Source organism: Orussus abietinus, unplaced genomic scaffold, assembly GCF_000612105.2.
Source record: "Orussus abietinus isolate OABI.00-Male unplaced genomic scaffold, Oabi_2.0 scaffold276, whole genome shotgun sequence".
In the NCBI taxonomy this organism is placed as follows: domain Eukaryota; kingdom Metazoa; phylum Arthropoda; class Insecta; order Hymenoptera; family Orussidae; genus Orussus; species Orussus abietinus.
In genome coordinates, this window is record NW_019394419.1 from 1 (window position 1) to 126,468 (window position 126,468).

General features: G+C 35.7%; 3 protein-coding genes across 4 annotated transcripts; 1 reads left to right on the plus strand and 2 right to left on the minus strand.

Annotated features, from left to right (window-relative positions):
• Positions 1 to 731: 731 nt before the first annotated feature.
• Positions 732 to 4,244, minus strand: LOC111673940. The gene is made up of 8 exons (XM_023432249.1): positions 4,175 to 4,244; positions 4,009 to 4,099; positions 3,830 to 3,933; positions 3,667 to 3,750; positions 3,121 to 3,608; positions 1,687 to 2,025; positions 963 to 1,121; positions 732 to 893 (listed from the first exon to the last, which is right to left on the minus strand). The coding sequence occupies exons 1-8, from the start codon at positions 4,242 to 4,244 to the stop codon at positions 732 to 734; spliced, it is 1,497 nt and encodes a 498-aa protein (XP_023288017.1).
• A 995-nt stretch (positions 4,245 to 5,239) lies between these two features.
• LOC105703153 (tachykinins) lies at positions 5,240 to 108,086 on the minus strand. 2 transcript variants are annotated; one of them, XM_012431308.1, is made up of 7 exons: positions 107,954 to 108,086; positions 14,120 to 14,306; positions 11,951 to 12,235; positions 10,742 to 10,999; positions 9,781 to 10,150; positions 9,048 to 9,272; positions 5,240 to 8,319 (listed from the first exon to the last, which is right to left on the minus strand). In XM_012431308.1, the coding sequence occupies exons 2-7, from the start codon at positions 14,303 to 14,305 to the stop codon at positions 8,309 to 8,311; spliced, it is 1,335 nt and encodes a 444-aa protein (XP_012286731.1). In that variant the 5' UTR covers position 14,306; positions 107,954 to 108,086; the 3' UTR covers positions 5,240 to 8,308. The 2 variants fall into 2 exon arrangements, with proteins under 2 accessions (XP_012286731.1, XP_023288016.1); XM_023432248.1 differs by lacking the exon at positions 11,951 to 12,235.
• LOC105703154 lies at positions 27,332 to 30,183 on the plus strand. Its single transcript, XM_012431309.1, has 4 exons — positions 27,332 to 27,389; positions 28,459 to 28,576; positions 28,655 to 28,881; positions 30,032 to 30,183. Exons 1-4 carry the CDS (start codon positions 27,337 to 27,339, stop codon positions 30,147 to 30,149), a joined length of 516 nt encoding a protein of 171 aa, XP_012286732.1. The 5' UTR covers positions 27,332 to 27,336; the 3' UTR covers positions 30,150 to 30,183.
• Positions 108,087 to 126,468: the final 18,382 nt, after the last annotated feature.

The window sequence follows — 126,468 nt, forward strand, 5'->3', positions numbered from 1 at the left end:
CGGCAACTGGTAGATGGGACAGCCATCGCGATTGCGCGAGCCCCTACCTCATCTATGGTAACACGGCCAGGGGGCCTAATACGTAAAGCAAATTGAGCGAAAATGTGAAAAATGAGTCCCTGACGGTATTACGGAACGTTTTTAGTGGTGAAAATGCGAGACCATTCATGTGAACTGGCGCGGCACAAATTTTTAAGCGAAATAGTGAAGCGTACACTGGCATTCATCGATGGTTTCCTCGTGGACCTACTGCCCTCTCCAGCCGCGCGGCGTAATAGCGGCGGGAGCAGCTAACTTTTAATAAAACATGTTTTAATATATTCTTTAAGAAATTCTGTGAATAATCATTTAACAAAAACTACGTTAAGTGGGTCAGGGACACTTCACAACAATATGTATATAATGATCATTAAGGGGGAGTCGTTACGTCACAGACGGGTCTGTCCCAATACATTTAGCATTACGGAACTGCTTTTTTCATTCAATTTTCATCGATCTTCTTGACATTTTTAAAGTAACTTCCAGGAAAAAAATTTTTCTAATTTAATATTATAAGTAGACTAAATTGCGTTTATATTCATATAAAATATGTATTTATCGATTTAATATGCCAAAGAATTCTGGTATTTCTGCTAGAAGTCAGAAACGGAAGCATACATTTAACGAAACGCGTATCTATGCCGTAGCGAGTCATACAGAGTGCAATTAAGGTGCAGAGCGTTTGCATTTTACTAAATCCGTCGGTAATAGTCGTCGATGTATTTCTGCATGAGATCCGTAGCCCCGAGCAGAGTGACCGCATCCTCCTCTCTCTGTCGGGCTCTCCTTTTATCTCGTTTATTCGCTTCCTCTTGGAATTTTGCTTTCTCCTCTAGCACTTTCCATACTTCCTCCTGAAACATCAAGTCTCACAGGTGAGGTTATATGTCCTGAATCATCTTTCTAAATCTGTAGGAACGAACCTTGACTTTCAATCGACATTCTGCTTGACGTTTTTCCATTGCGTCCACCGTGTCCTCCGCTTTGAGCTGGTCCCTGTGCATCCTCGTCATTTTTCCCGTGGGAGTCCAGTCCATCAGGGAATCTTCCAATTCAATGGTCTTCCGTTCCGATTGGTCGATCTGTAACGATTGAACTTATCAGTTAAGGTGAAGTGAAACCTCCCTCAAATCAGTCGATTCGAATAACACACTTTTTTCAAGGCTATTCAGCCGAACTGTCCGAAACTTTGACACATAAGTCGTGAGCATCTAAGAATTATCTTGACACTTTAAAAACTTGGATTTTCGTGAGTTTTTTGGACTTAGCCTATACTAGAACCAAAATGGCGTCGAGCTCTTATATTTCGATCGATATACAAATGTCGAAGGCTCTGATATGAGAAACGAAAGGGTGGCGCTCTGCAGTCAGTCAGGGCATCGAAAACCATGAATCCAGGATATTTCTGGAGTTTTCCGTCAATTTCTTTACAATGATTGTACGGAAACGATATATGGAGTATGTCGATTAGTACAATTCCCGATATAATTCGACACAGCTGACGATATATATACTACGTCGGAAACGTAGGTATTTAGTCGAATCTTTTTTACCGACTTCGATAAAATTTCTCGACGTGTTTCACTTCACCTTAAAAGATTCAGACTTTTGTATAATGATTTATATTTCACATTTTCTTCTAGTTACCTCCATGCCCAGTGATCCTAGCTCTTTCCAGTGGAACTGCAATTTTTCATCAGCCTCCTGCCACATGTCCATGAGTTCCCTCATTTCGGCACGCTGAGAGCGAATTTCATTCGTCATTACCGAGCAGGCCCTCGGGTCCTCTTTCAAAAAATTCGCCTCGCTTCGGGTCATCCTGAATTTACAGCGCTCCGTTTTTGAGGTGACCTCTTCAGCCTTGGATCGGAGTAGTTGAACCCTTTGGTGGATGCCTAGTAACTCCCGGGAGTATTCGCAGGGACAGGCTTTTTCGCATTTTCGGGCTTGTCGAGTTGCCGCCCCGTGCAAGATTTCTTCCAGGGTCTGCCATAAAATTCTTGTAAAAGAGGAAATACAGTTGCGGTACGTTACCCAGACGGCACCGTTTCCCGTAAAGACGACGAAAAGCTGTCCTTTTCAAATCATCGGTTTGACATGACGAAGAGATATCTAAAAAATGTCTAACGTTACATTTTCCTAATTATAGCAGACTAAAAGATGTCTTCGTATGGATGCCTAATGGAGGAAGAGGGCTATTAGATGATAGAGGGTATGTGGAACGTGCCAGCATTAGTGCCATTTCGTTTAGATGCAGTTTTATGTGCGAGTATAATTTAAAAATTAAAGCTTTACGTTTTTATAGATGCGGTAGGTTTTACAGATTTTATAGATTATGATTTTATAGATGATAGATATTATAGATAGATCGATGCGGAAGGATCGTTATCATTTGCTAATCTATTTTGTAATTCAAATTCACGATGACGAAACAACGTTGCCAATTAGTTTTGATAGGATCGACAGATAGCACTGGCGTGGCTTTCTTGAAAGTAAACCAGATAGCAGTTCGTTTGTATATAAGACTTGATACTGGTTTTTAGGTTTCAGGCAGTTTGCCTACGTACCAGCAAAACCGGCGTCGGTGCCGGCACCGACTTTTCTGCCAAAAAGAAGGTAACTTTCATTTATTTATATTATTACCAACGAAATAAATGAAAGTTACCTTTTTTTCGACTGAAAAGTCGGTGTTGGCGCCGGTTTTGCCGAGACGTGTGCAAACGGCCTAAAAGTTGTAATGTCGTTCCCTTCCATTGTTTCAAATGCTCACATTCCAGCTCCACATAAAAAGGTATCCGTGTTACACCGGAGAGTCGGTGCTAAGAAAGAAGATTATCAAAACTACTCTCCGACCTCAACGAAAAGATGTTTGGATTTTATGATCTTTTAATCTTCACTAAAAGATGCCGAAATCCGGCGCATAAGATATCTCTTTGTCATCTTTTTGTCGACAATATGTTGTAACTAAAAGATTAGTTTTCAGGAAAATCGTAATCTTTTAGATATCTTTTACTGGTTGTGCTGTCAGGGTTAGTATTTCGTTTTGTAACAGATTATATCGTTCATCTTTTTATAGCATACCGGCGTCGCAAGGGAGTCTTTACGCCCCGTCTGTGCTGGAGGTGAGGATTTCTTCCTGGGAGATCCTGATTCTTTTCTGGGAGATCCTGATTCTCTCCTGGGGGATCCCGATTCTCTTCTGGGTGACTCTGGTTCTTTCTTCGGAGCTTCTGATGTTGATTCCCTTCCAAGAGATCGTGACTCTTTTTTGAGAGATCCTGCTTCTCTTCTAAGGGATGCCTTTCTCGGTAATCCTGATTCTCTCCTAGATGACTCATTCTCTTTTTTTACCGAGCCTGATTCCCTCCTAAGACGATCTTCTTCATACTGATTTAATTTCTGATTCCCAGTATCCTGTGGACTATCCACATCTTCCTGAAGTTCTCTACCAACTCTTAACCGGTGATGTTTATCAGCTTTTAATCCGCGCCTCGTCCTTTCCTTCTGCTTCACTACTTTCCGATCAGCAAGAACGTCGGTGGCTTCGTCAATCTTGCTCTTCCAAGATACTTAATGATTTAAATAAATATCATCGCGAAGAAATATTTTTTAATAAATAACTCTCACCAGGTTCTTCCCTCACGCATTTCCTGACTGGTAATTGCCGCTTCCTGCGCGACGATTTTTTAGTTTCTTTGCACACACACGACTCTGTCCAAAAAACACCCAAAGTTAATAAAATGATTCTGTATCAAACATGTTAATATACAATAAGATTTCTAAAGCGTACTTTTATACTCCCTTTCCGTCACACAGATCTCGACTGGTAATTCCTCTTTTTTCTGGAAAGACCTCTTCGCCTTGGAATAAGCCTTTTTCGTGATTTGAACCCATCTAAAAACAAGAAATTATCGCAATGAATCCGATTACTTTAACTTCAATTTAATCACTATTGTTTTCAGGACATACAGAGGAGGAGTTTCTAGTTTTTCGCAAACACATTTTGGTCGCGAATAACATTGACAATCTGCATTGCGCGTTGTCACATCCTGCTTGGCTCCTATTTTTCATTCCTTTTAGTTGTATTTTTTAAACTTTAAGACAAACGTGCGACTGAAATGTAATTACCAATTACCTTTAGAGTCGCCTACGACGAGGTGACACAAAGCTTGTCCAAATTTCGGCACTGCGAATTTTTTCGACATTTTCTTGCCGAATTGGTTAGCGTGCCAACGCTTGCCAACGCTTGAGTCGTATTCATACTTTCGCCTGTTTTTAGAATGTTAAAAGGGAAATTGCGTTGTATGTATCTACGTAAAGTAACGTAGTTAGTAACAGCTTCATTTTTTAAAAGCATTAAATATCCAGATAGCACATGACGATTGAAAGATGTCTAAAAGGTGAATTTTCCCGAAAGTTATCTTTTGGTAACAGCATATAGTTGAGAAGAAGAAGACGAAAAATCGCCTTATGCACCTGATTTTGACACTTTTTACGAATCGTCATCTTTTAGCCTTTACTGAAAAGAGCCAATATTAATAATTAAAACTATTCGTCAACTTTTAGTCAACATTAAAAGATGACAGAATTTAAACATCTTTCCGTCGGTTTATATTCGAAGCTTTTACGTTGACTTCAGTGTACAGTTTTCGATGATCTCCCTTATCTTTTTATCACTTCCTGTTCGTGACAGGGCGGTTACCTTTTGATGCGAATTTGAAGTATGGGCATTTGAAACAGTGGAAGGGAATGGCATCACGACTTAAATATTAAGACCAGTAACGGGTCCGATATAAGAACGAACTGCTATCAGGACCGCTTAAATCATTGATAAAATACTTTTTCTGCAGAAAACATATATTAAGATGCAGACATAGTATTCATAAATCTAAAAAAAGATCTTTGAAAGTGATCGTCAAGTACTTAAATATGAAACTTCTTATTCATGATTCAGGAAAATAATGGCAACAATTGGTGAAAAAATCAAAGTACAATGGCATTTAAAATCGCGCTTTAAACTATGTGTAAAATCATTCATAATAAAAAAATGACAATGGGATATAACGTAATGAACTGCATTTATTGATATGTGTTTCACCACTTGTACGTAGACGTATATTGTATTTATATAGTACATCAATGTATATATATTATCTTTTATGTCACATATATGTTTATATGTATATCTTGCCATCGCCTCGATATATTATATACACTTAAAAAGTTTCCTCGTCATTAACAGACTCATCCTCGGTAGGAAGACCTTGTAGGATCGATAAGACCTCCATTTGCGACTTTTACTACTAAGTCTCTAGTAAGTGTTGTCACTTCATATTTCAAGTATATTTGACAGGTTTTTCTTACACCATCCGGGTTACGTCAGATAATCGAACTATGCTCTCTTCTGCATAAATTTATTTTCATATACGATAAATAGATAGATGCACTCGAAAGATCAAATCCCAAAGGCAACGATCATCGATCCATCTCAATGGAGCATATGGGCAGATTTCCATATTTCCATACTATTGAGTGGACGCAACGAAGGAATGAAAATGTTAGCTTTTCAACTAACCATTAACGATTACGAGAGATATACTTTCATTATTGTTGCAGATTGATCGGTCGAGCGCGCGCATCTGCGTTTTCAAGCACCTTTATGTTAATCGTACCTTCGTTATTTGTACCATACTTCAGTCATTGTCATATTACTAATATAGGTGCATTGCGTTTAATGCACTTTTTGCTATAGAGTGCGGTGAAGTTAATATCTTTTTTTTTGTTGTTTAATGTGGTGCAATTGTTTATTCGTTAGCATTCAAGCATCATAAACGAGCATCGCACCAAATCAGCATCAGGATATAATAACAAGAAATATCAGCGTATGAAAATTGGGGTATTTTATATATGTTATGTTATTTTAAGGATTTTGAAACCATTACAAAATAACTGAATATTTGTTGAACTTTCGAGATTTTAACATCTGCGGGGGAAACTTATAATCGAGCCGAATTCAGGCTGGTCGTTCAATATTCATATTCACAACTAGATACTTATTTTCGTAGGGGACAATGTACTTCTAGATGAAAAATATTTCCGGTCTGACGATTCTTGTAATTTCGGTTTAAATTGGATGCTTTTCCGTACATTTTGCGTACCTAAATAGCGGGTTGCTTGATATTCTAATAATAAACAAGTCAATAAAGCAATAGAAAATAATTAACTTCATTTAACATGATTAAATAAGTACATTGAAAATATAAACTGTTTACAATACGTTGTTTCCAGACACGTAACGCTTTCTTTCTTACAGTACGTGGTCGATAATAAGGGTGATACATTCACATTAGATTAGGATTAAAGGCTATTTATGCGTAAATAAATGTTGTTCCTCTTCCAGCCTAAAGAAGTAAGGATTTAGGAGCGTCGTATACATTCATTTGCTTTATTTTCCATTTTTATCTCTGAATTGAAGTATTCGTATCTCTTAGAAGGAAAATCTAAGGTGATTAGAAAATATTAGAAAAGGGCCTATTCTATTGATAAAATAAACGTAGATTAGGCCAGATCATAAGGATTCTTCGATGGGGAGCTTGATAAAATTGATTTTCAATTTTGGAATTTTTCCAGTGATTCTTATTTTATAGATTTTCCACATTTAGTTAACATTAAACCTTGAATGTAATTAAATAGAGTATCATCGTAAATATAAAATTAACGTAGAATCATTTGTAGTACAGTGGTATTAATGGTAAAATAAAAATAGAAATTGATGTACATATATAATGTATCAAAATCATTTTTGAACTTCATAATGTTTGGAAAGCCGAGATTTTTAGACAAAATTGCAATTTCTTCTGATCAGTGTAAATCTAGATAAGTATTTTTAACCATTAGGACATTGTATTTCATTACAGTTGACGGCTAGACCAAGTTCATATGATTTTCAGAATTGTACATATTTATTTATACCAAGTATGTTTTCAGACAAGGTATTTTTAATTTACTAAAATTGAACGTCTATTTTGGTCAGGTAATTCAAAAAATAAATGGACCAAAAATTACTTTAATGTAAGTGCAAGTTTAGTCCTGAATTCATGTCTCTTCATCACCAATTAAAAATAATGTGTTACTGTTGATTGAAAAACTGATTTATTCAAATATTTGAAGTTTTATTCATTTTCATAAGTTTTGTAATGAGAATTCAAATTATATACTCATCTGAGATAACTCCTATTCACATTATCATTACATACAAGCTATAAAAAAATGGTTCATAGGAAATAACCGATTTAGTTTGTCCTTATATAGTGAATCACCATTTCGGACTTTCTTTGATAATGTACTCTTAAAATAGTAAAATTTGTCAAGCGTCTACTAACCGTTTAACAAGGAATAACTTAATGAACGTATACAACGCTATAATCCTTACGTAAATACTCTATGAAAATATACATTGGGATATAGAAGAGATTTCACAGGTAATAGGTACATAGTATAGTTTTGTGCGCGCAGTTTACATAAAAATTGCCTATACAAATCGTTCTAACTAGAGTTAAAATTTAAGATGGCTAAAGTATGGTACACTGCCCTTTATTTGGAAAGATGCATCTTCGAATTACACAGACACAGTAGGGTTATCGCTATCGTTAACATTCAGAGAAAAATATAGCACCTATCTGTCAAAGTATATTCAATATCTATTTAACGTTCATACTCGATTCACTTTCTTCTTATTTTTCTCTTCGTTTTTAGATTTCGTGTCAAGGGTGTTGGAATAGCTTCACTTTGCTGTGTTATCAGTGTTTGGACGAAAGACATACACGGTGCGCGCGTTTCTCATATCTTCATTAGCGACGAAACAATTACGGTAATTACTTATTGAATTGGCAAGTAATACTGATATAGGCTTTTTAGAAAGGTCCTGCAATTCGAAAGCTGTGGAAACTTTGATATCATTTGACGATTTCTTGATTTTTTCGATTTGCAATTACTTTCTACGCGTATCCCTGCAATCGCTCGGCATTCTCGAACAAAAGTACCACCACGTTGAATTCATAGTAACATTTATTGAAATCATGATATAACGGAGGAATAAGTTTTTGTTGTTTAATAAACATTTGAAGTGTAATTTAACAGTTGACAACGCTTTAAGCTGCCGTTGTTTCGTGATGTTCTGTATTCGCGTTTCCACTTTTCCTTTTCCCTTTTGACTAGATTAATTTAATTTATTAAAGGAAATACTTTCTTCCTTTTTAGCGCCTTAGCACTACTGGATGTCTGAAACAGAGAAGAAGGTTATTAATTGTATTGTATTGTTTAGTTATTATTTTGTAACAAATACATCGTAATCAAAGAAAATCGGAACGGAAGGAAAGGTCGGATTCCTAACTAGAAGCGTACAATTGATGGTCATGAATAATTTTGTTCAAAATTAGTATAGTTAGCAAATAAAGCTAACTAGTATGTATCAAAAATGTCTCTTATTCGCATACAGACATTAGATACCTAAATGAGTTAATTATGGTTCCTTTGATAGTCGTTACAGTAAACAAAACTTGATCTACGGGATTATATTTAACTTCCCATGGACAAGTAGCTAACAAGCACCAATTTAATCGCATTCATAAAACGATTTAAAGGAATTAATTATTATACAATTTTTCCATCGACAAATTTTGATTCAATTTAAGGGTAAACAGATAGATATAAAAGGGTAGACGTGTAAACTTTTGTATGATTATTAAAAGAGGATAGGTAGTAATTGTTAACAAGATCTATTGTAATATAGTATTCGTTGGTAACATATAATGAATTCGACAATGTAATTAGAAAAAGAAATATCTATATATTCCAGACTTAATATTGTCTTTTTAAATGTCAGTCACAAAATGTTAATATTTATGCATTTTTATTTGCACAATTTCATTTGATGATTGGGTAAATTATGATTCTAAGGACCTAAAAGAGAAGAAATGTTTGTTTAAGGCCACAGGCGGTTGTTTTACCTAATGTCGTCGTCGAGTCAGTATTCACGCCAGTCCTTCCGATATTGTCGAGGAGATTTTCAGATTGATCGAATAATGAACCCTCGGACCATTTCTTCCCCCTCACGGCAACAAATTTTCCTCGAATTGCAAATCGTGGAGTTTTCTTCCCACGGGAATCGAAATACGTGAAAGGTGAGAATGGTTCGTATTCGATCGGATTTTCGTCCTTTTTACCTCTCATTCCTGTAAAAAGGAAGGCATGTATTATTTAAACAACTTAATGGATACATCAATTAATATGGATATAAGATTTCATTAATAGCGTTATGTACAATTATAACAAAATTCATTTATTTACTTAGTGGGTTAATTATTAAGAAATACTTCTCTGAATAGCACCAAAGAAATATTTCGTTAATTCAAAAGATAATTATTTGACTCAAGCTTGAATAAATTGCCATAATTTCGAAGAAATGTTAAATCATTAAAAACAAAAAATCCGCACGAACTTATGTCATGACCTAATATTATACAGGATTTTAAGAAAATTACAGGATTTCCTGTTTTCCAAATGACGAAGTTTTCCTCTGCAACATTTATTACATTTATTAATGCATTTTTGTCCTTTCCTAATCAAGTACAAGGTACGATACACAAAAATACTTTCATAGTACAATTTTTTCTCTTGAACTGGCGTTTATTTCTTATTTTAAGTCACGCTTTACGTAGGATTACATAGTGAACTATATACCTTGGAAGCCCATTGGTGCTCTTTTGCTGAATTCACTGGTAGAACCAAAAGGGTCATCTAAATCCTTCTTTCCTCGCATTCCTTGAAAACCCATGGGTGCTCGTTTGTCGGAATCCTTTTTACCGCGCATGCCTTGAAATCCCATCAGCGCTCTTTTCTCGTAATCGGACAAATCCATTACGCCATCGTCGTAGCTTTCGGATATGGTCTTTTTTCCTCTCGTATCTTGGAAACTCATAGGAGCACTCTTGTCCGAATCGAAAATGTCTTTCTTTCCGCGCATCCCTTGGAAACCCATCTTAGGTGCCCTCTTTTCGTAATCTTCAGCGAACTCGTCGATATCGTTATAGTATTTTTTGCCCCTCATACCCTGAAAAATTTGTTATTCATGCAGCAGCGGTTTTATTTTACTTTTGTGTCACAATGAAGCATTGCTTATCGTAAATTAAAATATTTATAATCATTCCGTTTAAATTTCAATTTCCTCACAAATAATCTAAGACGTTATCGTGAAATTCTTTTCTTTGGTACTTAACTCTTTGCGTGATTCCTCAAAATTAAATTATTGGTTTTGTTGAACTTAAGCTATGATTCAATGAAGAACGATCAATGACCAAGAAGTATACTTGGATCACATTTCTTTGCGGTTTTGAACAAGTCTTTTTACACAAAGCATTTTAAAGCACGTTGTAAAAATACAATCTAGTTCTCAAGGACTAATTAGCAAATTATTTTCAACATAATTTACTAAGTAATGTTTTGAACGTGTAATTTTAGATGGAATGAAGTAAATATCATTCATTGGTTTCGATTGATTGATTTTTATGGTAAAATAATTTGAGTACATGAAGGGATGATGATTACATTTTTCTGTACAAAGTTGTTATGGAACTGACGATGGACTAATTTTGTTCTAAAATTTGTTTATTAATGACCATTTCCGACATCGTAAAAAATGTACCTGAAATCCCATAATGGCACGTTTCTCCAGTTCATCCAGCTCATCTTGGAAACTCTTCTTACCCCTCATTCCTTGAAATCCCATTGGTTTTCTCTTCTCCCAATCGGCAGCCCATTCATCCTTCTTGCCCCTCATACCTTGAAAACCCATGGCCATCGCTCTCTTTTCATTGTCCTCGGGATATTCTAGATAATAATTCTTCTTGCCTCTCATGCCTTGGAAACCCATCGCAGCCCTCTTCTCAATTTCGTCGAGCACCTGTTGAGTTGAAATCGCGATAAAGGAGTACTGTCCATTCAAATAATCCGAGATTATCTGTACGGTGTCTATTACAATTAACTGGGCAATTACTCAATTATTGTACATCTCTATTAAATATTTGTGTCCGTGTCAAGGAAAAACCTGATTCAAGCATCGAACTTTAGAAGTATCAAAGCATTGAACCAATTCAATTAGAAAACTAATCTTTAACTACTTAGTTGGAGGTAAGTAACACTTCATCTTGTGTGAAGCTTTCGTTAAAGGTTGCTAAATCTTTATCAAGATAAAAACATTGGATTAAAAAACGTTACTGTTAGTAAATACATAATATAATTTCTTAGTAACGCCTTTTCTTAAAGATTTCATATTTGTCACGAAATAAATTCATCGATAGCAATCAACTTGTGTGTTACTCTCGTTGAAAGGTGTTAAATGTTCATCGAGAAAATTCAAACTATTAAATCACTACATTCAAATTGTTAATCTTAAATTAATAAGACGGGAATAAGTAACGCTTCGTTTAGGGTGATGCTTCTGTTAAAAGTTGTTAAATTTGTATCAAAGGAAAGCATCTGATTAAAAACGGAGACAGAGGTAGCGATACTGTTAGTAAATACATACTAGTTTGCCAATGAAGATTATTAAGGTTTTTAAACTTGTCGGAAATAAATTGCTTGAAAGCAATATCGCGTAACAAAAGGGTTAATAAAACAAAAGGGTTGTAAAAGTTGTTAAATTTGTATCGAAGGAAAGTATCTGATTAAAAACGGAGACAGAGGTAGCGATACTATTAGTAAATACATACTAGTTTGCCAATGAAGATTATTAAGGTTTTTAAACTTGTCGGAAATAAATTGCTTGAAAGCAATATCGCGTAACAAAAGGGTTAATGGTTGTTCGCGGAGGGCCAGGGTGAACGAAGATTGGACAGAAACGTTGAAGGGGTACCTCTTCCAGAGACTTTTTGCCCCTCATCCCCTGAAATCCCATGGGAGCCCGTTTGTCGTACTCCTCGTCGAAAGAAGACTTCTTCCCACGCATCCCTTGAAACCCCATAGGCGCTCTCTTCTCGTTCGAGTACTCTTCGTTCGCAGAGGAATCGTCTTGATTCGACAAGTACTCCTTTTTCCCTCTCATGCCCTGGAATCCCATGGGTGCTCGTTTTTCGTAGTCCTCGTGCAAGAAATTGTCTGCGAAGTCGGGACCGATCACGTTTTTCTTGCCACGCATACCCTGTCATTTTTAATGACATCATTAATAACAAGATAGGAGCTAAACATTTTGCAATTGTAGATTAAGAAAACTAGGGTAATGCTTCTATTTGGGTTATTATATGTACTCGCGGTAAGCGTTGTTAGGCTTTACCTTTTCCAAATAAAGAAACAATAAGAAGATTAAATATAAAATGTGTAACTTACAACGTATACAATTGGTATAGCTGTAAACCTATAATTTAGAACTCAAGCTTTTAAATTAATAATTGGCATAATACGGATGGTAAGTTGAAAACTACCAATTAAAGATTTAAATATAAAAATTGAAATTTCCATCAGGTTTTCTATCACTATTACACTTTCGGAGTAGCTTCGAAAAATGTATTATAGTATGTTTTTTTTCTGTTAGTTCCATTCTTTGATAAATTTGTGTCTGACTTATCTAGCGGATTTAATCAAAGTTGTAAAATTAAAAATTGAACAATAAGCCACGTTGTTGTTATAAATAAGAATGGCGTGGCTTTACGAGGATTTAATGCTAGAAGCAGCGTATAAACTTGACTATATTATGCGTTGATGAAGTTAGGGCCTGAATTCTGTATGGCAGCGGTAATCTCTTTAGGTACTTTTATAACACACCTTAAAATTAAATACCTTCACTTGTTAGTACAGGCCTCCTTGAATATCTCGCATAGATGTAACCGTAAGCCATATAGTAGAACTGGGCGTTCAAATTGCCGAAATAGGACACCATATTAAATTTTCTACAATTTGATTGGCCGAGTTTAACTATTATACATACGATTGCTGTCACGAGGTATTTGCGAAGGCCTTAAGTCTACCAGTGTAAGTTTTTACAGTGACTACTGACATTGAAAATTACATGTTTAACATTTTTATATGAGTTCTTTATTGAATGCATGAAACAATTTGCAAACACATTTGAGAACAAGGACGATAGTTTTTCGTAACTCAGACTAGATCGCGGAATATACTTTGACGTATTGTTTCAGGATAATTTTGAAAAAAGCTGGCTCATTTTCACTAAAATACGCCTTTTAACCATTTAATGACCGCAAGTAGAAGACGTCTTTTAATCCCAAAAGTTGGGAATGACTGCGGATTATAGTTTTCTTTCATTATGCTAAAGGATACACGTGCCGATGATTATGAAAGTTGCTTAGATCACATCTTTTATTGCAAAACTAATTTCAAATTATTATAATTTAAATGGATATAACAGAAAATATAGAATAAATTCAGTTTTTCAGACTTTTTACTTATACCACTTTCGTAATTATGGGTACCCACGTCATTATCAGATACGCACGATTTTGATTATTCGGTGTTGCAGTTCTTTTGGCAAGTAGTGTATTTGTCTCGAGACGAGTGCACTACACATCTCGTTTTCGTCGTACCGATTAAAAGGTGATGTAACGCAATTTTTGTTTGATTTCGTTATCCGATCCAAAAGTCCTTTTCACTTTAGCATCGAACGCGATCCTCTAGGTAGAAACACGAGAGGCAAAGGCAGTCACAAAGAAGGTCTTGTTAATTTGAAAGCGAATACCCCTCGTTTGAAGCTCTAAGTAACAATTACCTCGGAGAACGAGGTTCCGTTCTCGACTAGATCGAACCATACCTGTCGTTCTCTCGTTATCGGTACCTACGTACAGCGGAAAAACGCGAAAAAGACCTCGCGTTTCGTTACATACTCTTTGCTGCAGACCGCGCATCCGATTCTCTGTTTCCGGCGAATGAAAGAAAGCGGGCAGAACGAAGCGATAAAAAACCGGAGAAAAGGAAGCGGCCAGATGAGAGACCGAGATACAGACGAAAGCCATATTAGCCTCTACATGAATAATTTACAAGATCGGTCTAGAAGAGGATGAAAAAGGGATACCTGGAAGCCCATGGGAGCTCTTTTCGAAACGGCCCTTCGCTCCACGGAGGTGAGTTCCTTCCTGTCACGCATTTCCGGAAGCAGCAAGGATGCATCGTGCAGGCTGAGGACATCATTCGACGAAGTTTTTTCGGTCAGAGAGGGCACTATTAACACTGCCAAGATTATGCTAGACCCCACGAACATTCTGCAACAGCGAGAAATTCCTTTCATTAGAGACGATGGTGCCAAAATAAGAATGGTGTACTACACTGAGCCGAAACATTTATTTCTTTGGGCGGATTTGATTACCACCGAGAAATTCCTTTCATTAGAAACGATGGTGCCAAAATAAGAATGGTGTACTACACTGAGCGAAACATTTATTTCTTTGGGCGAATTTAATTACCTTTAGTGATCTTAATGTTTTTTGCTCAAGAAGTTCCCTGGTTCCAACGACATTCATTTTATAGAAATCAACGGCGTATTTACTCGGATGTTACTTTATTCATACGAGGTAGAGTAATGTGTGCAATTGAGGGGTTGTGAAAGCGGCATCCGAGAGATCAAACGTTCATAAAACTTTTTTCTGAACCGAACGTACCAAAATCGTTTCAAACTTCATACCGTGAATATAGAGGCTCTAGGGAAGATCCTGGTACCCATGAAATTTCATTTTTTATCAAATATCAAAAATGTTAATACATTCGCATCGGGCTATTATGAACGCTTATCTTTTGAAAACAAGAATTTTCGTTTCCCGATGCGTATATGTTAAGAATACTTACGAAGAAATTTATAAAAAATTTTAATTTCATGGGTGTCAGGATTTTCCTTAAAGCCTCCACGTTCATGTTATGAAGTTGAAAACGACTCGGTATATTCGGAGTTCGGAGAAAGGTTTCATAAGCGAGACCTCGTTGACGCCATTTTTACATCGCCTTAACTGAACATATTTAGACCTTTGTTCTGTGCTACAGGGACCTGGTTCTCGAGTCAATGCGGATTTTTTTTTCATACGAACAGATTCGCATGAAATATTTTGCATTGTTGCGAAGTCGTGTCATTGGTCAACATTTGAAAGTCTTTTGGAAATTGTTAATTTCGCATGCGAAAGTTGATCGTATGAGCTCGAGACTCGGGTCCCAGAAGTATGTACAAGGGAACATTATTCGCAATTTCAATATTTTTTACCACTGACCGGGACGAATGAGCAGTATTTGACACCAACACGTATGATACCCGTTTCGTATGGTCTGCAGAATTTTATGCAGAAGATCGGAAAAATTTGACTGCAAAATGCATCTAAAGGGAATTTCGGTCGATTCGAGTGATGCCTGCCATGAGAATATCGATGTATCAATAACTCGATTTCGCAACGCTTCGATGTAGGCTGATATCGAAGTTAATTGGCCAACGTGACGGTTGAAATTTGGAAGTCTTTTTAATATCTTATATCGCTATAGCTGAGATTACGACACGATTAAAACTTTATTTCTCGTTAAAGTACTTGAAATTTTGATAATTTATTACTCTGACGTAATTAACTTTTTTTAAATGAAATTTGATGTCCCTACTGTTTGTAGGTGTTGCAATTTTAATGACCACCGGGGTAATTACAAGTACCCACTTTAATTACCGAATATTGTTTTATTCCATTTTTTATTAGATTAAATATAGAAACAAATACGTTAGTTAACAAAGTTCAATTATATCTTGTAAATTGTATGATTTCGCTGGGAAACATTTTTCTTACGTTTTACGCAGATACTTCATGATGTTGGTATGTTAAGTAAAAAGACTGACACGTGGAAAGATAAGATAAAAGTATAAGTGATTAAGGTAATAGTTCATTTCGTATGCCAGTCGAAATTACTTGGGTCCCATGGTGAGTTTATGTTAGGTTTTCCCTTCGTTTATTATTTAAGTGTAACGAGCAAGGGACAAGATGCGAATAAGAGAAAGTACACATCATTTACTTTTATGTTCCAGCAAAATTACGCTTCTACTGAAATTTTGACGTGGCTCTTCCTGAAAATGGCGTCAGAGAGACCTTCGGTATCCCTTATTACGTCGTCTGGGGAACTTTGAAAATAAATGAAATGACTGCGAGGACAATATCTAATCGAAAAATTATACAAGACAATAGACAGTACCTAATAAATATTTAAAAACTATAAATGGAAACGGAAGTGTCCGTTGTAATGGTATTTTTCATAATGTCAATTAAGGATATAAAAGGTGAGATAAAACTAAGTAAACAATAATCTACATAAAAGTATAGCGCAGTCACATATCTGTTTACGTGATTATTATCGGAAATAAAACATTAATCGGCACAATTATAAAACCAAATTTAATTCATTTTTAGAACTCCATCGTATTTTCATTTACAATCGTGTCAGGATTCTGATATAATATGTGGTTAATTGTGGCATCTTGATTAACGAGACTATCCGGGGTGACTTTTTTAAAAAGAAAATTAAATCTGAGATCCGAGATTTGTAAATGACGTGTTTCGTACCACGTTAAACGTAAAGTTAATTTTGTTGTACTTCCCATTCAAGTGGCATAATTTTATTTATATGGAATTCTTGACGTTGTGTCCATGGGAACAACGCCACCTAAATGGAAAGTTAATTATCGATTACATTAGATTGGTGTTGCGTTTAACGCGTTAATTTCCGGGTTGATTCGGAATAAGTACAGTAAAGTGATTTGAACTCAGAGATTGTGGAGATTTTATCCGGTTCGCTTATTCAAGATGAAACGATTCTCACTTCTTTTCTTCTTTCTTTAGTCCAATGGTTATTGGTTCACGAGAGATAGGGAAACCTTATCAATCTGCGAGGACTGATCGGCAACGAAGTTACTGCCGGGAAGGTACGTTCGACTCGTTTCGAGAACGACCCAAGTTTTTCCTGAATCGTTCAACCACCATCCCTTGTCATCCCTTGAGGACTGATCATGTACCAAGGATATATGTACCCCACACCCTGACCTGACTATGAAGACGGCAAAACTGAAAGAGGAAACAAAGGAGCTGTTTTCACACTTCTTCTCTTGCTTTCTCCATGAAATTGTTGCGCTGCGCAACATGACGAAAAGCGCATTTAAGAAAAAGTGAGAGGGAAAGAATAGCTCTTCTATTGGTTCTCTTTACTAATCGCTATCTTCATAAGATTGCATTCATATACTGATAAATACTTATATATATTTTTTGGGTGGCTTATTTTGTCTCCGAACGTATATCCTCATTTAATGCGAATACGGTACGAATGCTCACTTTATAAATAACAGTCTGTTTATTGGCATTATTTTACACACCAAAAGCAAAGGAATAGCTTCATTCAAGGGCAAAAACATTCATATGGCCGTTATTACTTTTCGAACGGAGTTGTTGATTAACTTGCATTCGGTGCATTCACCAGGAAACAATTTCAATACCGAATAAAAACATCCCATGGTAATACCGTAAGGTGCAGTATTACGATTTAATTCTTTCTCAATCGTCTGTAATGATAAATTCGTTGTGAATTTTACATATTTCGTACCTGAAGTACAAAAAGGCACACCTGTAATTTGATTCGTTGTTAATATAATTTTAAACGACGACATGCATGCCTCTCAGTTGCGAATAAACTCTTTGGTTTGTTCTAATAACTTCTATCAATTCATGAAACACAGGACTATTCCATTTTTGTAATATCATTACAGAATAACAAACATTTTCTAACGTATCGACTAAATGTCGTAAAATCTTGTTTCAAGATTTTTACAGTACATATAGAGATTAAACACGTATTGCTTGAACATTTTCCAAGACCATTAGAAAACCTACACGATATTCATCGCAAGATTACGATAATCGGAAACACACGTAGGATGTGTTCTTATGTGTGTTCATCTTTGAGAAAAAATGTGACCATAAAAAACCGAACATCAAACCATCGTTTACCAGCACCCTCAGAGAACATTGGGAGGTAGTAAAGTGCAGTAATCTGCAACTTTGTGTGCTGTAACTTCACGGATGGAACTTATTACATGGTTTCCAACTTCGATTACATCTCTGATGAAGATTATAGAGATTTGAATTCCTCAGAAATTACATAATTACGTTCTGTGATAAGGAACGTAACCCTGATAATATATTTCTTCGACCTACCTTTTTAATTTATTTATTTATATATAAATATTCCTAAAAGAAATCGGAATGTACACCTACGTTAGCATATAAATTTGCCTGTTATCGAATTTATTTAGCTTAAAAAATAAGACAATAGCATTTTTGCCTTCACCGAAAGCTTATGATATGGAATGTTTGTCAATACCAGTGATATAAAAGGTTGATTTAAACGTCCCTGGACATTTTTAGCTTCAACGTGAAACTGATGTTTTACATTGTTGTTAACTGTCATACGAGTGTCTGATAGTGAACCGTTCGTATATCACGTCGTTTGCGATAACTGCAACGTGAATGGAAAAACCTATTGAAGTAAAACGATAAATGACCGATAGAATCCGAAACACGCGCATTTATGCTGTGATATAATCCGATTCACACAGGGGCGGTTAAATGTTTTCACATTGACACCCTACAATCATTATTCAACGTCTCGAATTAACAACCTTTTTTCCCTTAATTTTGATATTTAACGGATACATCAATATCGTAGGAATACACAATTACTCCATAATCTATACAGTTGGTTCTTACCCAGTGTTCCGTACAACTTGTTGCATGTATTTACTGATTAAACACATACTTGCGTACATATTTTCTGCATACTTTTCTTGTTAGTTTCATGACTTCAGTGATTTTGATGTTCCGAAAATTTTCTTCTTATATAAAATAATCAAAAAATGTTCCGTCACTTCGAAAATGTTAAGAACCACTGATTTGTATCTAAAAATTGACCCGCACATTTAATGCGGAAACAATTGATTTCGGACCTTTGATTGATAAAATTTATTCTTGAAATTTATTGGGAGTTATGAAAAATCTAGTAACTTTTCTTGGTATTATTTTCCCGCTTTCGAATAATTGACCTAAACTAAACTTGCGTTATCCTCTCGTGTATGTAATTGTTCGTGATAATGGCGATAAACTAATTTCTCATGGGTATGCGCCGGGACTTCGTTAGGCCGAGTTAGGTCACTTTGGTACACTTAAGTTTACGCAACTTAGTATGCGGTGCAGGGCTTGTAAGATGTCCAGGAATAGTGTGACAGTAAGAGGAAGGATTACTCTAGTCACTCGAACATTTGAACCGCATTGAATCATTAAGTGCTCCGTTTGTACGTGACGTTCTATTCAGTGCATACATCATATTGGCACATTTGGTAAACTACATAGATCCACAAATCTGTTGCAAAGTGCATGCCAGCAATGCTAAATGAGATTATCACTGTATAAACGCTGTTATTGGATTTTCAGTGCATTAGTTGCTCTGATTAATTCAATATATCAGCTGCTTTTTTACTAAACGTATTTCCTACTCTCAAGTTTTATAGTTTTCAATAGTTGGCTACATATAATATTTTATTGTTCTATAGTGAACGGCGTTTTACGTGAAACTTAATTTATTTATAAGTTTTGTTACATACATCAAATGTGATACTACTCTCCAGCGAAAAAAAGATAGATACATGGAAAATCGCACAAATAGGGATTTGGATTTTATTTTCATCTAGTCTCTCATGTTGGAATGTGATCAGGATTTAAATTGGTAATGTGAAGTGAAGATCCTCGCAAATTGAGATGATACTAGTAACTTTTATAAACTTCCTCGGTGTCTGGTGCTAATTGAATAAAAAGTAACTCGTGAAGTAGTATTTTTTGTTCTCTAGTAATGGAAGGAGAAATATTGAAAAGGTCAAGTGATTATCGATATTCCATATGACTAATGAAGTTATGAGTGCTTTGAAAGAGCGTTAGTCTTTTTTGAGTTCTAGCTTTGAAATTTCAGTTAAAATCATCTGATGAATAAAATGCAAGATAGTGAGAAAGAAGTAATTCTATTATATTGAGGAATAAGTTCCCGCCGTTTTAATTACGTTACGTTACGTTAACAACGACGGGAACTTATTTTTATCCTCAATATTATTATAATATTCCTCAACCTAATACAATATTATGAAAAGTTTACGATTATGAGAAACAAAAATAATTGGCCGAAAAATTCTGTTCGCCGTGTTCTGATGCTGTCGTATGGATATTGAAAAGTGAATTTTAAAATCATGTGTACAATCATACATACTTCATTCTCATCGAACAAGTTACAATTTTTCGTTCGTTATCAGCTAGTTTTGACAGTGATAAACAAGTGTACACTTTATTATTAAACGAAAACAGGAAAAAAGCATTATGATAAACGTTATAATTAATACTGTATTAGGAATTTCAAACTATTACCCTGCATTGGCAATTCTAGGCAGATTATAATGAGCTCTTATTAACAAAGGTGCAGTGCATGCATTTATTAGCGATATTACGTTTATGATATTAAGGTAACAGGTTTTCGTTACTTTTTAGTATTCAAAAATAGAATGTTTTAAGGCAGCCGAAGGAGGTATTGAAGCCTCTTTAGCCTAGATAAATGTATAAATCGATACTTTTCTTCTCGTTCAACTTACGGAAAAAAAAAAAAACTACAAATTATTCAAAGCGACAATAAGTAGCTGTACTGTAATCGTCTATGTGATCGAGAAACCGTGTTATAATAGGGTGGAGAGGATCAGATAAAAACGTGTCCTGAATAGCTGTTATCTTCTGCTCGTTTTTGCATCATAGCTCAGCTTACAAAGCAGTAGATTAGAGAGGAAGCGACGTTTAAATGCAGGGTTTATTTCAAAAGTGGACTCGTAAAAAAAAACGAAAATGATTACGCGTTTTCGCTATTTTCGGAACTACATTTGTTGACGCGTTGTAGGTAATAGTAATGTTCAATTGAACTTTTGAAAATTCATAATTTTCAAGTTATGCTATTACTTTGGATTGTAACATTCGGTACGTTGAGCTCTTGTAAACATTTCTAGAAACCCTTTTCGTTCCACTAATTAAAATCTTAATTTTCAAACGTAAACATTTGTTCGTCTTGGGAAAATTGCGGTTTCCGTTCCACAAATTAATAATTCTTTCCTCGTTTTTCTCGCATGATAGAACCATTTCCATCTACCTTTTCGCAGTCTGCGTGGTGTTTGCTACCAATTTCCTAGAGAAATACCGGAAATTAGTATAATCATCGCAAAAGCTTTTAAGCACAAAGTGAGGTTTCATTTTCGCAATCTTCCATGCTTTATTGATCGACCGTGGATAATTTTTTTCCTACCGAACTCTGAATTGAAAAAATCTGGTATTTTTCAATTAGAATATACAAACATTACTTAATTTTGAAATTACGGTAGGAAAATGGCTGTAAAATTCAAAAGGAATGAAATATCAAATTGCAAGTCACTTTACGTGTCACTTACTTTTTATAAGATTAATATCTGATAACTATGGAGGAGTCAGTGCGTTGAAAGCGTCATATAAAAGATATTTTTCTAGTTTCTCGGATCTGTGTGTTGGAATCATTGTTCTGCTGAAAGCAATAGATTTCGCTCTTGTTGAATTTAATCGCACTTTTCGATAACTCGTTCGGGATCCCATCGATATAACTGTTACATTCGTCGTTTCAGCAATGAAAGCGATATTTTCAACGTGATAGTATACCATATACATATATGTGTATATGTATATCATCACGTGTCCTTAATCGTGTCTTAAAATCACACATTTAAAGAAAAAAATTGTGAAAATCACAGATCAACATATATCGATAACGATAACGTAAAGAAATACTGAATCAATCTTGGCTTAAAATTGTATGTAATTACCGAGATAGGATCATTGTCTCATATTATTATGTTAAATACAAAAAATACAAAACAATTATGGAATACGTATCAACGTTATTTGTAGTGTTACTATTATTCACAGTATAATAATTAAAGGAATACAGTATAATAAATAAAGGAAAATATTAGAAAAAGCAATATGAAAGTTATAAGGAGGCAGGATATCATATATACACCTATAGTATTAAAAATGTATAGCAATGAATGATATAGTGGTACTTTTAGAAACCTATTAAAATATAATTTCCATTAGAGAATGGAAAGGTTATTACAGTTCAAAATGACTCATTACAGTCCACTTCATCGCAAACTACGTTCCCATTAAAAGATTCGCAATAGCATATAAATAAAGCTACTATGTTTTTAAAAAAAAAGGTTTAAAAAGGCTTATGTAATGCATAAACTGTAACGTATATTTTCCTATGTATATTCATCTCTGAAGCAGGGCGTAATACTTTTTAAAGGAAAGTTGCAAGGAGGAAACTGCTTCGCTCGTTTAAAAACTGATCCCTCAGTATACACCTAAGCCTTCTTTTAATTTGTAAAATCCCGCAATTAAACAACTTTACTGCAGTGGAGAATAATATGCAGTACCGAATACCGTATCTAATACCGAAATCTACACTCGTGCATTTTCAATTATGCTTTACGGAGTCGCGTGGGAAATATCGAGAAAAGTTTGATGATTGTTTGTAACGAAATTTTTGGATATCTTGTGAGCAATACATATTCTGTAAGTGCTTTCAGAGTAAAAATGTAGTTGTAATAAAACAATTTCTTGATTTTGACTTAGATCTCTTTATAATCATTCTACTGAAATGACATATGGAGTATTTAATTCTGTATAATTCTCAATGTAGGGAGTAACAGACCTCAACATAAATATAAATGTCGGTAACGTGGTGCGCCAGTTCACGTTATCACTCGAGTATGAAAAATGGCGTTAACGTTGAAAAAGGAATAGATAAATTTTATTTTATCGATGTCGATTAAACTTTTCGGCGCCTTAAGGTGTTATGAAAGTGGCGTCTAAAGGGTCTTGTTCATGAATGTTTTTTTCGACCTGGATGTATTGAATCATTTCAAATTTCATCATGGAATATGGAGACTCTAGGAAGGTCCAGATACTCATGAAATTTCATTTTTTTTTAATTTCTTCGTAAAAAATTCTTTAATTTTTAGTAAACAGTGAAATTTCGTGCATGTCAGGGTATTCCTTAAGGCCTCCATATTCACATAACATTTCAAACAAGTAAGTACACTCAGTCCGGAGAAAAGTTTCATGAACGTGACTCCTCAGACTCCCCACTTTCGTATCACCTTAAAAACATTAAAAGTGAAAGTTCTGAGTGAAAATGCGTTTGATACTCTGGGACTTTGCTGCAGGTCGTGTCTGGACACATGTATAAAATTTATTTCATGATGTACATCTCGACGCTGGGTACAAAAAACGATGAAATCTGTACTAAAGAGCGATGTGCCGACAGATTACACGAACGAGCTGGTCGTGGGTGCGCGAAGAGGGATGGCGTCCCTAACTCTCGAGCCCCTGGTTCGTCATTCCTCAACCCCTCTTATCGACTTTTATCCCTTTCTCACCGGCAAACCCTCGGCGCTTTTTCAATGAATTTGTTCGCTCTGTTTACCCGACATGATCATAATACGGAGTTTACTTCCTTCACAGCTTTACGGCTTTGCAAGAGGAGAGTTTACCGCTTCTCCTATTAATCATGTCAGTGTTAAACAGTCATTTAATAAATAGATTCTGTAAAATGTAATGTTTCCAACTCCGGGTAAGGATATCGCGATAAATCTCGAGCCATATGTTTGAATCGAGATCTTGACGAATATTTGATAATTTACATTTGGGCTCTATGATTTTAAATCTTTCTTACGAAAAAATGTTTATAGTAAGTTTATATACGTTTTGTTAAAATGCTATTTTATTTTACAGAATTTTTGGACTAGTATTTTCTTGCGCTTTTCCTGGAAAAACGTTTGGTAGAAAGATACCTGGGGCGAAAGCTTGCAAATGAAACGTGGTACAAGTTGTTAAATGAGCTTTTGGTACCAGATTTACTGTAGAGCTTGATTATGACATCTTGTTCGTTTACGTTGTGCATTAAATTTAGGGGACTACATATAGATTAATATTATAATTTCAGGTTATACAGGAAAGTGACATTATAATGTCAGAGCATATTACTTTCTTAAAAATGTGTATAATTATTCTTTATGAACGTAATATTTAAATATATAGCCTCATAGTCTTTCAGTAGTCTGTAGTACAGTTTAGTACGAGTATATGTTAGTATTCCGTAAAAATATGTATCGGGTAACAAAATATCATTTATAAAGAGTCATACGTACATATTTCACTAAAGTAATATTTGGCATATCATAAAATTATACAAGCATGCTGTTCGATTGTGTGGTAAAACTATTGTGGGGAGGTTCTGTGCCTAAAAATAAGAAAAAAAGATTTTCAAATATGTCTAGGAAGCCGCACACCCTCTCTGTACGAGGTATTGCCTCCCTCTACTGCAGGAATTCTTTTCCTTCTTTCAGGGTCTTAAGCGACGCCTTCTAGGATCCCCTTCCTTAATTCAGGACTATGAATTGCTCGTCCGTCACTTCCACTTTTATTAAATATTCTGGCTTTTCTAGACTGTTGATTTATTAAAAAAATATCTACACACATTGTTATAAGGAAGCCTGAAATTTGAAAATCTGTCTCTGTGCACCCGTTGAACTTTTGCAGCGTTACTATGAAAACTACTGCAGTAAGAGTGCATATGCACATGCACGTATTAAAAAAATATCTACACACATTGTTATAAAAAAGCCTGAAATTTGAAAATCTGTCTGTGCACCCGTTGAACTTTTGCAGAGTTATTATGAAAACTACTGCATAAGAGTGCATATGCACATGCACGTGCATATTTCCCTTTTCTGTATAAATGAGCTGTTCGTTACTACTAACAATAAATTTGGTTTTATCACAATTTTCTCACTACTATAATTCATTTTCTGTAATATGGTTGGTGAAAGAAGTAAAATAAGTACAAGCCATTCAGTATTCCATAGAAGGCAGGGAATGTTTACTCGATTACCAGTGTTAGCATCCGTTTTTGTTCGAAACAATAAAACTGCTGAATGTAAAATTGTAATTCAATTTCAGGCATGCCGTAGTGGTTAATAATGTTCCAAACATATTTCGCTATCAACAGCAGTAAATAAAACGTTATAATTTCTAAAAGTGGGCAGTTCTCGGGTTTTCTTCGATGACACTTGTGTAAGTTGTTATCGATGATTTTACGAATTGGAAGTATTAATGCAATATTTAACACTAGGGTTTAACCGACTTAAACGACGAAGAGGGTCTCGCTATCAGCCTGTTACGACATCGTCCAGAAATGATCATCGACATTCGATAATGTCGTGTTTCCTCGTACTCGCTAGTTCTATACATGGGTTGGATAAAAAGGTTTCTCACGCTTGAGGGAGTAACTTTGGCGTGAGCAGGGTCGATAAATACTTCAAAAAATTGTCGGAGGTCGAGATAGAGAAAGAGAGAGTGGGATAGCGAGGGTGAGAGTAGGAGAGGGAGGCTGAAGAAATGAAAGGGGTTGAAGAGAGTAGCGTCTTCGAGGAAGACCACCCAGATAAGGGGCAAACATATAGGGAGGTGTGTTGTATATTTTTTCCACACTTGGATTGCAAATACTTATCAATGAAAATCTTTATACGAATGCTTTGGTGGAAATATCTCACTTTTACTCAAAACGTGTATAAGGAAAGACTGAATATGTTCTTATACATTTTCTACTTATTCGGGGAGCGTCAGATTTTGAGAATGGCTGTCAATTGAATAATTTTTTCTGGGCCTATTTGCAGTTGCTAAAAGGTGAATATTTGAATTTATGGGGAGAAATGTATTCAACAATGTCACATCATGAGCAAATTCTTAAATTTTGTGTTCATACAATGCTTGTCTTATTTATTTCGGACGTCTTGACCAAGAAATGAAGTTGGTTTAGATACAGTTCATCTTATACTATTCATCCATATTTTCACTCACTATCTTTTATTCTTCATCATTTCTTACGGTTGTTGCCTTCCTTTTTCCCTTGCTAACTTATCACCGTTTCGTTCACGTAACCTGCTATTACTTCTATTACATTAAGTTCACATTTTTTGTCTCTCCAAAGTTCTTCAGTTCAGTCAAATATTGAGTTAATGTCCGCATATAATGACCAGTATCAGATATTAATAATAATATAGATGCATATGTTAATTTTATACAAAAATGTGGTATGTACTGGAAGTCATATCTCTAATTACATTATTTTGTCATTTTGAGCCTTGCAATAAATTAGTTTAATCATTCTAAAAGGTAGTCATGCTCTTAGATAGGTGAGTTTCATCCCTGTTTTATCTTTTTAAATACATTTAATTAGTTTGACTCAACGTAGAAGAGTTCATACTACTGCAATCATAAAAGATAAACGCTTAAATCAGTAGCCGCGCTTAGTTCTTGAAAGACGAGACTACAAGCTATGGAAATGGCGAGATGTAAAACGAAGAGAGCGAAAAGAGGCAATGCAATTTCAAGACTTCAAGAAAGAATCTAATTATCCGTCGCCCTTGGAAGTAGGTTTCTCTGGAGAAAGAAAGTGCAGTATGAATCATTATTTCAAGATCTACGGAATGAAAGGGGGAAAATAAATGTATCGGGTTCTTAACAGCACTTTTTACGCTAAATCTATGCGTTAAACTTTACCGTCGTTGCTTTTAATTAAATACGAATTAATTTTCATGCGTTTAACTAGAACTTTATGTGAAGAAACAAATGATAAGTAATTTTAATGTCGTTGCTAATTACCGTACCTCATACCGTTTAACATTTTAATCGGATGGGTAAGTATAGCTCGGATATTAAACTATATTAATCAAAAAACCTCGTGTTTGTACTTCTGATATTGAAAATCTTGGGAATGGAAATTGACAGAAATATGACAGAAGTTTCACGTTGCACAGGACAGTGATATAAGATGTTGCGGGAGTATTGCAATTATACAGAATTCTATAAATGTATAATATTTTTACTGTTCCTAAAAATGTTGACTTTTCAGCGTTCGGCGTGAATTTAGCGTTATAAACCAATTGAGAAAATCGAGTTATAATATTCGATCAGCAATTGTCTGTTATAATGATGCTCAGGTGACGGCCTCCATTTCCAGAAATGTCTTGCTAGCCAAAATATTCCGGCGTTATGTAACCGTAGTCTCGTCTACATTTTTCGATCATTCAGGATATGCAAATTGTTTGGGTTGTTCATGGTTTTTTCTAAGGTAACCCAGCAAAATGAACATAATTGTATGGATTACAGGTAAATGTTCAAAGTCAAAATATATAAATGCTTTATTTATTTATTACTTATTGCTTATTTATTAAAAAATAATATATTAGTAATCTTAACGTAAAATAATCCTCTACAATCGAATCTAATCATTAGGGGAATGTTGTAGACACTGGTTTCTCTTTATTACCTTTGTGGTTTAATTAAAAGTATTAAAAATCGATATTTAATAATTAAATTGTCGGTAACTCTTGCATGAAACTAATGCAGTATAATGCAAATGAACAATTTTTTGTACACTTTACAATTACACACTTTACAATTACGGTCGATTCGGATTGACGTACGTGTAGTTATCGAAGCAAATTGGTTGTCGAGTGATCGAGGGTGAGAATGAGTTTCAATAGGTGTAATTGAGTTCGCGAATGCTACCACTTGAATAATTCTAGACATTATCATCTGCCATCCGATTATTTTCATCCAGTGACACGCGAGGATAGACATGAAACGTTCAATCTATTTTTAACTTGATGCAATAGAGCTTAACGATTATTCACCAGCTCCGAAAAGAATTTCATTTAAATAAAAGCGTTGTAATCCTATTCACTCTGTTTTCTAAGAAAAGGTAAAATTAGAATAAGTCCAACCATAAAAATGAGAGAAATCATTTAGTCTGTTATGTTGAATACTTCATATGTGAATAAGTTTACCGCCATAATTTTCTATCCAATTGAGCTTTTTTAAAGACAGCAATTTAATTTTGGTTTAAAAGTGCTTGTAATTATTAAGATACGGTCATAGTCCACTTTCATGCAGCTAAACAATATATGTTATCATTAGATATAAACCATTTTCATTTTTAGATGTTGCAGTTTTTAAGCAATATATGGTTAGTTTCTTATTTATATGATTTATGTTTTCACATGTGATTTTTTGTCTAGAAGGACAGTTCAAAACAATATAGTACAGTAGACGAATGCTACTTCCATCCGTTTTCTTATTCTTATTCTTACACGTTTCAAATATTATTAATCCAATTTATCCTTATCTTTTTCATACAATGTATTAAAAGAAGTGAATTTTCAAACGTTTCTTCCAGATATGAGAGGCCAGACGATGCAGCCGATATTATTGCAAAACCAGAGAAAGTTGAAAGTAAAACGTTGAAGCTGGATTGTAAGGAAGGTCTACTGATATTAGACCGACAGTGTTATGAAGTCAGTAACGTTGCTGAACAAACTACTTTTGTCAGAATAATTATGATAAAATGATTCACGAGTAAATTATCGATTTAGGATCTCCAAAAGAGTCTTCATGACTGGCGTAATATCCTGTGCGTCTACTGGCCATTGTTAGTTCAAGCTATATTTATAATTGCATTTATCGTTGTCATATGTCCATGGATACGTCAAGTGTATAACGACGAAGCCTCAGCTGCATACGAGTCTCACGGTATATTATGGAATACACCTTTTATGTATGCAGAAAATGCCGAGACAGTTAAAGCTGCAGGGCCGGAGAGGTATTCAACAATTTATTTGCATTAAATAATTAAATTACGTCAAAGGACTTATAATATTTAGGAGGAAATTTAAAAGAAAATTATTTATATATAGATATATAAGAATGGTAGAAACGAAAAGAAAACAATTTTTTAAACGTGTTTTTAATATTCCAAGTCATTTTGAATACATAAAATGTGAGACTAGATTGTGCAGGAATCGATTTTAGTCCATTTCATGTATATACATGACACGACATGCAACAGATAGCGATGCCTCGTTTATGGGACTTTTATGGATTTATGTTGTCCTCTGGTACTCCTGGTTATCACTTGATATTCGCAATTTGTGGTCGTATTTTACAGGCCGAGCAATGTAATTTTATGACGATAAATCGATTTAATGACACATGTGCCAACTTTTTGAAGTATAGGATGTGGCCTTCTACACCGATGTTTCGTTTATTCACTCCGATTGTGAAGTGTAATATACACGTAACCTGCAAACACTGAAAATGACCCTATATCACGTTCATTAGTGCACAATATATTATTAAATTCATTTCCCCCGTTATTGACAATAGGAAATAGGTAAATTTTCAGTAAACCTTTCAACCTTTATCACGAGTTTTTGTAATATCTCAGATGGGAATTAATGGTTGAAAATCGTATCGACATTAATAAATTATTAGTCAAATTGTGATCGAGTAACCATACCAGAGTAAGCCTTAGGGTAGACATTCAACCGCTTCAATTAAAGCGGAGATAAATAGAGAGAAAAAGAACATTTTAGACTCTTGTGTTATCATTCTTGTAATAAGACTCCTATTTTGAATTCGCAGAAGAAAATATCATGTTAATTAATTCAACTAATTAGATTGAAGCCGATACGAGTCGAGTGAAAAAACAGCATTTTACTCTCCTTAAAGCTCCTTCTCTCCCTGAAGCTACTTCAAAATTTGTGTTATCATTCCTGTAGTAAAATTACGATTTCTAGTTCGACAAAGAAATAACGTTGAGTAATTAGGAGCGAGTTGACGTAGCTATGCGAGTGACATTTTGGTCGCGTTGTGCAGCAGTTTAACGAGAGTGACTAAGATGCTAATTCACGGCAAATTACGAGGGTAAAGGTGACTAATTGAAGATGCTTCAAGTTTCGTTCCCTTTCCAGTCGGGTCGCCTGCGGTTATAGGTCGTGCTTCGCTTGGAAGAGCTTGCAGGTGAGGCCCCTGAGAAAAGCGAGCTTTCTTAAGAGGAAACGTACACCAAAAGAACCCCCACGCTCGTAGTAGTCATTAAACCCATCTCTCTCTGTTCCCGTGAAATGTAGCAATTTAATAAATTGTATTCATCCAGCTATAATTTACGTCTCGTAAACTTCTGCTCACTAACGAGCAATATCTTGTAAGTGAATGGATTAGCCAGAATTAATAATCGTCAGATATTTTCTTCAATTGTTTCCCGCATTTATGGAAGATACATCTTCGACTAGGTACATGCTGCCATGAAACTGCTTTTTAATACTCTTCAATGATAGAAATAATAAATTAATTAACTCTTAATATGCTATGTTAGTATTATGACCACAGGCACGGGCTCTCAGAGACCACCTCCGTTTTTTCACTAATAAAGTGCGAATATTAACTAAACTGTATGAAAGGTAAATGATTTATGGTGATGTATGATTTGAAAGACGCTTCGTTAAGTTTCTAGAGCGAATGGTTGTATACGTGTTTTTTTTATTTAATGTACGTCAAGTGGAGTGGTTGATCTGGGTTTAGATATTTTCCATTTAGAGGTTTTTCAATTCTGGTTTTATGCGGTAGTCGGGAAGGAGAATATGTGTAAAAAAGAAATGAATTTAAGGACATCTTACCAAGAGGTCTTTGAATGAGACATGATTTGAATGTCTTTCTTTTTTTGGCAATACTGACGTAGCTAAGTACAAAGATACGACGATTAATGTTTTTTTCTGCCGGATTTTGATTACTGAACGATAATTGGAGGTGAGAAGGAGCGAGTTTAAATGTATTAATTTTGAAAAATGTATTTATGTTATACGCTACTAACGTGACATGCTTTGCAGTATTTTTTAAATAATTTATTTTTGTATTTTTACACATTTTTTGTTACTGGTCAAGGTAAATGATCATCGATGCGTTGACATTTACTTTATAGTCGATGGTTACCGATAGATTAATTTTCCACGTTACTGTGCTCATGTAAAAATAATAAAAATGGCTGTAGAGATATTGTTACAGTAGACGACATTAAATCCTTAAGAGTTTGCATTCATTTAGTCTTTTCTTTCAACCAATTATAATAAATAAAATGTAATTTTTAAATAGCATAAATTGATGTCAAGATTATTTCTGATTTTTTTACTAAGAATTAAGTATTCTCGGTACTATTACGTGTATGAAATTGATAAGTATATATAAAAGATACAACAATTTTCGAAGCATTAATGTAACATGGCTGGAATGCTTTTCGAAAACCACTTTAATACCATTTTCTAGAGTTTCGTTCCACATCAAAGCTATGTTTAAATTAGTTATGACGTCAGTTGCATACTTTACTCGGTGATTGAAGCTCAACTTATAATGCATTAAAGAAAAATAGCAGAGTCAGCGCATATGTGTTTACAACATATTTATGTCGTAAATACATGCGTTAAAAAGAAATTCATATTATTATATCAATGCATGTAAAAATCTATGATCTTTCAAATGCGGCTTAAATATATTCGATTTAGGATCTCCAAAAGAGTCTTCATGACTGGCGTAATATCCTGTGCGTCTACTGGCCATTGTTAGTTCAAGCTATATTTATAATTGCATTTATCGTNATCATGAAAATACCAATGTTTCCTTTTAATGAGCTGTTTATTTATTCTTACTGACAATTTTATGCGACAAGAGTTGAATCCTATTGATAAATTGTTCAACTACGTACACCTTTACTTTTGTTTATTCAAAAGTTTTATCATAAGTTCGGATTTTCGGTCCATTGTAAATGATGTATAGAGGTAATTTTTCTTTGAGGTAACCTTAGATTCATGCTGATGTAATTACAGGCAGCTACTGTTAAGGCGCATAAGAAATTATAATTTCACGGTTTGTGAGGGAATATTTAACAGCACAGTCTCGTGAGAGTTGGTCGATGCAGAAAGAGGATCGATACTAAGCATGTGCCTCATTGCACTAGTGCCGTGCAACATTCGTACTGATTTGATCGCACACGCACCAAACTTCGTAGAGTCACGCACTTCACGTGCATCGCACATTTGCACATCACGCTACAGTATTCTTCACAGTGCTTCTGAGAATTGCGGTGATAAAAAATGGGAATACTTAAACTTGATTAAAAATATCGAACTTATTATTGTCGCGCGAGTGAGCACTTTATCCCAAGCTTTGCATATTTTTAGATCATGTATGTGCAACAACTCCCCACTAAACAATGGAGTTACCTTAAGTTATTGGAGTTTTGAAAGAATCTTTGCATATCTGGCAGAATTTCTTGCTTGACTGCAATTTAATACTTCTGAGTAAAAGTGCAGCTATTAGTCTCGGTACGAAAAAAAAAAAAATGAGGAATAAGGGTATAAAATAAACTCGGGAAAAAAAATGAAAACATAAAAAGTATATATTGTATGTTAAACATGAATTATATTTCGTTTTTAATGTCAAGATACGTTGAAAGTACGACGGTAAAGGTAGTGTAATTGAGTGATTACGTTCATGTAGTAACTCGTTAACGTGCAGGGGCAACAAAGCATAAGTAATATTTTATCGGATAAATTTAACGCTTACTAAAGCTGAAAATTTAAGGTGACACGTCTGATACAATTGAAATGATTATGCATAATGGTGCTCCTGTTTCTGGAACCATGTTGATTTACAGGGTGTTAGGCTAACTGAATTATATTTCAAATTTGTTTCATTATTCATTCATTGGGCATATTCTTAAGGTATCGTGAATAAAACAGATAAAATAGTTTAATTCATTTATTATTTAGAACGGTCTAGTTTTGTAATGTACCGTGAATTTGATATATCTATCAGGTTGGTGCAAAAATAATTGCGGTTTTTATACGCGGTCGATACTTAAAAGCAGCAATTATTTCTGCACCTACCTGGTACTCAGTTGCGACATTCTACACGAAGATGACTTTTTGACATGACATAAGCGAGGATTCATTTGGAATGAAAGAGATATGAAAATGTTTAAAACATCGCAGCGTATAGAAAGAAACACTAAAGAATTTGAAAAATTACGGGGATTACAATTTACGATACTTTTTAATTATCTCAGATGTGAGATCGTTATAAATTCTGATGTGTGAGACATGAATACATACACCTGAGCCGGTATCGAAGTTCCTGCCGAAATACTCGGTTCATGACATGTATTAGTAATTTGGTGCGAAACTCTACAGAGATTTCTGATATGAAGCACTTATAGAACTAATTGTCGTATCCTACTTGTTTCTACGTGATTGTTGTATTGTTTGATACTGCTTGGTTTAACGTGAATTTAGCATATTGGGATCATGCAGATATTCACGGCGTGAATTTAGCGTTTGTCCGAAACGTCATGTAATAAAATCTCGTATCGAGAAGTTTGTAGTTTACGCATATGTCATCGGCACGTTCTTTGAGTACTTAGATATCGTCATGTGCATTTTTCGAACAGAGCTTTAATAGAGAAATTTAATAGATTACTGTAAATGCAAAGTGTTAAAAATAATTATAACCGGTAGAACTTCAGTTCCGACATATTACAGTCATGATGTCACTGATTAAATTTCGCAACGATACGCAAATGACGAGGTTAAACCTCGAAAAGATCTCTATTAAAATGCTTGTGCTGTATTAAAATTTCCTTGACCATGTCGATGCGAGAAGAAGACAACGAGTTATTCCTCCGCGACATCAATTTCTCATCGCAAAAGAAATCGGAGGATAAAAAATGCGGAAACGACGACACTCAATCGGAAAATATTAATGATAAGGGAAAAGTGACGAAAGCCATTCAAAGTATAATGAGCGAGCACGATTTTGAATTTCTGGAGAAATCCAAACGAGTACTTCCACTGCAGAGGAGTAGCTCCGAAGAAGACTTCGGGGATGAAGTGACAAGAGATAACGACCCCGTTTCATCTACATTTACATCCCCCAAAAGTGTTTCGAGGTTACGGGGCGGCAGGTTCTTCCAAAATAGATGTCCTTTCACAGATCGCTCGAATTTCAACGTTAAGGTAGGAAAGTGTAAAAAGCCATGCCACAAAAGAATAACTCCATACTACACACTTCCTCGGAAGTTGAAGAAACCCGAATCTTCAAGGAAATCTAAAACAACCCTGAGCCGTTGCAACTGCCAACCGCGTCAACAGGATTACTTATCAACTGATATGGATTTTATAAATAATTCCGTTCAACGTCAGCGATCCTTGGACCCTGCTAGGACCTTCGTCCCGAGCAATAAACCACCTCCGAGGAGCAATAAAAGTGCATGTTGCTGTAGAAGATTCGTCAGGGCATTCGGGCAGAGTTATCCAGCGTGTCTTTTGCAGCGATATCCAGAATCGATGAGTTTGACGGATGAAGACTATAGATTAATGTCAAGACTCGGGTCAAACGATATAGGAAGGGTTCCAGCAAGTTGTCAGATTCCTGGAGGTAGAACAAACGTTTTAAGAAAGGACGTGAATGAAGGAATTTACAGGCGGCCAAATAATGTTGGAGCTAGAAGATCTTGCTCTACCATCGAAAGCACCGAATGGGAACGTTCTCCTGGAACTGCGTCAACCACGTCGTTTTGGGAAAGGAAATATTTGGAAGAAAATGATTTTAAAAGGAACCCTAGGAGACCTGCACCGGTTAAGTGCAGAAGACAGGCGAGGAACTGCGGTTGTCGGATTTGCGAGCCATTGCAAACGATGATGGGCAGCAGTGGAAGAATGAAGTTACAGCGAAATGCTCCAGTTCGGGTGTTGAAGCCTCCTACGGTTCTTGGAAGCACTCTGAAAGGTCGAAAGAGAAAAATGGTTGCACCGTGCGTATGTGGAAACCGAAATTCAAAACCTTTTATTGATAGAGTTCCAAGGACTCCTCCATGGGGATTGAGATGTCCGGATAAGAACGTGACCAATCAAAGAACATTTCCGAAAATAATGCAGGATGCTTTCGTGGCTGACGAATCATACGACAGAAGGCCACAACTGAACGAAACGAGATTCAGAAGGGTGAATAGGGTACCTGAAATTAGGAAAGATCTTAGAAATGGAGATACCTTGCCGAAAGGGTTGTACATTACAAGGAATAGAGAACAAATGCGTTGTTGCTGTCGAAACGTACACCCTGACGTTCTAGAGAGCCCTCGACAATGTCGATATCCACAAAATATTAATGTTTATAATCGCCAGTACTCTTCTTTTTCAAATGAAAAAACTTCGGGTAACCAAAAGTCAATTTTGAAAAATGCCGATGAAATGAATAGTAAGGAAATGTGCTCTTGCTGTGAGTGTCTAGGCACTAACACTGTTCCAAAGAATTATACTAATGCAGAAAGGCCTGATCAGTCGACCACGCAAAGAGATTTGACGAGTCAAAATCGCAAGCTGTATATGGACCAGAATTTGAGAAGACGAAGTCCTTCGAATAAGTTATCAGCGGAACAGCCCAAAGAATTTCGAAATCCCTCCGAGAATAATCTTTATCGCACGAATCTGGAGAATAAAGGGAAGATTGCAAACAGCAATAGACTTTGTGCCTGTAGTGTGTCAACGAGCATCACGGATTTAGTAAATCGAGAAATTCGTAGTATGGAAAGAAATAGGGTTAAATGTTTATGCGATGGAGATACCGATGACGAAGTCACAAAATTATTGCCTTGCACGTGTAATAGATTGGGGGATGATAGGCTTGATTCGCGACAACCTTACGAGTGGAAAACAAGAGGTAAAGGTTTTCCAGACATTGCAAACAGTAGGCAGACTTTTACGTACAAAAGCACGCAAAAAGCATCTACCGTGCCTGATAAGCCGACTCAGAAAGCTTCCCAAGAGTTTAGTAAAAAACGTTCAACTGAAGAAAAACCAGAAGAAAGGAAAAGTGCCGATAAAGATAACGTGACATCTGGTTCTTTAAGCGCTTTAAGTGAATATCCTTGTATTTCCGAAAAACCTGCCCCAAATTATTGTGTAAATCGCCATCTCACTTCGACCAATGTAGGATCAACACAAACAGGTGTCATGGGAACGAGTCTTTATTCAAACAGAAAAGGGAGATGTTCGCAAAGGGATTTCAATCATCCGACTTTTTTAGGACCAGAAAGAAGCAATCCAAGAGGGGACCCTGTGAGAATATTGGAGAGTTTTTGTAAAAAGGTAAAAGCTCTGAAAAGCAGGGAACCGATTCGTCGTTCGAGATCCTCTACTTCATTAACGATCCCTAATTGCAACTGTTGCCAATGTGGGGATATGTGTCATTCTGGAATCGATCCGAAATTCAAAGAGCATTCCAAATCTTTTAAGCCCTTAAAAGCGGCGCAAGGTTCTTCTAGAAAAACGGAAATTGTTACCGGAAGGAAAAAGTTTCATGGAAGCAACAAAAAGAAAATGTTGATATTTCCGCCTCCAGGGGAGGAAGGGCCGCCCTTAACGCTTTATAAAAGATCTTCGGATATCGACTGCAAAGTTAAGGGAGATGTGAATGTCGGTTATCGGTATAACGTGACTTATGTGCAAACATTTGTCAGCTCTGTATGGTGTCCCCAAAAGGAAGGTAAAGGTACCATGGATAAAGGCAGTGGAAATTATCAGTGTTCTACCGATTATGGCTGAAGACACGAGTAGAAGTCGCTAAATGATTCGGTGAACGAAGCTATCAAAAGACATTTCATCGTTGTTGTCGTCTCTTTAATCTATTGAAATAAATAAAACGTCGGTGATGATGTCATAATGGTATCGAGAAGAAGAGAGATGTAAGATTTAAGCAGAAAGCAATATTTTAGCAGAATCAAATTTTGTAATTTTGGTGCAATTGAAGATTATGTATTGAATAGCCTGTTGATTTTCTGAAACTGTAGAAATTGAAAGAGCTATTAGAACCACGTGAAATCTCAACGCATCGCTCAGTCTTTAGGATGAGTCAATTAATCGAATTTCAAAATTTGGGATATAGCTAATTTTTGCGAAATGTTTGTATGTTGACTTACATTCAATTTACTAATTATATAATTCTATATAATATTGCATACCGAATAATGAGCTGTGTCTCGGAGCCGATTTTTATGAATACTTAATTGTGCAGGAATTTTGTTATAGAGGTATCAAAATAGATTGTCCGATAAAAGTTTAATGGAAATACTTGGGCATAAATGTCATAAATGATTACGTCGTTAAGGGCTGAAGTACAAAGGGAAACAAGGAATGGTGTGCTATTTTATTTACAATTGTACTAATTAATATTTAGAATTTCCAAAATTTAAAAAAAACCTTCAAAATTAAAATAAATGCAGAAGGAAGAGCAAGAATGAGGTGTGTTGAAATAAACTGATTCACTGGCGAAAGCATTACACCATGAAAATATATCGCGGAATAAGTGCAATTATGGTTATCAACACGAATCTCTTTAATTTTAATTGCGGTTTTATGTACTAGTATTGCATCCTTAACGAGATGTTTATCATCATATATACTTGCACATCGCTGCCTATAAGCTTTATAAATTTCTACCTGAATTTTATAGACATGTATTATTGTTTGTAATAAATGCTGTAACTATTTAGCCGAACATTACAGACATTGTCGTCAAAATAGTGTCACACGTTTGGTTATTTGATTTTTAATTGTACATGATATATATTTCATTATTCATTAGATAAAGAGTTTAATGGCTTAGTGTTAGGTCACCTAATTTTTGAAAAAGGTCGTTGTTTATTGCGAAAACTTTAATTGGGCATAAAAAATTGTTAATTATCCTGAATGCATAAAGAAATAGTCTAAACGGTAATAGGTATCGAAATGACCGATATGGTCAGTATCAGAGCCCCTTAATACTAGGTTAACGGAAATTTCTTGTATATTTATTTCTACGGTGACCCGTTAAATTGACGGGCGAATGAAAACCCGCATTTTCTTTAAAAAAAAATATATTTATTTAATCTAGAAACAACTGAATTATACACCGCTAATTTATAAATTTAGTTTGGCTGTATGTTTGTATCATTAAAAATGACTAGAAAAGAATTGTTATAATTTCTGTAATTTTGTTCGTAAAATCCGAAATCTGTCAAATTGACGGGTTCCGTAAATCTAGTGTTAAAATTTAGTTCTTTGGTGTTGCGAAAATAGATGAAGTTATACTGGTACTGTAAAGCAATACTTGTAATGCCCCAGCTTATTAAATTCAGACAGATACGTGCAGGGCACGAGCTATTTAAATTAGATGTGGAAATTATGACGACGAAGAGTGAGTAATCAAGTTAAGGACAAATTGCACCGCAAATTGGTAAGTTGCCCCAGTATGCAAACCGTCGGGGTTGCTAGGAGGACTAAATCAACCCTCAGTCGGTTTAGCACTTGAAACCTCAGTACGACGTCGGTAAGAGGGCTGCTTGATTGCCCCCGTCGTCCGCGAAAGCAATAATTATTACCGTAATTTTAGAGCATTAGGAATTTTCATCGTATATTACATCCGTGTATATTGTGCTACCGAATGAATGTACACGCGACAAATATCATTGCAATAACAATTTACATTTTTATCCCCGAGAAGCGAATTGTGGTTTCAGATTAAGGTGAGGTAAAAATAGGAAAAAAAATGTTAGAATTACATAAGTCAATTACTTAGTGTTATTAATAATTCAATTCTAAATATGTTATACCTGGTTTGTTTCATAATTCACTCGGAGAAATGACGTCGAACGCCAAAAAAGTTACTTTCAGAGTAAAAAAAAGTTTGTCAAATACAATTCAATATGGGGGAAGTACTTTATATGTAAAGATCTTTAGCTTGTATTGTCAAAGAAATATGTAGAATGATGAGTATAGATACACTTAATAAATTTGCTCTGCTTTATTTTGCCAACAATGCAGAACTTCCCATTTAATGCTCGTTGGAAATTTGTTAACTAACGCCTGGATCTCGTAGAAGTTTGGCCATTACTTATACATGTCTCTAAGAGTAACGACACCGCAACGGTAGAGAGTATAGTGTAGCAGGTTTCATCCAACATGTACTGTTTATCACTCTGCTGCCCATACTCTAACTATTAACATCCAAATTATATTTATTAGATCAAGAATATTTTCGAAATAATTTCGAGGCATATACTCTGCTTGCCGAAAAAAAACTGCATCTAAAAATGAAAATTATGCATACTTGATAACCACGCATATTGTCCAGCATAATGAAAGAAGGCAATAACCATGTATCACGGTAATTACAAATATTTTTTAAACCAAAATTCAACCATTATTTCTTTACGTGACTCTAATCAATACATGTCAGTTTCTGATTTACACGATTTTTGTTTCTAGGTGTTGCGAATGTTTTGGTCAGATGTGCATAATAAAAAATATGGTAAAAGTACTTATATTCGAACATGTCGGAGAACACGTTGATACAGATCACTGGGACTTATATTCTAACAACGGCATTTCATTGATTCTCCCTTCTCCCGATGATTTCACAATGGGATAGAAACTCACATTCGAGTAATCATATTCGAGCACACCCATTCTTTTTGCCAGATCGATTATCAAGTACACACAACATCATTTGCTTTCTTCTCGATCTATTGTTTCATTTCGGACTGCACAAGTGCAGTCATATGACTGCAGCATCGATTGGCAAGAGATCCGATAATAACGATTCAACAGTCATTTTTGTAAATTGAGTATAAAATGCATTTAATTAAAATAATCGAAGTAATCGGTAATTTAATTGAACTGTGTTACAAAACATTTTGTTTTCTGTATATAATAAATGTACGTATAGTTTACCATTGATATTACATACTTTCTGATAAAAGTAACAATAATGTACACAAAATCAGAAATGTGAAATAATTCGATTTAAGCCATAAACTAATTACGCGCAGTAACTGCGCGTGAAAATAATTGGCTATCTGGTATTTGTGGGTATTTTTCATATCTTCATTTATGTATTGAGGTTTAGGAAAGTTCTGATATTATTATTATTATTTACCGTATTTCATTAAATCACAATGACATTATAAATATGATTTGACGAGAGATAAAAGTGGTAAATAATTAACGCTTTCGGAGTCTATTAGAGAAAAGAGGAAGTGAGGTATTTCTGGTCGATACTGTATGATATTGATATCTCTATTGCAAAAAGGGTTTGCACATTTCTATGTTCTAATTTATGCACTTATTACCCGAAAAATCTAACGTTTCGTATGCTTTTATCATTTTATGAATATTAAGTGTCATAAAAATTGGAAAAGCGGTATGTTTCTCCCCTAACATACAAGTTTCGATTTCTAATTCGTCTGGTGAATAAATCTGTATTTATTGTATGAAAACGTCACAAAGACTATGAATTGAATGTACCGTCTATAATTTTGAATTTATTACAACGTATTTATTTTTAAGTGATTCGTAGATTTGTACAGTTTTTGTAAATGATTTTATGAACTAGGTAATCCCAAGTGGTATTTGCGCCACTTGTTTTCTGCAAGGTATTTCACTGCCGAGAGGTGCCGGCTCATTACTTTTCAAGATAATGCTCTTCTGGGATATTATGAGGATTACTGTATAAGAGAGACTTCAGCTCCTTTTCACAGAAGTTCTTTGTACCGTTTGTACTTTGCCGGTACCTATGCGACATACCCTTGAACAAAAGCGGTAGCTACGAGTTACTCTGTTTCACATTTTAAACGTTCCATATTCGTTTTTAAAGATCTGCCTAGTGGTGTAATTCAGTTACATGAAATTTACAATAAAGTGAAAATACATTTCTCGTCTAAAGAAACTTGCAATACCTAAAAATTGAAGCTGTGCATATCTCATAATCATATAAATTGTGGAGCGTAATAAAAGCAGACAATGACCCCAGCTTTGTATTTTGGTAGTTACAAGTCTTTGTTGAATAAAAACTGAACCTTTATCTCTTCACATTATCGTAAACAATGTATGTTTGTCTTTTATTTGCACAATCTTTATTTTTAGGTGTTACGATTTTTCTTGGCGAGCAGGGTATTTAAAAGAAAAGTAATATCTTTATAAAAACGTTGACATTCTCTCTGGCAATTTGTGAGTTGATTTCTTTATGGTGTTTTAAGTCATCTGGATGCGTGGCACTTTTATATTTTGATTCTGTTACCCCATTAGCTTAGTGTCTTCCTTTAACAATATTAATTTATTTTCAGGTTATTACTGTGTCTTAAAGTAACGGTATTCAAATGATTTTAAATGTTACATGCAGCTTATGCTCATTAAATGAATATGCAGCTTAACAGGGAAAATATACAAGCCACTTTGTAGCCATAAACTTAACTAAGCTGTGTGTTTAAGAAATCGTTAAGTTATATCTTCAATCGCGCAAAGCATTTACAACTCCATAGCACGTGGTTTACAAGGATGCAGTGCGACCTCTCTTGAACTTTGAGTTTTTCTTTACTTTTCGCAACGATAACTCAAACTTGAGATGGTTACATATTGCAGGATCCAAAAAACTGTGAATTCGAATATTTCAACAAGGAAATGGTAGGAAATGATTAATGAGATACCCCTGAATCATAATTTTAAATGACCCAAATACGGTTTGAAATAAAAACGAAGAAAACTTTGGCAATGTTTCGTAGACAATGCCACAATAGTTTCATTAATTTTTTTCTGTGCTAGGTGATATTTAATATAGGCTAACCTCAAATTATTAATTTAAGCAAAGCGAAGGTGGATAAACTCTACCAAAGACCTATAAGAGCTACATTAATTAAATAGATATCGAATATCAAAGTCTTCTAGAAATTTTGCCTAAAAATTTAAACTGACATTTATTTTAACCGTTATTCTATGAAGATATTTGCGACTGTAAATGTTTATGCGAAACATTTTTTGAATAGTTTAAGCGATATTTTGAAGTTAATATTAAATAATCCTGATAAGTGATTCTCTCAGCTGCGTAAAAGGAGGTTTTACTGTCAATTTTGATTTCACCTGATAATGAGTACGAACCGACATTTGTACAACTCTCAGACACAGGGTGGTCACCTTAAAATTGAAGTCCCTTAATGTTTTACGTTGCGTGCATACTTAACTCGGCTTTGCAGAGTTTTCCCTTTCATTAAGTGGGATCGATTTCTCGAAGGACGCAAAAGCGGGTTTGTTTGTAACCTTAACATTGTGATTTTTCAGGAAAGAGTTAGATGATACTAATGGAACCAGTAGATAAATCAAGGAAATTTAACTAAGAAATAAGTACCACATTGTTATATTACAAATATGTATTGCTTTCGCGGTCTTACTTTGAGCGGACTTGGTTAATTTTATTCCGTTATTATTTTCTTCACGGGAAAGTATTTGTATAAACACTCAAATAGTTTGAGGATACCTATTAATGATTTCAATGAAACGATGCATTTCTTTTCTGTCTTATAATTAAATGTATAGCATGTTTTAATAATGGTATTGGTCGTTCGAAGGAAATTAAATGCGCGGTAGAGCAATCTTCATATTCTAGTAAAGAGACTTGGCACTCAATCGAGGTTCATGAACTTGCTTGAGACGCTATCGCGTCTGTTGACGAACATTAATGTACTCATCAAAAGGCCTTGATATCGTGAAAATCGCAATTTGCACAAATTAAAAGGTCAATTTTTATACTAATTATCGGACAGAAATATATTAAATCAAAAATTGTCAATAAATGAGAGTAATTTAAATTCTTTCATGCAATATGGAACGAATTCTTTAAAAATATACCGTGGTGTTAAATTATTTCTTTTTTGTAACAGGGAGCGTATTTTCTTAAATATACGGTGATATTAAAGGGAACTTCAAGGAATTACCCCCGACCATTTATGCCGAAGTAGCTGGAAATTTCGTGCAAAAAATGAATCAATATTCCGATAGACTCATCACTACTTCTTGACTCTTTAAAGCGGAGAGACGAACGTAATTCATGTTGTAAATACTCAATTATAGACCATCTTCGTCTTCATTGTCCATGCAGAAAGGTTCACGATGTTATCGAGTTGAAGAATAGAGAGTACATCGTGTCGTAAACGTCGAGTAATGGCTCCATTTTTCTTAAGGATTGCAAGATATATCGCATAAAGTGATTCTACAAATTTCATTTCTGAACGTTCCAGCTTTTATCTTTGAACTTACTTTTTATCCCGCTCGCTAAAAACTCGGAATCCGTAGGAATAAAAATCGCGCAAATCAGAGCTTTAGGATAATTTAAAAAGACAGTGGTACAAATTTAGTTTAAAAATACTCATAATTATCGAGATGGGGCCACAGTCTTCTTTTCTTATACTTCTTTATTTTTAAGCGTTGCAGCTTTTTTAATAAGCAATGTATAATCTATCGGCAGGATTTCTGATGTCCTACATCCTCTTCGAAACCATGACTCCAATGTGTAATGTATAGATTCAGTGGATGGAATGCGAAAACGTGGTAAATTCGGATTCAATGATCTCGCTAACTCTGATCTATTACTGTCATCCAGTTACATGTTTAGGCTTCTACTCCCTTGTGATACCATCTACTGTGATAAACGTCCAGAAGCTCTAAACAGTCTACCCACAGACCTATCAGGAAGATTAAGATCCTTCGATGAAATTCGCACTAAATCACCCCATCCTTGACGACTGTCAAGGACGGGTAACTCATCTCGTTGATAGTTTACCTCGTGTCCAATCTGTAATCGTACAGACGCGTTCAGAGAACACATTGTTCGTCAACAATCGGACAATGTACAAGTTCGCCCAGTGCGTATATTCTCTCAACAACTGATCTGCAGATGGCAAAACATTTTGCGATCTTTGCTCTTAAGATGATATGAAAGGATCATAATATATATAAAACGTTAAAATATTTATAAAACTTTTCTCTAAACGCGATGCGCTGAATCGTTGAAAAGTTCAGCACATGATCATGGAGGCCCTAAGGAAGAACGTGGTGCTCGTGAGATTTCATTTTGATAAAAAATTGTATTATTTATCTCAAACTAGAACCAAGAATACATATATTTTTGTTAAATTCAATTTCAAAAGTATTGAAATACTTTTATATAACCGTTTATCAATTTTATCTTCGTCAGCTTTCTCGTTTCGTTAAGGTACTCTTCCGTGTCCATGGGAAGTACAACTGTCATGAGGAGTGGGCGTTGGTTTATAATGAATCGAAAAAGGGATGGCTTTTAGATCCCTTTTTAAGCCCCGATGGATGGCCGGGTCAGTAATTCGTCACACGGCTTTAAACCATCGGATAAACATTTGTTTCGTAATTCGAGATCGTTTTGAAGATATACGACCTATGGTGACGGTTACACGACCACGGAAACGGATGATATGTCTGATAGGAGACACCGACAGGAATAGTCAGAACAGGGAATTAAAACAACAAGTATTCTAATTTCGATTCCATTATTTTCATATATATTTATATGACTTCTTTAGCAGTTTATACACCATACTATGGCAACATAATTGGGTACATTTTTTAAATTAGAAATTTCCATACGATTCTTCCTTTCACGGAAGTAGTATCGAGTAGTAAGTTGGTGTTTTGATTTACATTGTAAGATTCTCGAATAAATTAAGAATTAATAATTTGGGTTAAATTTTCACGCGTGTATAATAAAAGCAAGTGAAGATCGCTGATATTGTGAAGATACTGAAAGTCTCATAAATTGAAACTCTTGATTCACGTTTCCAATTCTTATCTTAAGTTGAATTAATTCAGTTATACCGTATACTTATTATTTCGTCATAATATATATTTATTATCTTATACCAGACATATTTAATATTATATATGAATTGCGGTAATTTACGAGAAGGTTAGTTTATACGTTTGTTAGGGAATTTTGACGTGTAAGTATTGTGGAACTTTCTGCTCTAAAATAATAATGTAATTGAAACAGTTTCTAGCAATCTATAATATATAGCTATATACTAAAAGAACCGATATAACTGGACAGAACTCTGTAGGTAATTTCTCATTTGCCCTGAGTAATTTCCTGCCCATAAATTAAACGGAACAGTCGTTTAAGAAAAAGTAAATACTGTTTCCAGTTAATATTGATACAACGTACCTATAACATTCTACTTGACATTTAAGAATCAGACCGAATGGCGTGCAATGAGAAATTTACTACATTCGGTCACTAAGGAAACATTTATTCAACATCCTTTATTTTTAATATTTCTAATGGCATTTTGAGCTCGAATCGAGCAATTATACTCTATCAATTATTAAATTATAGTTGACGTTCGAGAACGAGTTATCTTATTTGCATCAATTGCATCAATGATTTTTAAGAAACGTAGGATACACGAATAAACGTTTACATATATATAAATTTAGATGATATAAAATATGTTTATTCAAACGGAAGCACGAGTAAACGGATACGCTAAAAAGGAACATGATTTTTAACATCAATCATGTGTTTCATTCGGTTGGACATAAATGTTCAACAAGCGTATCATTAATATCGATATCATTTGTACTTAACAGATGTATTAAAATATAGTATCCTGTACATCATTTATAAGTTTACATTAAATACCAATAATACATTTTGAAAATGTAGATAACATTTTTAATGTATTCTCTAAAAGTGTGTAAGTTGTAATGAAGATGACTGTACGTAACATGGATTATCCAAAATTGCACGGAATCTGTTACATGCACTATCTCCGAGGGTAAGATCATCATCAGACCGTGCTTGAGAATTAAGCGTGAAGATTACATTGACATATTAGATTTTGAGTTTGCAGGTCTTAGGTAACTGATCAATGGTTTGAACTTGCAGAATCGATCACCATATAAGACACCAGCATAATACATTTACCAACAAACTCGGAATTAGTATATCTTATCATCTGCCAGAGTGAATTTTAATTTAACTTTTTCGTTACTTGATTCGATTACCTCTGAATAAATAAGCAGATTGAATGAATATTAGTGTAGATCTTTATCCCTTGAAAAGAGAATGTGTAAAAAGTAGACGTCAGATTATTCGTAACCGTCATTAATAATTACTGTTCCTGCCAAAATGTTTAATTATGTAAAATTAATCCATTGAGTTCGAAGAACCGTTGGTATTTAGGTGATTATTTATATAAGTTTCACATACAAACCTACTTTTTTAACATCAGAATAAGGAGACGGTAAGTTTTTGTTCATTTTGAATAAGGTGTTCCAAAATTTGACTAAACAGAATACTCTATGAGCAATTAAAATTTTCTTACGTTTAGTAAAGAAGGTTGCACTTGTTACAATAAATTGTTGCGATAAACCTGTGCTGACGTGGAGATACTATAAAAGAAATCGATTTAACTGCACGGAGTACAAATCGCTACGATTTATCTTTACGTGTATGTACCACGTATGCATGTGTATCGTATCACTTTAAGCTAGACGCAGAATAAAATAAATTATTGAGAAGTAAAGTTACACTTTGATAAGAAAAATGATGAAAAATTTCTCCCGTTTAAATGAATGGTCTGTTCTTGACAGAAAAATGTGAATGACATTAGGGATGAACGAAAGACATGAATGTTTCTTGGGTATATAAGGTCTCTACATGTCTGTTGCGAATGACAAATAGGAAAGAAATCGAGCTAACAATCGAATCTGTTGAACGTCACGAATGTCATTCGCGATAATCTTGTTCGGAAAGTCTGATCGATTCAAGGGTCAACTTATCATCGGGAATGCTTTCTTGTCAAACAGTGACGTGATTTCACACTTTCCTGATCCTGAGCAACACCTACTGACCATAAGAAGAGACTATATTGAGATGCAAAACTGATTACTTAACTATAAAGTCATTCACCTGGTTGTACATACCTTGAATATACATATACACCGTTCCAGGGTTTGTTAGTATGTAGTATGTAGGAAGAAAAAGTACTTAAATATAGGTTTCTTCACTAAAAAGATTAAAAGAAACGTTAAACAGGAAGGCAGTACTGAACTCCTGTACATGGCATGATATCACGCCACCCAACTTTAATTCATGAACGACTTTGAAGGCAAATGTTTATGAAACAAAAATGAATACCATCATGAACGAATTTAGATTTCCATGTATTAAACGAAATTTAATGCCTTTTAAGATAATGTAATCCAGAATATAAATGTATTTTACTTTAAGACGATAATACTTGAGAAATTTTTACTTTTTATTCTTAACATTTATCATGTAAATTACTTTCTTATTCAAAGTGTATTTCTTACTTGCATTTCACTGATTATGGGAACATTTCTGGAACATCTTCCAGTATGTGTATGCATTATCTGCATGGTAAGTACATTTTATGTCTATCTGAAACTATATTTCAACGTATACTGAATGCTTATCTTCCTGATTTGCATAATGCCTCTTAATTGTCCTTATCGGGATGTGCGTGTATACCTGTAACGATCTACAGAATTTTTCAAAGCAATGCCATTTAATGGCTTAATGTTAAGTAAAAATATAATATATAAATGAAGATATTTTATTTATTTATAAGTGCATAGTGAAGAAACAATAATATGTATGACATTTAATCAACAACAAGTGTTTAGTTCAATCAATTCTCACCTCTTATATAAATGAGTAGATTTAATCTCAATTGTAAAATGTCTATCTTTTTTAAATTCGCTCCAGCATAATAAAACAAAATTTAATTATTTTTAAGAAGTATGGCTGAAGAGTGTATGCAACCGTTAGTACTTAACACGAAAAACAAAACTCTCTTAAATTAATTTTCTTAATAAAGATCAAGTAAATCTTTTCATTAACATGCTGTGAACTTATTTCATGTACTAATTCCACTAATTGCGCTAATAAGTTTTCTACGACCGGCTTTAAGCTTTAATAATAAGTCGTGCGCATGTACGAACACGGAATTAGGGTGCACGATTTTTGAAATCATCAGGATTTGTGATTCTTAATTGATAATTGGAATCTGTGATGCCGTCAACGATCTCTGCTTTGCGGGGCAAAGACCGAGGCGATAATTGGCGACAATTAATCGTTAATGCACGTCTCGACTAATGATCTGTCCCGAGAGGAGGGTAAATTGTCGGAATATTTGGACGTCAAGCGTTAATTGCCGGTGGCCACGAATTCTCTTGTATGTCCGTCTCAAAATGGATACACGTCTTGTTGACAGAGGGAGAATGCCAACCCTTTAAAGCCGTTTCCGAACCCGAATAAAAAATGTCACTTTATCTTGCCAAAATGCGATATCGACATTTTCTTTATCTTACTACAATTTCAGGGAAAAATTAAAGCGAGTTTAGTTCCCTTTCGCAGTCGTTGAAACATTATTTATTCAGTGATCTGTTGAAAATAAATTGAAATAATAAGCACGTACATAAATTGTAGAAATTCTGGGATAATAATGAGAGGGATGATGGTTTCATTATCCACGTGACGATGAGATGTTAAGATATGTTAAGACGATACACTATGGGTTGATAAGTGTAGCTCATTTTCAGTATTCATTTCGTTCACATGTTCGGACTCACGTATGTTGCATAATCAATAAGTATAACATATAAAGAAAATATGATTAACGCCAGATAGGAGCACAATCAAGAGTCCCTTGTGTGTGTTGTCGAGGTTGTGGAGGTGTCCATGGTAAATTAGGGTCGATTAGATCTTATACTTTTCTCTACGTCATGTAATACGAAAGTAGAGAAGGCATTAGTAAAAGTTTTAATATTCCAAGGGAGTAAACTTAACCTTTTTTGACACACTAGGAAGGAACCTTTTCCGAGTGCACATTTATTACTCTTCACAATTCTGGAGTTGCTTCCAGGTGCGCCACCCGCAAATGGAATTTTTCGCGAAGACGTCTTCGTATTCCCAAGACACGTTAGTAGGGTTACTCTTCCCTCGACTTTTGCCTGAATGTCGAAATTTACTGACCAATTGAATTTTCACGTTTTTTCCTTACTCCAACGCTCTGCAGAAATTGGAAGGAGAAACTTTGCGAGGTCTTCGTCATTTCAACGAGAGTCGGAACATGTCTCAAATAGCAAGAAGTTACATTCCTGTAAATTGCGCTAATTGTAAGTGGGCAAGAATGAAATTAGTTAATTAGGTATTACAGAGTGACCCTAATATATGAAAAAATAATAAAGGCGATATATATCAATGATCCTGATAAGGTTATTAGGGGGTCTTTCACTCAAGAAAATAGCGAGTGTTTTTAGAAGGTAGTCGAAGTAAATGACCAAGTTTTTTTATCCCTGTAAAAAATACTTCAGGGACGAAACTCTTCATTTTGAATTAACTCGTAAAACATCTGCCTCCTGAATGTTTCGCACCTGCTGGATAGTATTTCGGCGAAAAGTGCATAAAGTTCCATATATAATATCGATTTTTCACCTTTTTTGAATTCTTTATCCAGATATCTACTCATTTTGATTAGTTAAATAAGCTTGTAAAAACAATTAAATTATGTGATAAACTCTAGCCATTTTGTAATATAACTTTTGGAAAAGTAAGAGCTCAGCTAATAATAACTTTCAGAAAGCTGAAACTTTTGCACATAGCCACGAATATCCGAATAGGGTGTTCAGAAACCCATCAATTTTGTAAACGAACCTTACACGTTTGCTTGGCCACTCCATTTCGAGTTGTGTTTGTTCAGTCGGTTATTCAAGATAAACTTTAATCAAACCGATGTTTCTCATAGTCAAATAAAAATCTATGAATTTATTTGCCAATAGCTGGAAGTGAAAAGTGCTCAACGCGGAGTATTTTGTAGAAAAGGGGATAAATCGAAAAAGTGTCCAATTCAGAAGAGGCAACGAACCGGATTTTTTCTTCAGGACATAGTCCTTATTAAGCTTCTCCTGGATTTCAATATCGGAATTGCAGATTTCAGTACTGTACAAATAGGTATTGCAAAATAAAAGCATATGAATTTATTTTCTAACAGTCAGAGGTGAGAGGTGCCCACTCTGGGGTATTTTGTAGAAAAGAGGACAAATCGAAAAAGTGTCCGATTCAGAAGGCGTAACGAACCGGATTTAGTTTTGAGGGCATAGCCCTTACTAAGCTTCTCCCTGCATCCCAGCTTCGAGATTGCAGGCTTAGATGCCGTAAAAGCAGCTGCCCTGCTCGACTGACGAGTCGACTGGGTGCATTGCTTCCTTCTTTGGCACCTCCAGCCACCCCCTTTAAAGATTGTGCTCAGAGATTTCTCATAGCATACGGATTAGCACTCAATGACCTCTTTTCGACGGCTCCTAGCGCCTCGGATTACCGAAGCCGTTTCGATTTGTATAACCACTTTGGAACTGGAACGGGCTACACTTTCTGGAATAACAAGTCGTGGATACGTAGCTTTATTAGATGTATCGAAAGGAACATAAGAATTGACCATTTTCTGCAGACATTAGTTCATTTGTTTGCACATATATCGACTTGCTTGCACCGATGAAAATCAATTTTCAGGGTTTTCTTATTTATCTATCGGCTTTTCATAGATAAAACGATCTAGGCCAAGAAGTTACGTGTCGATTATGAAGTCATTGGAGTTCTTCGTATGAACCCTTTTTTCAGGATTCCAGGAGACTCTTAGTTACTATCACTAATATTTCGGTAAACTTAGTTTTGTCATTCTTTTTAACTCTTGGTTCGCCATTTTTGAGCGACAGTAGTCATGGGAATGTAAAAAATATCGTTTAAAGGGAACCACAATAAACACAATGTCAATGAATAATTATTACAATTTGTCAGCATATCATTGATGGCTGTAATACTTGCGCTTTGGAAATGAAAAACTATTTGCGTTTGCCAATGTATGAAAACGAACTCTTAAAGCATGTACGTCTGTCCAATATGTGGCGTCCGATGATCTGTACAGATCCGTATGACATTTTCTAATGTCAGATTCCTCTCTATAGGAACTAGGATTACAAGGACGGAAACGTAACATGACAAACGTAATGTTAAACGGACAAACGTGATCCCCTTCGATGCGATATTCGATTTCACTCAACGCTTAGATTATGAATCCGATGCCGAGAGATGTTACAAGTCGAATGAGGGAAAGCTGTATATGTGCTTTGATGTTCGAATGTCCTTGTAGCACGTTCTTCAATGATATCGAATGATAAGGTTGGTTCATCGAATAAAAATTGCAGATCGGATGCATTGGCGACATTGGTCGCTATATATCAGATCTTACATAATATGCATATATATTACGACGAAAGTTTAAATTCTGCTCTTCGTATCATTCGTGAATGTTAAAAACTAGAGTAAGATATTCTTCTGAGTAATCTTCAGTTTTCAGTATAATTTCAGAAAATGTAGCTGTATTTCTCAGGATCTATCTGAGAGTAAAGAAACGTATAAAACAATATCAAAGAACGACCGGAGATAATTAAATTATTTGTTTCGTTGAGGTTTTTGCTTTATTTTTATGCGAAACTATATATGTTTCAATCCGGTCAATAATTGTTGTAAATAATATTAAAACGAGTTTAACTAAGTGTTATATATAGAATAATATTTATATAAATAAAAAGTAGACAATAAGGACAAAACCATGAATTATGCAATAACTTTAAAGTTTCAATCACAACATTAAATATTATGTGAATATTTATCGACATTCGGCTTTTGAAACCTATTTGTTAATAGTCCTAAAGTATTCTGCTGTATTGTCGATAAATACATTTTTCATGTGTTACTCAAAGGAACATAAAATTAATACGATCTTCAATTACGAAAAAGTATCATATTATGTACATGATGGAGCTCCTCTTAATGTCAGCTACGATATGTATGAGGTAAAAGTATATAGTTTCATTAAAAAAAAAAAAGAAAAAAGAACGTTGATGATCCGGATAACCGAAGACATCGCTTCGGGCTATCGAAAATTGGATCCTTTATCCTCGTTGCCCGACATCATTTATTTTTTGTTAATGTCTGAAAATTAAGAAGTCTAGAAAACTCAGTTTATTGTTAAAAAATTGAACAGGGTAGGTCAGTGATTTTTAAGGTGGAAAACACCTAACGATAAGACGTAGCAACAAATCTGTGCAAATCGATCTGCACAAATTTAACTGATGTGCAGATGACTTGTGAACGCCGCAGAAGAACTCGATATATTTGCATATTTGGTTGCTAGTTTTATGACCTTAGTGATTTCAGTGCTTCGCAAATTTTCCATATGATCAAAAGTATTCCGTGACTTCGAAGAGGGAAAGAATTACCGGTACAAGTTAAAGCGCAAATTTGGCGTATCATGCATTATTTACTGCAATTTGAGAAAGATAAAATAATTGTGCAGATATGATGATTTTTGCACTTTACATTTCTTATTCATTTAAACATTAGGAGCTATTAAAACGTATTCACGCAGGAAATGGGTATCTCAATGTGTTCACTAAGTAACTTGAAATGATTAATCTTGGAGTTGGAGGCTGTGATTTACAAATGCCAAGGGTGATAACGCACAATTCCTTTCTCATAAGCTTGCCGGATTACTCTTCGTCTTATTACAAATAATAATGTCATCCTGTCGTCTGGAGGATATCCGATCAGATCCCCGGGGCGACTATTAACACATCGTTACTCATCGACCACTACTACCATTACGGGAATGATAATGTCGCGGTTGTCACGTAATAGATTTTGCCTGACGGCTATTGCACTTCAGCGTAATGTCTCCGAAATCGCACCCCGAACTTATCCTCGACACGTTTTAATTTTAAGCTTTTTATATAACGGTGATTATTCCTAAATAAGAAATACGTGAACGTGTTGTAAATTGAAGGAAACCAATTAAGTGTTTCTATTATTCCAAATTGTACTCAACCTGCATTCCGTGACAAAAATGATCTAATTAGAAAGAATAAAACTAATTGATTTAAAATGGTATAATGATTTTATAATAATTTCTTCAATTACTTAATGGAAAGTAACACGTCGTTACTATAGCGTGCATAAAATGCGTAATAATTTCTTTCAATGGAGGCTCTGACTGGAAATCCACTGTGTGTAAAGGTTACAGCTTCAACCATGAAGCACTTGAAGCGATTCGGTTCAGATGATCTTTTTATTGTTGCTGACTCTCTTAAGAAAAGTGCAATTTAATGGAGTGGATAGAAGTACGGCTCTTCTCGGCGTGAAGAAAAAACTCGGAGCGCGTCATTCTATTTGACGACTTTAGCTTTTGTGTAAATCAAGAACGGACAACGATGAGTGATGCCCTCGAGCGGAAAAGCTCTGAATATGGAAACGTTTTTACTGGCGTTTGAAATGACATAATGACCGACCGAGTGACATGCAGTTCATTTAGAGTATTCATTATCTGAAAACGAGCACGCGGTTGTTTTTTCACGTTGTGCATAGAAATCGCATAAAAAGCCAGCATTTACTGCATGAATTTTTATGATTTTTATTCCGGCGCTAGCTAGATTATATATTCAATACCTAATTAATTGATCATTTCAAAACTATAGTCGAGAATCGAGAACGGTCAATTAGTTTCTCATAAAATTCAATCGACGAGTGAACCTTAATACTTACACGTATTTTTAGTTATCATACTTTGTTTTTATTTTTTTGCGGTTCAGGTAGAAAGAATTCTTGAAAAAGTTGAGATTATTTTTCATCTCAGAGAAATGTTACTGTCAAAATTACCAATACGGTTTTCTCAAACCTTTAAAATACTACAGTCATATGTAGTGCTATGTTCTTGAAAAAAATGTTGAAGTATTTTATTACATAGTTTCCTTTCACTGTCTTATTTAATATATTAAGTGACGTCTTATTTAGTAGTTTTAAAAGACGATTAGTTGGAGTTCAATTACTCTTTGTTAGCGTATTCCGGCATCATAAAATACTGATTAAATATACTTTTCCGTTATAAGAAAAGTAAACAATATATAAAGCGTGGGCTGCATGTTGCCTGCAGGGCATTGACAGAGAAATAGAAAAATCGTGGGAAGTATTAACACAAGAATGAATTCGTTAATAATAAGAATTAATTTCTTTCCTTTTACTTAAATGTTTCCTAATCCGAAACGATTTTATTTTACAATTTCTTATATCATGAAACGTAAAAGTGACATGTTTCTACAAGGGCTACTTCGAGTTCGACATCGGGTAGATCGCGTGGGCTCTAAAATTTCACTCATACGTCCAGTTATATTGACTTTGCGACTACATACTGATAGTACGTAATTGTCTCGTTGCATTCATGTAACGCGTATGGAAATAAGTTATTTGCATACAATCGACATACATGCTAATAAAGTTCCGAGCTGTTGTAATACCATTTATTCTATGGTGGAAACATGTTGGAGCATATGGTCTTACATCATTACATATATACCACCCATGAGAGAATTGTTTTCCACAATTTGCATTTCATAATACTTATACAACAAGTTACAGCAGCGTCGTGCGTTAAAAAGTACTGGCCTGTATACAAGTTCGTCTACAATCTTCACGACAATTTTGGATCATTTAATTCATCTCAAAATGATCTCAAACCTCATTTAAAAACTGGAAAAATTTCAAGAGAAAACGACGAAAATTGAAGAACATCGATGATGATCAAAAGTGAGCCCATCTCGTAATCTTTCCCAAATAGAATAACAAAAGTGAATTTTGTTCAATGGCTTATTAAGATTTAAGAGCAAGCAACGAAATAAAAGTATCAATAGCATGCTTTGAAGGTTTAATCGAGGTTCGGTATATTAACATAGCGCTAATTTGGAGGCCATGTAAGGACCGAGTCAGATTAGTCGGGTCTTTGCGGCCAAATTACAGCAGTTTCCATTATGACCTCGTCAACGCCCACGTCCCTGGTGCAACTCGGGAGCAAATAATGCAACCCTCGTAAGCTCGATTAATTTTCTGCATAGGTACGCACTTTTGCCCGCGCAACAAGTACCGCGATCGGTACACGTAATACGAGTGACATCGAAATAACCGGGGCGTGGGTGTACATTGGATTTGGGGCAGACTGGGAATAATTCCAGAATCTCGTTTCCTCAATAATGACAACGTCGCCGGCAGCTTAGAGACCATCGAGCCGAGCTTCCTCGAAGCTTTCTGCAGGCTCGATGCCTACAGGACTAATCCTTTTCGGAAAATAGAAGGGATATTAAACCGCGATGGCGCCACGCTTCCTCCTACGGACGCTCACCACCCACTTCCGGTCGCCCCCCGCCATTACATTTCCTTCCAGCTCACGTCAATCTCCTCGAATCCGGAGTCGCGTACTGCTTAACAATTAGTCGCGTTTCGCCCGTGATTAGCTAATCGCTCCAACCCCGTAACGCGCCTTACTAAAGACAATGCGGTTCTTTGGCTTGTCGATTAAATGGCGCATCGTATGGGGATTCGGTCTCGGAGCGTGGAGTTGCAAGAGCGCCCTTTAATCTAGGTCAGTAAAGGAGATTACATTGACGAGGGGCGCTTCTGGAAGACCCGATGGGAACTTCTATTGAACGCTGTTTCTGAGGCAGTCTATGAAATTGTTCTCCAAGCTCAAATATCGATGGATCGTCAATGAGTCTAACGGAACGACTTCATTGCTGGGGAGTTTAGTTCATTAGGTTGCCCTGAAAGATATTCTGGTTTCTGCAGAGAATTTCGGAACTATACATTTATGAATATGGCATACTAACTTAAATACAATATCAGATGTATAATGGTAATATAATAAATCATTATACCAGATTTGTAATGGTAATAATTTGTATACTTAAAATGTATGACATTTGCAGGCATTTTTAACGATGCGTGAACACTGAATTGCGGTACGTAGACCGTGATAAGGAAATGTGTATACTTGTGACAGGAGAAAATAGATCTGAAATTATTATTACAAAACCCACCGTAGTGAATGGTGGTGTTACATTAGTTTTTCAGTCACATAAAATAAAAGGATAATTGATTACATAAATATTTTCCTACAATTTTAGGAAGTGTATTGTCCTGTGTTGTAGCATACATGCTATTTAACACTTTACCGACTGGAAGCCTATTAATCGGTTTTGCGATACCCGTGATCGCCATTTACTTCCAAATTCGCCGGTCGGTAAAGTGTTAAATCACTTAGAAATCCTTTATTTCCAAATTATGGACTCACTAAGGACCAATCTGTTTACGTTGTACAGTAAAATTTTACGAATAATACTTTCATGAAGTATTAAAACAGAAGATTTCGGTTACGATTGGAGTATACAAATCTCTTCAATGCGGTTCGTGTAGAAGTTTGGGCTTTAGACACTTCTGCATTACCCATTGTCAGTACTAGTTATAGTAAATCGAACGTGAGCGGTTTCCTTTGAAGATACTACAGCTACCCCGTACACTGACAAGTCGATTCTAAACATAATTTAAGTTTGATAACAAGACCGACAAAACAATTCGTTTCGGAGTTGAAACATTTGTTCCGAACAAACTCGAAATTACGTTTCCCTTGAAGTACCGTTTCATTAGCATTAACGTTATAACTATAAATAGAAAAATAATTTATTGTATTAATAAAAGGTTTTACTTGCTTCAGGAAATGTAATCATTTAAAAATGGCACAGATAAATTTGTTTGCAGAGACGTTTTGGCTATGTGGACAATAAAAAAAGAAGATGCATTATTGGGGCAACATCTTGGAACATTGTCGACATTGCCCTACAAATTTTGAATTTTATATCCATGTCATGTTTCATTATTTTATTTTTTTATTAATTCGGCTAGAAAAATCCCAACAAATCTTATTGTTGTAACAGTATACTCTTTCGTAACTTGCATTATTTAGTAGCATTATAGAATGCAAAAGTTGGACATGCGGTAAGAGGACATTCGGATGTCTAGAACAAAAGACTGAGACTGTAAACAAAATATCAGCAAGTAATCCAGGTCATTTTCGCGGACAAGTAGCTCCTAAGGGTGCACTGAAAATAAAGTGCATAGAAACGATTAGACGTAAAAGCCTAAGTACTTCAAAGGTCATAAAGTCACGAGAGGTACATTAACACAATGAGTACTTGAAATTCTTTACGAACGTTTCCAGGACTGCGCAGGGATTTTTAATATAGTCATCCTTTAATAACTTCTTCCGGGATTAATCATAAATATAGATCGAGTCCTTCATTAAGAAATTAAATTTTCAGATCTGCATTATTATAGACTGAAAATGTTACATTTTATGAGAATGTATTCGAATAATATGGTTAGATAATTATCGTGTCACAATAAATGTGTAAAAAATAAACTATATATTAACTATAATGGTATAAAAAATAAATCAATATGACTCTGCTACATCATTACTGCTACAGAATATTGTGCTTCATCCTTTATAATTTACATAGAACAAATAATTGCGCGTACCTATTTGCATATAGGTGTATTTAACGTAATATTGAGGATTAAATAAGGTAGGAGCATTGAAGTCGTGCTGAAAACGCTGAACGAAGTATTGATTTCTTGTTCTCAACAGAAAATTCTTTATCTTTTTATAGATTTTATAAGAGGGTATTTTCATAAATGCGGGAGCTCATTTGAAAGGAAGTCATTTAACTCAGGTTTCCATTAATTACAGGGGCAGCCTACGAAATTCAATAAGACCTCATCTTTAATTTAGTTTCGAGAAATTGTGATTATCTCGAGAAGCCTCAAGTGATGTCATTATTTTCCGATTATAAGGAATATCGAATACCCCGCTTTAACACTTTGGTACAGTAGAGTTACGTATTACTATCTCGTCACGTCGTCATCTTTTTCTGCTGTCTTATTATCTTTATTATAACACCAAGAGATATTTACATATACGATTAACCAAATACGTTATTAACTGCTGATTAGGGTAAATACGTGAAGTCACGCTTTCAAGAATGATCCCTTTTATTATCATTCCTTTTTCCAAAGACTGATGGTTGGTTTTTACTATGTAACGTTTCATAACAGAATTATATTGATCAGATATATAGATATTATTCAGTCCGAATTATTCCCACACTTTCTCTCATTGCTTCGCATTATAATAAATAATTTCGGTACATTAATGTGCAAACTAAATTTTTTCTATAGTTCTACTTTTTTCTGTAAAACATAGAGGTGGCTTTATTTGTTAACATATTCAACGATGGAGGTGAAGGATCGCCTTTTACAAGGGCCGAAAGAAGCAGATTAACTTTGGAACCAGGATTTCTACTAACGTAACAATAGTGTAATCGATATACTTCCTACAAACAATATCTTCTAGGTGGTACATCGTTAATAACAAAGAAAATCGATTGTATTCGTTATAACTTCTTTGGAACCAGGGTTTCGACCAAGTAGGTAGATGTTATCCACAAGTCGTCTAGGAAAAATATCTACCAGGTAATACGCCACTAACATTGTTAATAACAAAGTAGTTCGATTACACTTTGATTTCCGGTCTACAGGGTAAATACACGAGTCGAAGTGAGGGTATTCACTCAGGAAATCATGGATTTTAACGCTTGAAATCACGTGGAAATCAGCTGTAAATCGCAAACAGACATCACTGGAAATCAATGAAAATCACCGAATTGAAGGCCGAACGTCATTGTTACCGAAACGCATTGTTATTTATCGTATAAAATCAAAGGCAATCGGCTTTCAAAGAAGGAAATCGTTTTCACTAATTTCCAAGTGAATAGCTCCTCGAGTCGAAGCGTAGTTAAAAATAAATATAAAGCGAATGTTATTTCTTCCCAATCTGTAATCAAGTAAAGGAACAAGTGCTGATTTTTTTGTTACATTTTTTCAGTTTATAAGACGTCAAAATCTTTAAGAGAAACACGGATGTTTAACCTTGTCTTTTGCTTAAACTCGAAGGAAGAGGTTCCAACCCTGTTACGAAGCAGAGGGAACACAAACGAGCAATTAGAAGTGAGGGCGTAAGGACCGAAGTCATTTTTCACCCTGGCAAAAAGCGACGTTTTGACGAAAACGCCTACGATATCGCGCCGAGGTCATTAGAAGTACTCCTCAGCCAAGCTTCGAAAATAAGGAGTTAAGAGATTATTAAGGTTGTCGCAATCAAGGGAACGTTAAAAGCCTCGGGACAAAGGCGAGCGGCGTTAGAGGGTAATTCATCCTTGTCGCGAGCTCATCCGAAGTCTAAGTACGTCGGAGTAAGGTAATGTCGGGGAAAACCGATCGGGAAATCCCAGATAGTATCTAGGCCCTAGCTAGGACTTCCACGTAAGGAGTTCCTAGCCATGGACAAGGTAGGATCTACTTGGAACTTGGTCCTCCGTATAAGACAATTCTTCCTGATTAGTGTTAAATTGAGACCTAGTTAGGATTTAATTTGGTATATAAGACAATTTGATCCAAGCTTTCCAGTTAGCGCCTATCTAGGACCAACTTAATTGAATAAATTAAATATGTATCAATGTAATTTTGTTCGATTCCCCCTTTATTGGGCCGACTTAGGATATTGTACATAGGTCCTACATTGAAAAATGTGACGTTTCAATGTAAGCCCTACATTGGTAGATTTGCGTTCTAAGTTTCAGCTGGTGTCCTTGTATGTGTTCCACACGGGGTAAATTTGTCCGATTCTTCATTCAGCCAACTTAGAATATTCTCGCTAGACTTTACATAGAAAAGTGTGACGTATCAATGCAGGCCATATATTGGATAGGTCGGCGTCCTAGCTGACACTTTTGCAGATTTTTTACGTGGAAAGGGCGCAGAGGCGAAGGCTTAGGAACCGACGCACAGTGGCGAGAATTACGAAAAAGGTGGCTAAAACCACAAAAATGAAATTTGGATTTTGGAATTATTGATCATCAGATTGGGTAGAGGAGTAATTCGGACATTTGGTGCCAAAAGGACGGAAATGTAATTGTTATGAACGGTTTTGCACGTCAATCCAAAATTAACATTCGGACGAACTACTGGCATCGATCCGTAAGAAGGAAAATTTTACTGAGTTTGAGTAAGCGTGATGATTTCTTTAGAGAGCTTCTTTCCAATTCCGTAAATTGTAGGATATTGCTGGAGAATCGTGGAATACTTGATACCTGTTAAAGTTTATCTTACATTGGTCAAAAAGTTTTAAATACCGCATCCAAGTATTCCTTTATTCCAATGAGGTATTCTTACATTTTATTTTCAATTACTGAAAAAGTTATGAATTCCGTGATATTTCGCAGGGTTTCAAAGGAGAATCTTTAGCTTATCCTATTGTTCGTCTAAACTAAAAAGAATTGGCTGCCGATATCTGCTGTCCTTGTTATACGAGTAGAATGAAGGAAGCACAATGCACGTTCACAATGCACGTTCTTGGTCCCATGATTTCCCCGCTTCTTACATACAATCTGTGTGCAGTTTTACACACAGCTTTGTAGTTTTAGAACACAAAAATGTGGCAATTTTTCATTTGTTAATATTTCTTCCTGAATAATGATAAATTTAATATAAAACTGATGAAATACAATATTAAAATACAAAAATTTGACATTCAGGCAAATAATTTCGACCAGCTTTTTCGTCATTTTCGACCCTGTGCGACATCTTCGTTTTTCACTCGTTTTGGAAAAAAGTGGCGAAAAATCCGTGAGGTATTTTCGGAGAGATGGAAGTTTCGTACCCTGCCGTGCATTTTGCACTCGTCGGGTGGAGGCTCTGGCAGGGAAAGAGACGTTGCCTCGGGCCGCGACCCTCTTGCATGCTCTCTCGCTCGCTAACTACCTCGTCGATATACCAGTGTTGGGGTGTTAATGCCTCGTTTCCGCGTTCCTTACCGCCCCTGCAGCTTTCCTTTGTCGACACGCGGAAAGGAGTGCACCACTACTTTTTCCACCGTTTTTTCCCCCGGCAGTCGGCGCCTTAATTCATTCAAAGAGGCCAGATATACCGATACTTTATCGGCAAAGGAACGAAGAAGATAATTTAGCTGGGAGGATTAAGGCTGGGAGGACTTAATTACCGTAAGGATGTCTTATCACGGTTTGAACCGTTCCAATATCTCTTAATACTCTTCAGCTTTGTAATCCCTTCTTAAACGGCGAATCTGATTTGACGTGGAAGCGCAAGGAATTGAGTGTTCATTATTTTTCTTTATTGTTGCACCAAGGCGGCTTGTTTTAACATTAGGCCTGTTGCTTCTGGCTGGCGAATGTATTCAGAGTTTTTAAACTCGATTAGATCCTGTAGAGAGATTGGAATTAAAATGTTTTTAATTTGGATTTCCTTGTATGTACTTCCTAGCAATATATATAAAATGTTTGTTAAACTAGTATATCGACCAAGAGTTAATTTTTGAAAGTCTCGAAAAGTATAGTTCTGAATTTAGTCAATGTTTCTGCGCCTCAATGTTTCATACTTTTTTATTATTCGATAAAGTTTTATGTCCTACGTGTTTGATATACGTCTGATTATTCACATTATCCATTTCACCCGATTTCCAGTCTCATAAAAAGTTTGGTTTTTAGTCGTTCACACTTTTGTAATAGCTTGTCCCATGTTTCGAATCTAGTTATTATATCAGTATCTAATTATTATATCAGTGTATGCCACACATGAATTTTGTTAATCATTTTCTAAACACACTGCTCGCAAAAAAGTACAACATCGAAAAAATTAAAGTTGTGCGTATCCGATAACCATATTAGTTTTTTAGCATAACAAAAGAAGGCCATATCCCGGTAAATACGAGTATTTTTAAAAATTAATTGAATGACTATCATTTTATGGTATCGTAAACGACATTACATAAGACATCGTTAGTATTTCATTTTCACGATTCTTATTTTTAGGTGTTGCGAATCTTTTTTTCGTTCAATATAATACGAATGCACGTATATGTATGTTTAGCACGAATCTTTACCGAGTTTTCCAGGAAAATTACAATTTAGATCGAGTTAATTAGTTACAGCGCAAAATTGGTAGAATCAGTATAAAATCTTCCTCAGTTCAAGACACGCTTATTCAATTGATCCGTTTTCACTCTGTACGGATATATTAGTTTATGCTTTACCCTACATATCGGTACTGCAGGGATAATGAGTAGGTAATCCATTTTTAGAAACCTTTTACCATAAGACAGAATCAATATTACATAAGAAAAATAATAACTTCATATTGGTAAAAGCTGGACCTACGATTGTTTACTTCCACAGTAGAGACACGTACATCTTCTATATAATTCTTTACGCTTTTCACGGGTCAGAATTGTACGAATTACGACTTTCATAGTAAACGTTAGTGCCAGAAACCCGTACCAGAGGTATAGAAGAAAAGTAATTCTTGCTTTATTACCGAAAGTAGCCCTAAAAGTATTACATAGAACGAAAGTGACGTAACATTGAATGAGATCCGTCCAATTATTCCTATCTCATTGCTTCGATCCATTCGCACTTCTGGAAAGAGAAAGAACGGAAAGTTCACTCGTTACGTATCGACTTCGTCGGTAGCCGACATTAATGTCGCAGTAAAGTTCGTCGTTTCGTTTAAATATTTCCTTCCTTTCCAGACGAATAAGGATGTAATAACGATCCCCTTTAATCATCTCGCAGATCAGGCGCGAGCGCTAACTGCTTTGACAAATAGTACGCAATATTCCGCAACGAAACCGTTGCGAGTTAAAAGTTGACGGAGGATTTAATTACTGGAAGGATCTTTACATCCCGAGATAATTTATGGTTACGAAAGGAAGCGAGTAAAATCGCGGAAAAGGGGGTTCGTTCTTTCGCGAGTCCTTCACGAAGAGAGCTTCATTATTAAAGTTTTATATTCTGTCTCGTAAAACCTCTAATGAGGATCGTCCTTCTTTTATGAAAAGAAAGTTCTTAAAGGTAATTATTTAAATGACATTAGTTACCCGATAAAATAATGACGGAAATTCGATAGAAAAAACATACGTTGATATGTCAAAATTACGCATCAGTGACAGTTTTTTATTTTTAGCTCCTAATTGTTTATTTTCATTTATATGCAGATCGATTAGAGAAATATTTTTTCTCGGCAAAAACATTCAATGGCGTATAATTCTGATTTCAATAATTCAAGTAGACCAAGTTAGCGTGATCTGAAGATGCTAAATTAGGATCGCCTAACACTGAAGCTACGTGGTCAGTTTATACATTGTTTCAAAGCTGCCGGTTTGCCATTGATAAGAACTGATAAGGAATAGACAAGTTTAAATCGACGTTTAGTTCGGCTCATTTGAAAAATGACGATTACGAAATGATGATTACTTCAATACAGCTTGTTATATAAATGCTTGTTACATAAATGTAAATCGTTTTGTTTATATAAATGCAATTTAATAAGGATAATTTTGTATTTTAAAGAACCTTAAGAAAAATAACAAGCCTATATTTTCTTAGTCAAACGTATTCTGGAATGTAGTAAACTGTAATAAAATATAGAACGTTACAAAATTATGATTTTTGAAAACAAATATATGAATATGACATATGAATCTTTTATGGCCTTGCTGTTGATACTTCGAATAACAAAGTTAAAATACTGAAGTCAATAATATCTCTTAAAGGATGGTATCACCTGAGATGACTCGGTAATTAATTTCACTTGTCCTTCGTAAATAAATATCGTATGTGGGACGGTGTTTTCAAAACATTTTCGTATAGGTAAAAATTAATAGTTCAATAAACGTGACCCTGAATGTTGAAAGTGCTACGCAGGGTCAGTGCCAAAGGTGAAAGGTACAAGGGAAGGTAAAAAAAAAAGGCAAAGGTGAACGCGTATTCTGGAGAATTAACGCAAAGTTCACGTCTTCTTTCTACGTGATTCATGTACACTTGTGGACATGAATGTCTTCTCTAAGGATATGATGTATGATAAGGATGCACTGTATAAAGACGAAACATTCGTGTCCATCAGTGTACATTTGTATGTATATCCATATAATGAATTGCAGTTGTTATTGACCATGACTCTTTTTAGAACCACAAAAAATCTAAAAGAAGACAATGGAACCGCTAATAAACATGGGGAGTATGTCATGTAATTGTTTATATTTTATTCATACCTTTTATAATAATATTTAACGTCGCATCATCTGCTATAGTCATAAGCGACACATTGTCATGTCAGGGTGTATTATTTTGGTTTAGTATTTGATTCCCGCGAATGATAAGAAACTATTCAAGAGTCGCTCGACAAACGTGTCTAGAAGAATATTATATTATTTAATTTTCAATCATTTTCAAGATCGTTAAACAATATCTGTTCTATATTCAATTTTTATAGAAAGGAGAAGCACTTTTTGTTACTTCTATTCTATTGATTTAAGTTTAGTTTTCCAAGTTTTGCTAATGGACTTCACTAATATCTCTTATACGTTATAAAGGCATTATTGGCCATTAACAATAATTAAAAAAATAGCAAACGGAGGTGAACCACTTTCAATAAAGTCTTAAGCTGTCTTAGTTTTTAGTTAAATGGCGTAATAATTAATTGAAACGCGTTTTAAAAAATTCGCGTGGAATTCATTCGTTTTCACTATTGCTTTTATTTTTATTATAAAAAATCCATGTAGCGATGGTTTGACATAGAGTAAATTGATAAAAATCTAGTACATGCTTCCTCGACGTAGAATATACATTGCGATAAAAGATGTATACGGGGAAACAAAAGATGAATGTTTCTGGGCACTGTGTCGATTGTACTCCGGTTTCAAAGTGCATCCTATGTATGCGTTTTTATGTACGGGTAACGTAGTGTATAAGTACGCTTTCATGCCCGCGGTGACTGCACATAGGAATGTATTGTACACGACCGAAGGGGAATAAAGGTGGAAACAATGAATGCAAAGAAGAGAAAAAAAACCAAGGCAAGGAGAACAAACGGACTGGAAAAAGAGATAGGACAGTTGGTAGTCTTAATGCATCCTCATTTCCCATTTTGAATTACGTCAACGGGAATCTGCCGCGACAGGAATGCTGCACTTATTTAATAGTAACTTATATTTTTCCTCGTTTATTAGTCAAGCAGTGTCACGAAAGCGTGGTAACCCATATGTACGAAATTCAACAGAAAGATAATAACGTAAGTTATTCTAATCAGAAAGGAAATAATAATTAGAAAGAAGATGATATGAATTAATATGGACATCGTAGGAATTAATTCATCAGGGATCATTTTTCTAAATCTCAAGGACACTAAATACTGTTAAGGGCACATACTTGACTTTGCATATTGGTACTTTTTTTTCTTTTTTTTTCATTATGATTGAGAAGTCGGAATCTGCTTTGGGAATTCGATTTTCCATATTGCAAGAAAGCGTGAGGATAACGTTTACGGTGAAAACCGTAGAATTGCGAATACCGGAAAAAAGGGAAGCTTGAAACTAATTCTGCTTGTGCAGCCACGAGCGAATATCCCATTTGCCGGAAATAACATTTACGGCAAGACTTAATTAAACTTCAATTACCACTGTGCTAACGTGCCATCCGTACGAGAAAACTTTTTTAATGGAACACGTGACTTTATTCGACGGTACGAATGGTAACATCGAGTTTGATCACCGTGGATGTACCCAGATAATGAGATTACTTGTAATTACTTATTAAAACTACTCATTTTCAAACCTCATTTTATTTTCCCAATATTCCCAATTTCGCAAAAGGAAGTAACAAATGACAAAAAACGACTCATCCTCTTTTACGGGAATATTAATGCGAAAATGGGTGCCGTAACGTAGAAAGTGCCAACATGGGCAATGAGAATACGAATGAATCAATGTAAATTATCAATGCGGATAGTTAATTAAATACCAATTCCCTCTCGATACAAGACCTCTAGAGTTAAGATGATATGGAAGTGGTACCTGGGGGATCAATCGTTCATGAATGCTTTCTTAAAACTGGGTGTATCGAATTATTTGGAATTTTGCCATCTGAATATAAAGACCCCGAGAAAGATTCTGACCCCCATGAAATTTCATTTTTTATACAACAACTTTTTAAATGCCTATAAACAAATGATAAAAAAAATGAAATTTCATGGGCGTGAGCATCTTTCTCGTAGCCTCCACATTCACTTTGTAAAATTTCAAGCGATTCCGTACATCCAGTTCGAAGAAAAATTTCATAAACGAGACCTTTCAGACGCCACTTTTGTATCACCTTAAGCTACCAGAGAATTATCATATTTAGAAAATTACTATTTACTAACTTTCCTGTTTTCCCGCTCGTTCTTTTTCTTTTTAGTTAAACAATTGCGCGATGCAATATGGCGACACACGAACGGTAAGAAATGGAATGAATTGACAGCACCTCTGTTCGCTCTCTTTTCTTTTCGCTGCCTTCACGAGAATATCAAGGAAGGGTTAGATTTGTAGACCCCGTATAGGTATCCTTCGTCCTCGGTAAAAGCACCTGTTAAACGAATCGTTCTCTCGTGAACATAGCGCCGAACGTCGATGAATGCCCGGCAATTGAACTAATTAAAACGCGGGAATAAATGACTAGATTGCGCCAATCGCCGCATGACCTTCTAGGAGAATTCATTAAGCTTCGCTTGTCGTCCCTTCGTTTGGGGATTTTGAGGCTAGGGAATTCTCCGCGACACAGTAGCTTAATTCGGATTCGTTAACTCGGCAATCCCGTCGCGTGACATTAAATTGTCGCACGTTGTCCACGCGATACCCACTAATTGCTAAGCGTGTCACTCTTTAATTAAGGACCGATGCTCTCTGTGTCCAGTTTCGCCAAGTATTCGTGTTTAATGTATGGACATTTACTGTGGACAGTTTTAACTCGACGAGAGACTCCCTTACCACTTATACGAATCTCTCGGAGGTGACTAGGGAATTTTATTAACATTTTTTTCCACACCATATGACACGGTTAAATATATAGGCTGAACAAAAAAGAGAGGGAAATATTTACATGTTCTGTATCGTCTTTACTGATCACCATCTCAATAATTACTCATCTGGATAATTACAAATATTTTTTTAACCAAAATCGAATTACGATCCCTTTGCATTGTCTCTAACGATATACATAAGTATCCGATTTGCATGATTATCATTTTCAAGTGTTATCATTTTTTTTTGCAAGGAACTAGATCTTCGGTACTGCGCTATTTGTTATTCACCCCACGTGCTTTCCAATTGTCTATAATTTTTGTTGTGAGTATGCGCATATCAAATTGCCGAGAAAGGTTAATTAAATCTTAAATGCATCTTGCTCAACCGAACCCGTTTATAATTTCATGCGTGCGTAGTGAACAAATGGGATCACTTTGGAGTTTCATTAAGCAAAGTGGTGCAGGTACGTAGGTACATTTGTTTTTTGCCTTCAATGCAATGCTGGGACTGCTCGTGCTATTCATACGCGTCTAGGCAAGTGCCGTGAATTCTCGGCAAGGTGGTTTTCCCCTTGCGAGGGCCTCATAAATATTAAACAGGATTTTCTGAAAACACTTGCTCCGGCTTACCCTCTAAAAGGGTTCAGATATTTATGCGAAATATATACAGATCAACAGGCGGCAACCGATGTTGAACAAAATATTTGCAGATTTTTGGAATATTTTGAATAATCGGTTATTTAGGGTACAAAACTGATCGTACCCTAAGAGTACGGATACGCTGCAGCCGATCATACCCATTAAGGGGATGTGAAGGTGGCATCCGAGGAGTCAATTGTTCATGAAACTTTTGTCCGAACTGAGTGTCTTAAATCATTTCAAACTTCTCAACATGAATATAGAGATCATAAGGAAGGTCTTGACCCCCATGAAATTTCAGTTTTTATAACAAAAAATGTATGTATAAAGAAATTTATGAAAAAATTGAAATTTTATGGATATCACGGCCTTCCTTCCAGCCTTCATATTAACGTTGTAAAGTTTAAAACGATAGAGTACACCCAGTTCGGAGAAAAGTTCCATAAACGAGATCTCTGACGCTACTTCCACGTCACCTTAAGACCAAACTAGATCGGATTCGACAACGTGGTTAATACTATATAATTTCAATGTGCTACAGATTTATAGATATTTATAGAACGGTAATAATACAATATTATATGGTATCAGAGTGTTGAATAACTCGTGTTACATATTATTTAACCATAACTGTGTTTGGTGTGGCCATACCTTAATTCAATTCCTATAAAGTAAGTACCAGGATTTCAATCCTGAATGCCGATATTTCGCTCTTTGGGTACTGTCAACATTGCTAGTATTGTTGGACGGAGTACCGGCAAGGGTTGACGTAAAGTGGAGAAACTATTCCAGGCGGTCGTCCATGGTGGAAGACCACGAATCTCTACCTTGGGTCCGAACCGTCAGGAATCCTCGTGAAGAGTCCTCTCTGGCCCCGTTGATGTCATGCAAATGTATGCTGTGTCTACGCAGAGCACAACTAAGTTACTTGCATCGCAAGTGGGCAGGAAGAACCGGGGGAGTACAGGCGTTAATCGATGTCCTGATGGAAATCGAATTCCTAGACTGGAGTCGAGCCATCAGCTGGCTTATTTGCAGTCAGTATCAAGAAAAATGGGAAGAAAATATGCACCCAATGTATTTGTAGCGTCCTTTGCTGGATACGACTGTTAGAAGATAATGTATGAAGAGAACTTCGTGTCTAAGTTCAGCATAAGCGTGTATAAAATGTTTAATTGAATGTTTATATATATAAACATATATATAATTATACATAATAATAAATAATCAATTGGACTATAAATGTATATATTATATTGGGTTATTTATTTGATATTAAATGACAGTTCTGAACTGGTAATGTCTCGTTAAAAAATTCATAAAAAATAGACTAACGTCACGTTACACGTACTGGGTGATAAGTGAGAGAAAATTCTGTTACGTCTCTCGAAGGAATATGGAGAAAAAAAGTAACCTCTCGTCGTAAATTTGACACCATGGAAGCTGAAAAAGGGAAGGAACTTGGATTGCTCTTTTAGATACTTGCAACGGGTTTCTAGGCGCTTGCACTAACTCGGCAATCTCGTCCCAATTAACTTCTGATTACTAATTACTCTCAGGAAATGTAACGGTATATACTGCGGCAAGTCAAGTTCGCCAAGATTTCGGTACGCTGAATTATAGATACTGATCATCTTGAATTTTAAGTTGAAATTAATGACGTCAATTGATAGAAAAATAAGCTTCTCAAGAATTCATACGGTTAGTCCAATAGTTTAAAAAAATGTATAAACATTTTTATCGTCGAAGTGTTTCACATTGCAAAGTAGATTTTACCATATTTTGGTTGATTTTTGAATTACAATAAACGGAATAGGAGATTGTATTTATGATTGTAGAGAAATAATTAATGATCGGGTATAACTTGAGTATAAATGAATAATAAAGCTTCTTCCTAATTAAGATAGTAAATATAAAATAATGACTGAGGTATCGCAATGTGGTATTCAACATTTTAATCTGCCGAAACGATTATACGCTACTTCTAAATCTCCATGTATCTCTTACAATTACTTCGAAAAATTGTTCAACAAAGAGTTAAAATAAATTTTAATTAAGTGCAACTTCCCTTCGTTAAGAGAAATAAATTCTACACTGATTTAGAGTGCAGCAATGTAATTTTTAATACATTTCAAATTTCTTAACGAATAAGTAATGAATATAAGATACGAAGCTTTTATGTCAACAGTAGGTAATCAATGGCAAGATAAGAGTTGACTTAAATCGATTGAACGAACATTTCGCCGATGGGGAGAGCTGACTTTTGCTGTCCCTTTTGGATCTCTGGTTCACTGCACACGAATTTTTCAGAGCCAAGAAAGTTTTGTCAGAGTAAAGAGGAACACGACAAAGTATTTTTACGCCTCATTATCTTTCACGCAATGGAATTGTCTCAACCCCTCGCAATTTCTCTTCGCTTGTTCAGAGAACATACAGCAATGAATCGATAGAAATCCTGCGAGAACTACAACAACTACAATCTAGTACAACATAGCAAACTTAAAACTGGCACCTTTTCAATATTTATTATCCTGTCTTTTTTATATATTAGAATTGAAGAAGCCTTAATCGGATCTACGTTGATTAAAGCATGAAATACCCCGTTGACCGAAAAATCGCTAAATTAAAATATAAAAATTATACAAATCAAAGACTAATATGCACATTCTATAGGATAATGTAAAGAGATAATGATTCTGCTTTGGTTTTAAAAGTACTCGTAATTACCGAGATATGGTCATAGTTTGCTTTCATCATACGAAGCGATATGGTTATCAAATATGCCCAACTTCGATTCTTAGGAGTTGCAACTATTTAATATTTGACAAGTAGCGTACTTCAATTCGTGTAATATGTACAGGACTCTCTTTTGTTACAATGTACATATTTATAATTATAAGACGATGATCGGTCCTTAAATGTTGAATTTGGATGCGCCATATACATCAATGGACGATCAATGAACAGTGGCCAATGAGTGGTATGATAATTACGGACACCGGAAACCATGGTGCAATTAACCCAGAAATCGGAGAACATCTAACCGTCTACTTAGTAACTAGCGATATCATGCGGCTAATCCAAGTACCGAAAACAATGACACCGTGTACTCGAATATCACAAACGACGGGGCAGATTACCTGGCTACTAGACATAGTGGTGCATGCATTATTGATATTACGTAGCATTCTCACGAAATTTTTAAGCAGCTGGTTGCAAAGTATAAAATAAAGATTTCTAAGTAAATTACAGACGTATGCGATGTTAAAAATTAGCCGGATTTATTTTTATCGTCGAAAAATGGCGAAAGATAAATATTTCTTAGCCAATGCTTGACTATTTAAGACTTTCGTTTATTATAAACGAAGTGTCTTGTTAATGCGTACTGAGCGTTCCTTAAATCTACCAAAGAAGGTCGTGATTTATTGATATTTATTGATAATGTTATATTGGACACCTGGTTGCTCCTAGGAATATTAACCAATAGTTATAATATTTAAAAGGTAGTCTTATTATTTATACGAACTTTCCGTTTCTTGCACTCTATGCGATGTTCCCTTTAAGTTCAAATCTGCTCTAGACCTTGATTAAAGTATCTGTTTTATAACAAGTGACAGTAATTAATATAAATGTATATTATAATTTGTCAAAAATATAATTACTTATCGTGCATTTTATAAATCAGAAACATGTGATATTATTTTCATAGATTAAACCGTGGGAAAGAAGAGTTAGGATTCAATTAGAATATTTTTAATATACATGTACAATGGCGGACATGAATGTGAAACTACCCTGAGTTTTCTGACAATGAAAATTTCTTACAATTTTAGGTGTTCCGTTAATTTAGACACCCACAAGGATGATAAGAATATCGAAAACAATAGATTATGTGAGGAATTTAAAAATTAAATTCTAGTGATTCCGAAACTATGGACACAAAATTCTTTATTCTTGGTTCATAAAAACTGCGGATTATGGCAGAATAATCGGCTAATCGTGTTTCTCTGTTTGTATCGTTCTATTCGCTTTACAGGGCTCATAAAATAGCTGTTAACATTGCTGGGCCGTCCATATGGATCCAGTAATGATGGATATATCTGTTTTATATGGGTCCATACACATCTAATGCGCAAAAGACTGACTAAACAACGTAGAAATGACGATAAAGAAATTTAAAGTTAACGTGCTTTGACATACAAACCGTCAGTGAGAATTAGCTCGTCGAACGTTGGATCTATTTTTTACGAATAAAATATCGGATTTCAGCAGAGATGAAATTTGTAATAAATATTAATAAATACAGGCGAATTTAAAAAAGATTACGAGGGATAAGAAAAATGTCTAACAGTGTAATGAGATTTAGTGGCATTATATCATGCCCCCCATTTGTTAATCAATTGTAATTCAACATTTCATTTGTACATTGTATATTTTTACACTTTTAAATTATTTCTTACGTTCACTTTTTCACGTTTTATTATTTTTAGCTATAGAACGGATTTATAATATTTATTTTTTTGATAATCACATATTACATTATTGACCATATTACGACTCGTAATATACACATTTAAAATAGAAAACGTGAAACGTAATGGCTAAAGAAAGGCGTCAATAAGAAAGGGCTTCGTTCTTCACAAAGGAAAGAAATTTTAACATTAAGAAAAGAGTGTTATGATTAAAAAAACATTATTTTCATAGATAAAATAGAAATATCACGCAGATTTTTGGAGAAGTGAAAACTAAGTGTAGAATCCTACATGGAGTTTGATAAGAAATAGTCATTATCGATCAGGTGGCCTGCTTATAAACCGAGAATGTCACAAACGGGCGATGATGATAATATGAAACATGCGTATAAGCTTTATGTGCAGATATATGAATCATGGTAAATGTTAAAGGAATTAGGTTATCGATTGAATTTGGCGAACGTCACTATCTTTTGTTGATGTCGCTTCCGCTTGAGAAGCTGTTAGTTAATTTATAGGCCGGTTGGTCTTTGGGGACGCATTCCTATCAAACTGCGATAATATCGGCCAGTTATTTCCCAATCCTGCTCGAATTTGAATTGCATATTCATTGCATATTCATCATTCAATGGTAGAACACCTTGAATGTTGCAAAATGACGGTCAGCGCCAAAATTGAAATATACCATACGAAAACCTGTTCTATTTTGTACTAAAAGTCGATCCATAAAAATGTCTAGGTAGAAACAAAGTTAACATTAACGTTTTTATTTCATGGATTTATATTTTAATAATAATACATACACGTGATCCTTTTTGTTATAATGAAACCATTATAAATAAAAGAAATTTACTGGGCAAAGAAAATGATTTAATAATAATACGATAAATATAGGAATAGGCAAATAATCCACTAAGAGTAGATAATGAAGTAACGTTAGATGATGTTCTAATTGTTCAGTTCGAAAAGGTAAAAACAAGGATCGCCTGTTTCTAAAATATTAATATCATTACGATATATGGTAGAACCGATTAAGTAATATTTTTTGAATAGGTTGAGTTTCGTTACGTCGAACATATATCAAATTTCAGAATATTATTTTCCTTCCACATTTACCTAATTATTAGCAGATTCTAACCAGTGAAAAAATATACTTTGAAATTACGATGTGGATGAAATAAAGTAACGAAAGTGCGATATGTTAATTTTAATATTACGAATAATATTAATCATTAAAAATGTACACAGTCAGTCTTCCTTGAAAAATTCGATTGACACGTATTTTTTAAATATTTTGTTTATGCATAAAAACCAATAAGATTTTTGTATTCCCACAACGGATTTAATGTAAGAACTTCCGAGACGAGGATTTGTACTTCTTGGAGTATCAATGGCGGGTAAAACAAAATATAAGAAATTGTTTGAAATTTTGCTGTTCTTGCATGATTTGTCAAGGGATGATCAAGGAAGGGAGATTCGCGAGAAAATCCACCATGTAGAAATTTCCGCTTGGAAAGTTTAATACATAGAAGCTGCGGTTTATGCGTACGTCGATTAATTTCGAGTTGAAGTGTGCCAACAGAGCCGCACGTATGTAAATTTATAAGAGGAGTTCGAAGAGGAAGCGGAACGAAGGTTAATATCTCGATAATACAGTCCCGTGTATTATTTTACCTGCGCCCTTTTTAACAACGTGATTGCGTGAACTGTTATAAACCTACTATCGTGATTAACTCAATTTAAATGAAGTCATAAACTACTTTTTTGTCTTAGTAGCTATGGTCGCAATATTGGCATACGAACTAATTTCAAATATTGCCATGGTTATTGCCATTAGAGACCCACCCTCAAAGTGATTCAAGATGTATTTAAAAAAGTCTAAGTTATCGCAATAGCGTTAATGTTTTCTGTTCGAAGGAAACGAGACCGAATCAAAAAATCGATTGAACATTTAACACCGAAATCGAATCGGGGATCGAACCTAACGTGCAAGACCGCATTACATCAATTTGAATCTTAATATCATTAAAAGAATTCCTGTGATTCGTGAGGACATATTATTACAAACTTTCTCGAGGTGCGCGATCTCTCCGTGGCTTTGATTTTCAATATAAAAACATTACTTTGATATATAATAAATAAAATAAAATAACAATAAAAAAGTTAAGTCGATAACGAACCCTTCCCACCAATAGCGCACAGTGGTATTAACATTCAAGATACAAATATGGTAACTTGACGGTATCAATTTCTTTGTTGTAAGTCGTTTTAGAGGAACTATGCATGGTCCGATGCTAATTTATACGATTTGAGGGATGATAATCGAATTTTTATGAGATGGAACGTAATTATTTTTGCATGATCATTAAAAAAACTCGAGAATTTCCCAACCAGTAATAATATAATATCGCTCTCTTGGCACTAGCTTAAATTCTGTTCTGGTTATATGATTTCTTCTGTTTCACAAACGGAAACACCGACTATTTTTTTAGTTAGTTAAAATTATTATAGAAGACATTGTAACCCAGCGGAATAAGGATGCATTTCATCAGTTATGCATTTTGCTAATTATTTAATTAATATAAATAACACTTAGCATTTGCAGACTTATTTCTGGTGCATCGCATTATATTGATTCGCCATGCATAAAATTGGAGCGATGTCGAATTTAATGCAGGTGTGCCCATTACATCCCATACCCGCGTCCTTTTAATTGTAATAACTTAATACAGGGTGAGTCAGGAGGAGGGGAAATATTTTAGAAGACAATGGTTTGATTCGTTACAAAAAACGTATACTTATGAACATAGTTGTTATTCTCGGGGGCGTCGGCAATACAGCCGTTTAAAATTTTTGATAACCACCTCGACACTTCCTAATTTTTTCCTTTCAAATTTCATCTGACGTGGTCATAAAAAACAGTACGATGAAATGATTCCTGAGTTATGGATCGTGAAATAGCATAGATCTCGATCGTTGAAGTCCTGAACAGAGTTTGCGGGCAATTTGGTGATTTCGGTAGAGACTGGTTTGAGACTTTTGGGTGGACTGTCTCTAGAGCGATCGAGACTAAGCATGGATACAATTGTCTATGAGTACGGAATAGTTGGAGGGTCTAATGCTTCCTCTAGTTAGGTAGTGTCTTCACGCATCCGCGCGTGCTCACATACCGTCCTTAAAATCCGACGATTGCGACTCCGTCGGAGGATCATTCGGTAAAGTTAGAACAGAACGTGTCACATTCATACGTGTTTCTCTCTATTGATGTTTAGTAGCTAATTTAATCCAGCAATCGAGAGCGACAATTCAATAATCCACGGGTTACTTCGTTTTCCAATTCGTGAGGTCTTTTAAATACCTAATTATGTACAAGAAGACGTTACAAATTAACAGCTGTTGCCCGGATCCGTTTTGTACCTATTTTTTTTTTATACAGTTTTGATTGTACGGGTACCAATAATATTTTATAAATGTATATATTTTTGGTAAGGTAAATCCTTCGTAATCACCGTTATTTTTATTGCTCTCACTGCCGTCTTGGATCCATTTTGTTGAGATACAATTTTTTACATTATAGGTTCTTACACGTGGTTCTTGAACGTGATGGAAAATGGTTCTTATGAAACTATAATTAAGATTTCGTATAAACAAATAAAATATCTTCAGTACACGTTGACGATTGAATGTGCTCCGTTTTCGTCAATATATATCTCTCCTCTGGAGTGAAATTAATAAAAATGTATTCATCGTAATTAACATCAGGCAGACGAAAATGAGGCAATGCAAAGAAACTCTTGGAAGATCGACTGGACAAGAAGCTCTATTTATACGCTACGATTTTAGGATGTTTGTAATTAAAGCCAAATCAATTAATGAAGTAACTCGTAAATATTTAACACAAAAAGCAAGAAATGCAGTGGAATTTACAGATTCTAATATTGAGACAATTCAATATTTACGCTTTACTTTGATCTAAGATTAAAGTCTCTGTCTCGGCGTTTATTTATTTAAAAAAAAATGAAGGTAATGACTTGAACGACGGCAGAGAATTTAATAAGCGTATTCGAACAGAGGAACAGAAAATTCATATTTTTAAGATCGAGTGCTTTTGGAGCATTTGTCAGCTGACTAATTATTTTTATTGGCAGATTTTTTTTCTTCCGTTTACGTCAAACTGGCTGTGGTTATTTGATGTATCAAAGGTTTAAGCAATGTTTTTGCTTTGTCGTATCCAATCGAGAAATAATGTTAAAATGTGGTATAAGGTAACGGTAAATCGAAACATTTTCTGTGGGACGTATCAAACGAGAATAATGAATTTAAATATCTTCAAAGAGAAGTTAAATTGTAAAGAAACATTTTCAAAAGTCTTAATATCTGATCTGACAAGTTTTGCCCGCTTCCGAGTTAAAAATAATGGTTGTAATCCATATTCTGTACAGGACATTTTCTTATCTTCTTTACTTATTTCCTTTCTCTTTGAAAACAAACGTTGGAAATGCGCTTTTTATGGTAACGGGCTCTTATTTATCGAATATTTAAAGAATCTAAGTTGACCCATTTCTTATAAGAATTATTTTCTGATTTTCTGTAGAGGGATGCAAATAATCAGTTGGACATTGTTAAAATTGTAATGTTCGATCTTGTGTCATTTATTATCGCTACGGACACCTTTGGAAGATTAATATTGGTGTAGTTGGTTTGAATGTAATTATATCCAGATTACGCAGTTACAAAAACAAAACACATGAAACGTGACAAATGTATTGTTCAGCGTACGCCATAAATGCGATTAATTATGTTATCATCGTTCGTCAGCTAAATAAGTAGAACTATTAGATTGTAAAAACTATACACTTAAACTACGTAATACGGTCGTATGATTCGGCACCTAAGTATAATATATTATTTCCTTACCCGATAGTTAGTCAAAGTAATTGAATCCAAAAACTTCATAAGTGCATTTTCGTGCATATGTTAAGACTACTTTCTAAGGAAACTAGAGATCCTCGGAGAAAAATGTATTCGAAAGACCTTTTAGAAGTTAGTTGCCCATGACCATATGTTCGAAAATAAGGTATTTGCAACGAGGTCAAAATTATTGGATTATTTTGTTATCTTGTTCTATGCATGCGCTTTCACATATCTGTGAAACCATTAGTAGCGCGTTAAAAAAATAACTCTGCCTTCGCAATTCTGACGTTTCTTGTATAAAATGGATTTTCTTTCTCTTTCAGAGTCTCAGGAGACTTCAAACCATCGACAAGTCAGTCATGCAAAATTTAACAAAGTGACAAGACGAACCGTGTACTTCAAGCCGCATTTCTGACCTACATGCGATTAATTATGCTCCACAATTTATAATAATATCCTTCCCTTTATGGAATGTGAACCAATGTACGCCGACTCTCTCCAATATATTTTAATTTCGTTGCATAGTAAATTTCATACTTGGCATACGGTAGCGGGTTGTTATTTTGTTTGTTTAAGCGATCGATTAAAACTCAAATATCCTGGCAAAATTGAATTTTAGAGGACGGTCGACGATTGAATGTACACATTTAATCTGTTATTATTTTGGTTAAAATTAATTCTCGATCATTTGAAAGTTCAATAGTTTTAATAAGTTCAATTTGAAAGTCATATTCTATAGTATGATTGTTCAAAGACAATACAATTCATTGTCGTAGTAACAAAGGGTATCGGATGTAAATCGCATCTCGATATATAAAATCCATCCACGGTTGGTACTTTATTTAATTCTAGCGTCATATTTTGATTTTATTACGATTCAATGCTACCCGATAGCTCGCATTCGAACTACGTATTTTACTGCCCTGAAAATTGACATATTGATTTAGCAATAGCACAAATGTGATTCGACTGTTTCAAGATATGTATTAAAAGTACATTGGGGGAAGGTTGCGACATCCCTGGGAGATTCAGTATCTAGACTATCTTTAAAATCGTCTTATGAATCATAAAATATTTTATGGAATACCTATCTAAATCAGAAAATGTATTCGGCACCGTGACGTATCCCCATTTACGTATTAAAATATTCCCCTCATGGGATTAAAAATCAATATTTGTATATGAGTTTTCGTGTACAGGTTTTATGACAATCCTACATTCGTATATACACCTGCGTACAGGATTATCACCTACAAATTCTTACAGACGCTTTCGAAAATTAGCATACAAAAGACTTTAATAATCAATGCGCATGCCCTCTGAAATTTGTACACATACTAAAATACAGGATTATGACCTACCAATTCTTACAGACGCTTTCGGAAATTAGCATATAAAAGTCTTTAATAATCAGTGCGCATGCCCTCTGAAATTTGTACACATACTAAAATTCCGAACGTAATTGTATATGAAATTTTGAAACGTTTCTGGAAAAAGTTTCGACTGCACGTATATTACATTTCGGATGAATACTTTTAACAGCATAGAATCTTGAAATAACTTGCGGTAAGCTCTCAAGTAACATTATAGGAGACTCGATTTCCTTAAAGGACTTTGATACGAGGGAAACGATGCAAATAGAAAGATGGTGTCCAGAGAATATAAAGGTGCAGGCGAAGAGGATGAAGGGAAATCAATTTTCGTTTCTCGTTACAAGCAAAGTACTTCAGAAGCTTCGCAAGTCCAATGAAACGGGAGAAGAAGTCTTTGATTTGGCGACGTCGATAAGCCTTTGCGAGCTGGACCCACGGATGATTGGATTTTAATCGTAAACGAGCCGTGCGAAGTGAAAACGATACGAAGGGAAAGGGAAAGTGAGATAAAGAGATGCCGGACGCGAGAGGAAGATACGGGAAAAGAACGGGAGATTGAAAATAAAAGGAAAATCTAAAAAGTAGGGAACAAGCTCGAAGAAAACGACAGAGTAGGTATATTGACAAATTAGAATCGATAACTTAGTCAATGATCTAGAATTAGGTTTTCTCTCAATTAATTTTCGATGAATTTATCGAAATGTCGTTAATTTGTACCGATTATTCCGGGGATGAGAATTTCATGACTACGAGCTAAATGAATAACACCGAAATCAAAGGTTTACGTACTTACTGTGAGTTTATAAAATAGATTTGAATGAATAAAGACAACGTTTCACTGATTAATATCTGGAGAACGTAAGGTTATGGGTTCATAATTCGTTTCAACGTTTATACAAATGAAAAAAAAAAATGCCTCCTATTTCGGATCTTAGCTCTGAGGATCCGAAACACTTGTTGATAATTAAACCCCCATCATTTGATTTTTAATAATGCTTCACTGATGTACGTCGGTAAAAATTGTATTATTTCGGCATACATCAAATATCTTCCTATATTGTTGACCTAACTTAATTGATTAATACACCTTTCTTTCTGGAAAAATTGGATGGAAATTCGTTAACTTTGTAAAGAGAGGCACCCGTCCTTTCACATGGCCAATCCCAAACGAAATGAGCGAGACGAAACGGTGGGCAGAGAAAAATACAGCGACGCAGAATGTGTTAAGGCAAAGGAAAAGGACGAAATAAAAAAGATAAATGGGAAAGGGTCAAAAGGATGGAATGCTTTTGCGGGGAAACGATTCCTCGTATCGGCGCACAGGGACGATGGCTTACTCGATGGAGGAATCGGTCGTCCTTTAATTTATTCCGGACGTTCCAATATTGCTACCAATATGGACGAAACCGACGCTTATATTTCCCTTATTCATAATTCCAAATTTAAGGAATATGCAGAAAATGGAGCACAATCCTTAAAATCAATATAGTTTTTTTATATAGAATTAAAGAAACGTCCTTCAACGTACTCCAATTTAGAAAACGTGTGGAATTAAAATTTTATATTTAAATGCCTTCCTATTAGCACCTTTATAGTACACAGCGTTAAAATATGTACCAATCTACCTATTTAATTTTGAAGGTACTGCTACTTGTATTAAATAATTGGACTATATATTTTGTATCATAGTTTATATCGATATTAGGTATAGTTTTACAGTAATGGACATTTGACATTTAAACATCAGATTACAAGTCTGCGTGGCATCCCACGTATAAAATAGTCTTGATGTACGAATAAGTCAGGAAAATTCTACAAATTCTTAACCTGTATCTTACATACTAACCCTTATCACTCCAAGAATATTAGAAGAGTATAAGAAACTGGCAGTATTACTGCTGGTTGGAGTGATATGGGTTAACATATATTTTATAAGTCCCAAAACTAAACATACTTTCACTGGCTGTACCGTTTGGAAAAATATTGACGCAGCAATCCAGTAGATTTCAAAAAACACATTTAATTCGTGTACGACTTGCCCATGAATTTATTCAATTATCGAGGTAGCTTACATTTACACGACGAGCTTCAAAGGATTGTCGAAGCAGCAGTTGCCAGTCGAGCTCATCTCTTTTATTTCATTATTTCTCCATGAAGTCTGATTTAGAGACTAGATTAAGTTCGAGCATTAGCCGAGTACCAGCCAATTACGGTAGAATTAGCGGCCGGTTAGTGGCAATGAGAAAACTTGCCTGCTTAGTTAGATTACCGGTTGAGAGGCTTGAAATTGTATTTACCCGCAGCCGCTTCCGTAATCCGCGACTTTACTTTCGCCAAATTAAGGACTTTCCAATCGGGATCTCAGTCCATTAGAGATACGTACCCTTGATATTGTCTATTAAAATTCTAATTCCTGGCGAACAAGGAAAACACCGCTCGGTTATATTTTTTTCATCCCTCGGTAACCAGTTTTACCATCACTGCGAATACATGTTAGTATCAATGTAGATTAGACTGAAAGGCAATAAGGTAAAAAGAAATTCACCCACGAAATAAACCCCCTGTAACAATAAAAGCCAAGTAAGAACTTTTATTTCGGTTTTATTGTCGTGACGCTCAGCGCACCCCTTTGCCAACGATTTTACGAACCTCTATCTGCAGTCAGCAGTCATTTTTTTACAAAAATATTCAGGTACGAAATTAAGTCATAGGAGTTTATTTATTTCACCTAGAGAAATCCGATAGGGCATAATATAGTTTCGGTAGATTATCGAATGTTTCTTATCGAGTTGCGAAGCAGCGGTGATGTTCTTAAATTGAAGAACGATATTTTAAGGTGAACTTTTAACGATTGAATTTATATTTCCGACTAAGCTGTCATATCAGATTTTTACGCAGCATATCAACCCTGAAATAGCGAAATGTATTTTGCCCTATTATTAAAGTTACAAAACTACAACAGACCTCGTCACCACGTGGAAAAATCAGCACGTTTTTCCGTTTGCACTTCAAAACTTCGATCTTAATAATAATTTTCAAAGCATGCATTACCAATTTGTCTTTCATTCAGTAAATGTTATTTCCGAGCGAGCTAAAACCTCAAAGACTACACAGATTTTAAAAAATCCACTGCAATACCTGAACAGTTAGCAACTATTAACTTCTGATATAACTACTAAACCTAACTACTAAAAACTACTGAAAAATGAAATTAAATCTTCTTTAGATATCTTTAATTTCATTTTTCTTTGACTATGATATGCATATATAAAATTAAATAGTGCTTTTTTTCACACCAAGCTTGATGATATCAAAAGAAATATGGCAGTTTTTGTCGGTGGTTTGTTCGATTCATTTCTTTGACACGGCCCGACAAACAATATCTATGTATCCCCGGGGAGAGAAAAGGTATACCTTATATGTATTCGTCCAGAGGAATATTCCGTCCACGCGTCCTACCAGATATCTAGGTAAAAATAATCATTTTTCTTTCGGTTGCATTAGTAGGCATGGACATGCGTACTGGCACGTAGCTTCGTCTCTTGAAGCCAGGCGTCCCTCGTCACCCGCAAAGTGCGTGACAGTTCATCCCCTTGCCGCATTGAAATCTCCCGCCATCCTTCGTCCTCCGGGCGTGGATCGCTCGGCATTCACCGAGGGTGAAAAACACCGGCGATCCGTCTCGTGAGAAAATTCCATTTTTTTCCCCATATATTGAAAACCTTCTGTCGGCAGCCCGGTATATGCCTATGCGAACTTCTTTCAAAAGCATCACTTTCCCCTCAACGTATCGGGCACGACAATATTTATCACGACTTGTTATTAATTGCCTAGTACTTTAAATGTTACTCTGTCGAAAAGCGATGAAGGGTGGAGACCGTGGTGGACCACGTGGAATCACTGGGAAGTCGTTGGAAATGACCGAAACAATGCCACAATTTTAAGGCCGACCGTCACTTATTACCGAATCGCATTGTCGTTTATCATACGAAATCAGAGGCAATCGGTTTTTGAAAAAAGGAAATCACTATCATTGATTACCGAGTGAATAGCTCCTCGATGGAGACGTTTTTGGAAGCTCTTTAAGAATTAGTAGAAAACAGGGTCGATGTCTGCTTTACTTTATTTTTTACCTTTATTATTTTGCTCTGATTTTGTTTCATGAATTTTTTATGGGTTCTATTGTATTCTCTTGTTTTCTTACCTTTCTTAACCTCTTGTTAATTACTTAAGTATTAGGTGTATGTTTGACAATGAATATTGATAATAAGATTTAATACCGTATAACATATTAAATGTGCATTAACGTTATTTGCTCCTCCTTGCAGCGTTGCTCCCTGATATTCAATAAAAACCTGTTGTTTCCATTGTTTAAGGTAAAAGCTATTTATGGTACTATCGTTTATTTCGAAACAAGTAATCTTTTTATGTTACTGAAATTAATTGAAATGGGAACATCATTGTTGTTTTACTTTTGCGATAAAACGAAGAATTAAGGAATACATCCCTTATTTCCTATTAGAACTTCCAGGGTATATTTCACAATGTGTATCGTGTTTGCGGCTGATTTGATATTGATGGTTTAGCTTACAATCTGACGGTAAGTCGAAGGAAATCAGTTTTAAAACTGAAAGAGCGACATCGAAGACATGATAAGTTGCATTTACTTTCCGCCACCTCTACCAGCTCATCCATCAACTTTTCGCGTTACTCCAAGTTCGCGTAAAAAGAATAGTCATGACACGGCCGCATAATAATGCACAGAAATGGAGACAAACGTATCTCGTGTTCACTACACCATGCTCAGGGAATTTCACGGTGGCTTCTTGCCCTTTAAAAGTCTACCATTTTCCGCCATAATGTCACAACTGAAATTGTTCTTTTCTCTGAGAGAGCAGCACCTGCGTTTTCCTTTCACCATTTATTTAAACACTATTCAAATGCGATATTAGTTATTTGGCTTTTTAAATCTGTTCGTATCGAAGAAAATATTCTTTTCATTAATTTTCCAAGGGATGTCCTATCACGTGTCACGTATTCATAGTATCACTTACGAATAACTCGAAATAATGTTGTTACTTGCTACGCGTCAATACATCGTTACATTGCACCGTTAAATATCTTTAATTACGTAAAGTATAGATTTTGTATCAGCAATTTTTTTCATCCAATTTATATTATTAATTTAAGAATACTGACATTGGATTTTTTAACCCGACAGTTCCAGATTTCCCGACTCTCTGTTAGTTTTCCAATAATTGCGTATTACGAAGCTGGACAAGAAGAGAGAAATTAGCGTCTCTAACAATAAGAAGGAAGTTGTCAAGTGCCGCTTTTGCGAAATGAGCGATGCCATACTTCCGTCCCGATAATTTCTCAAGAAGATCGGTTAATTAGTGCAATCGAATCGTGCATCAACCACCTCTTCGATTTCCTACATACTTTGGTTCCGTTCTCACTTCTTCGGTTTCAAGGACGAGGGTCGATCTACAATTTCGAACCGCGATACGAATCAATCGAAAATATGCGACTGCGATGTGCCGGGCGATCGATTAAGCGTTCCAGAGACATTGTTGGAATTTCCTCCGCGACCGCATACGCGAAATACTAGCGATGAGCAAAAGTACACTTACGTCGATCACTTGGATTGCAATCCATCAATGTAAATGCGTGCATTACTTCGGCACGGCACGGTATTGAGGCTGGATGAAAGAAAACGAGAGAAACGAACGGCGACGTAAATGCGCGAGTGCGCATTCGGTTCAAGTACTCTCGCGGAATGGGATGCAACCAGCTAGACAATTCGACAAATCATGAAATTTCCCTAGTGGCCCAGCGAGGAGTTTTCCCCATGATTGAACAAATGTCCCAACTGACGGTGTTTTCAATATCCCGTCACTCTGACTCCCGCGAAATTGTCACTTTTGCAGGAAATAAATGCATTCTGTACGTTCATCGCATTTATTGCGCTCGATTGGAGTTACTTATTCAAAACCTTGGGTCATTGTCGCGCGGCATTTGATTTTCGTTTTTTTTTTCTTTTCTGACAATTTTAAGGAAAGCTGCGATTCTTACCCACGGATTTAAACGAGTTCTTAACCACACGTGGTTCTGAACATTTTCAAAGTCGCGTAACATTTTTGATTGTAAAATCACCAAGGTCATAAAACTATACGAGAATATGCAAATCTATGCAAAGAATATGCGCAACACTTGTAACGAGCTCGCGGAACACGAGTTAAGATACATTTACTATTTAGCCCACTTTTCTTTTCAGTCGGTCCACTTTCTCAATGTTTGATATTAGCAATAAAAAACATTCTACCGTCTATATTAGCTGGTGGATGTTCTACAAACATTCGAAATATATAATGGAAATAATGTTCGGAATGAGATCAATTAAAATATTATGTTGCATCAGTTTATCATCGTTCAACGAGGGTGAAGGTCTATCATTCGATAGAATGGTGAAATGTTTTTCAATGTATTTGACGTGGTATATTTATAACTTACATTTTTGTAAAATTTCTCAAAGTCACCTTAGGAGAACATGTATATAAACTAATTAGTTTAACCGTTTGCGTACCAGATGGTTCTGAAAAAACGGGATCGAAAAGCGCCAAAGAGCGCGATCGCGCTCCTTCGTCTGTTTCGGCCAAATACCCTGGCTTTTCTCGACACAAAATCTGAAGAGCGCGAAAGTGGCTCGTGGTACGCAAACGGTTAAGAGAAGTAGTTTATTCGCCTAAATGTACTTTTTGGACACCTCGTTCTAAAATGGCCTCCCGAGGCATTTCGACGATTCGTTGTAAACAATAGCCTTTCCTTGTAAATACAGATAATCACTCCGCTAATCTTGCACCGTGCAAAAATAATAATTCCCATGACACTGCGCGTTATTTCCTTCCGAATTTTCTCCATTCCAGTGTTTGTGTTTTCACACCTCGGATTTGAATGTCCCTTTTTGTAGAGCAGCATCCCGAGTCCCTTATCGCCTTAATGTACTTTTTGGGCACCTCATTCTAAATGGCTGCTCGAGGTTTTTCGACGATTCGTACAACCGAAGAGGCCCGGGGCGGTCTCGAAGAGACCGGGCGATAAGTGAGACGATCAAGATGTCGTTCAGAGTTTTCTCCGTGGGGCGACTGGGCCTTGACTTGATTTATGAAAATTGCGTGAACAGCGAGCACGAGGAGACAGAGAAGCAGAAAAGAAACCGAGTGTCCCGAGCCTTTAGGCGCGGAATGCCCGCGGCTCCTGTTTCCGATCCTCCTCGCGTCCTGTACGCTTGGGGATCTTTAAACTCCCGACATCCTGTCGAGACAGGGACGAATCGGTCGGGGACCTTCATCGGGGAGTTTTGTCGCAGGGCACAAAAGTGCACTTGCAGGAAGTGACAACGATATACCTTGACCTTATTAAGATGATATAAAAGTGGCGTCTGAGAAAAGTTTGGTTTATGAGGCTTTTCTTTGAACTAGGTGTGCCGAATGGTTTAACATTTTATCATCTAAATATGGAGGCCCTAAGGATGGACTTGACGCTTATAAAATTTTACTTTTTAAATTTATTTATAAACATGCTTATAATTTGTTTTATAAAAGATGTCATTTCCTGGGGGGACCTTCCTCAAGGCCTCCACATTTTCGTGGTAAAATTTCAAACAATTCCGCTCAGTTTGCGGAAAAGTTTCATAAATGATTGATTCTTCAGATGTCCCTTTCATGTCATCTCGAACCTACAAGAGGGAAAACGGATTTTGATTCGTTAAACGAAATCGTTTATTTCTACAAATATTACGGTCGAATGAACCGAATTTTAGTAAACTTGACAAAGCACGTTCGCTTCAAATAACTAAAGTGTTTAGTTAAATTGTGGTATTAATTTTAAAAGACATTTTAGTAAATAAATCATAAATTTGTATTAAACATACCAAGTCAAAAGATTATTATTCTAAATAATGACACGATTGGGATAAAAACCAAAAAAATTGCAGTCGATGCATTGAGAGATCGACATTTATTGTTCCATAATAATTCATTTACGACGCATATAAAAACGTAACATCGGTTCTATCGATTTCTTTTATTGAAAGGCCAGTTGAAACAGCGTTGATAGGGCTGTTAAAAGTGGAAGTAGAAATACCACTAAAGTGTCTATAGTGAGGAATGGAACGAGTTACTCTTCGCGAAACTCATCGAGCCGAAGAGACGACGCGTTCCTCGAAGTTCGCGGGAAGTTTCGACAAAAGTCTGAAGATGTTTCTCCAGCTTCCGGATCGAGTGTTTCCAAGAACGAGAAGTCGAGCTCCATCGAAGGTATTGAAAGGCGACAAGAGAGGGCCTACCTTAATGGAAAGCTTAGGATATATCTACCGAGACGTTTATAAGCCTCTAAAAGAGATATCGCCTCTAGTGTTTCAATACGTATTGATTCAACTAAGAGCAGAAATCGGCAACGAACTTGGATGGGAAAAGAGAAACATTCTAAGCCTCCACGAAACGTAAAATATCGAAAACGTACCCGGACCACGTCACGTTGGTTCTAGTCCAAGATAATTAAATTAATTNTGTATTCAATTTCTTTATATTAATTTTTTTATTAATAAACCAACCGTTCATGTTAATCCTGACACTTGAAATTTGATCCTACATATAGGGCCTCCATATTAACGAAGTAAAAATTGAAACGAATCGATATACCCAATTCGGAGAATACTTTCACCAACGATTTGACTTACAGGTTGATTCTTTCAATTCACCTTAATGTTATCTAGAGGAATATTTGAGGAGGAGCTCATAAAAAGACATAATTATTTCGGTATTCGCCAATAATGGATAGTATTGTGCTTTTTTTATCGTGATGCACTTCGGCTCATTTATAATACTTTACAGATGGTGTCCCATAACTTATCACTACTTTTGTTGGAGATAACATTTTCATTTCTAATTTTTTTCTGCCGATTCCTTTCAGAGTACTAGAGGGCAAGGTGAGAGCAATCGCACTACAATATTTTGTTTTATATCATGGTTTTCCATTAGTTCATCAGCTTACTATCAGCATTTTTTATTACAAACTTCTTTGCCTACTCCCATTGGCGCCCAGGATTTCGGTACATGAACTCGTTGAACACGAAGAGGCAATGAAATCGTTTTACAACGCCACAACCCTTTAATTTGACAATCTTGGCCACGTCGAGAACTGGGTGCTTCGAGGTAATGGAATTCGACAACTCCAGTCAACTAACTCCAAGTGGAAGTCTGAAGTTCAGACCAGGAAAAGTACACTCGTCCTGCCGAGAGTACGAAAGTACTAAACACCTATTTAAGGCGATCAAACGCCATGATGGGTTAAATAAATCACAGCGTTCGTTGCATTTTGTTAAAGTTGAAGGATTGACGAACAATGATTTAAAGCAGTGATCTTATTCTTTTCAAAATCACGGAGCACTTTTGGTTGTAAGGAAAACTTGCGGAATGCCAAAGTAATTAAGGGTGTAAAACTAATAAAGATATGTAAAAACATATACGCAAAAAATGTGCGGAGTCTAAGTTAACAACTACCGATCTAAGGTTTTTATGGAGAGAATTGGGCGTTTGGTTTGGTTGGAATGAGCAAATTTTGACATCTCCAGTGAAGTAATTCCAAGTGCTGCAATGGAATTCAATTTGAAAAGAGGCGAAATTTCACCTTTTATTGAGAACACGGTACTGAGAAATTATTGAGAAAATATGTACTAATAAATAATTTATGACATCGACCAGACATTGTGATGATTTAAAAAAAGGCGTTTCCTGCATTTTCATAAAGTTCAGTATTTTAAAGATCTTTATCCTGGCATTTAAGAGCTTGATCAGGCTGTACACATTTTTTTTATGACAAATTTTAAAACGTTACAGGGTATCCCATGCTGTCGAGACTTGGAATTGAAAAAGTATATGATCATTGAGAAACATTATTTCAAGGGCTGTTTTAAATTTCTAAAGAATGCTTTAAGAAGGAGGTTGAGAAGGACTCCGGTTTCCTTTCTCGCGCGTTATTGAATATTTCGTAGAATCCCGGAGAAATAAGCGCACACGCATTTAAAAAGGTAACCTTACAAATCAATAAATCACGAATAAAGGAGGTAAATGTAAATATCAGATGTAAATTGAATTTCATACCGTTACCGGCAGATGTGAACATCTTAAAAGAGAAGTCAGGGTGTAATATATAAATATATTATTGCCTTCTTTGAATCACTTATTAGTAAATGTACAAACTGTTTGCAGACTAACTTTGGAACCAGAGCTTTTATCAAGGTCGATATGCTTATCGAGAACAACATCCAGTAGGTAGTACATCGTTGATAACAAAGTAAATCGATTACATTTATTGACACGTTTCCTACAAAGAACTATTACGTAGCACGTCGTTAACATTGTTAATAACGACGTAACTCGATTACATATAGAAATAGATAATGGAGTTTTGTTATCAAATAATACTGCAAAGTTCAGTTGCACCTTCATTTTCATAAGGATCTCGTTTCGGCAATTATTGATGCAATGCACAGATCTTAATCACGGTGGATTTATTATTAAAAAATGTGTCACCCTATTGTGATTGACTTTAATGTTATCCGTTGTCGCGACACGCGGAAACATTTTGGAATGTAGTCAATATTAATTCTGAAATAAATATCTTTTAATTAAAAGGATATAAAAGCCCGGCTGTTTTTTTTTTGCAAGGCACGCCGCGTCGAATTATTTCTTTATTTAGTAAAATCAAACCATAAAGTAAGAGCATTCAATTTAGGTATCTATGTATTTACTCATATTCTATTTTTATGCCGGTAACTATGGTACCTCGGTACACCTTATTACGTCTAACATTGCGTAAGGCGGGATCAGAACTGGATTAACGGAGAAGAGGGCTGCAACCTTGGGTCTCATCTTTCATTTTAGAGGAACCATGATTCCACGAAGTGATATTACTCTTTCACAATTATTAAATTTTCTTACATAAAACTATTATATATTTTAACGTACACCGTGCTCCAGGAATTCACTATCGTCGTTGATAAATGGTTATCTAAATTCTACTGACCTTCAAATACTTTGCTGGAAGTTAAAAAGAAACTAGTTAATGTTTATATATCACGCCAATATGTAAGTCTAGTATATTTTAATTCAGCAATGTGTTAAAGTAAATGAAACTTATTCGTGATAGCAAATGATAGATATTCGACCACGAAATTTCGATATTGAGAATTAAATAATAACTATGAATCTTATCTGCAGGCACTCTTGGAAGAACCGATTAATAAAAAAGAAACAGCAGATAAGTTAGTTGAGTGCCAGTTGAAAAAGTTGCAGACATTCATTTAATTCACTGAAATCAGATTTAACTATGCATGTATGTATAATATTTTCTGACATTTTTAGAAGATGATTCATGAAGGTAATGAAAGAATTTTAAAACGGCAATGATATCCCAACATTCCACCAAATATATTTATTTATTCTTTTCGTCAAAATGCAACGAGATTAAACGGAGTCATTTCTGGATTTAAAACGAGCTACGAGAAGTAACCAAAAATAGCCTCCACCGGCCAGCGCGTTTTTATTTTTATTTATTTAAACCATTTCGAAAGATTAATTATACAACTGAGCTCAATTAGTAACGGTATAAAATGACGCGTATGAAACTAATAGGATCATATCCTTCATTTATGGTACAAACGAAAGGTGGCAACAGGTAGCAAATACCGTAAAAAAGGGTAATAAATTCATCGTCAAATATTGTGCATATTCGACTGATTTGGAGCATTTGCACCGAGTGAAATTGTACGTATTATGGCGGGTAAATTTATCTCCGTTAAAGGGGATACCTCCCTTTAAGACAGGTACTGCTGTTGAACTGAGTTCAAAACAGACCATTTCGTGAGCTCTAAGCGTGTAATTTATGCAAACGGAAATTTATTACACAAACGATCAGTCAGCCGGAACATTTCATTGTCATCTAGTATCTAATTAGTCGGTAGTTAGCCTTAACATTTCACTTACTTTGTTACAGGCTAATTTATGTGTTAATCCCTTTATAAACAAAACTATCTATACGTTCGTTAAGTTCCTTCTCTGTATATGTATTTTCGAATGAAGAATATTCATTGATGTTGCCGTATTAGATTTTAAAATGAAAATGAGGAATATTTCATAATACAGACTGAGAGTAATCGCAGTTAGAAAATAAAATAATTTTCGTCGTTTTAAATAGACAATTATGGTTATTCCAAGTTGAACATTTCAGCTTCGTTTTTTCAGGTATTCTTTTTATATATTCATGTTTTCTTCGTGTACTTTCGTACATTATTATCTTAATCGTTATACCCAACAGCAGTTGTTGAAATTATTTAACGCATTACGTCGAATAAACAATGAATTATTAAATGAGCTCTTTTCGGCGTTTTAACGACGTATTCAGTTTTACCTCTTGTCCACACAATTTGAATATCATCGTTGTAGTCTTTGACTTATCAATAGTTTCTACAAACAATTGAATACATATTCCTTGTTTGAATTTTCTATTACTTTAAATATTGAATGGCGGAAGTAAATATGGGAACTCGCCGTTTCGCAAATAAAACATCACATCTCACCGGTCTCTGAAAGGACAATACACCCCAGGGCTTCCCAAAACGTATTCATATTTCAGAAAAACTTTTTTCAAGCATCTCCGCCAGATAGGATAGAAATGGTCGAGAACGATAACCACAGCTACCTGATAGAATTTCTTATCTTGTTATTGTATATAATAAATTGTTAGATTCAGTTATATTAAATTAGTTGGCAAACATTATACATAACATTCTATTTCATCGTGCATCCTTTTTTCCATATTTAACAATCAACTATATAATGTTTCTTCAGCAAAGCTGTACAATGTAATCGATATCAATAAAATTTGAAATTCATGGCAAAGCTACTTCAATGACGTAGAAAAAGCAGTTATATTAATAGAGATATCAATGAAGATGTAACGAATAAAAGCCAACTAGTAATTCTATAAACATTACTATTTATTTATATTATACGTTTACTTCGACCCTGTAAGTGCTTCTGCACATTAATTAAATAATGTAACGATAGCGTACGTAGCATCTGATCTCTGAAAAGGAGCTCTTTCATGACATTTATTTTTCTTAATTAGAAGAGAGAACCCGGTTAATAAGATTTTTATATACAGAGTATATAAGGATCAGCTATGAATGGTTAAGTATTTTTCCTTGTAGAGACCAGACATTAAAAAAATGAATAAGTAATGTTGTAATGACCTACATAAAAGAGAGATGCATAGTGGGCTAAATATTTTGCGAATAATTACCTCTTATAATAAAGATTGTTGCGTTAATTGGCCCTGGCGCATCATTATGCAGCCCATTATTATTATATTATAACATTCCAACGTAGCCGTAAAACTTTCGTGATTCACTTCCAATAACTTTTTCCCGATACCTTCTATAAATGTTTAATGACATCAGGTGAACGATCTCGCGATAAATCGATTAATTCATCAAAAGTGACAAATACTAATGGAAAATAGAATTTTATTTTAGAAAAATAACGATAACCCAGAAATCTGATTATCGCCTCCATCTATATCTAGAAGTTCCACTACGTGACATCCTTCGTAATATAAAACCACCATTTATATCATATATATTTCATCCCCAAAAATCAGAGAATGCTTTCAAATTTTCAGATTTAAATGTTCCACCCTGAATAATTCTTGTCCGCGTTCCTTTCCGGATTCCGCTTTCAAAACCAAATGTATTCTCCACTGGTGTACATTTTTTGTTTATTTACCACGTACTGATCGCACGGTGCTGACTTTAATATTGCGCCGGTACATTCACGTCGAGCTTTTACGATCGTTCCAAATGAACTTCTCTCACCATTGTTTCATCCTTGATGATGAACCCCCGTACGCGTTGTTGCGAACTCACCGAGCCATTATTCACTTCTCCGCAGATGTAACCACTTCGAGGCCATGAATGCACTCGGTTGCGTTATCTTAGCTATATGAAGCCAGAAAGTACATACACAATTAGTGCGTAGATATTTCATATACCAGATTCTTTGGAGGACCCTTTGTTCCAGACGTATATTACCCGGCAAAGCCAGCTGTGCGATATCTTCGCACCAAGAAACTTTCAACTTCTATTTCACGGTTGAAATAGTTAAAATATTTGTATATTTGTTTGCACCCCTTACTAGATACTCAACATTATTGCCTCTGCTCTTGTTTCCTCGAATTCGAAAACTCTTCATTCATTAATTTTATTATTTGACTAAATTCGCCACAGAGGTCTTTCAAAGTAGTGTAAGAGTACCAATAGTCAGGCAAGTGCTCGGCATGAAATATCTACTCTTCATACAAAGTTAGCACTTTCAATTGCTATCTCCTGTTATTTCAAATACAGTTAATTTTCGTCTTTACTAGATGCTATAGTTGACTTTATTGTTTAACAATTCTCGAACGATTCCTCAGCTATAAATATTGATAAAGATAAACGTAATTGAAATGCAAATATTGCTTATTCACGGTTTTCTGAACTTTAGTCGGTTCCTTTGCTTAAATTTAATAACAATGTAATATTGTTTCAAACATTGTTACACAGAATTGAATTGAAAAAAAATTAAATGCGGCTGATATAGCGTTTTATCTATATACGCTAAAACTGTATTAATTCGTTACACAATTGTCCAAGCGTCATTTATCGGTCAATTTTAATAAGTATAAAACTAATTACAATGCCAGTATTGCTTCTTTATTATTTTCTGGATTCCGTCGGCTTTTTCGTTCTGAAAATTATTCTTCCCATCTTAGAGTTCTAGCAGGGAGAATTTCGTTGCATTGATTAATAAAATGTTTACCGCGCATTTCGAATGAGATCGGTCGGTGGTGATACCTTTATGAAGTGTCAGGTGCACATGAAGAGCAGGCAATTCGGGTCGACTATCACTTCAATTTCCGATTGGCTTTCAAGCCTCCCATTCCCATAGACATATACCTGTTACGCCACTATTACGGAAGATGTGTAACGTGATGACTGGATAGGCAAATTGTGGGTTTGCAGGGTTTTGCTCTCCTTAACGTATAAAACAACAAATGATCCTCTCCCTCATCTTTTTAAAAATATTTTCAAACATATTACGTATATCAAATAAATCTAAACAAGGACATATGGATCAGATGTCTGTTTATTACAATAAAAATTGCACATTCGTTGGAACGTACTCATTTAATTTGTTTAATATGCCCATATTTCTTCAGCTAACAATGGTGGAACAATAATTTCAAAAACATCCTTGTTTCACCTAGCTAGCCCAATAATTAATAAGAAGGTAATTCATGATATATAGTACAACTTTTCACAGTAATCTAGACAGTGAGTATTGGTTCTTAATTGAAAAAGACATAGCTGTACAATTTACAATAGAGATATCCAACTGTCTTCTGGACGTCATTTTCCCATCTCAATAAACATTTATTTACTGTGTCAATAACCATGTTATATTATACAATTAAGCCTTAGTAAGAGGATATTTTTATGATCTTTATAGTTGCATTACGTATTTGAGTCAACATTTGTTTTAATATATTTCTGATAACGCAAGAGCTTAAATAGCTAGGAGCTATTCAAGCAGTTTAATAATTGTTGATTGTTCAAGACGATAAATATTCTGACCGATAATATTTTGACCGATGATCAATTTTTTTTTTGCTACGTGCACATTTATGTTGCCCCTGTTTTTTCATTGGCATTGAAACTTAGGTACCGAAAGATCCTTCAGAGAGGCTCAATTTTTTCCATCGATTTCACAGACTTTAATGGGATTATCGCGCCCAGTTTTATGCACAAGTGAATGAAATTTCTTTTCTCACCAGTTACGTCACAGCGCTTTACCCACGGCGCAGCTCTTAACCTTGTAATGGCGTTAAAATAATCACCAAGGGTTAAACGTTATCCTGCCATCCTTAGGGAAAATACCCCGTAAGCCCTTAATATTCTCTACATCGGAAATGAATAGGGTGAATCATGGAGAAACCCAACCTAATAACTTAACTCATCACTACTGAATAATTACCAAGCTATACATTTTTAAACGACGTACAAGGTAACTGGCTCAACGTTTGCATAATTAAAAATGCATCGTTAACGTCGTAAACATCTACAGAGTAAAGTCCTCAAGGAATAGTATCATGCGTAATAAATTTTATTACCTAAAATATTTTTTACTTCAAGTCCGCCCCTGCTCGAATATATATCTTAGAACAGTATTTCTCGACTGTACAAGCCAGCGATAGCACATTTCGCTAGTTTTACATTTATTTACTGGTTTATTTCTTTACTAACTTATTTATTATTCATTTTACCATTTTATTAAGCCTTTGTGTCTGCAGCAATAATAACTCTAATATTTTTCAAGACAGTGCCGCTTCATTGCGTCGCAACGACACATTCAACACAAGGTCTTTTAATTTATTTGTAAACTAATTTTTTTATTTATCATTCTCTTTGATAGTTTATAAACCTTTACAACTACCGCGCCAACAATTACACTGATTCTTTACGAAATTTAGGAATTTCACAAAGTACCGAAAAATATATGAGCGGCACTGTAAGAAAATGGTCTGTTTAAGGTGATGTGAAAGTGGCATCGAGGAGATTTTGTTTATAAAACCTTTCTCCCAACTCGGTTTGCCGAATAGTTTGAAACTTTACAACGTGAATAGGGAGACTATAAGGAAGGTCCTGAAACTCGTGAAATTTCAATTCTTTTCAAATTTGTTTTCAGGTATTTTAAAAATAGGTTATAAAAAAATGAAATTTCGCGAGTTTCAGGACCTACCTTAGGGTCTTCATATTCAGGTTTTTAATTATGAAACGATTTGAGACACCCAGTTCGTAGAAAAGTTTTATGAACGATTGAGCTTTCAGATGCCACTTTCACATTCCCTTTAAAGAGTTGTCCCGATGCGGAAGATTCTGAAGAGAGGGCAAGTGAGTACAAGCATAAAGTGAAAGAAGGAAAGCGACTGAATGTCTATAGAACGGCATTCGAAATAAATACATTTGAAAGATTGTGCAGGTCGTTAAATGGTTCTATTTAACGTGCCGAGCCGTTTTATAAAAGGTACAAGCCAGCGTAACGTCCCCGTCGCTGCTATGACGTCGAATCGCCATTTTATAGCTGCCTGATAGGAAAATCCTTTTTTCTGTAAGGACTTATTTGGTACACCGAGTGCAAGTTACGTAGACGGATTGTAAATGGTTCTCGTTCAATGTCAATGTCGGTTACACACATACAAGCCGAGCCTTCGCAAACGTCTCTTCCATTTCATTAGGCCGAATTTCAGATCGAGATTGATCAACGGAAATTCGTTTGATATTGATAAATATATCGATGTTATGCCCTCTCCTCTGAGAAGGGAGCTCAATCAAAGTAGAAGTTACTCATCGCCCTTCTGTCGCCGGTATTACTGCAGGAAGTCAATTTTATGACTGTTCGACGGGAAATACTATCTCGAGAAGGTCACTTTCATCGGTACTTCGGAAGTGCATTATGGAGATGGATCCAAAATCGTAGCCCGATAACTGCGATTCCAAACTAGGTCATTCGAGAAAAACCGACCCTGCCCAATAAACACTGAGTAGTAAGATATAGGTACGTTTAAAGGCCAGGGTAAAATGGTTACTACTATATCGTGATTATTGGAGGGTTTCCATCACGTTTTACTAAATGTTCTCCTCGTATAATTTTCCTTCAAGTAATTCCACAAATTAGAAATATTCAACGGTGTCGATTTCAAGAGTGACCAATGGAATGAACAATATCCTAATATCATTCACCTGATTACTCAGGAATTATACAGGACGAGTCAGGCGAAGAGGGAAATATTTTGGGAAGCGGTTTTTTAGATCATTACAAAAAGAAAAACTCGTATGAATACGGCGGTTGTTTAATAAAAAATGTCGACCAAACAGTTGTTTAAATTTCGTATACATTAACCGCTCATCAACTTTGCAAGAATGTACAATTCCGAATGTAAAACGTCAGATGAATTGATACGATCGATTAAGCAAGCCAATAATAGGCACAATTGTATCAAAGCTTGTATTGTCTAATTCCGCCGTCATTTGAATCGTTATTGACTTGCTTTGCATTCTCTTGGTTTTTAAAAATCCACGGAAACAAAAACGAAAAAAAACGACCAACCAGACGGGGTCGGAATTTGTCAATGGGTGTTCCACGATACAACTGCTTGATTACTAAAGAATTATAATGCGAAACTCGGTAATACCAGTTTGCAACAGGAAACACCTGTCCAACAGGTATATGACCGAACACGTGTAACGCTCATGTAGCTGGCGATTCATTTGCATACTGCCTGGCCATACGAAAATCCAATGAGAAGAAGAAAACAAAATAGCTGAATGTATCATGACATGAACGTTACCAAACGAAAGTAACACGGGCACGTAAATTGCCATTGGTGGCCAATAAAATTTCAACACTAAGAATTAAACGTAAGAAACTGGTGATATTTACGGATTTAATTGCTGCGATTAGAACGCTATTGATATTTTATTGCTTCATAAAATTACTTGAAATTTTAATTATTCGTTGCGTTGACGTCATAATCCCGTTTTAATTTTTTCAAGTGACTTTATAATTCTATAATTACTATCGAGTTCTTTTTAAAGAATAAGTTTACAGCGAGATACAATGAGCACCATGTTATCTATTTCTGCCCTTCCGTGAGTACCGGGTCCAATTCCCGACAATTGTAAAACAATTTTTCTGTGTCAAAAAACAGTAGGGTCCATCTGCATGACCATACTGAACATGTCTTCAAACAGACTCGATTCACAAAGTGTTACGAATTAATTTTTTTTACCAGTGTAGTATATACGATGCGTACGTATACTAAATGAATATCTATGACGTAGATTAGTAATCTATGATACCAGTAGACATCTACTATATATAGATAATGTTTAATATCCGGTCATTATCCCTTTGAGTATATCTGAAATAACTTTGATAGATATCTATATCTATCTATCGATCTATATATCTTACATGCATTCAATAGAAATTAATATACGTGTACATTACGTATACTATACTTTTAGTGGTGCCCGTATATCCTCGCTATTTCTAAGTGTTACAGTTTCAATGGCCATCGGTGTACGTATTTCTCCAAATAGTCGCATAATTACCACTGTACTTCCATAATTAGTTACGTACGTTTTGCATCGAAGCCTGTCAAAAATAGTCACCCTTTCACATCCCCCCTTGAAGTATTTACAAATTGAAATATGACGTTCCATAAATATGCCCGGAAGACTGAAGTCCGGAATGATAACAGGCAAGAAGTATCAGGTAACCTGAATAATGGCGACCCAATCACAGAGTCACCTACTCTGCGCAGATTTTGTCTCCACCCGCGTTTCAAAGGAATATCATGGATTTAACTCGAGAAAGGGAAATGTTTTTAACGTCAATATTTCAGTGTCCGACCGAACGAGGTGGGTGGGCATTAACAAGCCGCGGATTTTTACGATGGCGCGACATGTCCTCCCGCGACAGCTCTATAGGGAGTATTCTCTACGTGGGAAGGGAAATTTCCTCGGTGCTTTCAATGCACATTACACGGGAAGATTCGAAGCATCATCGCGAAGAGTTGGAAATCGAATGCGCACTTCGTCGTAAAGTATCGACACGCGTACACCTCTATCTATAAGGAACCAAACGCTCAGAGAAATTTGGAAGTGGAGGATTTGACAGTATGAAGCGATACGCACCTCCTTCCATAAAAGCTTCTTCAGATATCTCGCATAACAGTAATCGTAAGCATAAGAGTAAGTTCCGGACAATCAAGTGATAAAAAGTTAACATAGCATCCTAAGTTCCCCATCTTGATTGGACAGTTCTTATCGTTATGCTTATGTACTCTTACTTGAGATATCCTGCAAAGGCCTCAAGTTGCTAGAAACACGAAAAGAAGCTTCTTCAATGTGGAGGATTTCATTACATATAGTAACAAACATAACCATTCATAAGCCATTGGGTACATATTCTAAAGAATATCATTAATCAAAACAGGAGAACGCTTCCCTGATAATTACGCATTCGTGGTAACATTCCAACATTCAACTAAATTTACTCGTTGTCCTTAACCCTTTCGTTACCTTGGACGAGATATCTCGCGACCCAGTACTGGCCGATTAACCCTTTCGTTACCTTGGACGAGATATCTCGCGACCCAATACTGGCCGATTAACGCTTTTGACGAGATATCTCGCGACCCGATACTGGCCGATCAACGCTTTTGACGAGATATCTCGCGACCCGATACTGTCCGATCAACGCTTTTAACGAGATATCTCGCGATCCGGTAGCAGCGGATTAACGCTTTTGACGATAATCTAGCTTTCTAGCACCAATATTTTGACATTCTAGATGAATATATTTTATAACTAATTCTATTCGTATAGCTAAAAGGAAGAAATAAATACAGTTTTTATTAATTTAATGAAATTATTTTTATTTACTTTCTACGTGGCAGAACACAAAATAATTTGTCTAGAATGTCAAAATATTAGTGCTAGGAAGCTAGATTATCGTCAAAAGCGTTAATCCGCTACTACCGAATCGCGAGATATCTCGTCAAAAGCGTTGATCGGCTACTACCGGGTCGTGAGATATCTCGTCAAAAGCGTTGATCGGCCAGTATCGGGTCGCGAGATATCTCGTCAAAAGCGTTGATCGGCCAGTATCGGGTCGCGAGATATCTCGTCAAAAGCGTTAATTGGCCAGTATTGGGTCGCGAGTTATCTCGTCCAAGGTAACGAAACGGTTAATAATGTATGTTACCCCGCGCAGTGAAATTCTTCACTTAAAAATTATACCCTGTACATTATAAAATATATAGTTGGCCTTAAATTATTTCTAATTTTAACAAGGTATAAGGGTAAAATTTGAAAGTGGAGGATTTTCTCATGCTCCATTATGATTACACTTAATTGTTTAAAATTTTGATGTCAACCGAATTGAATGTCAAAAGCTCGGCAAAAAAAATCCCATCGACCAGAAAAGTCTTTTTCGGCTTGAATAATATACTTTGAGATGTACAAGTATTCGGTGACTCATGGGCGGGGGTGTACGCGCACTTTTGCATGCGTAGAAAATTCCTTTGGGGGGGTTTGCGGATTAATGGGCGGAAATACGTATCCAGGAAGCGCAGCGGCGCCACAAAAGGCAAACGTCGGATCGTTACTATTGCGATTCCGTGTAATGCCGCATAACCCGGGCTGGAGAGCTTCCAAAATAAAAGAATCGTCCAACAGCGCCGAGGATCGTAGGTGGTGATCGTATCGATTCGACCGGAGACTTCCTTCGGACTTCCGTTTTACAAAATGCAACCCACGGTGGCGAACGTGGTCCAAGAAAGGAATAATGGAACGATGAGGTACTACGACGTCTGATAAGAGAGACGAAGAAACCGTCGGAAATAAAAGAAACATCGGGATTTTCGACCCAAGGACGTGTCCTGAGTTATGGCACGTACGTGAGTCCTAGGGAATGAAGTATGGATGAAAGTTTAAATCTTTAATGTTAAGCACTTACGCGGTGTATCGTCCCAAAGTGGTTACTTCGAGATCAGTTCTTAACGGGTAAGTAGCAGCCCTTCGTCTCATTTTTCTGCACTTTATGCTTTCTTCTCAATGAGGTTTAGTATCTCACTATTTCGAAACTACTCGACACCCTGCACTTTGAACACCTTACCATACTTTTAGTATAGATTTTGTCGTTAAAGTCTATAATTTAGGAGATATGAAAGTGGCATCTGAAGGGTCAATTGTTCATCAAACTTTTCTCCGATCTGGGTGAACTGAATCGTTTCAAACTTTACAACGTGAATGTGGAGGCTATTAGCAAGGTCCTGACTCATGTGAAATTTCATTTTTTATAACAAATGTTTAAAATACCTATGAACAGATTAAAAAAAAAAATGAAATTTCATGAGTTTCAGAACCTTCCTTATACCCTCTATATTTATATTGTAAAGTTGGAATCGATTCGATACACCAAGTTTGGAGAATGTTTCATGAAGGAGAACTATTTGACGTCACTTTCATATCACCTTAAGGTCTTCTTTTAATATGGAAATTAGGTTTCAATCTCTTAAAATGGTCCCATTCGATACCACAGTGGTCCAAAATGGATTCATATCTTCTACAATCCGTTTGTTTTCAAATCAAATATAATACGATAATATTCATTAGTTAACACATTTTGAGAAACATGCTATACACACGCACATTAAGAATATTTCGGAAGGAATTTTCAATAATATCTTGAATTATAATTTTGAAATATTGCACTTAAGGACTTTTTAAAATAACTCTTTGTAACCAAAGCTGCAAGTTTACCTTTAATTTGCAAGTCTGAATATTTTTTAAATCTCATGTATTAGTGCGGACGCTTTTAATGCAAGTTGTCTCCTCGATAGATTTGTTCGTCCTAGATCGATCAGATTCATCAAGAAACCAGGGTGAAGTAGTGAAACCGTTCCCTACAATCTTCATAAAATGATCACGATATCAGCCTTTATCAGTGGGAACGCCTACAGCGATCGTAAAGGTTGATTTTATGGATTCAGCACGTGTCTCTACAGATTCGAATTGAATTCGTATGGAGTTGTGAACTCTGGTAAAATTCGACGTAAGACCCTTGTCAACGAAAATTTCCAAAGAAATGTGTCTTTTAAAAAAAGGAACGCATTTTATGTCACGACAAAACTGAAAAAGCAATAAAAGAAACTCTGAGATAAATTCATGAAGCACCGCAATAGTTTAATTTTGTAATAATGCACTTACCCCCGATAATATTGTTTCACAAGACATTCCATAAATATTAGATGGCATTTTACTATTATCTATAAATAAAAATCATTACACCATGTTTCTGAAAATGTAATCAAGTGGAAAACAAACTAGGTCTTCTTCCTGTATATCATATATGAGAATTGTCTCTTCGTCAATGTATCAGTACTCCGATTAATCAAATTAGTCAAATTAATAGTAATAGTTGTCGATCGATGTCAACGTATTATACAAAAAATATACAAATACTTGATTCACAGGTCATATTTTTGAATTTCAATTACGTTATACAAAAGACGATCTATTCGATGTAGATACAATCGCGGATGAAATAAGCATTGAAACGAGGACTACATATTATAACTGATAATTTGGGTAATAAATATTTCATGCTCTTTTCATGAAATTACAGTTTACATAAGGATTGATCGTTCGGAAACGTTGAGCGGAATCGCAAGAGCAGGGCAAAGTCGTCGAAGTTAAATATTCCATTAAATCCCCTGACAAATCCTACTCCCAATTTCTTGATTTCTTTTAATAGAATTGTCCGTTACTTGACAACCTTTCAAGAACTCAAATTGTTGGTCAAAGAGGAAACTCCAGGGTCGATATCGCAACCAACTGTCGCCTTTAACGAGTGGCGTTATACTCGAGTGAAAAAGTCAAGTGAAAACGGAACTTCTATTTTATTCTCCGGCTCTGTCTAGTTATCGAGATTAAAGGAACACCGACGAATACGCGCAAACGCGAATACCCCTTTTAATTGTCGGCACTGTGAGAACAGTTGCAAGCGCCGATAATAGCGGCGCGGTCCAAACTACACACATCGTGTCTAACTAAACCCTGGCAGTTAATGAATTCTATTTCACGAATATCTTCTGGAGTAATGAAAATCGTTCGAAATAACTAAGAAGTCATTTTTCCATAAAGTACATCTCTCACGGAGGAAGGCCGCAACATAAATCACGAGCCATCGAAAAAACAAGAATGATCGTCAATTTTTAATATTCGTTGTCTTCGATCGAAAGGATCGAATGTTTCGCCAATGCGATCCTTTAACGGAGAGAGAGGGTTTAAAAATTGTCAAGAAAATCGGAAAACTGGCCCCTTGGCAAACTCGAGCGAATGCGTAAGGACTTCGTATCGATTCATTGGCTTCGATCGAAAGGATCGAATGTTTCGCCAATGCGATCCTTTGATGGAAAGACAGGGTTTAAAAAATGCTAAGAAAATCGGAAAACTGGCCCCTTGGCAAACTCGAGCGAGTGCGTAAGGACCTCGTATCGATTCGTTGGCTTCGATCGAAAGGATCGAATGTTTCGCCAATGCGATCCTTTGATGGAAAGTCAGGGTTTAAAAATTTCCGGAAAAATCGGAAAACTGGCCCCTTGGCAAACTCGAGCGAGTGCGTAAGAACTTCGTATCCATTCGTTGGTTTCGATCGAAAGGATCGAATGTGTCACCGAAGCGATCCTTTAACGGAGAGAGAGGGTTTAAAAATTGCTGGGAAAATCGAAGAACTGGCCCCTTGGCAGGCTCGAGCAAGCGCGTAAGGACCTCGTAAGCTTCGTTATCCCTCGCGATGCAGAAGGGATTAGAGGGGGGTCGCATGGGAACTTTCTTTCTCCTGGTTTATCGAGAATCGGGATATCCCCAGCGAGTTTCACGCCCCACCCGGTGATCCTTGTCGGGAAGTTGCGCGTGGAACACCGGAAAAGGGCAAACGGAGTTCGCCACGGGGCCAATGCCGATGCCACGGGACCACTTTCTCCATTTCTCTTTTTCAACATGCCGCGTTTAACTCTAAGCAGCTCCGACCATGAAAAGAGGGATACGGAGGCAGCTTACCTACCCACCTTGCGAAAAACCACCTTTCCGTATTTGTAACGATAGCGTTTTCTAAGTTCTCAACTCTAACCCGGGACGACTCCTGGAGAAAATCACCCTACAACGATTAGCTACTTTCTTTAATTTTAATTAAATTTATTTATTTTTATTTTTTTTTTAATTAAATATTATTATTTCAGAGCTTTCCCAACACTTTGACGGCCGCACATTTTTCTCATCGCCTTTGGGTTGCCGCCGGTGCGTATCACGCTTACGTGAAAAAAAGTCATGCGTACGTAACAGCGGCCGACAATGTGTTAATATAATTATTTTTAGATAAGGTGCCAATTATTCTACCGACTACTCTAAATGTTACTCCACTCAGGTTTAGCACGTTTCCTGCGAAATAATTTATGGGATTTTTCTCATGCTTTTACTAAGCGTCGGACTTTTTTTCCTTACGCCGATAGACATTATCGAGTTAAAAGTCAGGTTCCTTTCCATCGAAACGAAAAGTATGACAACGATAGGAAGACGGAAACCTGAAAGTTTTCGACTCAGCCTGCAGTGCTCACAAACAACAGCTTTTTAACTTTCCCAAAAAGCTTAATGCCATTTCTCAAAGTTTTGCCAATCCCGTTCCGTTCCGTTTATTCCAAGTATCATTGAATTTAAGTAACTAATACACTTAATGCTTTCTTTTCATTTCTTTCCGAACAATACTCAAAGGGATGGAAGGACACCGGGGGACCTATATTTGTAAAGAAGCTTTTAAAGGTCAGATTACTTAAAGGAGAATTTTCAATCGCATTTGAAATGAAATGTCGGCCGTCAAAGGAATTTTTTGAATTGACGTACACGCTGCGATAATCAATTCCATTGGTTTAATTTGATAACGATATTAAATTAAATCTGAACTTGATCTCAAAAAAGTAACAGGTCGAAGGTGAGCTCTTACCTGACTTAATAAATTAATTAAGTCACATCTATTGAGAACGGTATTAACATCAAACCTTCAAAATCCACGTAATCTTTAATATGCTGCACACATATTTTGCTAAGCTTTAATATGGCTATAAATTCTTATGTCACCATTATCGTGACACCTGAAGTATTATTACCGCGCTATCAGTTAATATCGTTATCGGTCCTATCAAATATCAACAAATTCTTTTCAAGCAATTTTTTTCATCAAGCCTGATATTAACCTTTAATAACATTACATGCGACGAATTTATTGCCGCCATTTGCTTTAAAGTTAATCAAAAAGAAGCCTTAAAAATGCTCTAATAACACAATTTTTAGTTAAAATTCGTGGTTATTGAAATCATAATCTATCTTTAACGTCAATGACTTTTTATCTTTAATCTATATTATCGTTAATTTTTGTATATCGCACCTGTTGAATTCTGACGTCCCATTCCGTTAATACCTATCTGTGTAATATATCTATCTAAATAATAACGTTTTAACATTAAGAAGCATTCATTAAATCATATACGATGGATTCAAAGCAAGTTTACATGATTTTACAGACGTGTACAAAAAGCAGGGGTGTATTTAATATTTTCCTCCCGATTCATTTCTTTACAGAATCGCATTGAAATGGATACAAGGGCTTTAAAAAAAGAAAATAAACAACCAATAGTGTAAAAATAATCATACTAGAATTCGCAATGCTGCAAATGGAAAATGAACCGTCGATTACGAAGGAAGGGAAATAACTTTCACTGTAAGAAAAAAAAACAAAACAAAAGGAACTCGGTATATTACCAGAGACTAAATAAAAAAAATAAATAAAAAACTGAACACCATGAATTAGCAATTCCTTTTACGATAACACGAATTAAATAAAGCCTTGGGCACCAAAACTGATTCAGGCAAAATAACTGAAAATTTCGCAACGAGTTAAAAGGAAAAGAAACTAGAAAGAAACATTTCTCTCCTGGTCATTTCGGCGCGATATCGAGCATTATTAATTAAATAAAGCCTTGGGCACCAAAACTGATTCAGGGAAAATAACTGAAAATTTGTCAACGAGTTAAAAGAAAAAGAAACTAGAAAGAAGCATTTCTCTCCTGGTCATTTCGGCGCAATATCGAGCATTATTAATTAAATAAAGCCTTGGGCACCAAAACTGATTGAGGCAAAATAACTGAAAACTTGTCAACGAGTTAAAAGAAAAAAAAACTAGAAAGAAACATTTCTCTCCTGGTCATTTCGGCGCGATATCGAGCATTATTAATTAAATAAAGCCTTGGGCACTAAAACTGATTCAGGCAAAAAAACTGAAAATTTGTCAACGAGTTAAAAGGAAAAGAAACTGGAAAGAAACATTTCTCTCCTGGTCATTTCGGCGCGATATCGAGCATACGTGCCGTTACAGTTTAAAAGCACTTCGCAGTACTTTTTCCGGCACTTTATAGCAAGGAAGATGCACCAGAAAGGCAAGCATATGCCCGATGTTGGCGTGGCTTGCAAGCTTTAAAGCCGAACCAGTCCAAGGTTTTTAGCGAGGAAGGTTAAATTAAGGTCGAAAGTGGTGGCGCTTAAGCATAATATATGACACCCCATAACTGCAGCATGTACTCTCGGAGGTCCTCTACCCATTTCTTTCTTTTTTTTTTTTTTCAGGGAGTCTTTCCAGCTCGCAAACGCACAATCAGAGCTGAAATGTTTATCCCGGCAATTTGCGACGCAAACCGAGCTCGGCTTTTTATTCGATCTAAGCGACGAGTCGAGTGGCTACTTCATCCAAATTCCGTTTCAATTCATTTTGGCTTAATGCCAATTACTTCCAAGTGACAAAATCGTGGTTACCGATGTCAATTTAATTCTCCATTGCACGAGTTGATAATGAATGAAACATGAAAATAAATATTTGGAGATAGAGCTTTGGACACGAACTATTATACATTAAAGTAAAATTAGACAGATTTATTTATACATTTTTTCCTTTTTTGGGCTTGTTGTCAAATGACAAGCATGATAATATTATAAAAAAGTATGTAGGCTGTTGTCGGATGGATCATCGTTATATTAAAACGCTTAATCGGATTTTTCTTCAAGAAGTAGATGCCTAAAAATTAAAAGAGGTGTTCATAAGAATCACCTTTGTAATCTATAATAACTGCGCAATGTATCCTTCTATATTTTATTTGGGGGACTCGAAAATAAGAAATATTCAGCAACAGTTGCTGTTGTTTTACTGATTATAAGTGAAAGATTTGCTTTCATGGTTGATGTGGTGAAGTTGGAATGAATCTCAAATATTCAATTCATCTAGCGATGTGGTAATTACTTTGCATAAATTACTCGTATAATCTGATAATAGTCCGATAGTACGTGTTTAATATTCCAAGTGGAAATAGTCCGCCACAAAATCGAACTGTATAAGTAGCAGCGAAGTGGATTTCCTGCGTTAAAATCAGACCGACTCGACGCGTAGTTCGCTGAAATGAACTGAAAATGGATTCTGATTAAAATCCGTGTATAGCGACTCTGAAATGGGCAAACTATTGCAACTCATAACACCGATGTTATTTCGTAAAATTAGAAAAACTTCTACATAATGAAGCCCATGGAGATTGAAACAATTTCAACATTGGACTACTGATGGTAGATTAAAAAAAAAAACAGTGAGTGGGGAAACAATAAAAAAGCAGGTTTTAAAGGCGTAACAGATTGGACAACAATTGGTCAATGATCCAAACGATGAAATTAAAAAATGTCGCATCGCGTGGGAGTACCGTCCATTTGACGCTGCATTTTCATGTTTTAAAGTGGGTCATACAAATTAATATCTAAAGTGAATCATGCATATGACATTTCGATGTTTACAGAAGTACGGTACACTCTGGTAACACTTCTGAAAGAAGTTTAAAAGACAATTGCTACAGTTGCCAGTTTCAGAACGGGATTTCATTCATGTCTCTAAGTCTCTTAGAAAATACCTTCTACGTCGGAAATTTTCGAGCGATGTATTATTTTTTTTTGTAGACAGATATTATAAATTGCCCCAATACATTACTTTGGTACGCAACCGAAATCGTGTCTCTATTTTGATTTCAAAGCAGGTTTTTATCGATTTTCCCTAATCTCGAATTTGAGCAAATGAGTAATAGTCTCAGTAATGAAGTCGGCCTGGCTTCGAAATATGTTATTACATATGCACGTCTTCGCAAGATTACGATTTAATTCATGGGATCATTCGCCTAGAGTATTTTTCAATTAAAAATTGCTTATGCGAGTATTGTATACGTAGTATACCTATTTTGAAGTCGGGTCGATTTCAATACTGGAATGGAGTCATAATACGCGTAGTTAAAGTAAACAGTTTCGGCAACGTATTTATCTACTCAAAGCTTCTATGGGACTACGGTCGACTCAGGAAAACATGCGATTCTAGTTCAGACTTTCCCAATATAAAATCTCGATTTCTTAACCCCAATCATTGGAACATCTTTTCTCAATGTTCCAATTATTATCGATACCCTATCTTGCATTTTGTGACCATTCAACTAGAATGTGATTCTGAAAATAAAAAAGAGATTGCCTCTCAACAGCCTTACTCTGTCCCTGTCATCTATTTCAACATTAATTAAAATACTCATTGTCAGCCTTATCCCATCCCATCATAGAACAATACGTATAACAAGATGAAACCTTAAAAATGCCATAGCTCCCCCAATATACTCCATCGGAACATTTAAAATGCTAAAAAAGCCAGCAACTACCCTCCGACGTCCTTAATCAAAACGTATACAATTCAAAGTTCCGATCCGATTAAAAGAATTAAAAACCACTGAAACCTATCTTTAAACCGGCTAGACGATTGCCAACCGCGTAGAAACCTGACGAGAGGCAGTCTCCCAATGTAAATACATGAAAACGTAAGGTTGGCGAAGGTCCGCGTACCTTAAAGTCGTGCCGGCGCGAGGTCCTTACTCGATCGGAGTCGCAATGGGTGAGGTTAAGGTCGGAAGTCGGCGGCGCTAAGGGGTGTAACGACAGGCGCCCTGTGACCGTGGTGCAAGCCAAACGAGCCGGCGTGACAGGCAGGGGCAGACTGAAGCTCCGCGTGCTCCAACCTATACATAGGCCGGCATCGCGATGACGTCACGAGGTCCCCTGACCAATCACGGGCCAGACCGGCGTCAGTGGTGGGGGTAACGGACACGCCCCCTCCCCCACTCCCGCGCTCACGCGGGAGCTTGCATTGCGGACACCTGGATGACCGCTAATTCGCTCCTCCGCGATCTCTTCGCCGAGTCGCCGCCACCGGCGGCACTTCCGCCGACGCCGCCGACGCCGACGCCGCACTGCCGCGCCAGCTCGCCTCGGCGTTCATACCCGCCCACCTTAAAGCTCGAATTTGGTCCCGCGGACGTCCGACCTCGACGCACCGAGAATTTATGTCGGCGCCGCTCGAGATTCGGGTCGCCCGGAGAAAGTACCGAAAGCGAGAATTCAAGAGCGCCCTCGGGTCGCGGTTCAATCCCAAAAGCACCGACGCGCCAGATTTTCTTTCGAACGGCGCTTAGCGTTGAGCTTTCCGCTCGATATGCGTTGAAAGATCTGGAACAAGCGTGTCTAATTCGCGCTCACCGACCACGAGTTACCCTGGACAACTAGACCGAAGAAAAAGATTTGTAGAAGGCACTCGTGTCCGCTACTGTCCCAAGGAGACAAAGTGGGTCTTTTTATACTCGGCATGACCTTGCAATACGAGTCGAAGACGAGTATTGCAAGCACGCGGGGCGTAAAAGTCCTTGTCTCCATGGTACACCCTGTATTTTATGTAAGAAAAGCATGGTTTATGTGTCTTTTTGCGCATGCACCGAGTATAAATATGAGCATTTGTTCGTCCCAGAACGTTTTGAGGCTCTTTTCTGTATCGCTTCCACTCCGCGTCGTTTTTTTATGTTCGCCATCGCAGGAAAGCTACCTTTTCATACCGAAGATAGTCGTGAGAAGACGCGTTGCTAAACCATGCTTGCGTATAAAGAATATTCTTAAAGAAAAATGTTGAGACCGCTCATTTAATCGGCTTCTATCTGTGTGATTTTTTTTGTGATGCGTGGCAGTACTCAATTGCATGAATTGCGTAGGAAATAAAACTCTGGGTATATTTAACGTTTATTTAGCTTAATGAATTGAAGAAGTCAACGCTTCGTTGATCCCGTAATGGAATATTTTTGAGCACACAATGCGTTCGGATTATATAAACGACCGCCGACATTAACGAGCCCATCACACAAAGATATGTGTAAAGTACGTAATAAGCTGTTCGAATAAAATCGACCTTTTCGAATATGAGTCTCGTAACTCTGGCGTAAATAACGGGCGGCTTAATTTAAAAAAAAGAACGCATGCTTCGATTGCTTAATAAGTTTAGCAACGAGCAATGGTCCGTTTTGGGGACTGACAATTGGAGATAATTAAAATAGACAATTGATGTCTGTTAACTACTTAATCCGTCAAATTTTTACGCTTCAAACGTTGTTTTACTATTAAGACCGACTATTTTTTAATAAAATCTCGCTATTTTCCCTGCAACACGCTGGTCCTTAAACGTCACACTAAATAACCCTAAACGCCCGACTCACTTTCCCGCAATGCAGAAAATGCAATTGCACGAACCGTGTACTTTACCGTGAACTCGGTAAAAGCCCCTGAGAGGCCGATACAAATTTTACCTTTTGTTACAGCGAAAGCAGACAGCTAACGTAACATTTATTTCTAAAGACTAACCCGTGTCTCTTTTTCGATATCTCATCTCTTACTTATTTTATTTTCCTTTCTTTTCTCTACTTTAGAGACCCCGGAATGGCGAAAAAGCTGTGAAGCCGAAAAGGTCCACCGTTCAAGCAAATTTGATTCTGGGATCCTGAATCTCTATATTTCCTGAATTCAGACAAATATACTATAGTTGTTATATTATATTTGGTATAAACTTTGTTATATATACTCTATGTTGAAATGTTCACTTGCATAAAAGAAAACCGTGAGATCAACCCTGTTCTCAAAATTTCAAGTATTTTGCTTTCAGTTACAGTCTTTTCTTTCCAATTTTTAGCTTCCTGTTCTTGCTTGAGATACATTCTTTGGAGAGCATAATTCGTTGATATCTAATATTTAACCTCACCCCATACATTTTAACTTCTTTTAAATAAATCAATTACTTTTCGTTGAATCTTAATTGACCAATGTTAAGATTTAAAGCGAATAGAAAATATGTTATTTCAGTCAGACTCATCATATTTTTCGATTACTAAACAATATCTAATCACATAATGTAGTCCAGTAATAAATAATAATGCAGGCGTGTCTAATTTACACAAACCCAAATCACAGAAAATCTAATTGTAATGTCACGAAATCGTTGATGTTTTAATGCAATCCCTTGGCATCATACAGAACACGCAAAAATGATTTCAATTGATTTAAAACCACTTGACCGAAACCATTAAATCAGTCATTTAATTTGAAAGTAAACAACCCATCAACATCCTATCTTGACTACAAAAAAAAATGCAAGCAACGAGTCTTTTCGAAACTTTTTTATATTTGGAGATTTTGTCATTCGAGTTATACTTTCGTTTTTGGACCATAAATTCAAATTTAAATTCTGATACAAAAACCTAAGATAGTCACCTGCTTAAATTATTTCCAACAGTATTAAAACAATCGTTACTTACCCTAGTAGCATAGAATAATTTCTAAATATTTCTTTGTAATCTTTGCTAAATATCTCGAGCGACAAATTTTTTAAGATTTCTTGTAGATTTCATTCGAAGATATTTGAAATATTTCTTGAAAATCTCAATGACATATTTAGTTTCAATAATTTATAAACATATATAGAAATTATATTGTTTAACTTACGAACATAATAAAAATACATTTTTTACTTCACAACTATTATCGGACATTTGGTATAAAAAAAAAAAAACACGAGAAAATTTTCTAACATTTTTGTTCCGCTATTTCATTATGGGAGCAAAACGTGCGATTTTGATTTTAAATATTTTTAAAACTTTTATAATGTATTTGGCCGATAATATTTAAAAAATACTTATATTAAAATGAAACGAAATGTTTTGTATATCTGGTAGAAAAATATTATGAAAACACATAGAGCTAATATTATGTAAATATTATAGAGATAATATTCTAAAGTAAAGGTTTTGCAAATATTTCAAATGTCTGCTAAATATTTACAAAATGTACGATATTCGTTAAATATATAGATAATATAGGAGAAATATTTTGTGCTACTAGGGTAGCTTTCCTTTTGATTAGAAGTTAGCGGTTGATTAGAACGAACTTTGCGCCAACGCCATCGTTTCGTGCCGAAGTTTTCGGTCAAAATGGTTTATACAGATGCATAGGGAATGTTGCCTTAATGGCCAGGCGACGGTTTGATTGAATCAAAGTTCTCAGTTTGTCGACAGGAAATTCATTTCGGGACGTTGATGGATGCTTAGATCTTTCCTCGACTTCCAAAGACTCATCTCCATTACGGAATCGTTGAAACCATTTAATGACTCACTTTCCTGATACATTTATCGTCTATTATTTCTGGCATTTCGAGAGATCTGTAGGAGTTTTCGCCTGGCTAAAAATATACCCTGAAGTTCGACTTTTACACGGAAATAAATCCTACGATAAATACGTAAGGAGCACTTTTATTGAATAAGGTATAAGTAGATTTGAAAATATTAATGATTTCGTAAATGAACATATTTTGTCATGTTAAATTAACTATTGAGATATGATCCGAGTGTTCTTTCGTTGTTCTAAACGATAGATTTAATTACCAGATATGCACAACATTAATTTTTAGGTGATGCAGTATTTTCCGGCAATCAGGGTATTATTGGTGATAATTTGGTAACTCCTTCATAGACTCATGGAATTCACAGTACACGTAAAATGTGTTCTCAATCAACAGGAAATCAGAGAACACGAGACAGACAATGGGATGAAAGTATCACCTCCGGCAATGGCCAGAAGTAAAACTGTTAACGAGCCTGAGTACTGAACAGAACAGAAAAAGATTTTCCGCGCAAATCAGCTCCAGCTATTGGACAGGGAAAGTTTACTCGGAAAACACATTAATCAAGAAAAAGGAATGGAAATAAAATATCTTTACATTAATTTAATGCCGATGTTTACTCCGTGCCATTACTGTCGTTACATTTTTGGAGCCCAAAGTATGAGCATTAAAAAATTAGTAGGCCATAACGCCAGCGGAAAAAAAAAATAATAACCCTTTTTATAATGCTTGATTGTACTTGTGCACTTGTTAGAAGAGCTAATCAATTATTATGGTTGTCTCATTTGATTGAATAAAAGAAAATGTACGTATCAGATATCGGTGTTACCGCAAACGCTGTAACTATGGAGAGACCATAGAAGAATTTCAGTCTTATAAATATCAAGATTCCATTATAAAAGAATACAATTTAATTTATATGAAAAAGGAAGTATGTCTTGATCTTTAAATGAAACGTCTTCATATATGATAAAAAAAATTCATAAAAGTATCATCATTTCCAATCCTGTTAAAGGTATGTAACCTCTCGTTTGTCAACGATATCATTTTTATACATTTCATCGATGATTCCAAGATTTATCTCACACATACTCGGGGCGATAAGAAATCACGTGCTTTACGCGTATTAAATTGCCGTAAATTCTCTCGTGCCGTAATTGCAATGTATCGCACCTTGCACTTGTGCACCGCCATTGAGCTAGGTGAATAAGGTGCTCGTAAGACGAGGCGAGTGGTGAAAAATAATGAAGCCTTATCGGTGGTTTAAGGTTTTCCTAAATCCCGCGATATTGCTGCTCTCAAGTTACGAATGCGTTTCCATCTTATATAAGACTCTCAGAAAACGGCAGCTTCGATCTCTCTCCGTTCTCCAAAGAGTGGTCTTTCCAGGTTATTTCTTTCCCTAACTATGACCTTCCTGGTGATTATCATCGTACGAAGCCTCGACTTGCTTCGAAAACGGCACAACCTACGAGAAGCGAGTGCTATATTAAAACCCCCCGGAGAGCGCTAAACCCTTTTTACTCCTTGTTCCAGGAAATCGTCGAAGCGAACAAACTTAAGAATCTGAAAATCGAGCAAAACGTTTTTATCTGAACGCAGGGGTCCATTACTCAAGTACTTAGCATTTCTGAACACCGGAATTCATGTAATAATAAGGCAATAGCAGTAAATTTTAGCTATTATTTGTTAGGAAGGTAGACCAGTCTAATGGATCGAACAGTGTTATGCTCAGAAAAGAAATAAAAAAAAAATTATAAAATTAGCCGTACATATATAACAGAAAAAGAGTATAGCGCCTCAAGAAAACCTTCAACTCAATTTAAAGTAGACATTTTTATAAAAAAAAAAAAAAACAGTCAAATTTACTAGTTGACAAATGTAGTGTTAAAAAGCCTATTAATTCTGAAGATCGAACTTCATTTAACAAGTACAAATTCTTCTATCTTCAATAAACTCAACGTTATTCGTTATATATTATGCCTTTGTAAACAAAATACAAGTCTCAAATAAATATTCATTCTTCGAACGGATTTGAAAGGTATTAATAATTCAATCGCATTAGTTAATACTTCTTCAGGAACTTCCGAAAACGGATTCTTGGATTATTGCACTGCTTATGCACTGATCATCATGATTCCATAATATTGTGCATTATTATCGGGATTATATTTACTTATAACCTGTAACATCCGTATATATATATGAAATTATATATATACCGTTATATATTTTATATATATTATCCGTGTATATAATAATCCGTAAATATATAAAATTATTATTTCGCTTGAAATGCGAATTGTCCAATTCGAATATTTGAACTCTGGTAATCATTGAGACTCATTCGAAGGTGTATCACGGCTAGGCATAATTAACGGAGGAGACGCTCGCATTAGGTTAGAGTACCGTCCAGGGAGCGGTGGAGAGATACGTTCTATCCCGGAGCGATCGATGATACGGTCACCAATGACGTCATAATTTAGTAAAACCTAGTCACTTTACCCCTGTGACATCGACCTTGATAATGATGACGTAAACGCCACGGATTTTTTTCTCCACTTATTTAAAAACCTGCCTTCCACAATCTATATTCTTACATCATAAAGTAACAAGTGCAAAATACGATCATAAGTGAAACGTTTAGCTCCTTTTATTCCTGGGTCCAATTACTTAATTAAATATTTAGCTGTCTTTAATTACAGCAAGTCGTAAAAGTTTCTTGCTTGAGATTTTGGAACTGATTCACAGTAGGATAATGATGAATGGAAGAACGGAGAAGAAACTCTTGAAAGCTGATGCGTGGATGATTCTACAGCATCCACGGACAACATTGAAAAATCGAGAAATAATTTACAATAATCTTAGCGATAATTTGATTTTTCAATGCGAGCGAGATGAGATATTGTTATGCATTATCAGCAGCTGTACAAACAATTTTGTAATCTACCTTATCCTTAAATTCGACGTTCGAATCGTTATCAGTACCTATTACCTACATATCTTTATTAAAGATGTCTATCGATAAAGACATCGACGTTGTATAAATATCTAGATATATTATATTTTATATATTGTGCAAAAATGAATCTATTAACAGTTCATCTTTCCGCAAACTTTAATTGCGACGGGAAATATCTATTTCTATTTTTTAGAGTTCCAAAGACTGGAATATAAACACTCAAATTCAGAATAACCCTTTCATAACACCTTAAGACTTATTCAACTGAGTTCTCGGACACATGTTTACTTATTTTGGCTTTAAATTAGCTTATATAATACTAATTAAAATCCCCGACCCGATTGACGTGCCCTCTCCTTGTGAGTCTAATGCCCGGTTCCATCAACCTCGGTTAAATCATTGATTACCTAACCGTAGGTTAAAGTTAACGTCTAATTTAATCATGGGTTAAAAACGTCAATGTTCCCCTACGTTTATTTAGAGCGTGATTAACTAATCGTATACACCATTCGAAGTAAATCGAATTGTCGGTAAACGCGTTCGCGTTATTGACTGATACTCCGATCGACTAAAAAGCAAGAAAGATGCGCCCTTATCCAGACATGAAGTCCCACAAGCTTCATGCAAGAAATTATTTGACAGATGCCAGCCTCAAGATGTTAAATTCATTGGTTAAGAATTAATACAAAATACTTTCAACCCTACTTCGATCGTTAAGAAACTGTAAATAAAATCAAACAAGTCTTCATACGTTTCGTCATAAGATGTTAATATTGGGTTGTTCGGAAAGTAATTTCGTTTTTTTTTATGAAAATGAAAGACGATTTTTTTATAGCGAATAAATATTTAATTGAATTATATATTGTCCATTCTGGTCCAATACCTTTTGCCATCTTTCTGGCAGTAGCGTGATTCTACGCTCATAAAATGTTTGGTTTTTGCTGTCAAAAATATGATCCAGGTGATTTTTGACCTCCTCATTTGAAGTAAAGGGTTTACCGTCTAAAAAATTTTATAGAGACCGGAACAAGTAATAATCAGAAGGTGCCAGATCTGGAGAATATGGTGGGTGTGGCAGTATATCCCACCCAAGCTGTAGAAGCTTTTGACGAGTTAAGAAACTTGTATGAGGTCTCGCATTATCTTGGTGAAACACTACACCTTTTCTATTGATCAATGCTGGTCTCTTCTGTTTAAGTGAATCATTCAATTTGTCCAGCTGGTGACAGTACACTTCAGAATTGATGGTTGTGTTGTTCGGTAGAATCTCAAAAAAAAAAAACGATTCCTTTGAAATCCCACCAAACAGATACCATCACCTTTTTTTTGATGAATTTCGGCTTTCGAAGTTCTTTGAGTCGGTTCATCTTCTTTACTTCATGATCTCTTGCGTGTAACATTGTTGTAGACAACCCATTTCTCGTCCCCAGTGATGATGCGCTTCAAAAATGGATCATTTTCTTGACGTTTGAGAAGCAAATCACAGACGTCAATGCAATGACACAAATTTCTTTCTGCAAGAACACGAGGAATGCATATGTCGAGCTTTGAGATTAAATCTAGGCGTTTCAAATGATCACGAACAGTCGAATTCGATAAATTTAATCTCTCAGCGATTTCACGAGTTGTTATTCGCATGAGTTAGCATCAATTAATGCCTTCATTGTGTTTTCATCAGCTTTAAGTAGCCTTTCAGAACGTGGAACGCATCTTCAATATCAAAATTGCCGGATCGAAATTTTGCAAACCAGTTTTGATACTAGCGTTCTGTCAATACATCTTCTCCATACACGTCGGATAATTTTTTTCTTGCTTGAACAGCATTTTTGTCTTTTCGATAGTAAAAAAGTAAAATATGCCGAAAATGCCGCTTTTCACTTTCCATATTTGAAAGGGTACCAACCAAAAACTACTGCGCAGAATCAATGAAACTTTTTCACAAGCAAGCCTTGCTAGATCAGCTGTCCAAATATATAATGATTATGCGGCTTAAGTGTGAAGTTGGCCGTGAAAAAAAAAATTAAGTCCTCTGTTGGGAAACAACGAAATTACTTTCCGAACAACTTAATACATGCTCGATCTAGTTCATGTTTTCCTCACGTTTGTGCAGTTTTTAGGTTGAAATTCGATTAATCGAAGGTCAACGATCGAATTTGGCTGGTTATTCTAAACGGTGGTTAATGAGAATTAACCTGCCGTTAAAATGTGGTGGAACGTGCAACTCATTGTAACCGAGGATTAGCTTTTTGACCGGGCATAAATGACGCAATTACCGTTTAAAGGTTAAGAATAAAATATTCTTATACAGAAGATGTCCCGACACATTCTAAAATGTCCATGCAGCAGATCGTGCAGTTGGCAAAGTAGGAAGAGGATACCAGTTTCATGGTCGATCTGCTACCCCCACGGTCCGTTACCGCAGACCAAGGAAGAAGATGCTCCCCGAAGGACCTGGACATTTCCTCCTGGATTTTCCTCCTCGTGATTTTCCTAGGGAATTTAAACGTGAGCTTCCTCCACCTATAACAGGAGATCCGCCTGGTACTTACGCATTTCTTCCTCGTTCTCCGAGCCATTCGCCATACAATCCACTCTTTCAATCCTTTGAAATCTTTATAAATATTCCTTTGTACATTTTCGCTTTTCCCAGACACGTGCGCATACAAACGCGTTCCGATTTAATTATTAAAGACGAAAAGGCGATTCAATCCGATATGAAAGCAATCCTTCCAAACCGTATTATACACTGTTAAAAAGATTCATAAAATTCCTACACTTTTAGTACATAAGGTTGCAGTAAAATTATAAGTTTGATGTCTTAACAGTGAATTACTATACATTTATTATAAAATTCTAAGTTAATTTACAATTTTATAATACTGTGTTGTAATTTCGTGCAATTGCGGAGAAAAATTATAAATTTGATATTCGAAAGTCATTGAGTACGCATTGTTTGCAAATTTTTTAGACGAGTTTTTAATTTTATGAGAGTCTACATGAGTTTATTTTTAAACAAATTTAATCGAAAGATGATAAGTATCGGTGGTACTGCTGGAGAAGCATCCTACCGACATTCTTGAGTCCGAGAAATATTTAAATAATATTTACAAAAAATTCTTACAATCAAGTAGCATCATGGACAAATACATGCTACTTTTCTTTGAGTTTCGGGTTGGATACCACGATAATTGCGAAAAGATTTTTTTCAGCGTTTAACACGTTCCGTCCCACGTGTACCACCGTGGTACGCGTTAAACTCGGCTGGTACACGGCTCGACACGAAACGTGTTAAGGAAGGGCAGTCTAAAATCGTCCTCGAACGTGTCCGGAACACATGTCAAATTGTTTGTTTGCAGAAAAAATGTTTAATATCAAGTACTGATCAACACAAATTTATAACATCCATTATAAATTTATTACACATATATACTAAATTTATAATATATGTTAGACATTTTATTTGAAAATATGTTATAAAATTAGTACACCACGTATGAATAAAACTTCCAACAAAAGTGTTATAAAATTATAATATTTTTTTTTAACAGTGTACGACTTGACAATACCGAAGGAATCTCCCTTTAACATTATGTAAGAACGTTAATAAAGCTCTTAACCAGTTGGAACGAGGTACAAGAAGATTGTATTTATAATCATAATAGGTGATAGACATACAAAGCGGCAGCTTCGTAACGGTTACAACAATAAACCCAATATTTTATAAAGATTTAGTACTGGCATCCCCCAACAACTGGCAATCGACACTCCAGAGAAAATGAAACCATGACCGAACCCTACCTTTCCCATGGGATAAGGCGTCACAGCAAGGAAGAGTCATGTACTTCGAATGAATCAAAGGCATCTTATCTCCTTTTCAGGGATATACAAACATTAATTAAATGATCACCTCAATTAAATGCATTTGTCCAAGTCGGTCTTAAGAGGGTATGCGATTATAGGTAATTAACTTAAAATGTGTTCAACTATTTAACGGGTAAAAGTCTATTTCATTTCTAAGTTTAAGTTCGGTATACTTATTGGGTCAAGACTTCAATAATACAGAATATAAATTTGTTAAGAAATCTTAACAACTGGTTTTAAGGGAAACTGTAGAAGTGGCCAGAAGGGTGAATACCTATTCTAAATAATTCGATTCCGTAGCTGGAATGCAAGTAACTACTCTAATCTGCTTCGTTTGACCACTCTAATTTTTGCACGGATTTGACCTCGATCTTTTTCCAGGAGAGACGCATAAGATCCAGTTTCCGTTGATGCGTGGGATCAATGGCAAATTGAATTTCGTCTCCAATTTCCCGACCGCTCGATTGTGCGTTGCCACCAAACGCGGGATTGAATTTTTCACAGGATGGAGACCGATGGCCCGGAGGGAATTTTCGTCGCCGTGGATGTAACGGCAGATGTAGAATTGAAATATTGTATTAAATAAAGTATTCCGATCTTGAATCTGGACCTGCGTCAATCGGAAATATATTCTTCGCTGTCACGTTTCCGATAATATTCCCACTTCGTGCCAATCGTAGAAGCAGGTATATCGTATTGATATTCAACAGCTTCTTATTAAATAATTGACAAAAATATACAATTCCATTCCATAGTCTTATTATATTCAAAACTTCTTATTGACTTTTTTTTTTATTATACATTCCGATTTAAATCCTTATTTGTTATATATGGTTAATACATACAAAAAAGGGACGCAAACAAGACATACTGCGACCTCACGTAAAAAAAGTATTCACCCTCATAACGAAACATATTACTTCTTTCGATAAAGGTGAACTCTCGAAAATGAGCCAGCAAAATGTTTGTCCAGAAACATTTTTCTTGTATTGACAACAAAACAATGATTACTGAGGCAAATTCTATTTATGGTATTTATATATGTATACGTTTTTATTATTTCTGAAATTAATCATTGCGAGCGTGCTTTCGTTATAGAGGTACTGGAAATTGTGCGTTTAATGCAAATCCATGGTAGGCAAGCGTTTTTAATTGCTGCTATAAAAAAAAGTTAACAAGTAGGTTTCGGTTAGGTAATTCGCGAACCAATCTGGATGATGGTTACCCACCGGCCTTCACAGTGACTGGCGTACCCCACGAACGTTAAAATGCAACGAGATTTATCGGAAAGAATAAGGGGAAGACCCTCAACATTCGTCTTCTAATCAGAATGAAACTTTGAAACGGTTCATTAAAGTTGAAATGCACTATATACCCCGGTGGCCAATAAAATTGCGATAACCAGAATTAAAAGTAAAGAATTAACCATTGATTATATTTAGAGATTTAATTCCTACAGCTGACACAGCCTATTAAGTATTGCTTGTTGAAAATACTTAACATTTTTAACATTTGTTACTCTGACTTAATAAACCTTTCCTACAAAATTTCGCGTGAAATTGGTATTTTGCAGAATTTATCCTAACTATTTCTAGATATTACAATTTTAATGGCCAGTAGTGCACATCTCTTGTAGCTCTGGTTTGCATAAGTTTTGTACAAAAGCACATACTGACGCTAATTGAAATCAATAATTGCCAAGGGTTCATTTTCATCGGGAGATTTGCCGTAATGATTTTTCATGCAAAGTAGAAGCCATGATTTTCCCTCTGAATTTATCTTATAATTCACGTGCATTAAAAACTGCAATTTAAGCGATAAATCAGCTTTCTTCTTAAATACATTTTACCCGATTAAAATTAAGCAAGTTTCATTTCTGCATATATCACGTAAGAATACAGATTAATTTCAGTAAACCTGATGATTTATAGTTTAAAAAAAAAAGTACGGTCACTACAGGAAGGTGTGAAGGGAAATATGAGAGAATGCCGACAATGAGCGCTGGGCGAGTAACGTAAAAAACGAGCTTTCGCAGTTAATGCGTTATAATGTAAGCACATCGAGTGTGTTTAGTGTTTAACGCCCTGAAATGAAAATTATGCATTCTGTCTCCTCGCTATTAAACATGATGATAGACTACTTTGCGCATCCGCCATCAGAGGAATATAAACTTTTTCTGCATTATGAATTACTAAAACTTCCGTATACGTATATGCATATTAAATGTAACTAATACAAATTACAATACATATCTGAAAAATGTATATTTAAAATAATGGTCCCATTCTACGTAGTATTTAAAGTTTATGTTTAACCGGCGAAAAGTTGGAGTAATGAATAATCTGACATTACCTCATATTTTGAAATCGACGATGTTAATACCAAAATAATGAATCGTCTGATAAGCCTATGTCTAATGAAAATATTTGCAATAATTTATCCTGTTCTGTAACAGTGACCTATGTAATGTAATTGTGTTTAAATTCATTTACGAATGCCAAAGTACTTTCTAAATAACAGAAGAACTTCACTGTACTGATATATTTTGAGGAAAAGGAACAAATCGTACGAGTTATTAAATTGGATATATTTGACAACTTATTTACTCGTATATGACAATAGATCACGGCTTTCCCAAAGTACTTGAAGATGTGACAGTAACGGAAGTGATGAGAGCACTTTATGCTTAGTTCGATAGTAATACGTGATATTAGATTGTTATACCTATCAATGATCTATGTGACATTTCATTTAAACTCTGAATTGATTATTGACTACATAATAAATATATAAATAAGTATTTGGCCGGTATCATTTTAAGACGCAGTAGCAAACCTTTCTTAATATAAAATCCATTTCTAATTAACCCTTATCACTCCAACCGGCAGTAATGCTGCTAACCTTAATTCATTTTGTAATATTCTTGGAGTGATAAGGGTTAACATAGTTTGTGAGAAATATATTGTATATCAACATCGAATAAACGGTTAGTACTTCTTGTTAATTTAATTTTGTTGAAACATAAGTCTTTAATCAAATTCCAGACGTGCAATTCTGTTATTCAGTTATCTCAATATAAAGTTTGGAAAAATTACATTAAAAAATTTACTTATGAAATATTTTCTATAGGAATCTGAACCAAGCATAGACTCCTGCCGAAAATCCACTCAAAACGAAACATTGGGTACATGGTTCATTTAAATTCATTACTCTAATTAATTCGACTGTAATACCACATCGATTCATTTTGCGTAATGATCTAGTGACGGATCACATCGGTACTCGACTGCGCAAAATTGATAACATATGAGCCATGAAATATTTCCTCGTGGTATGTTTATTTTGTTTTATTTCCTTTTCTGTTATTGAACGTGTCTTGCATTATTTAAAGGTATATATGCAGTACATATAGTAATATTTTGCAACTAGCGCATTCAAGCATTTTTCTTTTAGGTGCAGTCTCACTCGGAAGTACGTTTCATAAATATCCGAGATGGTAGAATTTTTTGCTCGGTAAAGTAATAATGAATAATATAAGAGTGCCGCGTAAACGCGCGCGGTAACGGAAATTGGCTCCATAAAATAAAGTGGTACATTTCAACCATGCATACATACTTCGTCATTAGCTGCTTAACCAATTGAAAGCAAGCTAATAGTTTTCTTTGAAGTTATATCAATAGGTACGAGAACCGATCACCATTCTTCTAAACTTCACCATTACCGTTCTAATATAGACAAAGGTAATTTGCATCTCTCGGGTTTTAAATCCACGTAAAACAAAACTTAAGTCTGGATATCACGCTTGGATGATAACAGCCCGATAAACAATTTTTGTTATATGATGGTTCTTTAAATATTACTATTGTACAATTTGCATATACATTTGACTTACTTATAACCGATATTACAATTGTACTATATTACAATTATATTTTGCAGAAAGACACAGAAACGTTACCAACTTGTGCTTATTCTGCGTCCACCCTCGGCATTCGTTGGCGTGAATGTAAATTCAGAAGAAAAAAGATAGAGGGACTAAAAGTAAAAAAAAAAGAGTAAACAATGGAGGGGAAAAAGAAAATAACGTGATTCCCGCTCCAGCGGATGAAGTAAAGAAGGAGAAGGGAAAAGCCTTTCCGTTTCATTGCACGTCCCTGATGAACTTTCAACCCCGGCCATGTTGTTCATTTCTCACAAACCATTCCGCCCTCGTCTAACATGCAAATGGAAAGTTACACGCTAAGTGCGCGGTCAAGGAAACCCACAACGTATTTAACAAATGCCAATGGAAGACTCCTGCTAACTGGCAATTTAACTATTCGAAAAGTTTCCGATTTTACCATTTCAGATTCAGGAACATTTTTTGTTATATGCCAATGTGGATTTTCGCCAGACGGAGAAAAATAGTTGCTACGCTAGGAAGTATACCAACTCCGAGTTTCCGCTAATAAAAATTACGACGGAGGAAGCTCACTAGTAAGAAATGGTAACAGAATACGACTTGTTCGACACCCCTTTCATTGAAAAGATATTAGGAACTTGGATTTCTTACATAATGATTTTAAGAGATATGAAAAGGAAGAATCAGAAAAGGTAGCGAAAGTTCACGCATTTAAATATCGAGATACGTCGATAATGCGATTACAGCCTATTACAAGCAGCTTTATTACAAGGATCGGAACGAAGTCGTACGGCAAAGTTAGTAAAGCACCACTTTTGAACATCTGACCATTACTAAAGGTTTCCCTAGATGTTACTCTTGTACCTACATTTGTCGACGGGTCGAACGACGAATTTGCTCTCAGAACTCGATATGAATACGAAACTAATGGAATGTAAGTGGTTTCCACCTGGAAATGCTAAAACAGATTAAACTGCTGTGAAATTCCGATGGCAATGGGAAAATCCATCGACGCCATAACGAGAAATGATCCGACGATCCGGAAGTTGCACAGATGATTTCGCACTAGTGCCGCACGCTTAGTTAGATCAAACAGCTGGATGAATGTTTAACAAGCTTGGTCGACCGAAAAAGTTAATCGGACAAAGCATTAAAAAGCTAATAATCTCTGATGAAATTGTTTCCAGGATTCATAAACGATTACGAAATAACATATTTTCCATAGAACTCATTGTCAAGTCTTCGATATCTTATAAGCAATATAATAAATCGAGCACTGTGCGCCAAGTAGTGCATTAGAATTTATCGCACTGCCTACGACGACGACAAGATGATTTCAACAATACTTAAAAGTATGCTACTGTCAAGCCCTCTTTTAGGAAATTGCACAATTCTCATCCAAAATATTTTTTATTCCTTTGTAGACCCAGCAATACGGAATATTGTCTCATGCTAAGCAAATGTGTAAAACAGGTATCAGTCTCTAAAGAGGCTCCGATATACAACTAAGAAAAGAAAAGATGACTTTAGAAATTATAAACAAACTGTAGTTGCATAGAATTCGGTGACTTTTCACGCATACACGTGGCTTCGCGCATACGTATACAACGCATACAATTATATATTTGGTGCGAAACTCTACCGAGTTTCCCGATCGCGTCCCTTTCAGCGAGTTGGCGCTTATGTCATACCACCAGTGGTAATGTTTAATACCATTTTTTCTCAGTGCACTCTTTTTAGTTCAAATACGTTTCTTCATCACACGCAAGAAGACTAATTTCATGCAACATTTCTGACGTTGGAAGGGTTATCCACTATATTGACGAAGTTATGTGCTCCAAGTTACCGAGGGATTCCCAGGGTAATCGTCGGCTGTATTCGACCCCCCCCCCCCCTCCCGCGGATTCACGGAATATTGGCAGATCGGTATAATTATTAGTACAAAGGGCAACAAAGGCTTCACTCCTCCGAAAACGCCAACAATGAGAACTACAATTTGCCCAAACTATCCCAGTTACGGTTGCCGGCCTTCGAATAATGCATATCGATATTTCGTCCGTTGCTCCTCATTCTTCAAGGTTATGATCATTTCGGCTTAATATTTATCCAGGAGCAACAAAAGTTCGATCACAAATTTCCATTTAAAAATCATGGAACACGATATGTCCCTAGTAGCACAAAATCATTTTTAAATATTTCTTTGTAATGTTTGCTAAATATCTCGAACAACAGTTTTTTAAGATTTCTTGTAGATTTCATTTGATAGAAAACGCTGACACAATTTAAATGAACCGAAATTTTACGATAGGCGCGTTACGGATATTTTCGACCAATTCATAATACTTGGAAGAAGGTATACATCCTTTCGCATAAGTTGCAGTCCTACAGAAAAGTGCAGAAGAATTTCACGCGATTTCTTCGCCTCCAACGTTAAAATCAATATGGCCGACCTGGCTTTATTAAACCCTCATCCTAACAAATATTTTACTTCGTTTACAACCTGTGCAATCGGAACTTTAAAAAAATCCCTTTTTTTATGAAACGGTAAGCGTCGAAATGAACTTTTTCTCTGTACGCGAGAATCTTGGAAATTTTCAACCGATTTTTCTATAATTTTCGCAAACACGTGGAGAAAACATCTAAGAAGGTTTTAAGCTATATGCCATTTCAATATTACAAAAAGTGGCTGAGTAATAAAGAAAATAGTGAAGTGAGAAAATTAACAAGTTTTATAAAGCGGGTAAAAAAATTAACCTGGCCGAAGCCGGGTACAAAAAGCTGGTATATAATAAATGAAGGTTTTTGATTTTCCATCATCGAATACGATGGTTGTGAAATATTTGTTGTATACAATAAAAAAAAAACTATGCAGTCAGCTGACTTATATCCCTGTAATGTATATTTTCCAATTTACTACTTGGGTTAAGTGCCAAGTTGATTATCGCCCATACCAATCACTTCAAACTTTAGAATCATCCAAGAAATTGCCAATTACAATTTAGAGGAAAGTAAATGCATTAGACCTACCGATATTACGGTAGACGAAGACAATCTTCTTCTGAGATTGATCGGGGCAACGATTCTGCAACAACTTGACATGTATACACAGTTAAACAATTTGTTTCATGAACACTCAATAATTGGGAATTGAAAGTGAAGATATGCAAAAATGCATAATATCTGCGATTGTTAATTTATCATCGGCCACTAAATAATGTTGAAGGTTATGGATCTGTTCACGAATTTCAGTTGGTCACTGTAACCGATTGTGAAAAAGTCAATATGGAGTTGTATTGTTCATTCCTCGCGAGATGGCGTGGCGGGAGGTTATCGGATAAATCTCAAAATTTAATTACATCCACTGAAATTAGGGTTGGGTAGGAATAAAACGTCACATACACGTACGTGTACGTGGTTTTTTACGTGTATATTACAACGTATCATCGTCCCAATTCTTCTACACGAGTGCGAAGTATATGACGTCCTTCGATTTCTAAATAGAAAATAATAAATCCAGTTAGGAATTTGAAGTTAAACAGTGATAAACCGAAAGAATTTTGAACAGAAGCGCCAAATTAATTATTCCTTCAATATTTTTCAGCGTTTACATGTACGCTAAAAGACGTTTATAACCTAGTGGATATATATATATATCATGTATCTGCGGCATCCTCCATGTTGGATACTTAATTTACTGGCTCTTTAGGATTTTCTACGGCAAATTACTTGGTATACGTAATATACGTCAAAAACTTTGGAAAACGCGAAATTACCCTGCCAAATCAGAGATGAGTTGAGAGATTCACGGGAAGGATCGAGCGGCCGCGTCCTGTGCGACCTCCGGTGGAGGATGCAGACGGCTAATGCACTTGCCACCTGTTACAACTCTGGGCAGCCGGAGAACCGGCTGAAAAAGTGATGAACTCCTCACAAAAACTCCAAAACCCTATATCTCCTCCGAAAAAAATCGCAGCCACTAGCTCGAGAGCTCAATTTAAGCAGAACAACCTTCCCCATCAAGCTAAAAAAGTGATGAACTCCTCACAAAAACTTCAAACCCTGTGTCTCCTCCGAAAAAAATCGCAGCCACTAGCTCGAGAGATCAATTTAAACGGAACAACCGTCCCCATCAAGCTACCGTGGACGCA

Excerpts from the sequence above, each read along its gene's own strand:
- LOC111673940 (XM_023432249.1), bottom strand. The coding sequence starts at position 4,244 with ATGTCGAAAAAATTCGCAGTGCCGAAATTTGGACAAGCTTTGTGTCAC. Across the intron at positions 2,026-3,120 it reads AAGACTCCCTTGCGACGCCG|ACCCTGGAAGAAATCTTGCA; the intron begins GTATGCTATAAA and ends ATTTTATGGCAG. Across the intron at positions 1,122-1,686 it reads TAGGATCACTGGGCATGGAG|ATCGACCAATCGGAACGGAA; the intron begins GTAACTAGAAGA and ends CAATCGTTACAG.
- LOC105703153 (XM_012431308.1), bottom strand. The coding sequence starts at position 14,305 with ATGTTCGTGGGGTCTAGCATAATCTTGGCAGTGTTAATAGTGCCCTCT. Across the intron at positions 12,236-14,119 it reads GAGCTCCCATGGGCTTCCAG|GGTATGCGTGGCAAGAAAAA; the intron begins GTATCCCTTTTT and ends TAAAAATGACAG. Across the intron at positions 11,000-11,950 it reads GCAAAAAGTCTCTGGAAGAG|GTGCTCGACGAAATTGAGAA; the intron begins GTACCCCTTCAA and ends TCAACTCAACAG.
- LOC105703154 (XM_012431309.1), top strand. The coding sequence starts at position 27,337 with ATGGTTTTTTCTAAGGTAACCCAGCAAAATGAACATAATTGTATGGAT. Across the intron at positions 27,390-28,458 it reads CATAATTGTATGGATTACAG|ATATGAGAGGCCAGACGATG; the intron begins GTAAATGTTCAA and ends CGTTTCTTCCAG. Across the intron at positions 28,577-28,654 it reads TAGACCGACAGTGTTATGAA|GATCTCCAAAAGAGTCTTCA; the intron begins GTCAGTAACGTT and ends TTATCGATTTAG.